This window comes from Dermacentor silvarum, chromosome 4 (assembly GCF_013339745.2).
Source record: "Dermacentor silvarum isolate Dsil-2018 chromosome 4, BIME_Dsil_1.4, whole genome shotgun sequence".
In the NCBI taxonomy this organism is placed as follows: Eukaryota; Metazoa; Arthropoda; class Arachnida; order Ixodida; family Ixodidae; genus Dermacentor; species Dermacentor silvarum.
Window position 1 is genome coordinate 37,427,696 of NC_051157.2, and position 122,219 is coordinate 37,549,914.

General features: G+C 46.9%; 1 protein-coding gene across 1 annotated transcript; it reads right to left on the bottom strand.

Moving 5' to 3' along the window:
- Nucleotides 1–14,460: 14,460 nt before the first annotated feature.
- Nucleotides 14,461–119,460, bottom strand: LOC119449793 (carbonic anhydrase-related protein 10-like). The gene is made up of 10 exons (XM_037713058.2): nucleotides 119,282–119,460; nucleotides 77,765–77,812; nucleotides 49,348–49,484; nucleotides 43,875–44,069; nucleotides 39,606–39,701; nucleotides 26,340–26,406; nucleotides 21,910–22,064; nucleotides 20,786–20,914; nucleotides 19,928–19,964; nucleotides 14,461–19,074 (listed from the first exon to the last, which is right to left on the bottom strand). Exons 1-10 carry the CDS (start codon nucleotides 119,355–119,357, stop codon nucleotides 19,049–19,051), a joined length of 966 nt encoding a protein of 321 aa, XP_037568986.1. The 5' UTR covers nucleotides 119,358–119,460; the 3' UTR covers nucleotides 14,461–19,048.
- Between the last annotated feature and the right edge of the window lie 2,759 nt (nucleotides 119,461–122,219).

Sequence of the window (122,219 nt, forward strand, 5' to 3'; positions counted from 1 at the left end):
AAATTTACCAATTAGAATTTTAACTAATTACCTGATGGTCCCTATTGCAATTTACAAATTGTAGCCGTGGAGTTCGCAAGGCGGATCCACTTGGAATTAGTTCTCAGGATGACACCAGTTTCGAGATATTAATTCCCGAACTTTGCGGAGAAATGCATTGGCGTTCCAGTTAATTTTGTGCTTCAGTGCAAAAAGCGACGTTTTAACCTAACCTAACCTAACCTAACCTAACCTAACCTAACCTAACCTAACCTAACTGGAACGCCAATGCATTTATCCGCAAAGTTCGGGAATTAATACCTCGAAACTGGTGTCATCCCCAGAATTCATTCCAAGTGGATCCGCCTTACGAAGTCCACGGCTACAATTTGTAAATTGCAATATGGGCCATCAGGTAATTAGTTAAAAACTTAATTAGTGAATTTTTGTTAATTATTCAATTATGCGTTTCAATTTCTTGTGCAAGTAATGTCCGCCTCTTCGAGTAGACCAGCTCATTAACTAGAATTGTGCTATCTGCCACAGGCAGCCTTTAGGAATTTTTGAAAGTGCTCGCTGAAACACCCTGTATACATAACTGGGGCTGATTGCGAAACCGTGAGAATCCTCAGGTGTTGACACTCGCCGCCCGCCGCGGCGGAGAGCGCGGACAGATCGTGTTCGCTGTAGCCACGCCCCATCGGCCCCTGAGCCGCAGCCCCCCGCCACCCCCCCCCCCCCCCCCCCCCCCCCCCCCCCCCTCGTTCACGCAGCTGCGGCTCAGGGGCCGATGGGGCGTGGCTACAGCGAACACGATCTGTCCGCGCCGTTGGGTGGAGTGTCAACACCTAAGTATATTTCTTACACCGTGGTTTAGCCATAGTAAGGTGCTGGCTTAGGCTATGCGCTTAGGTTTTACACTAAAAACATCGCACTGAAAACAAGGGAAAATGAAGGCTACACAAGCTCTGACTGGAAACTGAAGTTGCAGCCTGCAAGAGGCTGAACAATGGCATACTTTACAGAGGTCGAGTTACTGTATATGCTCCCTACGCGAGCAGAGTTACTGCGATTCCTGCAGTAGAGTGCACTGCAATCTGTCATGCCGATAACGCAAGTGACGGGCACAGAACAGGAAGACGTTACGCGATTCACCCAGAGAATTAGTACACTCGCGCGAAAGCTGCCGCGTCTGTCAGACAAAATCAAACGCGCCGCGCAGATGGCGATGGCGCTAGAATTCACGAGGCCAAAAGGAGGAACGGCGTCGCGGTAGGTCAGCTTCTCTGCAGCAGTTCGGAGTTCTACGTGACCGCGCTTGGCGAATGGCAATGGAGCGGCACGTGGAAAACGGAGGCCCAAATCTGGCTCCCTGCGGGAGCCATATATAGTAAGTCTAGGTGCCACAACCAAAGTACTCCCTGTCTCAAACAGCGCCGCTTTGGAATGCCTACGCTCCAAGCAGAAGATAACGGCCAAGCTCGCGTTGTGGGCCGCGCTACTTTGAGGCATTAGTTCGGCCACTTCCTTTCACGCGGTGCGATGAACACCCGATTTTCGTCAGTCCTGGCCAAGAGCGACCTCCAGGCATGGGACGCATGGTGTTGAGAAACTCGGTCCTCCCCACAACTATGACTAGAAACGCGAAATGACAGCACTCAGTTTCTTTTCAATTTCTTCCTTTGCACGTATATAGCCGCCACCGACAACGATGCCACGCGGCGTCTCTCTCATAACCTGTCAAAACTAACACGTCAAGGATGACAAGGCCGCTTTTGACAAAGATAGGTGCACCTATCAAAACGTCGACCAGTCTGTCTGAGGCACCTTACCCCTGTTCATCCAACTTTTATCCCACAGTGTGTTTCCGTTTATCGACTCCCAAATCGACTTTAGTTGGTTTAAAATAATCTTTTCCAGGCCTTTTGAGAAGAGCGGGAGCACGCATTTGGAACGATAGTTTTTTTATGTCTAGCTTGTCTCCTTCTTTCTCTATCGCAGTAACTCCTGCGACTCTCATTTCCGATAGAAAGACAGCTTTACAAGTAAATGAACTAGATATAAATATTAACTAAAACGGAAGCAAATGAATTGATTACATTCTTCACAGGTTGTAATTGTTGCTCATCCGAGTCACAACTACTAGAAGCTCTCAGGTTGAAAAATGCCGGTCTCACTTGAGGGACATCCGTTGGCCGGAACAAAAAGCTACATGTTTGTTATAGGACGAAATCACGGCGATCGAATCAGTCGTTTAATGTCACGGAGTTTTTCCTGTTGGTTCACATCCTTTATGTAAAATTTTGTCGATTGACCTGGAACAGAATCGATCTGGAAAGACAGACCCGTGACAAACCTGGAAAGAGCACATCGCTACTTTCCAGCGCTTATCTTCCGAATGAAACTGTACATCTCCCCCGACACGCTAGCATAAATTGTGCACCTCTGCCACCCTGCAGGATAACCGAGTGATGATGATAATGATGTAGGAGGAGGAGGAGGAGGAGGACGACGACGACGACGACGACGACGACGACGACGACGACGACGACGACGTTTGTGTTGTTGCTTTTCATTAAAAAATGGCGCGACCCTATCGTGGAGGATAGGCGAAGACTCAAGGGGTAGTGCAAAGGTCTAGGTAGGCATGGCAACGAGGTGGCTGAGTGAAATATTGCTTGAAAGAACAGCGAATGCGACTTCGGAGGTAAACATCTGCGACGCTTCGGTATTATAGGTTTTGCATGTGCCTGCATTTATCGACAAAGTGTTCGTGAGAGCAGCAAGTGTGAGATGCTGTGTCATTCACTCGTTAAGTGCCATAGCAACACCTTGGCTTTCCGTTTAGCAATGCCTCTCCTCCTTTTTGTTCTCCTCTATTTCCCTCTTCTTTTAGCAATAGCTTTGTCAAATACGTCAGGCGTCTGCGCGTGTAGTTGACAGTTTCTGTATGAAAGCTTGCACCAGGTAACTTACATAAAACCCAAGGTGTATCTGACTACCACAGAATTGCCGTGTCCTTTGTGACCGCGTACAATCACAAATAATAAGCCGATATTGCTGTTATTAAAACAAAATTATTTGTCCGAGACGGATTCCTGCATCCATCGTGCGCTATTGGGTGCCGACGTTGTCGCGTGGGCACAGTAAACACGCACATATGCTCCAATTAGTACGCGCTAACACAATGACTGCGCCACTTTCTGCTAATCGACATGACGAAATGGCCAGCAGAACTGCAGTGGACTGAAGGCGGCGTCGCTTGAGCATTAACATTCCGCGATTGAGAGGATATACTGTCGCGCGTCTCTTAATTTCGAAAATAGATCTCCAGTTGCTTTTAGATACGCCTAGCTTTGCTAAAGTGCACAAATGTAACTATATTCGTGATAGCGGGGATGCGCGAGTTTTCCCTCACCTTTAAAGGAAAATTGCTCCTCTCACAGACTAAATTTCAACGCACGCGCGTTGTGCACAGAGGCAGCGCCTGCCTTCGAATTCTCATTTCATGTGGTCAAGAACGGAAAGGCAAACACCGGTAGGTAATACGTGTGTTTTGTCCCCATTGTGGAGACATATAGAGAGGCTATATGCGTGGGAGGTAGCGCGCTATAGAATCGCCGTAAGTAGGGTGAAAGAAGAAAAGGTGGAACCCACTCGGACGGCTATAGGCGACTCGATAAGAAGCTTAGAAATATCACTTTCCGGACGAAATGCAGAGTGGCGCGCGCTTTCACAGCACTCCGCCGTTTACTCAGTATCTTATTCCTCTTCTTCACCGGCCCTCGCGAACAGCGTCGTCACTCGTCAACGTTTCTCGCGGCGGCGGCGGGGCACTTGAGCGAGCATTGCGCCTCTTTTGTTGTTGTTGCATTTTTTCACACTAGATCCGTCGGCGGCGCCCGGCTCGGCAGGCCGCCTCTTATATATACCTTGTGCCACCATGCACTTTCCAATCTCGCGGGATAACATTTGCATGAGAGCGCGCGCGCGCACTCTTTCTATCTTTGCGAGTGTCTCTCTCTCTCTCTCTCTCTGCGACTTCCTCTCTCACTCTCTGACCGGAGCCAGCGCGTGCTAAAACCAGCGGCGAGCTTGTCGCCGAGCTTTTCGATTGGTTTCGAGTGCCGTCGGCGCGCGACGCGTCTCGACGGAGACAGCGACGCACGGGCGGGCTCGAAGAGCGCGCGCCAACGCAACTCTCTTGAGGCGCCGGCGGCGGCTGCTACTGCTGCTGCTGCTGCGGTGGCATCATCGCAAAGGGGCCCGGCTCGCATGGCTGCGCACTCGCGGCTTTGCCTTCAGGCGGCAGGGGTTATTCGCAATCCGTCGATGCCCGGCTCATTCAACGGAGTCCGAGCCGTGTGTTGACACTGTCCGGGAGCAAATATTAATTCCCCGGCTCGAGTGTATAGAAAAGCGGCGGCGGCGGCGTCTCTCTCGCGTGTTCGCGGATGAACGAGAACAGCGCCGGGAGAGTTTGGGGAGTGTGGCGGTGCGACCGTGTTCGTCACGCGGGACCGTGTTCTTTGCTTCTTGTCGTCGTCGTCGTCGTCGTCGCTATAGCTTGTGTGGTCGGGACGCTGCTCGGGGAACGATAAGCGGATCGGGGCTCGGGGCGCCGTGTCCGAGACCGGTGTCGGGGCCCCGGCCCGACCCCCTTGTTCATATCGCGCCCGAGCGCGGCGCCATCAATAACTGCCGCCGATAAGCCGCTAATTAGCTCCGGATGGAAGCGCGCCGCGGCCGCTCCGTTCGTTTCTTTCTTCTTTCTTTGTTCTTCCCCCATTTTTTTAACGCGGGCTCTTTGCCCCGCCCACTAACTTTCCCTGTTGTTTTTTATTCTTTGCGTGTACCTGAACACGAACGTACGACGACGCAACGGGGCGCTGTGGAAGTATTGAGAATGAAGCCGAGAGAAGAGACGTTGAAAGCTAGAGCAGCGCTTGGCCACTGCACCGAAGTTCGGGCAGAACGTACACACTTGTTTCAAGAGCGACATTTATTTTCATGATAGTGGTGGTGGTATTGGTGGAGGTGCAGAAGCTCTTCGTAAACTTCTTACTGCAGTTTAGCTGAAGCTACAGTTCATCTTAAGCCCAACCTTTTCCATCGCTTGTTGGCTCTCGTTGACTGCGTGTCCGAAAGAAAATTGTTTAAATGCATGACTACCGCGAGACCAGACAGTACACGACCGGGATATCTGGGTCTGTGAACTTCGCGCTATTTGCAAAGCTGGTGCGAGTACGCACCGCAGCACCTGTGAATTGGGCTACAGGAAGGCTGATGCAGGCGTGCGCAAACTGAATGACATGGTTAGCACCCCTGCGGCAGCGTGTAAACGGTATTTTGCATAAAGTTGCGCGTATCATGGCTTTTATTCACAAAAGGACTTCGTACGTCGAAGCAAGAAGGAACCAGTCGATTCTGATAGCGAACATACCATTGGCGATGGTAGTCAGCCAATGACTAACGGTTCTTATTTACGAGAAACCATAAAGTAAGCTGAAAAAAAAAAGTTGTCGCAGTTTCACCTGAAAGGTGAAGCATCAATTGCGATAGCAAATTTGAAGACAGCTATACGGAGTAATGATAGCAGCTTTATCAGCTGTATAAACTTGGACATGCAGCAGCACCGGCAACACGCAGAACTGTTGTCGACGCCGTTGGCGTTTTGCCCGCGTTCGCTCAAAATGCTTGCGGCGTTGGTGACTGTTGCCGGAGCCTCTGATATAAATAGGCACTTGGTGCCGCAGCTAAACGTCGCCTCCCTTCCCTCCCCCTCCCCCCCACGGCCTTTCGTGCGTCGGAAGAAGGCACGTTTGCTCTACATATATGGTGATTGTAGAGGAGGAAAGAGACGCCTACTTCTGCAGCCCTTAAGGGAGCACGGCGCAGAACGCGCGTTTGTTCTCCGCCGTGCGTTCACTCCCCGTGAAAGCGCGCGTCCCTCGCGCTCTTTCACTCGCACATACAGCGTTCGGCGCGCGGCGACGATTTCATCTCCATTGACGTCATACGGAACCTCACGGCGACGGCGACGGCGACGCCGACTGGCAGAAATCTGCTTTTGAGTGTCCATATAATTGCTATCGCAATAAAAAACAATTCGTCGGCCCTTCCACTCCGTGAAGATGGTTAACCAGCGAAGCTGAAGCGTGCGGCCCCGGTGTGTATCACTGGGTTAATCCCGATGGTTCATTAAAGTATTTATCAATTATTGGTTACGTTTTTATGTTTCCTAATGAGGTTACACACACGTTCGGCAGCGACGGAGAGAACGAAGTCATTGGCGGTATGCTCGCAGTCCGCCGTTGTCGCTTGCGCTCGATGTATCGAGTTTGCTCGGCGGCGGGGTTAGCAGCATTCGCCCGCCATTGCCACTTGCGATTCTTCGAAATTAAGTTGCTTCAAAATGAAATCTGTCCGTCACGTAAGACAATGAATGGCTCATACCCCCTTAAGCAATGGCTCATGCACCCGTAACCACCCGTAACCCCATTACGACGACAGAAGAAAAGTGAAATTCTACGCTGGAATGATGAGAGGCGACGCAGCCAGCTGTGGAAGAACACGACGACGAACGCGGCAGCAGTGCCACGAGCGCGTGCCAAGCACGAGCACGAGCCAGCTTCTGGAAGAAGACGACGACACTCGAGTCAATGCTGATGATGATAATTTTTCTGTGGACAGGCGATTTCGCCTAGCCATATAAAGCTTCGCTTTAAAACAAAATAAACAAGGACATAAAGACAAATACACACCACAGGGCGGGAGCTGGAACAGCGCTCGTCTTGTTGCGCTTGTTTGAAGCTTCGTCGTTGTTTATTTACGCTGTTTCGGCTTACATTTTTTAAGGTGTACTGAGGCCTCAGTGACCGGTTTATACTATTTTAGCTGTGGTCGCTTTTATGTAGAGCCTATATACAGGCCTCTCCATTAATCAGAGGTTAATTGAGCATAAACGATTGTCGTGGTGGAACACCGTCTGACCTTTCGGTGCTATATCGCGAACGCAAGTGTACTGTAATATTTGCAGACAGTGCAGATATAGGATTAAAGAAGTCGGCCTTATTGTCCAGACTTGGTATATCATTATAGCGGTAGCAGGTGCATAAGTCGTCCTTCGATTGTGTTGCATAAAGCGGAATTGTCATGCCTAAACCTTATCTGTCACGAGTGTCCACGCGTGTTCATGAATGATGGGTCGGCGCTGCCTTAACCTTGACCTTTGAAGTAGATGGGTTTCGTGTTTTCCTTCTGTTGCACAACTGTACCCCCTTTCAGTTGATAGTGCAGCGTTTCTGTTTTCCTTGTCGTTCTAGTTGTGTCGGGACTTTTTCGCACGCCTGTCTTTCGTACCATGCACGAATCCCTACCAACTTGCTCAATATTTTGTCTTTCGAAACAAAACTCTTCACGTCCGCCATTACAAGTGATACCTGTTAGATATTTAAGCATAATTTGTAGGGTTTTACAGGTGTCCAGACTACGATACGATGAGGCACTGCCGTAGTGGGGGACTCCGGTTTAATTTTGACCCCCTGGGGTTAGTCAACATGCACCTAATTGTAAGTACACGAGCTTTTTTTTTTTTTTTGCATTTTGCCCCTATGGAACTGCAGCCGCCGCGGCCGAGGTCGACCCCGCGACCTCGAGCTCAGCAACACAATGACACAGCCTCTGGTCTACCGCGTCGGGTAAATGATACGTGTTGTTGGAAAGTCACCCTCCTCGGTCTGCTGCATTTTTTTTTTCACAAAGCTCTTTTATGTCGGCTGTACCAGGTGGTATAAATACCACTTAGTTCGTCAAAAACATTTGCATTACCTGAAACAGCCTCCAGGTGCCATTTTTCATGCCTTCAACGCGCGCTGGCATAGCGCGCGGAGTAGTGCAGTTTTTCAAAAGGGATTTCCTGTTCGTATATCGCAGTACTAATAAATATTGGTCCCTTTGTGGCAGTTAGAATCTCATTGCGCCGTATGCTTTGACTACTTGACTACCACTGCTGAAGAGTACTTATGCTTTTCGGGCACGTTGGCGCGACATATTGCAAGTTTAAGCAGCGCAAAAAGACACGGACAGAGATACAGGTGGACTATCAAGAGAAGCGCTGGTCCGGTGTGTGTCTTTGGCCTCATATTGTCGCGCTGTTCAAACTTGCGAAAACCACTGCAGAGTCTAATCTGTCGCAGCCATTAGACGTCAAGCAACCGACCGCATAGCCGGCAACGCTGACGTATATACTCTTCGACATCCTTGCCTTTTCTTTATTTCGCGGTGACGCTTCCCACAGCACCAAGCGCAAACACTGCCGTTGCATAAACTGCCATTTGCGTACCTACACGCATCCCCGAAGCGGTGGCCAAGAGGGCAGCTGGCAGGTCGCTCTCCCGGCATTACGACAGAATCACTGAACTCGGATAAATTGTATCGCGCCCCTGCAGTTACAACTGCAACGTATCGCGCGCTATGCGCGTCTTCTTCGTATAGAGGGTGAGCTGGGAAGTGAATACGACGCTCCTTTTGTATAAACGGACTCTCTCCGCGGTGCGGCCGTGCAGCCGTAAGCGGCGCTGTAAATCCCGCGTGCCCCTCGGTACACGGGTTCGCACGGCTGCCGCATAATGCGGCGATCGGGGGAAAGTGCTCCACACTCGAAACGCGGGGCCTCTGGATGCGGCCTTGTTGCGAGGCGGCCGTGCGGCCGCAAATGCGGGATGCATAAGTGATACTGCCGTCTTTGGCGAGTATGCTGCCGAGGACGACCGCGCGTGTGATCTGTGCCGTCGGTTTGTATGGAGCGCGCGCGCTTTGCTTTCGCGAGTGAATATATTCCTGAAAGGCCTCTGACTTCACCCTGAAAGGCCACAGCCTGCCTTTTGTTTTTCTTCGCGAAGGATTCTTCTGTTGCTGGAGAGCGGAGAAGGGTTTCTATCTGTTAATTTTTTTTTGTGCGGCCTTGAAACCGCGCACGATAGTAAACGGAACGTAGCTAAATTGCTTATAAGTAGTGTAATACCACTGACGCAATTTCGGCAAAGCTGCGGTGCTGGCAATTGTCAAATATTCTTATCAGCCGCCTTTAAATATATCGCGTAAGCGGCAGACGTGCGCATCTGGTGGTTTACGGATATGACGTAAATTCCAGCGTGTCGCCTCCGAGATTTTTTCATCGCATAGCGGCCAGTCATAGGCAGTGCCTAGAGTGTACTAGATTCCATAGTACACTCTAGCAGTGCCTAATCTCGGAGGCTATGCCGAGGATTCGAGCGTTCTGGGTCGTGCGTCACTTCCGGCGAGCAGTAATGGGCTATAAAAACTTTAAAAGACAACAAAAAATTTCGTTGTTGTTGGCTTTTAATGGGATTCTTCAGAACGCAGTGCGGGCCACCCGGTCGCCTCGGTGGTTCAGCTGCCGAGCACGTCATCGCGGTTTTGATTCCCGGCTGCATATCCGATGAAGGCAGAATGCAAAAATCCTTGACTGCCGAGTCCGACCACCGAACATCAGCCACCGATCACCACGATAACGGGCGAAGCAGGCAAAAAATTATATTCGCTTCAAGAAATTTGTCCTGGTGCTATGTTTGAACCTGGGACCATAAAGCCTTTCCGAGGCGGTCGCTCTACTATCTCGGCTAACCCTGCGGCTAGCAGGTCGCAGAGCGAAGCCAAATTTATCGTCTCAAAGCGCAGAAACACTGAATACGGCAAATCTTGGTCTGTTGAAATCCACAGTGTGGAGGAAGTTTCATTAAGGAGAAAAAATTGTCATCTACCGCAGATGTCATACTATAACCACACCGGGTCCCTCAAGCTACAACTGGAGCTACAATTCAATCAGGTGTGGTCGAGGGCAGTCGAAGAACTCCTTCGTCGCCGTGAGGTGCCACCTGAGCTATGCGCAGGATCGACCGCGCCGCGTTTATAAAGTAATGCCGAGTGCGTCTAGTAAAGCCGAGTCACGCTGCTGAATTTTCTCGTTATTCGCGCATGCACTATTTGGAACGCATTTGACACATTTGCAATATTTTATTGCGATAGCAATTGTATTCACACTCGAGGCGACCACCGAGTCGTCGTGCTGTTGCAAGTTATGTTTCTCTGACCTCATTCATCGTGCTTGATCGAGCGAAATGCAACAACGCAACCCTAACACATAACTGCTGTAATTGAGCCAATCGCGATTTCCTGCCATTTTTGTTCCCCCTCTCGTGCTTTTCCTCTCCCCCATTTCTTGGTGATTGCTGTTTGCTTGCGCGATTGCTTTCCGCCTTCCTCGCGAATGTGGTTATATTGAGATTTTGCCAATCAACGAAAGCAGTTGGCAATCAGTGCCCGTGTGGAGGCGTTTCCTTTTGTCTTCGATGCAGTCTCTAGCGCTGTTTTTCTTTCTCAATACGCTTAAGCAACTCGCTCAACTTCAAGTTTTGCTAAACGCGACCTCTACATCTACCATAATTTACGTCCTGTGGGCGTCCCTGACGTTATAGTAAGGAAGCAGGCAAACAGATGAACAAGCAACGCATTGAAGGAGACTTACTTGTGTCGCAACTCTCTTGCCTCCTCATTCAAACACGTGGAGAACGTCACAGTGCTCTCATTAGTGAAGAGCCGAGGCTTATCCTGTCAGCTGCTTCTAATTTATCTACCGAGTCGCTGTGTCTAATGAGTTCCGTCCACTCCGCCCCATCATTTACGAGCTGAGGCTTTTGCCATAAATAGCAGTTCCGAGGCACAGTCTTGATGCCGCGTCTTTGGCCGACCCCGTTTTTCGGTGCCAGTTTTGACAAAACCTGATGCATTTAAGGGGGAAAAAAAAACGGGAGACACGAGCTTTTTATTCAAACGAACAGAGGTTAATTGCCGTGGTACTCGTATTTGCTCACATTTTACTCTGCCAGAGACGGGAAAATGCGAGAGAAATGCCCTAAACGAAGCGGGGCATAACAAATTAAAAGAATAATATTAATTAACAAAAAACGGGCACAATTTGTAATCTGGATTCGACTGCCGCACTGGTGACATTTCAAGGGATACAAATTCCGAGTACGAATGACAGGGCTTTGAGAAGTTACGCTATAAGAATTATGGGATCTAACGCGCCGAGACAGCACAGTTAGGAGGTACGCCATAGTGGGGGGCACCCGGATTAATTTCGATCTCCTGGGGTTATTTAACGTTTTAACCCCAAATCACGGTGGACGAGCGTTTTTGCATGCTCTTCCCGTCAAATTGCGGAGCAACAGTCGGGATTCGAACCAGCGACCTCGTCCTTAACCCCCTAAACACAGAAGCCACCGAGTCGCAGCGGCGGGTAACATTGAAAGCAAGTCGAATGAATGTATGATGAACAAACCAGAAGACGAGGGCTTGACACTGCTTCGAAAACAGTGTCATGATGTATACCAAATATGCGCCATGGACTCAAAGTGCCTCGGTTGAGTGTTTTCACATCTTGTAGCGAGTCCTTTCTTCGCTGAATGGCATTGCAGTCAGTAGAATGGTTTATGTCGACTCTGTTGAGCCGTTCTCGGGATCTCTTCGGTGTCGGAACGCCCCCGCGACCGTCGCCAATTTTATTATTTCTTTGAGAGAGGGTTGAGGAACAGGTTCGTTTGCAAACGAGAACAAATGTTTGCAGAGTTCTGAATTGTATTGCCAAACCTTGTATTCTAGGTGAAAAATAGCATATTCAACAGCGACACAGGTGAGACTTGCGCGCTAAAAAGAGAGATATACGCCCATCATTGTCACTCTTCTTGCATTTGAATAAAAAATAGAGAGAACAAAGTAAATTTTTTTTTACTGACATCTTGGCGGGAAGCCAGGGGTTAAGCGTTAATCTTCGTAGCGTCGAACAGGGTGAAAAAGAAAGCTATTGATTTTCCGTGACTTGATGTGAGGGAAACAATGTGTATCGACAATACATCAACGTGTTTTCTCAATCCATATTTGCCTTTTGTTTCTTTAGCAAGTATTCACCGCGGCGAGCTCATGGCGCAAGCGGACACGGCCTGTTAGCTCCACCTTTGTCACCCATGAAAGGGAAACCGAGCCCGTGGGCGGGAACATAGAGACGCTCGTTTTGAGAGCTATCCCCATTATTTCTACGATTCCGCGTCTCGGCTCGACTGTATACGTTCCGACGTGTTGCATCACGGGGCTCGGTTGCATTGCATCCCTGTCGCAATGGCATTGTATCGACGCCCCTGTCGCAATCGTTGTTGGGTCTCGCCCAGGCATCGAATAGCCGCTCCGGATAACAACCGGCGATTGGTGACACGACAACGGCTTGAGGTCAATACAGCGTTTCCGCCACCGATCCCTTGTCTGAACTGGTCTGACGCCGGTGGCGCATTGCGTCCTTTATAGTAATTTAGATCGCTCGCTAATGGCGGCGCGATCTCCGTAACCATCTGAGCAGCGCGAAAGGAGCGAACAGCCATAGCTTTGTTGCGCGTGCCTGCACATACTGCGGCGTCGGTTGTGTTGCGTGCGTCGGGGCCTTTTGAACGTAAATAATGGCCAGGAGTTCCGCGCCGAACACTTCGTACAAACGATTAGAAGTTTTGAGCGGCGCCGAAGAAAATTTGCGGACACGCTAAGTGTGCCTGGAGGTTTGACTGCGCAAGAGCTTGAGTGTTGATTTCAATTTTAACGCAGCGTGAATTAGGACGCAGAAATTAAATATTTCATTAGTCTGCAACCTGTGTTTTTCTGTTTTTTTTATTTCCTTCCCCCTCTCTCTCTTTTTGCGGGAACTTCGCTGGTGTGGTCAGCTCCGCCTTCAGTTTTCTTTCAATTCCTTATAATGAACGCCTCCTTTTGTGAAGATCGTTCGTGCAATTACTTATCTTAGGGACGTTACTCTCTGCAAGCCTTCAAGCTCGAATACTGCGAACTTAGATCGAAAACGTCGAATAAGCTCACCTTGTTTCTGAAAGTTTTCTCGAATTCAGCACCCTCGAACGATTAGTAAAACTTCAGCGGCAGCGCGTGCGGAATCTACATTAGCACTAATGGACGCATAGCAAGCAGCAAGAGCAGTTCATGGTACGATTCTAAATAAAACAGATTAATTACAAGTAATCCAGACTGAGTCCAGTTTTCTTGTAGATATAGCTCCTGTCTCAAAGGCGCGCTATTCGCCTCCGCATATGTACAGTAGCTAAACTATTTCAGTGGTATCTCGACGACTTAAAAGCTTATATCTGCTGCTAACGCCCTCGCATATGAAACGAACGCAATGACTTGGATGCCGTCACTTCCCTCGATTTGAACTGATTTATCCTACGATATTGGAAATGTCGGTAATTTTCGTCGCCGGATTTTCCATAACATTTGATCGTTTAATGAATATATACAGAAATGGCATGGAGAAATCGGCAAATAGAATTTGGCAGCGACACTTACGCGTGGAAATGCGAAAACATAATAGTCCCTTTGGTGAAACCTTTACTCAACCAGATGGGATGCGACGTGACGTACGCAATCACGCACGCACTAGGCACCCCTTTAGTCAGCTAGAAGTGTGGAGCCGCCATGGCGTCGGGGAAGCGGGCTAGCCTCGCACCCCGTCGGCCCGGGTTCGATTCCCTCCTAGTCCGAAATGAACCAAATTATCTTTTCAATGTCATTATTGACTTTGTTTACAGGAACCTATATATATATACCTGAGAAGTTTGACGTCAATCCGAGCATGTTTGACCTGTTTTTTGCTCTTCGCGCCGTCGGCAATTTTTGGTACCATCGCTCGGTCACGAAAGCATTACATTACTTGCCCCATGGTGCATGTAACGGTGCATATAATGCGAAAGCATTACGTGCACCATGTCGAAATGCACCATGTTTTAATGCTTTCGCATTAAAAACATGCGCACTGACAGACACACAGTCACTTCAGTTTCGACAGGGTTCTGGTTTCAAATCCTCTGGCGCATTTCTGCTGTATTACGGTGCGTAGACGTCTGTTTCTATCGCTTAAAAATATGCTAGCTCTTGCATACAACAGTGTAATGCGTATTTATTGCCATGATGCTAGCCCGTGATTTTGATGACACAAAGAGGGGTTTCATGCCTAACTTATTAGTAGTTGCATCGGGCAGCTGCTGTGTAAAGAACGACCGCTGACCTACAGCTATGACACTCGTTTGTCACCCGTTTTGAGGTTTGTTGCAGTACCCTTAAGAAACCAAAGAAAGTTCTACTGACTGTTTTTTTTTCAGGGCAAATGTCTGATATTCCAGTTCCTGAAGTTCTCAATATTCACCCTCCTCCCCTCCCTTTCCAACTCCTTCCCGTAAAAGACATGCTTATTCCTGATTGGGCGTACTCCAATCAGGGTGTACGAGAAATATCGAAAGTTGAGTAAAATACGGTGACAACCAGCTTTTCTCTCATGAATGGGTTGCTATCCCTCCATTCAATTTCGGAGCGTAGCAGGAATAAACACACAAACACGGAAGAGCCTGAGCCGTTACGTGTAGTTTTAATTTTTCCTATAATTTCCACCAATACACGGTTGATCGCAATGCAGCCAACGACATGACAAATCATAAACGCATGTTTTTACACCTCGCGTTTGTACACGTGTCTTGCGGTGTTCGATATTTGATACAGGCGATTTAAATTGTGCAGTCCTTTAAGATATTACAATTCAAGAGCCAGTAAGAACAATCACGCGAGTAACAGTGCAAGCACGTGAAAACTGCAACAACTTCTGCGTGACCAGTTGGCTGCTTCTGTCTTCTTTATTTTTTTTATTTGCGTGCCACATGGACACACAATGACAGCAGGAAGCTTACCACACAACAATCAACAAAAGAAATATGCAGGTCATTATTTCAGAGAGGCTCAGTTGGTGTCGAAAAATATAGGGAGAACGCACAGTCAGCTTCACAGAGAATGTATGAAGCTGCTTCTTTCCACGATGCACACACTATTTTATTTGCCCTCACAATAGAGTTGAGGAGAGAAACAATAGTAAATGCATCAACGGTTTCAATATAGCTCATAGCGGTTAACACAGGTGAGACCATCTTAAATCAGAATAAGCACAATGGAGAGGGTATTTATCAGTGTGCTTGATCTGAGCTTCCCCATGCGATGCGCTGTGTACTTTGAAAGGGAAAACGAAATGCGCTTACATGTGAGATCCATCGACAAGATTGTATAATTTTCGTGCTCGCGTTTGAAATGTCTTGCGTATGTTTCGCTTCCCACGTTAGCATACGCACGAGGTGACATTATTCCTATTAGCATGGCATTGCTGATCGGCAATCATTGGTTTCCTTCTTGGATGAAGACACCGTCAGTGAGATGGCGTTCCTTCAGAAGAAACTCATTTGGAACACTGATATGCCTTGAGGGGACAGTGATCTCTCGAAAAAAGAAATGAAGAATTATGTCTAAGTGTTACGTTTCAGGTTTTGCAGAACATAAGAGGATAGAGAAGTTAAAAAAAAGTGTGTGTCGCACGTACCATTGTTCACTTGAGTCAACTTGTGAATGGAACTTGGCACTATACATCTACGCGCAAGGTAGTTCCCATTCGAGGGTCAGGTAGATTCACACTCGTCACAGCTGAGGTCGAGCTAATGCGAAAGGGCTAGCATTGGTTAAGCGATTTCTTTCGGTAAATCGTGAACCGCAGTAAGGAGAGTGCGTGGCCATTACACCTAATCGAAACGGTTAAGTTTCATAGAATAAATACTCATAGGAAATTTGCCGCAGGTATCTGCGACAGCCGCCAATACAGCGGTCGAATCCGCTCGAGAGTAGTGTATAACACTTGAGCTTTTCCTAACCTTACAATGACTTGACTTGGGAATTGCGCGCGGCTCCTTACACCAGCCATATTGAAGCTAACTTATCATCGCAGATTAGTTAGATGGCGATTACTAGATTCAGGCACGGTTACTCCCATTCAACTTTTCTTGGAGATCTTCACTTTCTTGTAGATCTGACTTAACGAATTTACCCTCTCGAGCGTTTGCGGCTGAATTTTGCCAAGAAGCAGCGTCAAGGGCTTACATAAAAATTCGTCTTGAATTCGTTGCGATTAGTTCTACACGACTCACTTAGTTCTGAGCATTAAATATTTAGCTGTTGTAGAGGCGGTAGGTTGCGAAGCAAACGAACCACTATAGTCATCCTCAAACAAAAATTGAAGGAGCCATAAAACGCTTCTGCGAGCAAGTCTATGATCAAATCGAGTGGTGTCTGCGTACTTCCCGTCATTTTCAGAGTGGTTTAAACACTTGCGTCACCCGCCTGCCTCTTAGTGATCATTGCACGGCGCCTCATGTACAAATCTGAGACTCTAGACATCCTGTTCAGCCGTAGACTCATCATGGCTGCCCTCGGTGGTGGCATTCCAATAGGGGTGGGAGAAAAAAAAACACTCGTATGCTTAGATTTAGTTACACGTCAAGGAATACCTAGCGGTAAAAGTCTATCTGGTGCCCTGCGAAATGGCCTCACTTAAGTCCAGTGTGGCTTTGGGACAATACAAACAAGTAAATAAATACCGTCTGCTCGGCCAGGCTGGCCGTTCGGCACGATTACTATACAAATGTTCGAGCCTTATTTTGGTATTTTCGAAATATGCGAACCCCCCGTATCAAATCCGCTCTCACCAAATACTACTCGAACTCCAATACTCCGATCTCACTCCGGGAGAAGCTGGGTCGCTTCACCTCATAGCACGAAGATAAATGCTTTACCCGCTTCTTGTCTGTAGCATGCCTACGGAGTGCCGGAAGATGAGTGATACTGGGCGTCGAGTGGGTTCACAAGAAGGCAAAATCAACAACATTCACCCTCGCAGTCACAGTAGACAGCTTGGAGTAGGAGTCTCAAACTCACATTGGGCGCCAGGCCGCATACATAACATCTTTGTAGGCCTCTCTGTGGTGCTTCGACGGGGAGCGCGGGCTTAGGGCTCCGGAAGCGCTACAGAACCGCTGAGAGACCTAGAACCTGTAGCGTTCGTCCGGGGTGATGGCCGTCACACTTTTCATACATACTGTGCGCAAATCAAAATCGGCAAGCGCTCCTTTCAAAATCAATGTGGTCCTGAAGGATAAAGCGTGAGAAGTGGGCCCTGTTTTTGTTTTCTTGAAGCCAGTCTCTAGATGACGAAACTCTGAGTGAATGTTCTGTCTATTTCGCGTTTTAAAACTTAGTATAACCACTGAGCGCTGACGCAGCTTGCTCCTCGAGTGTTTGATCGGCCTTGCATGTGACCGCTGTTCTCATGTGTCCCTGCTGTCCGAGTCACCCGCTGCCACGCAGCGCAGTTTGTACAGCTGCTGCGTTGAACTGACAGAACAGGGGTGCCCTACCCTATAGTTACGGAGAGCTAGCGACCTGTATGAGAAAATGTAAAGAAGCATCTAATGGCCGTTGACGAAACTTCGACATCAGGAACAAGAGAAAATGGATATTTTGACATTTGTTACTTCAATTTACACAAAGTGCTCAAAACCGAACACACGAAATGCTGTGCATGAATTTCATACGAATGAACTGACCGCCGCTAACGCAGCTCGCTTCGGCTGTGACAGAAAGACGAACCTTTTTGGTAATATAAGAAGACGACGAGAGAGAGAGAGAGAGAGAGAGAGACAGAGCACAGGCACATGATCACAGTCGGTCACGAGCACCGCACGTGATCACAGCACAGGATCACGAGGCACGCAATGAACAGTACTTAAGGCTAAAGCCGTTTATGCAGGTTTGTCGCACTTAAGGATTATAGCAGCGTTTTCGTCGCCCGCTCTCCTGTCCCTCATTGCAGAGTAGCAAACCGGATTTTCTATTCCGGTTAACCGCACTGATCTTCTCCTTTCTTTTGTCTATCTCTCTTTTCTCCTCATATGAATCAATTAATAATAATAATAATATTAACACTGGTAGCGTTAACGGCGTCTGCTCTTTGCGCGGTTCTGCCGGCATATTCATCAGAAAAATATAGAAGCTTTCAAACTGGGTGACAACTGATTAAGAAAGCGTCGCCTTTGTGTTTGACAGTCAATGATGTTGTTGACTCGAGAGTTGAAGAAGTCGAAACGTTCGCCACTTTTGTACTACATACTACACGAAAGAGATCGACATTGTCACTTTTTCGACGCTATCGTCGAGTCGTTCAAGGACACCACGTACAACTTGGGCGTGCACTTGAGCGATCGGCATAGCAGGGTGGGTTTGCAGAAAATGCACTGCCTCCACCAAGCGAAGTTTAGCCGCTGATGCGTATTTGTGGCATGATTCTTGACGCAGCAAAACGACACTATGATCAAGACCATTGATAATCATCTTGGTCTTCATCATCATTAAATCCAGCGTAATTAAATCGGATACAGGACGAACATCTCTGCCAGAGATCTCTGACTGTCTGTGTCTTGCCTCAACCGTGCGCACTCACGGTATTGAATTGTCATATCTCATCGATCCATCAGTTGTCCCATGTACACGCTGTCCGGGAGATAAGGCGACAACGTTGAGACGGTCTCTGTCATTGCGATGCCAAATAAGCGAGCTCAGCAACACATATACTGAAGGCTCCGTGCGAAGGACCCCCACCTATGGATGCGCGGTTAAAGATCAGAACCTGCTGATGGGATAGTCTTCGCTATAAACGGGTGTTATCTCGCCTCCAATCATAGCGACGCAACTAGCGTAACAATATCTCACGTTCATGTGAGTCAAGGAGAGCTTCCGCTTTGGTTGCTTTCAACGGAAGCAAACGAAACACATTCTAATTATCCGAAGCATACTAATTACCTTGACGACAAAGCACGAGAAATCATTCGAAGCAGCACTTGTATAGTTCCGTGTTTGGGGCAGTTTCGGTCAAACAAACTTGGTTTACACGAGGGCACGCTGTATCGTCAGCTTGGTGTTGCTTTCCTGGAGCACCCTCGGGTACAGGTCACGGCGGCGGGTCTGTCAGCGTTGCGCAGAGAGCGTAATCTCTGAAGGAATCTCGACGCCGGCGTTTCCTTCTATAGACTCCGACGTGGTGCTCCATCTGTCGATCACTGTCCGCCCACGGCTGCTATCGGCTGAGGAGATCCAGGTTCGCTGCAACGTCAGGAATAGACAAGACTTTGACGCCTCCGCTGCCCGCTTTGGGCCAGTGCACTTTCTCTTCAATGCAAATTTCTTAAACTGAGCGCGAAGCGTTGTTGATCAAGGAAGACGCGAAGAAAAAGATATAAATAATAACTCAAGGCGGCGTTATCTTGTTACTTAGTTTTAGTGTAGGCGTGGAAGACTGGCGCACGCTGGAGTAAATCTCGTTCTCAAGTGGAGAAGATTGCATAGCGGGCTCTCTGGCAAATACAGTTGCGAAAATTTACAAGAGACCCCATATTTTCGAAGCTCGAACGTTTACTTTACCAAAATTTGAAAACATCAGACGTTTGTTGGGTCGCCTACGCCAGATTTACTACTGGCATACGAGCAATGATCGAATGTCACGTGCTTCCGAGATTTTTTAGACATGATGTCGCGACAGCGTATCCTTCTTTATTGTGCTATAGTTCTACGCTTACAGGAAATATGTTCAGCGAGGAGAACTGAAAGTTCAAAACAGCCAGCCATTTGCACCTTAATGGAAGCGTACACTCATCCTGAAACTGCATTACTTTTCGTATTGATATAAAATATTGATTTCTTTTTGAATTTTAATACCTTACTTCTGCATCATAGTTTTTTAAATAAGACGAAGTAAAAAAGAAGAGCGGAGGCGCAACGAGTTGCTCAGGCAGTAAGTGGTGCCTCCGAATCTCTCATATTGAAACGCATCTTTTATGAATCGTCCTTCGTTTCGCAAGAGTAGACGTGACGCACTCTCAATTTCGGATTGTTCTTTCGACGTAAACCGCGAAACACACTCATCGCAACGGTGGGAAGGAAATAGACAGAAACGTACCTTGGTAAAACTTATTGACCTGCATTCCAGGGCAGTCCTGATGGGGGAGAAGGCAAAAAAAAAAAGCAAAGCATGAGGGTTTGGAAGCGGGAAATAGCCAGAGCCTATAAGTATTTACAAAAAAGAAAGGAACGGAGCATTCTAAATACAATGATTACAACGCGTTTATTTAGAAATGATGGACGTTTAGAAATGATTGACGTTTAGCTTTGTCCTGCTAATTGGAAGGGATTGGGTCTGTACAGAACATACGAAGAAGAAAAATGGCAAGTGGCCACTTTCGAATGCAGTTATCTGACTGCAAAGCACTAAGATACACGCAATTCGAGAACGCATGCATAAAAGAATATGAAAATGATGCAAGAAGAAGACAGTAGTAATTAAAATGGATGTCTGAAAATAGGAAGTAAAGGGCTTCAAGTGGAAGAAAACGAAGAAAGAAAAGTACACAATAATTTATAACGATTTAGGCAACAGAAGCTAAGTTGAGGTTCATGTCGCCGCGTGCGTTTTCAAGGTGGCGGCTGTGAATGAGCCGCCCTACGTGTTGATCACCACTAATGAAACATGGAGATATAAAGGAAGACGTATGTGAAGTGCAAATGCGCGTAATGGGTGTCTCACTCGAGAGAAAAGTAAATAAAAAATAAAACACTTTTTTACAGTTCTGAGGCCATGCTCAGATTTTGCTAATAAATATAGTTCGAAGTTCACTCGCGCTGTAGGTGTAGGTAGGCGGCAACACTCATGTCGATTGTGCGGTCGTAATGGCGGTCACATGGTGCACGTCCTGTAACACCGCGAAGTTTCTCGAGCAAGCATTGTGTGCCACGAAGATTAGTGGATAGCCGGACTCACATCGCTCCTTATATCAATGTTGGTGCGCACGACGCGGCCGTGGAGTGGCTGCGTGGGCCTGAAGTTGTTTCCGAGCGGCGCCTTCGGGTGGAACGCGTCGCCCTGCATCAGCTTCCGCGTGGCGAACAGCTGCGCTCCATTGAGAGAGAGAGAGAGAGAGAGAAGGTGGGGGGCGCACAGTGAAGAATCATGTTCAGCGCTCGGTCACATATCAATAAGACACACACCAATGAAGAAGATTTTAATCGGGTACTCCTATGTATAATTTGCGAGCCAACTTGTCCTCACTACAAAAATAAGAAGACCGAAACACAGCAACACAGCTACACAAGGACATATTGACAGGATGAACGCAGTCGTTTTGTCAATGTGTCCTTGCATGTCTTTTTTCGTGCAGACATTTACGCTAATATGCATCAACTGGCCCACCAAGATGTTCTTGTGGAATATTCCAATCTAAGTATACACTGGAAAGAATAAATTATTTTGCTCGGCCTCCAGGAAACAAACTTGATAATTTTTGCGGCGTAGAACAGGGAAGATGTAATGTACAGGACATTTTAGCAAATTTTGTATTTCTGTCTTCAGTTTACGAGAAATACCAATATTATGAGAGAAAAAAAAAACACAGCAGCAAGACGTTGCAATAAAAGTTGATAACACAGTAAAGAGAGAGAGAGAGAAAACAGAGTAGAAAAAGCATGGCAGTTAGCCAGAATAAATGTCTGGCTAAGTCAAGTACTCTGTTCAAGGCGGCGAAAAAAATAGATATACAAAAAAACAAAAACAAAAAAACCACTAATTTTTGAACAGGACTTTTGTCGAGCTCTCTAAAATATAGCGCAACAGTTTCACACGATCTGTATACAACTATTTCACGTGATCTGCAAACTAATACATTATTAGTTGGCCTGTTTAACGTTACCAGGTTACACAGTGAACTGTTGAAGTCACTGCTCACAAGTTTGCCGCGAAGGGCCTCTGTATACGACTGGCCACGCTCGAGCATTTCGGCTAAGGCGCCGCATGAGGCCCGATTGTCTTATTCGTGGCAAGAGAGTCATCGAGGGAAACATACTTGGGAAAGCGAAGCGCTAAAAGAGCACCGACAGGCGTATGTATACCTGTTGGCGCGTCATGTAGAGCGGCCGGTTCATCAGGATCCATGTGACCGTCTCCTCGCAGCCGGGCGTCGTGCTCGAACCCTCGTAAGTCATGTAACTGTCCGTGTCAGGAAGCAGGTCGCGGATAGACACCGACTTCACGGCCACCTGGGACCCTGCGAATGCCAATCGCACGATCACTTCTTTTTTTCCAGAAAGTTGGGATTTGAAGCCCAAATATAAGGTTCCCGCAAGTATGTATGCACGAGAACAACGCACGCTTGTAAAACAAATGTGCTCCTCAACGGAGGGCTCTCTCAATACTCTCAGTTATGCACTGGTTGTCATGCAGTGACAATGACGTGTTTGCGGTAACATTCTCAAACTTCGCCGCACCACCACTTAAGCCGCTGCCGTTCTCGGCTGCCTTTTAATTAGTGTCCCTGTGCATCATCCCACGTGTACTCAGTACTCACTCTCTCCCTCTTTCCCCGTTTCTATTCCCCATTTCTCTTACCCCTAGTGTAGCGTAGCAAACCAGACGCGCGTCTGGTTGACCTCCCTGCCTTTCCTCTCCTTGATCTCTCTCTCTCTCTCTCTCTCTTTTAATTCCTTTGACACATATGTTTCGTTCTATAACAGACCACTTGCTGTCTGCTCTATGAATTACACGAGCTGCTCACCTTCGTTTCTTCGTAATCCGTTTCGTAATCAGAACTGGTTCTGGCACGTCAAACCCCAGAAAGAAGAATATATCGGTAAGCTGTCGATCATGACTCTATAGGGTACCTGCTATAGACCAGAATTTGCAGCGCTCGCAGATGGCAAAAATATTTTGTCAGAGACTGTGGAAACTGTTGGAACTACAGTGCAGTCGGAACGAATGGTCGACATAGCACTCGGCCTGTTCATATCGCATACTTGCAGCCAGAGTTCACTCGACGTGGCCTCGATGTCAGCTGCTCCTTCATCAAATCCACGGCCCCAGCGCTGGCCACGAAGCTAGATGGCGCCTGGGGTCGATATTGAGTGTGCTTGCTCTAAACTCTGGCGCGAGAGTAAAATAATTTCGATCTGCACGCACTCAACCTGTTTTTTTATTAGTCGACAAGTCTTCTTCCCGCGGTCCGGGTCTCTTGCGACTGCTTTACCTGGATATACGTGCGTACTCCTGCAGAGTTTCAAGAGGTCGACTAGCAATCCCGAACTGTGTTGCTTAACGTTACATTACATTAGTACTTGATGGGTTTAGGTGAACGCTGAAGGATGCCCATAACGTTAAAGCTTATCTGGATTCCTCCATCACGGCATCTCTCATAGGCTACTGCGCAGTTTTGGGGCATATAGCTCACTTCATTCAAATGAACTTTTGGGCGTCTAATTAGCATTACTGAATGCTTGTTCTGTCGACGCAGAATGCACACGAAAGCTTATAATTTAGGGATTAGGTATCGGTTTAGAGATGTTTGCAGCAAAGTATGTAGAGAAGCAGGAGAAAAAAAACCGCCGATGGCTACAAAACATTAGCGTTTGCTCTTCCAGCTCCGTAGGTGTGTTCACGTTTTCGTCCCGCTCGTGTAGCCTACGCTCGTCACTCGCTGCCAAACTTTTCCTGGAAACACGAGCACGTACACGCTCGTACGAAGTAGGATAAACGCAACATCATTAAAGGCCGGGTACGTATTAGTCCAGATGGCAGTAGACTTCGTGTCTAAGCGCAGCTTTAGTAGCCGAGTCTGAGCAGGAACCTATTACCTCCGCAAGTGCATCAGAAGATCAAGACCATAAGCTCGGAAGCTGCCTTATCTCACTCGCCCATTTTCGTTCATGTGATTCGCCTTTTTTTCGCGCAACGGAACTCTGAAAGGTCAGCGCTATGTCCACTGGCAAACTTGCTCGCGACTTGCACCCCTTCCACATCTCCTCATAGACGAAAAGGAGTCCACTCTCAGAAGCACTCGACACTCACGTGCGTTCTCTTAATTGGGACAGCACCGCCGCTGCAGGAGAGACTTTGGTGCAGCGCGAGCCTCACGCGAAGCATCCATCTCTTTGCGTTCCTCCGAGACGAGCTATATCTGCTGGAGGTCGGAGAGCCTGAATCTTTATGGTAAAAGGCGAGAAACGAGGATCAAGAAATGCAAAAAAAAAAAAAAACGGAAAGCAAGAAAAACGTAGCAAGAAGGCATCTAACGAGCATCTGACGAGACGAAAAAAAAAAAATAGAAAGATCGTCGTGGCTTCCCATCGTCCCGATGAAGGGACCTACCCGCCTCTCTGCTCGTGGCGCTACTGCTGCTGCCGCCGCCGCCGCCACCACCACCGCTAGCATATCCGGCTGCCGTCCACTCTCATCGAGAGGCGCTCGGTTCCCGAAAGGCATCCCGCGCGACCGATTAGGAGGAGGCCTCATTAGCTGCCGATGGATCGGAGCCCAATTACGAGGATTGCCCATCGCCGCTGGAAGAAGCATCTCGCCCGCTCAACACGTGGTTCGCCGCGCCCCACCGACCGAACGCCGGGCAGCGTGGAGGGAAGAGGGGGTGGGAGAGAGAGAGAGAGTTGCATTCCCTACACTTCGGCATAGCGTTTGCTGAGCAGGCGCCGTCTCATTGGCGACGAACCTACGGCACCGCTAATACTCAATGCCGGTGGTGCCAGCAGATGCGGCAAGAGACGTGAGGTTCTGCGTCAAAAAAAAAAAAAAAAAGTGTGTATGTGCGTGTTGGGGAGAGGGGGGTGGGAAGCGCATTCCGTTTACGCAACGGGAACGTGATGCAGGAACGTCGGGCAACTGAGATTACGCCTTCTTCTGAGCTGCACGGAAAAACCGATGCGGAGCGCGCTCTCGATGTGACTCGCGAACCACAGTTTAATTAGGCGTTATTATGCCCCGAGAAAGTGTTTTCTTATTCTTCACTAGGACAAGACCCGGTTCTCCGGCCTGGTAGCCGTTTTCGCCCAGTTGGGTAAGAACCAACAGCAATTAATGTGTCGTAAGACAACGAGGAAGCCACGCGGCAGCGTCGCCTACCGATCACCGATGGTGTGCTCCGTAAATCACTCGATTTGGCGACAGACAACTACACAGTTCGTGCGTCTAAACTCGTAACGATTGGTTAGTATAGGAAGCAACCAGCGCCCTGTGTCCTCTCTGTTCCGCACTTCCGGTTGCACTGCTATTCAATTAAGGCTGTGTGGGTGGGTCAACCGGTTGACCCAATGGGTGGGTCAACCGAATTTATAATAAAAAAATAAAATTTCACAATTTCTGTACACTTGCCGTGAGTGGACTCAACCACCGTGCGTAGAAGCAGTCTTCTTACTTTTGATCAGTAAAACCGCGGTATTTTGCCGAGATGAAGCCACAGTGACCGTATGCTCTTCAATTATAGACCGGGGGGCCCGAATTCACAAAGCGTCTCATTCATAAGAACTTTTGCCCATCGACCAGCCGCCTTCGTTAACATTATGTTAAGTTTCAGGATTGACGGAAAATCTCTCTTACGAACAGAAATAGCGTAAGAGCTTTTTTTTTTTTTTTGAATACGGGTCAAGATTATTTCCCTCTCGCACACGTGCAAGAGCAAGCACACTGTATAATTTCGACCCTTTTCGCTATTTGTCGGCGCTGCAGCCCGCGCTAGGGCTGCGGCTTTGACGAAGGGACAGCTGACGACAAAACCGTGTCCAGCGAACACTGGCGGCAAGCATGCGATGAGAACATACTGACACGTTATTGCGGTCATTCTTTCTGCCAGTTCCCGCAGCCACCGGCAAGAGGTCGCTGCAACGCAAACCGTGCTCGTCGATTGAAACGCGATACTCGGACCGCATGGCGGCCGGCGTTTTCCGCGGCTCGAGTGATTGCCGAGGGGCCCCGACTGCAGTCACAATACACCACATTGGTTCTCGCTTTCATGTTATACAAATATATATCAGTTCGGTTTCCCTAGCGCCCACTGGTGGCGCAACGAAGTACCGGCAGCCACGCATTCTGTGTATCGCGTTTCAATCGCTGAGCGTTGTACAGTACATGTGCTGGAAATTCTGGTATGTATATACGGGGCTCTGTGCCAAAAATACGATACGTTTTCTTGCTCATGGGACTCTCACAAAATTAACTTCCAGTGAAACCGGTGACAGAAGTCTTGTCCTTGTTTCTAAACTAGATCTCTTACCAACTACGGGGGATTGGCCAAGAAGCGGACGGTTTTGCATGTGTTTTCGTTAAGATTGTAACCAAAATAAAACTTTTCATTTCAGAGCGTGGAAGAAAAATAATTGTAGAAATGAACGAAAAGCCACCAAGAATTTAGATATAAAATAATTTAACATAATGAAATAAAATAATAGAAACTATTGATCTTAAAAATTTAACGAGCTAATCGTGTTTTTCGTCCATAAGTCTGTGCCTCTGTTTACTATCATCGTTGTCGTGTACCCCTCACCTTTGAAGGCCAGGTGCAGCAGTTGGCTGGTGAGGAGCCGAAGTTCTACGTTGGCGGAGTCTCGTAGCTGCAAACGGAAGAACAAGAGGAAGAGAGATACAGGTGAGAGAGAGAGAAACAACTTTATTTAAATTAAGACCGTGCTTGGTCATATCAGCCGCTTTCCTGGAAAAGTGAATACTAAAAAAGAAAAGGAAAGCGAAACATAAGGCTGACGTGATGAGAGCCATAGAATTTCATACAAAAAATATTAGAGGGAAATCTGGCGCTGGTGCTTGCTTGCTTGCTTGCTTGACTGATTGATTGATTGTGTCTACGTGCGTATGGCCTGCGCTCATCTGGCATGGCAATGATTGGCAGCACATGGATTTGCCTAAATTACGTTCTTTCGAATGAGTTTGTTCATTCTTACATAAACGGTTTTGAAGCTCACATTCCATCGCCGAATCTTTGTACGGCAACAATTAGTTTCATTGAGCGCCTGACTTCTACCATTCAATTGTCAGAACATTAACACAAAAAGTTTCTTTTTCGACTATAAGAAATAACTACAAATGGTGATCTTTACGTAGTAAACATAACCTAGATTTAGCTAAGCGTACGCTAAAATGTATCGTAATTTATTTACACGCTGAAAATGAGTCAAATCAAAGTAAATAATTTGTGCGCGTAAAACATTTAAATGCCATAAGAAATGTGGTGAAGCTAGAAAGCAACATAATTGAACCACAGGAAACAACAAAAGAAGCTGCAATGTGATTTCGCAATGAATTCATGCTGCAATACCAGATTTTCTGTTAGGGTCAGTCATGTGAAAATATATATGAGCGAACTACGGGTAATCATTTAACACACACACACACACACACACACACACACACACACACACACACACACACACACACACACACACGCACACGCACGCGCACAGCCACGCGCACACACACACACACACACACACACACACACACACACACACACACACACACGCGCGCGCACACGCACACGCACACGCACACACACACACACACACACGCGCACACGCACGCACGCACGCACACACACACACACGCACGCCCGCACGCACACACACACAAATGCCTGTGCGCAAACACAAGTCAATTACGACTTTACACCACGGCCTTCGTAAGAACACAAATTAGAAATGCAACCAACGACATGCTGAAGCGCAATGGCTTTTCCCGAAACCCGACTATCAATGACAGTGAATTAAGCACGTACTTGTTGCTTGGCCCCAATATGACTGTGAACAGCAGGCATTGAGCCCTGCATTAGCACCAATCAACAACGGGCCGTTTTGCGAATAAGATGCTGTCACTGGTCATGAATTTCTTAGTGCTGTCCTAGTAGTGGACCCTCAAGACCCTGCGGCTTGTACACAGTACCCTGTGTGCAGGGTCTTTTATGTATTGTAAATAAAGATTTAAATAAATAAATAAATAAATAAATAAATAAATAAATAAATAAATAAATAAATAAATAAATAAATAAATAAATAAATAAATAAATAAATAAATAAATAAATAAATAAATAAATAAATAAATAAATATCAGTCCAGACAATGGCGAGCTGTGCTTGCCGTTTGCGCATACGTCGATCTGTCCATTAGAACTCCTTTCTCGAAGTCACATTCTGAACCTCATATATGCTATAGAAAGATGCTTCATTGCAGAGAAATCTTTCGATCTTTTGTTGTTATTATGCGTATAAAATACATAGCAGTGAGCGCCTGTCCTGTACTGTGTATTCCGACTCATTCTATTTTGCGCTCCTCCTTACTTAGCCAAATACGTATAAGCTCGCCCATCAATGCGCACCGCTGACAATCTTCCACTGCACCGAGTGAAGGAGACTTTGAGGCAATGTATAGACAAATATTTCGGTTGAATCAACGATGTATCAAAAGTGTGACGCTACTAGGTTCCACTTCTATCCTGTGAAGCGACGCTACCTGTACTGGTGGCACACACACCGAAATAATTTCCTCACTCAGCATTTACCGGCCGTCACGTACCAGTAAAAGTAAAGCAAAAATGCGTCTGTGCTCAAAAAATGGCTCATCGAATCAGTCACGCAGAGCAGTTTGTAAGTTGCTGCTTGCACCACACACGCCTTGTCGACAATTTATTGAGCCGAATGTCTGTCGTTTGAGTGACCGCTAGGCGTATACCATGTTTACCATTATCATCGCAACCTAATCATTAGCTAGAAAGCATGATGTGCTATGTATAAATTGAATCGTGTGTCACGGCTGTTGCCATTATCAGAGTGTGTAGTTTTACACTGCAAAACTTTCATGATCCTTTTTTCTTCCCTTTGAAACTGTGTGCTCGCTACGTCTCGGATAGAAAGTTCAGTCATTTGACGACGTTTTCCCACTTCTCCCTTTATCGTACAGGTCAAGCATAGTTTCTTCTTTCAAGACGATGAAAGAAACATCTGGATGTTTGTTACGATGAATCACGCGACAAACAGCCTTTAGAATTGCTGCCGGATTGGTCATTATCAATGTGTTTCCATTTCCCTGTTTGTCAAATTGTTTTGCTTATGTTTTTTTTTTATTCGTCGTTCTCTAGGCTCTACCACTGCTCCTTTCGTAGAAAAGTACAAGCATCGCGAGAAGATTGCAGCTTATTTACTTGACAAACAACCCCGGTAACTCAACGGAAACTTCTTGACCTGGTGAGTAATACGACATCTTGCTATTTTTTTTTTTTACTTTGTAAATAACGTTGCAGAGCAGATGATTCTACGAAGTAATAAGGCGACTCGGTTAAAAAAAAAACTGTTTTCATCCAGTATTGCACCAGATGAAACAACAGTACTCGCGGGTAACGTAGAGACAACCTCAGTAATTAAGCGTAACTATGAACAACTACAGACAGTTCCTTCTTTTCTCTCCTCTGTAAACAGAATGAAAGGACTGCCACGTTCTTTAGTGCCAGTTCGATCGGGCTCTGACCAAAAGTGGTGGCTGTGCGTATTTCTCGATTATTTCTGGCAATTGTGCGCAGTTCGATAAATACGTTACACCAATGAAGCAGTAATTATACTGAATACTATTTACGAGGTATATTTACAAGAGCCGTTACAGCGCTGACCAGAATAGCTGCGTGTTCGAGCACGGGCCAGTTGATCGTCTTCTTCGGAGCGACCGTGTTCGCCGTTCAAGAGACGCCCAACGCATGTAGCAATATGAAAATGGAGAAGTTTTGCCGCTTTGTGGTAGCGACGTGTGCTCCTTTTCACTTAATAATGAGGAAAAGTTAATTGAAACAGCACTCAATGGCTGGAACGAGGGAGGATGAGCGGTCAACCGCGTTCGATCAAACGCGTCTCTCACGCGAGCGCGATGACGACGCTGCGGGAACGTCATTTGTTCCCCGTTTTACCTTTTAGAGTTCTTCATTCGTTCCTCCAGTTATCGATCTGTTCAAATCACCTGTTTGTTGGCCTATCCCCCAGCAGTGGGTGCGTGCCACGTTTTGAAGTATCATCATCACCTTTACAACAACAACAACAACAACAACAACAACAACAACAACAACAACAACAACAACAACAACAACAACAACAACAACAACAACAACAACAACAACAACAACAACAACAACAACAACAATAATAATAATAATAATAATAATAATTAACAAGCTCTTCGTATGCATTGCAATCAATACATATATAATTATATGTATGTTCTATCACAAAACGAAAATTTTCCGTGCAAGATAGCGCCCCATAAATGATCTAATTAGAGAACCGTTGAACCAATTTGAATGATTTGAATTGAGCTTGAATTGACTCGATTTGAATTGAGCTTACTCTCGATGCATTTACGAGAGAAAGCCCAATCCTGCCGACTCTAGGCAGCAGAACTGTTATGTCGGGTCTAAATCTGTTTGACAAGAATAATGAAAATTTGGTAATTAAAAAAAATTGAAGAACAACGTTTACAAATCCGCAACTCTGCACCAACAACGGATATTGCAGTTCTGTAAACTCCATTTATTGGAGCATCTGACGCTGTAGAATTTCTTATGTGGGTACACGTGCTTACGTGAAAATGTTGCAACGTTTACAATGGTTTTGCAAAAATCATACTACCAAATTATATTAGTTGAGAGTGGTGTATATATACAGTTATATACTTGAGAGTGGTGTATAATCTTATAATACATTTATTTTGCTCGTTTTAGACGTCACAATAGGTTCAGCTCAGATAACTGTGATGTTCTTTATTTGTTGCCGGGTCAAAAAGTCTATAAAAAAAAGGGGGGGGGGGGCGGATGCGCGCACGTGGCAACATTAAAGTATCACTGATCGAAATTTTCAGAGGATGGGGTAATAGGGTAGAAAAGGTGAGAATGACGAAGGGTGCTGCGCGTGCTGACAGACACGACAGCAAGGTACCTAACCTAACCTAACCTAACCTAACCTAATCTAACCTGAGGAACAATAACAGCAATAACAATGAACGAAGCTCATTATCCTGTGTGGGTTGCGGAAAAGTGCAGAATGAAAGAGGTAAGAATGGTTCATATGCCGAGCGTCCAGCTTTCGGCGAGACATGGTCATTGTATGGCTTGCGACCACAAGCCTTGTCACCAGGCTGACAAGCGTGTGCGTCAGCTGTCAATGACGACTACCTCCGATTTTCATGACGTGTAGATACGAATCGTAAACAAACCCCACGCCAGGAAGCCACGCAATTTGGCGCGCACTTTGAAATGCTCACCTTAAGGGAGGATATAATTGCTGATCTTTTTTTCTCTCTTTTTGCGCTTTTAATTAAGAAATTCTGGCAAGGCACTGTAGTTAACTGTCAATAGCTATCTTTTTTTTTATAGCGATAGCATGCCTTTTTGCATTAAAATATTTACAAATATAGATACACGCGGGATTCCCGGAGGACGTCCAGCAGGGTCCGGTGGTGGCGCCCCTTGATCCAACTACCTACATCCGGTGGCCGATCTGGGGGTGGTCCACATCGAAGCAGGTACTTCTGCCGGAGGGCGTGTAGAGAGCGGCAAGTCCAGAGGAGGTGCCCAATGTCCCCCTCGCAGACATGAGCGGGACAGAAGGGGCAGGAGTCAGCGACACGGTACTGTGCCCGCCACGACCAGGTTACCGCAGGGTTATACGGGCTACACGGAGGCGTAACCTTCGTAACAAGACCTCTTCCCAGCGTGATAAGTCACCAGGGATGTCGGTGCCACACGATGGGAGAAGTGCTCGCGCGGCGCGCCGAAGGTTTTCTTTTTCTGCGAGGAGCCTCGTCTCCGGAGAGGTGGGGGCCGATTGAAGGGAACGAGGAGTTTCGTTGCGACTTGCTTCATCTACCAAGGCTTGTGTGGGACGTGCATTTCGACGTATCCAATGTACACGTATTGTAACGGAGAAGTGCTCAAGTATGTCCTGAATCTCCTGTGCCAACACGTCGAAATTCAGAACACGCAGTAGATTAAAGATGACAGCTGAGGAATCAGTGATGACGTCAATGTGCCTAATAGACCGCCAAAGGAGCGGACAAATGACGGATATTGCGTCTCGAATGGCCAAGAGCTCCGCCTGTGTCGACGGCCAGGCAGGGTAGCAAGCGTACGAGCAGGTTGTTATTTCTGTCAATATTTCCGGACAAGCGATAGCCGTGGTGACGTGATCCTCGCTCACACTAGCTATCTGATAAAGCGGGCAAAAAAAAAAAAAGAAAACAAGCGGGATACAAGATTTTTGTGTCCCTAGCCCTTTATTGTTGCGTAATTCAATAATGTTTGCCAAATAATTGTTCTCGATAAATTATTTGCATTCTGCAAGCAGTAGATAATTATTTGTTTTTATATTACAACCAACTTCGTCAACTTCGGTAGAATCAATGACGAGCAAAATCATTTATTCGTTCGCACGTATATATACATATTGGATCTCCTGTGGTAAAGTGTTCTCTTAAGGAAAAAAGTAACAGCGTAGCTTGCACTGGAGGCGCAATGCTGAAGAGACAGCGGGGATGATGGGCACCGAACTAGTCCTGACTTTTGGGCTAGGCTAAGCACTACCAAGCCAATCCCAGCATTTTCCGAAATTTATTGATTATTGATTGATTATTGATTAGCTATCGATTGGCTATCGCAAGGTATTGGCCACGTATTTGGGCTAGGCTAAGCCCTACGAAGTCATCCCCAGCATTTTCCGGAATTTTCCGGATTAGCTATAGCGAATAGCGATAGCCATCGATGGCTATCGATTGGTTATCGATGACTGACTAAGCTTAAGTAGTGCCAACCATGCTTAGCTAGAGAGATAGAGAGAGAGAGAGAATAAACTTAATGCAAAAGAGCACGCGAGCGTAGGTAGCTCCTCCGCTCTGCAGTGGGCAGTCCCCTCAGTCCAGGAGTCCAGTGGCCTTAGCTGCCCTTCTCGCTCGGTTGACCAGGTTGAGCTGGTCCGTCGAGTCGGAGCTGGACAGCGCTGCCTCCCATTGCCGTGTGGTGGGGTGTGTTATGGGTGTGAGCTGTGGTGTGTTTGCGCAAGCCCATACCATGTGGTAAAGCGTTGCGCATTGATCGCAGTGTGGGCATTTATAGGAATACAGCGAATGGTGTATGGCGTGGTAGAAACTCAAATGTGGATATGTGTTTGTTTGGAGTTTTCGCCATATTACGGCTTCCTCTCACGTCAGAGCAGAAGAATGCTTAGATAGACTTAGCCAGGCTCAGCTTCGCTAGTTCACAGGGGTGTGTGCCATTGCGCTTGGACCCTTTCTGCACTACCGTCAGGATCGACCCACATTTTACAGCGTAAGCTGTTACGGGCTCATTCCAATAGCCGTTTCGGTTCGCGATGATGCCGCCGCCGGCGTTTGGCGGCGAAACCGCTATCGCCGGAAATGCGAAAAAAAAAGTACCCGCTCTCCGCCGGGATCGAACCCAGGCCCACTGCGTGGGAGTCAGATACTTTCGATACTTTCGATACTTTCGATACTTTACCACTGAGCCACGCAATTGATTATTAATTAGCTATCGACACAGCGTATAGCAAGCGCTTGCTATCAGGCAGAAGAAAAATACCATTTATAGGCAGGCGCGCAGACGACCCGAGCCTTCGCCAGTATGGTGGCGCCATCTAGTTAACGTGCCTGGAACCACCGCGTGTGACGAGATGCGATTCAGACGCGATGCGATTCAGACGAGGCGCGCAATCAACGCTATCCCGATGTTAGATTTGCGCCACGTATTCTGGGTACCTCTTCGGCACACGTTATGGCGTCTCCTCGCAAGGTACGAACCGCTGCTGAAGAAGCGAATCGTAGAGATACGTGTGCGGCTACAACCGGCATCATTGGGCTCAGCAGACTGCTGTGCAGAGATCATTACAAACCGCAGCTAGCCGTCGACGCCGACGCCGGGCGGACAGTTCAGATCGTTCTCGTCAAAATCGAGGGGAAGACACTTTGCCGCGAAAACCTTGTTGTGCGTGGTGCCGAAATTGGAGCTACTCTTGCGCCGCTCAACCAGCTTACGCTGTGACTGTGCTGCGTGTGCCGCGCACGCCTGTGACTTTTTGGATTCAGCAGACACATTACGCCCGGCTTAAACAGCTCCGCTGTTAAAAATTGTACAGAAAACTACAATCGCAGCTTAAAAAAAGTGTCCCGCGAAAATTTTGAGAGTACACTAGAACGGGGGATACTGAATTTGACTGATAAGGCTTACAGTGCGAAAGCTAGGCATGAGACCACTCGAGACAGCGCAGTGGAGGTCTCTGGATTAACATTTACTTTCTCAGCGTATGGCATGGCTGCCTGGCTGCTGGGTCAGTCGCTATTTCGCCGGATATATTTGGTGATATATATACAAAGGTTAGGTACATGAAAGTACCCGTATGACTAAGCATGCGAATCTTTATTGTCCTTAACGAAAAAAAGTAAATTCCAATATAAACCTGTATATATAATATCGGCTCCCACGCTTTATCAAAAAAAAAAAAAAATTGCCCGCCAATCCACCCTGTGAAGGTGGTTGGAAAGCGAAGCTTTTTACGCCACCCTCACGGTGACTGCGGCGCACTTGATATTTCACACACTACAACGTAACTTTAACCACGGCCTTTATTATTATTTACTTCACAACAATGTTCACTACTGCTTTATGATCGGTGTGATATACACTACTAGACTACCCCATAGTGGGGAAAATGAACCGAAGCAGTTACTAGGCTGGAAGGGTTTCGAATGACGTCAACCCTCTTTCAAGCAGCTGCATAAGCTTTGCAACAGCTGCAATCTAATCTTACGGACCGCGCCGAGCCTGTTTCCGTTGTTTGCCCGCAGCCCTTATCATCCATCATGTTGGCTCATCACTTTGAAGCTTGTTTTTGTGGGTTTTTTTTTGCGAAAACGAGTGCTTAGTTGTACGCTGAATGCCTGAATTCAAGTAAGCTATACTGCTATACCTGCAATTGTTAGCGGTTCGTCGGGATCGTTTTTTGCTTACAACGACGGACACGACAGAACCCTTGGCTGGTAGAGGTACAAAGCTTCGCTTAAAAAAAAAAAAAAAACGCCGATCTGGGAATGGTATGGTGAATTATATTTAACGTATACTCTTTGATTTCTTTTGTTTGATTTAGCCACTCAGTATGTGCCACTGAATGTGTGCCCGTTTGTTTGGCCAATCCACCAGAATGGGCACATCTCACTACTATTACCATAAAAGTTATCAAACCAAACCAAACCAATCCTAACCAGTCTTTGTATATCATCAAATAGGCATCACCAATCACTGAGGCTTCGCTTACCCGCCGTATTGCCGTAGTGTCTACGGCGTTGCGCTACTAAGCCCGAGGTCGCGGGATCGAATCTCGGCCGCGGCGGCCGCATTTCGATGGGGGACGAAAAGCAAGAACGCCCGTGTTCCGTACATTATGTGCACGTTAAAGAACCCCGGGTGGTCAAAATTAATCTGGAGTCCCGTGCCTCATAGTCAAATCGTGGTTTTCGCACGTAAAGCCCCGGAATATATGTAAGGCTTCGCTTCACATACAAACTTCCAACATGTGCGTTGGATTTGCATAATTAAAAAATTATGTGCACCCAAACCTTCGTACACGATCGTTTTCGTTTTCCGAACCTATCGATATGCGCCCACCGCGGGAATCGAACGCCCGATTGCGTGCTCGTTGCACAACGACATTGCCACTGAGCCACGTGGCGGGTCTCTTATACTGACTGTTGCAGATTGCACTCAGACACTTACTCGATACAAAAACAGTAAACGATAGGCAAATAATAATAATTATATATAAAAAAAGAAACGGCACAGTCGTGTGATCTGTTCCCTGCTCCGCAGGGCCGTTCGTGCAGGCCACATTGTTTGCCGCTACAATGTTTGTACAATACAATGTTTGCTCCCAGCCTTACAATAGAGGAAGTTGCGATACCAGTCTTGGCACTTACCTTTCTCTTACGAATCTACATAATGCACTCGGGAGACAAAATTTCGCTAGTTGTGCTCTTTCGCCCTGATTTATGGCCATGGTGATTCATCGATTCGTGAAGAACACGGGGTATATCAGAAACGCCTGGCACATGGAGGGCTACGGAATAATTTCGAGCAGCTGGGGCTCTTTGATGCGCACCTTAACCTGAGTTAAGCGAAATTTTTTTCTTTTGGATTCTGTCCCCATAGGGATGCGGACGTCGCCGCCGGGAATTGAACCCACGTCCTTCGTCTCAAAAGCAGAACGCCATGGCCATTGAGTCATTACGGCGGGCATGGTATTAGTGGAACCAGACCCTGGTGGAACGTTTCTGATCTTTATTACTTCATTATTTACGTTGCGCGCTTGCTTCAGGTGGTTTTAAATGCGGAGCATTTCTTGGCGAACGTTTGCCACTTTGAGAGTATCTATCTATCTATCTATCTATCTATCTATCTATCTATCTATCTATCTATCTATCTATCTATCTATCTATCTATCTATCTATCTATCTATCTATCTATCTATCTATCTATCTATCTATCTATCTATCTATCTATCTATCTATCTATCTATCTATCTATCTATCTATCTATCTATCTATCTATATCTATCTATCTATCTATCTATCTATCTATCTATCTATCTATCTATCTATCTATCTATCTATCTATCTATCTATCTATCTATCTATCTATCTATCTATCTATCTATCTATCTATCTATCTATCTATCTATCTATCTATCTATCTATCTATCTATCTATCTATCTATCTATCTATCTATCTAGCCGCCTACGTCTTGGTGCTCTCATGGTCGTTTCGTTAACTTGGTAGGTACCAAAGTTGGCATAGTATGACAATAGTGTATGACGAACATAAATGATAGGTCATGACATGAATGTCATGACATGTGTGTCATGTAGGTTATGATACACCCGCCTACGTCTTGGTGCTCTCATTGTAGTTTCATTAACTTGATGATTGTATACTGCTTCGGATAACATCGATTCTCACAGGACGTGAGATCTGCCGGTTTTTTTTTTCTCACTCAATTTTTCATTCATCTTTGTGTTTTCATTGGACGGCCGTTTCCATGTAAGAAACACTCACAAAGTGATCAATGTTCTTTGTAACGAAGAAAGAACTATAGCTCTCGTTCGCAGCCAGATAGACCTCGTACACTGACGAATTCTCGCTCTTCTATAATACGCGAGATGTGACGTGACCCAAATAGGGCGCCAAACTCGCTGTGTCGCTTTTCATTTTTGCCTGTGCTTCGAAAGTCTGCCACCATTCATTACGATCGTGATGTATGGATCGCTTTCACAGATCTCCGCGAACGATTTATCCCTCCCAAGAAACCACGGCACGTGGAACTTACGTCGCGACACCGCGATGATTCATTGAAGAAACACTGTGTGGCCGAAATAATGGCAATGCTCGACACGCGTGAATTTCTTACGAGCCCCCAAGTATCAGTGCCCGAACATGCCTACAACATACACATACAGTGCAATGGTATTTTTTTTCGTAGCTACAATATTTGTCGCAACGTCAAAAACAGAGGTCGCACAGCCCTGATCACGAGGGATAGCAGCAGGTCGCTTGCTTGCTTGCTTGCTTGATCCTCATCGGTGGCGCTTACCCACTACGGGGGATTGGCCAAGAAGCCGGCGGTTAAAGGTTAAACGGAAGGGGGAGATGAAAAAAAAAAAAACTAGACGAAAAAGTAAATCAGGGTGAAGTATAGTGTTTATGATAATTTGGAAAGATATTTACAGGGCAGAAACAGAATTAAAATCATTGTAATTGTATAAAAACAGCACAAAAATTTTGGTCGTATTAGAATAATTTCGAAACACCAATTAGCGATTTAATGAGTTATGCAATTATTTATTTCGAGAATTAACTGGGTAGTCTTTTTGTGTCACAGATATAGTCACAGAGGGCGACGCAGATGTTGCTGTGGCTAAAGCCCATTGAAGAAGCCCCGAATGAGAGGATATTTTCAGTAATTAGTGAAATACCAAATTTACGGTATGAAAATTCGAATTTCTTCCTCTGATTCCTAAAGCGATGACAAAATAATAGAAAGTGGTCAATGTTTTCGGGTTCCTGGCAGGTAGGACACAGAGGGGACGGTGCCAGACCGGACCTGTGTAGGTAAAAATTTAATGGTGGGATTCGGCAGCGTAATTTTGTTATGGAGATCTCTAATTTACGTGTGGGGCACCATTTATTGTCCCACGAAAAGGATAAATGATTAAATTCCGACATTTGGATTTTCCGTTTTGTAGAATCTTCTAATAGGGAAAATTTTCTAAACCTAGCCGCAGTGACATAAGCCGAACTATGCATGACAGACATAACTGGTTCATCAAGAGATATCCCTTTTTAATACAGCGCGCTACTGCGACTTCTTCTTCTTCTTCGCCGCGCCTTGATTGAAACGCGCATGCCTGCTCGTATAGTCCTCCTCTTCATCGGAGTACAGGCGCGGCAATATATATTTAACGTTGGACACAATGCGGCGCTGCTCTGTCGAGAAGGCGTTTTCCGTGTATTGTCACATCCTCAGGCATTCATTGCATAAGTAATCGCGCGGAGTGTGAGTCGGCTTACGTTTGCGAGGAACGAGGTTTGCCGAGAGGTTCACCTCTGTCTTCCTAAGAATAGGGAAGGCGGTATAGTGTGTTTGCGTACTCGCTTCCTATATAGGTCCTGCCGAAAAAGAAACCTGTCACGCGACTGTATTAAAGAGCGACGCTATATAAAGGGAGATACTGAGTTAAGCTACGTCGGTAGGACAGACACACAAGTGGAACTGAGAATGGACAACTATTACTGAGAACGTTGGCTTGGTGTGCATGTGGTGTCACATTCAAACGAGGGTTCAAGGAGTTTTAAGATTGCGTACCGAAGCGCGGGCTTAGTGCACGCAAAACGAAAGCTATATTATAGGCTTCTAAAATTATTTTCTACTCTCCTTACGTCCTTTCGTACATCAGGCTAATTGCGTCTTCTATAACTTGAGGTCCCCTATTTCTAAAACTCCCTAATACGCAATGCAAATGCTTTCGTGTTCTGATATTTGTGTTGTGTTGTTGTATTGCTGCGGAGTGACTGAGGTAAAGCGTACCTCGGCTACTTAATCTGTATAAATAAATAAATAAATAAATAAATAAATAAATAAATAAATAAATAAATAAATAAATAAATAAATAAATAAATAAATAAATAAATAAATAAATAAATAAATAAATAAATAAATAAATAAATAAATAAATAAATAAATAAATAAATAAATAAATAAACGCAAACGTCGGCAATGAATATAATCATACCTAAGACAGCGATGCCGCAACGGAGTGTCCACTCAACATCTAACGTCTGCCCGCGCCGTTAGCCAGACGCCCTATACACTTTGTAGTGCTCAGTCGTTGGCGTAGGAGTCCTACACGCGTACTAACATAGATGGCAAGTCCAAACACATAGCTCCGTTAAGTCCAGTCAACAGTACACTATAGCATCATCGCGTCACCTTGTAGTAAGGTAGAAAGATGGGCGTGTTGGAAAGGATGCATACTTATTGGTCAGCGCGAAAAACAACTGAAGACACAGAGGTAGAAGCGCTCGTCCTGTGTCCTTCTACCTCTGTGTCTTCAGTTGTTTTCGCGCTGACCAATAAGCGTGCGCCACTCTGCACTGATATTTCGCGGGGCACTGTGAAGATCCCAATGTGTTATATGGCATGCGCGTACTCACCTTAATGATAACCGCCAATGCGACGAGGCCCTGCGCTCGTTGCCTGGCTTCGGACACGTTGGCGTACAGGTCGCAGTTGTAGCCCAGGATCTGGAGCTGCGAGAGATGGGTGCGCCTACCGCTTACAAAAAGTCGCCGTGGAAAACATGTTGTCTTTCTGTTGAGTTTTTGTTGGTTTTCAACAGACGTTTTGTTCAGATGCAACAGAACATCTCGCACGATATTCGCAAGGGTCATGGCACATAAGGTCCCCAAATACTGTGGGGCCGAGACGCCGAGGCCGCGAGGACAATTCCAACGCCCGTTGATATTGTTCGTCGTTTTTGCGTGAATCTGTTGCCAATGTTGTCGTATTGATCTGCGCTTAAGTGTTTATTCTAAATACTTCCCCTTTATACCGTTCCCATTTCCTCTCTCTAGGTTTAAATCACACAACTCGTTTGTCCGTATGTGCCGCACCACTTGGGGACAGAAAAGGACACGGCAAAACGAGAAGAGTAGCGGGCCAGGCGAATCATACCATACGGAAAAGTAATGAATGGAACTTCTTATGGGCGGTAAACGCGCGCTAGAAGCTGTACCTGTCCTCATACGTGATGGCAGTTTAACGTCGCTTTCACGCACATCTCTATAATGTCTAGGCTGAAACCGCAGCTGAGTGTGTGTAATAATAATAATAATAATAATAATAATAATAATAATAATAATAATAATAATAATAATAATAATAATAATAATAATAATAATAATAATAATAATAATAATAATAATAATAATACAAACGTAAAACGTATGCGAAGTAGTTTGATCTTACAGGTTATCCGTCTTAGATAGATAGATAGATAGATAGATAGATAGATAGATAGATAGATAGATAGATAGATAGATAGATAGATAGATAGATAGATAGATAGATAGATAGATAGATAGATAGATAGATAAAAGGGAACGCAAGGAGGTTGACTAGAAAAGCATATCAAGTTACTATTCCTAACTGGGGAAAGGGACGAGCACGATACAGGTGTAAATACAAATACAGGCTGAATTGCTGTCGTTCGCAGAGGCCAGCTGTTAATCGGAAGAGCGCAATTTTCTGCACTGGCAATCGGTGAGGCCGCTTTTGTGATACCTCTTATCCGTACACGAAATGATGGTTTCCGTGGATAGAGAGAAAATGATGCATAGAAAGGCAGGGAGGTTATGGTTTCTGTGGAGCATTCCACTAATCGATGTGTGCCAGCGCTACTTATCTACAAGTGGCACCTCATGAGCAGGAGTAGTATGTTTGAAAGCAAATACAGTACGCTGGCGACTTCTTGGAAGTCCGTACGTATTCGCAAGTACAGCATACGGTGGTACAGGCCTCTTTTCCGAACAGTCTCGCTTTCAGTCTTCTGACTCCTTCAATGTCAGCTGTGCGACGCACTGAATACGTATAATATGGTGGAAGTAGAGACTTGCCAACAAATGGAGGCTGGGTAAAGCAGGGCTCGAAGCGGGGTGACGTGTCCAAGAAGCTTGTCAACTCATTATTATGCAAGCTTGCGTGACCTCGGTGCGCGCGACTGGAAGAGAGTGGACAGCTTGAACTAACTCAGGACGGGCAAGAAAGCCAACATGAGAGCTGTGGGGGCACTTTCAAAGCGGAGCTTTGTTTGCGAATTCTCCGGGATATTGTTCATCGTGTCTGCTGTTGTCTTTCCAAGTAGCTCACGCACATGGCATCACTCATATAACGGATCGGCGTATATGTAGCCTCATATGTACCACCCACACAAATGGGCCAATTGCCGACTTGGTTCTCTGCGGATATTACCCAGCGAAACAACAAGCGGTACTTGAATATCCTCACTATAACAAATATAAGCCCCTCCGAGTGCATAATTCCTTTATTAAAACTAAGCTTTTTTTTTACGCCTTCCTTCAATGCGTTTGGTGCGTCTGCTTCCTGCCGGGTAAGGTGGGCCGGTTCTGGAGACAGTGTAATCCGCTGTCGCGTTGAACACGTAGCTTGCGTCGTGGGGTTGATCCGCGTCTCGACGATATGCCGGACAGTCACGTAACAACCGCGATGCTCCAAAACGCGTTGCAGAAGATGAACAGTTTGATAGCATTTAATCAGCCGCTACGCGAAAGCGTTGCTTCGGATATATTCCAAAATGTGCAATGGTTCTGCATATTCTTCTTCTTCTTCTTCTTCATCTGCTCCGCTGTGCTCCGGTCGGGTCTGGTCTGTCTCCACTGTCCGGTGCACCAATCACGTGAGAACCCACCACGGTGAGTCATTCGTGTAGGCATCGGAGGGTGGAATTCAACAAGCTGACTCGACTGGAATCGTTCGGGTTTAAAGTTTAAGCGGGAGAGGAACTCACGTATAGGCACGCCGCTAATCGCGATGTCCTTTCCCGCGCTGTGAGCAAGCACGTGAGAATCGCCTGATGGCTTTCCGATATCCGAGCAGCCGGAACGCCTCGTTACGAGAAATAGCGCCATCACACTGTCTCGGCGAGGAATTCGCTCGATCGTTCCGCGCTCGCTTACGGAACTCGCATTAAAAAACAAAATGATAAAGGCAAAGCGTTCGAAGACACACGAACAAACAAACGCCTGATTAAATGGCATTCCAACCTCTTCTTTCCCTTTTCTTTCTTTTTCTTTTTCCGCGTTATCTCCGTCGAGCCTCAAGTTGCACACTCAGACACACACAGATTAGAACAGTTTTCGGGCCGGCTGGCATCAAAAGATGCGGTCGATCCTCACGAAAACGGAAAGGTCGGAAGGCCTTGTCCTTCCTTGCGTTTCACTTCATAAAAAAACGCATATACGTTGTCAGGCCGCACCGTGGTGTTGGGCGTCTAAAACATGCATTAAGAGTTTTCGAGAAAACGAGCGCTAATTGGGGTACAAATTTTTAAGCAGCCGCAACGCGGAAAACTTGAGTGTTAAGAAGATGCTGCGCTGCAGTCTGTTGGCGGCGCGGTTCCGCTTGCAAGTGCGATTAGGATAAGATCAAATGTCGCCCGCCATATTGTTAAGAGTATATGTCGTCATTTTGCTTCACCCACGTGGTAACCTGGATTGTATTCATCAGAGCGTTAACTTACGAACAGGGGCGTGCGCGTACACTTGTAGTTTAGCATACGAATTCGAATTGTATTCGATTTGAGAGTTTGATGTTCGAAATATTAAAATATCAGTTCCTTGCCGAATATAAGGAATAATAATGTTTATTCTTAATTGTCATAATAATTATTTTAAGAGTACCTAATGGGGAGAAAAAAAATATGCAATACTGTTTAAAACCTCCGTTGTCATTCCTGCTCAAGCACACTCGCTACTCGGAAAGACTATAGCTTTGGTTGGCGTTGTTTATCCGGATATAGAGAGGATTCCAAGCTGACTTGTGGATTTTAAGTTATCTTAGACTACCGCCAAGAGGGACCAGCACATTACGGCATCACTGTCGCTGACTGAACAGAATGGCGATTTTGCTGCAACGCAGCGTACCCCTAGACGCAATGCAAGCTTTTCATGTTTTCTACCAGTATTCGCACTTGTTTTACTTTATCTACAAAACGGGGAGCTGCCGGCACCAACTTCAATCTGTCAACATCTCTATAAAATTTATGCAATGAAAAAAGCGTCGGCTCTGCTAGGTAAGGGCTAAAGGGTCCTAATACCAGTGCACGAAATGTAGTCGCGAATGTTTTACTGGAAATAGTCCTATGCAGGCCTGGCCTTCGGCGAAACAGGGAGGTAATACTTCTTGTTGAGCAACGTATGAGGTGAGGGTAACGGGGCTGGGAAAGACGATCAGCGGACTGGTGTGACGTATAGAGAGGCTGTACTCGCGTGGAGAACTTTGTACGTTTTCGTGCTTTCACTGGATTCAGTATTTTTCAACGTCTTTCGTGATTTCATTTTATTCGCCATGCGAAGAGGAGTGTCTCCTAAAGGCGCCAACTTCTACAACAATATTATGTTGTATATATACATATAAAAACTAGAGACACGTGATAGGAAGAGCTGGATTGAGCACCGGTGCACCGAACTGCACTGCGCAATGCTCTCCGCATTGGTAGGGAGGTTTTCTGTATGACACGATATTGATAGATAATGATCGATCGATAGAACGACGTAATCATATTATACATTTCAGTCTCCGAGGCGGGCAGTTTGAAATGCTTGCCTTTCCGCTAGCACCGCTTTTGACTTTTGAATAGACCTAACGACGAACTATATAACTAACAGGCGCCGTAAGTCACCCACCTCTGCCGGGAAGACGAATCCGGAGACGGAGTGCTCGGAGCCTCGGTCTTCGGTGCGGCCGAAATGTAGCCGCAGCTCGTAGACGCGGTACCGGTACGACAGTGGTCCGAGGCTGATGTTTACGCCACCCAGTTCGTCGTCTTCGGACAGGCGGAACACGATGCCTTGGCCCGTGTTCTGCAGCAGCCCGTCCACCTGCGCCAATAAACAGTCGTAATGAACAATTGGAGGTTTGCGCAAGGTAGCCAACCGCATTTCTGCAAGGTAACAATAAAGCTTTCGAGCCTGAACGCCGTGTGAGTTTGTGCAAGATTGAACGTAGGGAGATTGGCAACGATACATAGAGCTGTCACTATGGAATTGTACATGTGAATGATGAGCAGAATGGTGGAACATGCATATATTGGTAATTGGACGGAATATGATTACGAGAAGGCTGGATAGTTGCTCCTCTATTGATAACGTAGTGCTGTTGATATGGTACACCTTTACAATACCCGAGTGTGTATTCGATTTGTTCTCCCGGATTGTCCAGGTCTGCCCAAGGCGCTGCTTTCAGCCAGTCAGTGGTGGCATTGCAGCAGTGCGATCTGGCAGTGCCGGGCAGTCTGGAACCACAAATAAAAAAAAAGACCAACTCTCCCAGCTTGAAAAAAAAATTGAGCTCAACAGAAGTGGTTTTGCTACGCTAGTAGCCCGTCATCCTGCGCCTGCAAGAAGAGCTTGAGATCTCCGTGGTAGCGCCGCACTGTAAGTTCTAGCTTGGTTGGTTGTCATACTTTCAAAAACACACCGAGTTGCTTTGCTTTACGTCGTGAATAAGTTGAATGAGGTCGGTTGAAACGAGCCTTGCAGCATCTAGTAACGTTTGACAGGAGCTCTACAAAAAAAAAAAAAAAAAAAAAAGCGACAAGCATAATCTTAGAAGATGAAGCCAGAACTGTTCCTGACTGTTTGCTCTCAGAGAAGAGAGACTCGATCGCTGGAGAAAAACGAAAGCTGCTTTGGCCGCTACGCCGAGTATGGAGACGTATTAACCTTCCCCAATACGGCCGATGAAGAAACATTCTCTTTTGTGATCGTTTCGGAAAGCGGATCACTCGCCAACCCTCGTAGGGTATATAGAGCCAGGAGAGTTCTGGCCGAAGCGCTGGCTTTTGCCGCAGCAGCGCTAGCTGGCTCTCATCTTTCCCTGCGACGAGCAAGATGCCTGCAACGGTGATTCGAGTTATTACTGGCGCGTCTTCTCGATACAGCCTGCAAGTTTTAGAAGCGGGGCGGAGCAGGCGAGCAGAGACAGAAAGCAGAAGAGGGATGGGGTGGGGGGACTCATTGTTCGAGGGCCGGTTGGTGCGGCGGCTCGACGCGAGATCCTTCTCGTCCCGGCGCCATTTGTCTCGCTAGGGGCGTTCCCGTCGCGAAATGGGTTCTTCTCGTGCTTCGGGGGCCTTGTTGTCCACCGATAACGAGCCTCATTTCCGCTCTTTGTCGCCCCCAGATATCTGCCGAAGAGAGCGGCCATCACGTCCGGACCAGCTGGGGCCGCCCCCGCCGCCACGGCTGCTGCTGCTCCCGCCGCGACGGCATTGCTACGCGGACTGCGTTCTCGCGAGCACGGCTTCACGGCGGGGCCACTCACTGGCGGTGCTCTCCTCTCGGTCGCGCGGCCCTACCACGATTGCGCACTACTCTGGGTGTGACTCCTCTTTTCGAGGAGGCTTCGCGAAATTCGCGGAGGCGTCGGCTGCGCCTAACGCGTTTTTCGCCGGACTCCTGTCGTGTGGTTCGGGACGCTCGTGGACGGCGTGATAAGGCGATAGAGGACACGAAAAAAAAAGGAAATAACGAGACTCGTGACGTTGGTTGTACTAATTGAGGCTTTAACCTGACGCGGCTCTTTGGTCAACGCAGGAATAAGCTGGTTAACCTCTGTCGCGCGGCCGGCAACTCGGTTCGCTGTAAGGTATACCAATGAGCGAATCGTGAATCGGCCTTTTACAGTGATGACCGGCAAGCGTTCATCCAGTTTTGTGTTGCGTCTGTCTCACGTATAATCATCATCTTGTTTTGTTGACAGAACAAGTCGCCGGGGAGTAATGATGTGTCGTCGTGTATATCGTCGTGTGTACTTCCATTAGCGCGAGAAGTAGCCAGAAAAGAAGGATCTACTTGACCCCAGCGATGGATTTGATTCCGAATCTGCGGCATGTGATTCGTCGTGCCGACATCATTCCGATTGTCGTCACGCCATCGTCGTCGTCACCGTTGTTGTTGACGTCACCGTCGCGAAAGCTGTCTTCGTTCTGGGTGCCCTCTTAAGGCTTTTGTTTGAGAAGCCGTTGAAAGCGTCGCGGTGTGCAAAGAACGGCTGAACGAATTGTCTTGCTCGTGAGGCATGCTAGGGCTTTACGCGCGGAGAACAGAGGCACAGAAAGGCAACCCAAGTGCTTGAAATCGCCAAAAGCAAACGCACTTGGTAGAGGCGTCGTGGAACATCGTCAGGTTAATATTGCGGTGTTAGCGAACCGTTAAAATCTCTGGAACTGAAATCGGGTGTTTGTGGCATAATGTGCAAACGACGAGTGGTAGATCTGCGAAAAGCAGGCTCTTCGAAACCGTGGCGTTCGCTCTCGATTTTCCAGGGGAGGTGAGGCAGAAAGAGAGAGATGATGCGTATGCATAACCATGGAGCGATATAAGCGCAGAGTAATCAAAGATCAATCAAAGACTGCTAAGAAGCGCTATGGCGCTGCACTCGTTGAATCACGGTGAAAATCGTGGCTAGAACAAAGGCTTTTCTTTGGGCTGCCTATGCCTGCGAAGGTATACTTTGTGATTTAATTTTTCTTCTTCAAGGTCCAATTTATTTGTTTGATTGTCTTTAAATCATTCTCTGCGGCGGTTAAGCAGTTACATTTCATAATTATTGCAATTTGTTGCGATATTCTCGGTGAATCAGTAAGTGACGGCTCGTTATATTTGGACACAATGCGAAATTGTATCACTAGCCAGTGACGAATGAAATTTGGTATTTCTTAAAATTAATTCGGTAAGAAAGTTTAAAAACAGACAAGTAGTAGGACTCTAGGAGACTAAGATATAAGGGCACTTTTTGCAGGCTATCGCTGGCTTCTTTCAGGCTTGGAAAAAAAGCTTTAATGCTGCACGTATTGAGTAAGAGAAAGCTGGATCAGAAAGTTTTCAGGATGATTTACAATTTTCTCATTGTCTACTTTACTCAGAATATAATTTTTAATGAAGGTAATTATTTAATAATGACTAAGTATGTAATTAAGCGAAATACAAAAAAAATAGTCTGGCTTGCTCCCAAGAGACGGCAAACAACATTACATTGATTACGTTCAGCTACGTGCATGGCACTTGCATGTTTTTAACTTCTGGCACAAGTTACGTAGGACAGCCAGTATAATATCGACACGAATTTTGAGGCAGAGTATCGCACATATTAATTTATTCCTTCCTGGTAGCAAGCTGGAAGTTTTTCTTGCGGTTAACATCCCCCGCTTCAGCATCTCGTTAATCTCCTTCTCTCTCTTAACCTAGCCAGTGGCGGCTCAACCCCACGGTGTTAGTAATCTTTGCGTGAAAATAGGAATGCAAGAGAGAGAGAGAGAGAGAGAGAGAGAGAGATTATAGTTCATCAACTGCATGATTGATAACAATACTGCTCCGAAATGCAAGGGACACGTTGCTATTTGTTTTTTATTATCGCAGGCTTTTTATTCAACGTGTAAGAAAACTGCTGTAGGAAAGCTTGCGTGCGTCAGAAAGCTGCCATATTGATCAGAAAACAATTTTAAACTGTTTGGCCCCGGAAAAGTGGCAGTGAAAGAATAGTTAACGAATGATTCGCTGCTCTTTGAGTGATTAGGTGGATGGCAAAGAAAATAACTAGCCTTCTAAACGTGGTCTCTAACACAACATATTTCGTTTCGTACGCATGTAAGATCTCGCATTTTTATTGACGCTTGATCGTGCGGCCACCCAATCTGAGTAATATTCATTCGCGCTCCACGGCCACTGAAAGACGGACAATCTGAACCTATTCCATTTCAACCTATTTCATATTTCAAGCGCTAAAGAAAGTTGGCACCTCTTTTCCCGCCCCCAAGCAAACCTCTGTGCCTTACTTTAATTTAAGCAAAAAGCGATAAAACGAAGAGCAGAATAAAAGAAAGCCCGACAAAGACAAAAGAAATGTATTTAGCGAGGGGTCGTTCACCCGAAAAGCAGAATCTTTAGGCATATGACAGCTCATTGTGGCATGGCGCTTTCTTTCGCTTTAAGACTCAAAAGGTTGCAAACGTGCCCCGGGTGTTCGGAAGAAAGGGGAGCTTTTCCGAATGTTCACTAGAATGTCCATTATCCTTCATTCTGTCCTTGTCTCTTTCTTTCATTCTTTCTTTCTTTCTGTATTTCTTTTTTTCTCTCTTTTTCTCCCTTCACACACAAAGAGTAGCAGTGCGAGTAGATGGGTGGGCGGACGAGATAATAAGCTTTCTATTTCGATATGCCGCGAAATTTGTGACGTGTGGGTAACAACGAGGCTTTGCTTCCAGAGAAAAATTATGTGGACCACGTGTTCAGGCATGAGAGTGCTTACAGATGAAGCGAACAGGAAGGAAGCGACGACGTAATAATGAGGGCATTTCCTACCACACGATTGGGGCGCAATGAGGAAACATTCAGCAAAAGCGAGATAACGTAAGCGCGGCTGCTGCTAAGATAATGATGCGAGGTTGATATGACGAATGGGATAAGGGGCTTCGGAGGAAAAGCGTTGTGTTCCGTGCATAGATATTGTATTTGCACTTGGATTTCTTGCGTCAGATTTATCACGGCAAAACCAGACCTGAGCTGTAGGCCCAAGAGACGACGACGACGACGACGACGACGACGACGACAACAACAACAACAACAACAACAACAACAACAACAACAACAACAACAACAACAACAACAACAACAACAACAACAACAACAACAACAACAACAACAACAACAACAACAACAACAACAACAACAACAACAACAACAACGTCGAAGTGCCGTATTGACGCTTGTATATGTACATGTTTTCACGTTACGAATCATTTCGAAGCGATAACAATTGTTTGGATTTCCTACACATGTTTTGTTATTATCACTCTGTTCCCAGACAGGCGTGCGGGATGCAGCCCGTGTCTATTTTCCGTGAGGCGCATTGTCCATCTATTCTTTCTATCAGAGTCAGAAATGTCTCTCTGGACGAATGTTATTTTATTACAGACAATGTGCTCTTTGATGAGATTATTTGAGACGACTTTGGATGAGCACTCAATTGTGTGCAAGCATAAATGTCGCCTTTCGGGCGGGTGCTTGATGTTGTGGGGCTAGAAGTGTGAGGACACCTATACAGCATTGCTTCACGGCCGCTCATGTTCTGTGTAGTATATGAGGGAAAAATAAGTACCCTGTGGTTTGAAACTGCAATCGGCTTGAGGTTCGGGTCGAAGAGCAGCTGCCGCGGTTCTATGTTGACTGGAGACTGCCGCCGCCCCGTGCTGCACAGGCTCCAGGCAGGGTTTAGCCGACCCCAGAAGTCTGGACCTGCGGCAACGAGGAAAGACACGCTCGCAGGTGACCGTCATGGCTGCACCGCTGTCGAAGATGGAGTCACAGGTTCCTGAGATTACAAAGAAACTTTGACATGTCGATTCAATTGTGAACCTTGCGTGCTTCTCTGCTATGCAGCTCTGTAGGTGTTCGTCTTGTGTGCTTCTTCTCATGACGTACGTTATTGCAAAGAAGCCAGCTTTACGTTAACGCTTCCGCCTGACGATGTCTTTTCACGTGGCAATACGCGCTATGGACGTTTCGTAAAATATTGCGCAACGCGCAGTCATTCATCGAGGAGGCATTGCAAAGCCGAAGGCTTGAAAAAAAAGGCCCCTTTTACGGGTAGATACAAACAATTTTCTTGTGACGCATAATTATTAAGCAAGAATCAATGTCCTTCATTGAATGAATTGTAGTTGGCTTCTATTGTCTTAGTAACAATATTCCAAGCGACTGGCACTGAAAATAAATGAAAGATCATTTCATGTTTTCACGCTGCTTACGCTGCCTATTCTATGCCCTTTAAAGAACACCCACAAAAAGAAGAGAAAAAAAAAAGACAACGACGCTTTTGATCGGCGCACCATTTAAATTTTTCATAGGGCGCACCGAGAGCGGAACCGGGCGCAGCGCAACGTGACGACGGGCGAGTCATTGCCGTTAACGAAAAAAGCGCTTAGCCGCTGTTGATTACCGTCATCGTCTCGAGGCTAACTAGACGCTCGGCTGAACAAACACAAAGTACAAGATAGCCACCAGGCGAGGCCGCGCTGTTACGAGGGCGTTGATTATCAAAACACACTTATCGCGTGACGGGTCGCGGCTTCGTTCGACGCGGTACTTATATACGTATATCGCGACGGCTCCATCAAACCCAGGGTTGCGTGAGCGCTCGGGGAAACGCGTTGTTTGTTCGGGGCCCACGTTATCCTTTGACTCGGTCCTGTTTTTGTATCCCCCCCTTGTACGTGTGGGCCACATTCCGCGAAGACAAAGGAGAGAGAGAACACAGAAGAAGAGCCAGCGCAGAAGTTTCTTGCCGATAACCGCCGCGTTGGAAGTGCTCGACATGAAGGAGCATAGCGAAACCGTTGGAGAGCGAGGCATACACGATGCTGCGTGCCAGGGCGCCACGGCAGGAGAGGCGAGAGCGAGGCCCGGTGAAGGGGCGGAAGAGAGTTCATCGGGAGTCCCCTTCTTCCGACAACGGGACGGCCTAAACTGAGCGGTGCTGGCAGCCTGCAGGAAGCGCTCCTCCTCGGATGTGCGCACGTTTGTGCGTGCGTTCGCGCGCGCTTGAACATCGGCATCGGGGCAATCGATCGCGCGGTCTCGCGGCTGGCAAAACACGGGAACGATGTTCAGAAAGCAGCAACAGCAAATATGAGGAACCCGCTGCTGTTGCGTATATAACTCGACGTCGTCGCTGGCGCGGCCGCTGTTTACCTTGTCCCCGAGAACTGCGCAAGTGTCCGCCCGTCCATGTACCGCGGTGAACCATTGATCGCGGCCAGCGAGCTTCGCGGGAGAAGTAGCTGTGCCGGTGGAAGTAAGAACGGGGAACGAGTGAAACGAGTGAGGTGGACTTCTCCGACACGCAGAACGCGCTCGTCAAGGATCGAGCTGCGCGCGGACAAAAGCAGTAATTGGCCGCCTCGCTCACCACCGCTTCGAGAAGCCGCGTCGGTTTTTCTCGGTTCCAGCAGGCCGCTTCTAATCCTGACTTACTACGCTGCCGGGCTGCACGTTAATTGTTTTCGCCGTGCACCCTGCAACATGTGCGGCCCCCGCGGTGGCTGTATACCGAGCAGCCTTGGTGCCGCTTCCGCTAGAATATCTTGTAGCGGTCGCCCTATACGTTTGTCGATGTCCGGAAGCAAGGTCCATTGAGGTCGATCTCCGCCGGAAGGGCGGATGAGAGACAGAGACCGCAGAAGAGCGTACACGGTTGAAGATCACGATAGAATTTGTCCAACGCTCACTCGGCAGTCTTTCGCCGCTTTTGTTCGATAAAGGAAGTCGTACAGTGCCTTTATTCTGTCCACGTGTCATCGATTACTCGGCCGGCCAGCTCGCTTTCTTACCAGCGCCTGAGTCTGACTTCCGAGATCGACTTGGCCTGGCGGTGTGGGGACTGAGACGAAAAGGGGGGAGTTGTGACATTTGCCGTGCATGACACACTGGGCGAGAATCAATCAATAAATAAATAAAGAAAGAAGGTTGATAACATAAGGGTGTTCTGCGTCCCTAATCTACACCTGATTTAGGATAGACGTTGCTGTGGAAGGCTCCGAATTAATTCTGACCCCCTGGAGTTACTGAAAGCGCACTTAAATATAAGTACAGTATTTCCCACACGTAAAGAAACAAAAACTCATAATTGTCATTCAGTCAACATAAGTTGAAAATTTATTTTACTTCTGTACTGAACCAGTTCACCCAGTTCACCCAGAGTGCAGTAATATTACGCAGAACATAGTAAATTGATTATGACTCCTAGGTATAGGTAAGGTTAAATAGAGTTTAACTGGAGAAGTTGGAAGCAGTACGCCTCCGGCAGCTCCTGTTTCACTTATATGCAACACATAAATTCCGGTTAAAATAACAAATAATAATAATAATAAATAAAAAGAACACACTAGGACACACACACACCCACATTTGCCAGAGAGAAAGAAAGAAAAGAAAAAATTCGAGTCATAACAACGAAGGCGAGTCGTCCCTAGTATTCTCGCACATGCCCTTACTAATAAAAAAAGTATTTTACTGCACTAAAGGCTGTTCTTGCAAGGCCACTAAGTGGACATGGTCCAAACAGCGCGTAGGCTATGTCCTAGACCGCTACTCCACACAAACATGACGCGAAGCTTGAACAATTAATTTTATAAAGAAAGTGTTTAGTGCCTGTCATTTCAAGGCGAAAGCATTGAAACAACGTTTCCAAACTTCATCAATTTCGCAAGAGTTTTACTAAAAAGGAATGTATACCATTTGGCGTTATAGGATTGCGTTTATGAACGCTTCATTAGGGTATGGTCTAAAATTAAAGGTTGATGGTAACATATTATGACGACGTTTATGATGAAAGAGAGAACAAAGGAGGCGCTTTAAATCTGAGCTGCGATCTTTTTTGTCTTTAGGAGTGGGCCACACTGCGCATGGCTCCAAGAAACTGCTGGATTTATTTCCACCTTTTGAAAATCTTGCATGGAAGTAAATGTTCGGGCACTTTTTTAGGAGGTGTCGAAATGTCAAGAGTCAACGAGGTGTTCGCACAGGTTAGTCAGAAAGAAACGAAAAGCTCTTTGCAGACATGTTCAACGTTGCAGAATTATTCATGAAGACCAACGAAGCTATAATCTATTTCTGCCAAAGAGGGCCTTGGTACTGTTACGCGCCGCGCACTCTGTACACTTTTTGGTTCGCGGGACCATTGAACACACGCCTCTGTGAATAGCGCGCTCAATGTTGTGAATGTTTAATGGCGTCGGCTCATAGAGAGATTCAACTACATCTGTGCAATGTTTCGAATCAAAATCTATATTCCCCTGCTTATATCGATAGTCTTTAACTTAACGGCGCTTATAATATATTGCTGATTTCTGGAACTTCCGCCTAGTTGATCCATATACACGAACATTTCCTCGAAGATACTGCGCCGTGTCCATACTACTGCAAGGTTTCATTTTACTCAATTTTTCTTGCTGTCTTTCATTCGGCTATTATATTATTTCCACGTGATGTTTGTAAAGCGCTCCAAATAGTGCGGATTTGATAGTTTCTTGTGACTCCCTTAATTGCCTCACATATCTAATTTATCCAGTATGCTTTAAAAAGTATCCGCTCTATTTTCCTCAAATATTTATATCTATACTACTATTAACTCTCTCGCAGTGCGGGCGGCCGCTCGCTTCGCACACACTATTTCGAACGCTTTTCTCTGCTGGCTTACGACCTATTCTAGCACTCCTTGACATCCTCGCTGCAAAACCATTGCCTCGGTGGCAAATTGAACTTTCGCGTGTCACACACAGCGCGTTATAGACACAAACTTGACTCACGCACGCCTATAGTCAGGCTGTAGTCTGTCGTGCTCCTCACACTGTGCACTACGGGCCTCGCTTCAGCAACAGCGCGAGTCATATACTTCTCCACATCCCGTTAAACACATATCTCTCTTTCACTTCCAGCAACTGCGCACCACGCACTGCGAATGTCAAACTCCCGGCTATATAGCGTGTGCCTTAACAGAGCAGTAAGCGAAGTTCTGCGAGTTGCCGCGAGGTCCGTTTATCAAATGCGGGGTCTGCACTCTCGCCTCCGTTCGGATTTTCTCCGGGTTGACGGTCACACAAAGACCGACGCAAAAGGAGGGCGCCTATATATGCGACAGTTTTGGGGAGTTCGCGCGGCGACGCCGTGAATGCAAACTGCCGCAATCGGCCCGTACACACCGAAGCTGCACTTCGGCGCTCCCCTTCTCCACTCTCTCTCTCTCTTCATTCCGAGGCTCACAGCGGCGGAGCCGCTTCTTTTCAGTCACGACGCGAAAATGAACGCGCTCGGCACGTCACGCCGATTCTCTCTCGAGCGCGACTATTTCGACACAGGCTCTGCGGCGTAGATAAAAGATCCATGAATCAAGATCCGCGGAGACACGTCCGCCGCGGATCTCCTCCTCATCCCGCCACCACCCTCTCTTCCTAGCCTCCCCCATCAACCCCTCTTGCCCGAACCTCTTCCTTACCCCCCTTTCGCCATCAGATAGCGGCTCGCAGATCCGGTACTGGGAGAGAGGGCCGCGTCAGAGAGCGCGCCGCTGCCACGCTCACGGCGAGGCGCAGAGCGCGCTTGCGTAATTAGCCCATTAAGGCTAATTAGTTCCGCTATTATTAATTGAAGCGTCCGATTTATGACGGCTTATCGAGAGCGCGAAAAGATGGGCTGTGCTAGTGCGCGGTCTTGCTGCCAGCTCTCTCTCTCTCTTTCTTGATTGAGAGAGAGAGGGGGAAGGCGAGATACGTGAATGAAGAGCGCCTGCATCGAACGCGCATTGAAAGAAATTGGCGGCGAAACTCGCCCGCGACATCGTCGAAAAGTAAAACACAATTGCCTGCTATATCACTCTGGTGCTTCTTCTTCTTTGCATGATTGCTCAGTAATTTTAAAACCACTGCAGAAGGCTGCTGTAGGATTGATGAGGCTTGTTCACGGATTAAACATCGGTGTTCGCGAGCAGGCAGGTTGTATACTCGTTTATTCTTTAGCCGTTACCTCATCTGGCTCGCGCTACCGAAGATATTCACACCTAAATAGCTGTGCACACAATCAAGGTTCCAGCTTTCGTACAGCGTGCGAAGTGCACGACCCCTCGTGAAAAGTGAATTCTTTGGCGTGTGTCCTCAAAATATTTCACCTTTCCGAACTGCCGCGCGGTTCAGCCTCGTACGGTATTCTAAAGACGGAAGGTATTTTAGGTTAGCGCAGATATGTGAAAACTATACGTGGCCGGTATCGCCTGAGAATGCGTCGCCAAAGGCCTGCGCACAGGGAGTGTCAAAGGGGTGAGGCTCCCTTCCCCCCTCCCCCCTCCTACATTCTCCCATCCGAGCCTGCTTAGTGGAGGAGCGGGGGCGGAGACGCGAATTGAGGGCGCAGTCGTTACCTTCGTGTACCATAAACGCCTTCCATGGTCGCTTTTGCCTTTTGTTGAGCAGGGCACTGCGTTGTCTACCAGCTATGCTTCAATTATTCAGCAGTGGTCAAATGAATGTAGCTATTAAATAGATGAAGACAGGATGGCTAAGTGCAAGAACATTTACTCAAGTCATCCATGTTGGTATGCCGATCGACTTGTTAGTGTTAATGTCTGCTGTCTTGGAAATCACAATGCAAGATTTTTGTGGAGGTTGTTTTGCATTTCTAGGAAGACGTAACTTTTGAAGTGTCCATGCTAAGGAGTTCGGAAAACGGAAAAGGAACCCACACATTTATATGACTGCGCGACAATAAACAAATTGTGGATTTAGTGCCTGGTGCATGGCTGCAGGGCATTTAAAGAAAGCTGTGTAGAAAATACACGTTGCGCTAGAGCCTGGCGCATTAAAATGTTGAAGTGTGATAAGCGATTATTGAACAAATCATAAGTATTTTGTGATGGCTTTTCATTTCTCGTTGAATACACACGAAATGTCCGGGGTGGATAGTACGCAAAAAGAAAAAAAAGAGAAAAAATTACTCCATCTCCCGCTAAAGGGAACCATGTGTGGATGCGAAGCAGCGGGGAGATGGTTAGCTTGAGCGGGAGATGGTTTCGCGGCAGCGGCCCGAGCGCTCTTCGCGGCGCTGCACAGGAGAGAGAATGAGGCGCGCGCACTCCGTAATTTTAATACCGCGGAACTACCATGGCGCCCCCAGCGGAGTATGCAGCTGTCGCACCACCTGTCGTGCGCACCGCTCCGGATTTCTAGAGGAGAGAAAGGGGGGGAGGAGCAAGGAGAGGAGAGAATGAGGAGGGGACGCGCATACGCTGTGGGGGTGTGGCATGCGGGCGCCGCTCCGTACAGTAGAGGATTCCTAGAGGAGAGAAAGGGGGGGGAGCGTAGGAGAGGAGAGTGACGGGGAGGGGACGCGCATGCGCTGTGCGGGTGTGGGACGCCACGGGAGGGACGGACAAAGCCCCTGCCTTAAGCTGCTTCGCATCTCAAAAAAAAAAAAATAACCGCCCAAGCACTCCGTAATTGCTGGTTAACACCATACTCCGCTGGTTAACCAGCGAAGCTGAAACGTGCGGCCCCGGTGTTTATCACATGGGTTAATCCCGATGGATCATTAAAGTCCTTTGCTCAATTATTGGTTACGGTGTTTCTTAACGAGGTTATACACACATTCGGGAACGACGAAGAGAATGACGTCACTGACGCTATATGTCCACAGTCCTGCCACTGTCGCATTGCCGCTTGCGCTTCTTCAAAATTAAATTGCTTCAAAATTAAATCTGTCCGTCACAGTAAGACAATGAATGGCTCATTACCAATGGCTCATACCGCCGTAAACGCGGCCAACCCATTACGACGACAGAAGAGAAGTAAAATTCTACGCTGGAATGATGAGAGGCAACTGAGCCAGCTGTGGAAGAAGACGACGACGATCGAGCCCTTGCTGATGATGACAGTTGTCGGCGTACAGGCGACAGACAGGCGAATCGGCTAGTCACATACAGATTCGCTGTAATAGTGTATGAAAGGGTGAGGGGGACCGGGCGGTGCTAAGATGTGGCCCGTAAAGCGTCGTTGACAGAGCTATCAGCCTAAAGGTCGCCACCAGACCGCACTGCGGCTGAAACGAATGCCGCGGGCATGCCGCGTCCATACGACGACAAAATGGTTCCTTTTCTCGCGTTTCTTCGTGGCCAGTGCTTTCTTCAAAAAGACGTGGTCACGCGCGAAGTATATAAAGTAAGAAAGAAGCGGCACGCTCGCATAGAATATCAGGTCCACCAAGACGCGGCGTACATAACGAGGCCCTCCCTGCTTAGCATGCGCACTGGTGCACAAAGAACCGCGCGCGGGACCCCATCTTTGATCCGCCCACACCGTTGCCTTTGCAGGAGAGACTCGCGTTGTTTGCCCGCCGATTCCAACAAGCATTTGCTCTGCTCGGTAAACACGCTGACCGAACTGGACGCAGAAACAGCGCTGCGCGCGCGAGCGCGCGCTAAATCTCTTCGTATAAGGCAATGGCAAGATACGAGAAATCCCACCCACACAAGTGCGCGTTATGCTTTCCAAATGTCTGGCCGCTTTCTGTGGGTCAGGTGGCCGTTGTTTTCGCGATGCCCGAGAAGCAAAATAAGAGACTCAAAACGTTCGCTCACTAGGCATGCCGTACTGTGCTGTCTGAACAGCATTTCTTTTCACTTTCAACGCGCGTAAACTGGTACTTGTTCGTGATTTTCTAAAACAACAAGACAACCTTTAAGCTACTGCTTTCCGCACTGAGATCGTCTACTAGACAAATAAAGGAAAATCAACAAATAATGCATGGACATAACTGAGATTCAGTTATATCGGTTAACATAGCCTTAATAATAGTTCTTTATTATTGTGAGAAGAGCGTAAAAAGTCTGTTAATCAGACTGAATTTCGTTTAGCCTGCGAACAAACAATTCGCGGGAGTCTGGGACTGAAAATATTTGAACAAGGAAGATCGGGTTCTGTTCGGATTGCTAATTTTTTTTCTTTCTTTGTTCTGCTGTGAGAAATAAAAGAAGAATACGAAGTGCAAGCTTTTCAAGACCTTTTAGAGTGTTGCTGTTTTGGGGTTTTTTAATGTGGCTTTTTCCATCACATGCGTCGCGGCAACATATCTGAATGTCAAAGATATTTACAACTTAAGAAGTTTCCTGCGCCGTACAATACGTAGCACATTTATTCGTTCTGTGTCTGTATGAGAACATATATCTCTGTTCTTACACTTTCAACTCACGTTCCGCTTTATTTATTAAATTCTGAGAGAAATATCACAGCTATCTCGATGAAACGGAAAATGTGAGTCTACGTGGGCTTCTTTCGTTATAAGGGCTCCTTGGGAATTATCTCCTTTGGCGTCTCCACACAAGCTAAGTCCTTCGGTAACATTCTAGACAGGGATAGTCAGGGATTTGTTATTCTTCTAATGGTTGGTTTCGTGCCATAACATCCTCCGAAACTAAATCCCGGCTTGTTACACGCAGGTTTCAGTGCAAGGGATCAGCCCGACAGCGTGTAGTGAGTCTGTGGCTGACTCGAACCACCGGGGAGCGCATACAGTGTACGCAGGAACCATGAGACAAAAAAAAAAAAAAAAAAAAATATGTGGATCCCACGCGCTATGGGAATCGGCTTGAGCAAAGCTTTCATTGGTGTTTGCGACGAAAGCTGTTCTTGTTTGACGACCACTTGCAAGTACATAGCACACGGGTTTTAGACACATTTTCGCCGTGAAGCGCCCCGCTCAACATATACGCTTGCAGCGCTCGAAAGGATCCCATGCGGGACAACGAAGGAATGGCGGCTACGACGGTGTGACGATGTCGGCATGACGAAAGTGCGATAACAACACTGGAATAACGACAACGCGAGCACGATGGTATGAATGAATGTATGACGCCGATTCAATGACGATATTGGCATGACGACAAGAGAGTGACGATGAGGGCATGATAACAGTATGACGACTAGGGAACGCCGCCGACGATGACGACTGCAAGATTACGGCGGCGTAATGGCGACGGCGTAATGAATAGCTGCCGCGCCAGGCCGCCTCAGGTTTGCAATGTAGCCGGTGCTTGTTTTCTCTTTGTCAGGTACCGAGGGACAAGTCGGGAGTGCCAAAGACTGTTTTGCTACGCTACTACATTGAAGCTCTCAGCCAGTTGTCTAACGCCAATGCTTACTCGGGTCTTTTTTTTTTTGTGCGTGTGAAGCATTTAAGATGGACCATTAAACTCACATCTGAGGGAAGAGTATTCATGTTTCAGTAGATACCATCACACACTGGTATCGCAAGAAACGAGGCAGCTGATGCTCTGGCGGTGTCAGCGCACAACCTTAACTTCACTGATGATAGTTTACGCAAATTCGACGACGCTCGACCTCGTATACCGTTATATACGCCGTCACCTACATCGCTCACACCTGGATGAACATGCCGCCAAGAGATCGTACTCTACAGCAATCTGTGGCCGTGCTTTCACCCGCCGCGGTAGCTCTCCATTGCTGAAGTTACACATCAGGTGTGTTTCTGTCGCACATCGCCTTAACCGACAAGGACATGCGCCGATCCCTTCGTGCCCGGCTTGGGGATACTATAGCGAAACGCTTGAGCGCTTGCGTTTAGAATGCCGACTTTCCACAGTTGTCGCTGTGTGCTTCTGAGCAAGTGCCAGCACCTTAACCTTGCTCGAACTACGCTTAGTGATTTCTTGTTTCCGAAAGGTCGTGCTTCAACTCGATATGAGGATAACAATTCTTGTCAACCGCGGTACCATACTCTCGTCAGTAATTTGCTTACTCAGCGTGTGATGTGTCTTCTTCTTTTTCGTATTGTCCTCTGAACGTGTGGGCGCGGTATTTCCTTTAGGAGACAATTGCTAGCCCGCTTCTCTTTTTCTGTTTGTGGCCGATATATATATATATTTACGTGATTAACAATAATTGCAACAACTATAATAATAATAATAATAATAATAATAATAATAATAATAATAATAATAATAATAATAATAATAATAATAATAATAATAATAATAATAATAATAATAATAATAATAATAATACCTGACCAATTGTGCAAGACAGCAGCCAGTAGCGCAAAAGTGTCGGGAAGAGCCAAAGAAAGTCATACAGCGATCTTCCTCTGCAACGCTACCATTTGGTGATAAACGTGATGTCTCATGGAACACGTCATCTATTAACATGTGGTATGTTTTCTTGAATCTAGCTCATTTTTTTCTACTTGTCAGCAGTGGTTTTAGCAAATATCTTTCCTGTGAAACGCAACTTCTGTTATTTACAAACGACTTATTTCGCGCTGTTGATAATGGTTTCGTTGTCGACTGTATTTTTCTAGATTTCGCTAAGGCATTTGATTCAGTCTCACATCAGCTACTCTTTTTTAAACTTGACAGTTTGAACCTCGATGCCAATGTCCTAGGTTGGATTAAATGTTTTCTTTCTAACCGCTTTCCATATGTTTCGGCTAACGGTCATGATTCTTCTTTCGCTTCAGTAACATCGGGGGTACCTCAGGGGTCGGTTCTAGGACCACTACTCTTTCTCATATACATCAATGATCTTCCTACCCAAGTTTCTTCTACTATAAAACTGTTTGCTGATGATTGTGTAATATATCGCATAATTTCTAACTCCTCTGACCGTACTGCATTACAGACTGACCTTGATAGTATTTCCCGCTGGTGTTCTGATTGGCTAATGAAACTTAATATTAACAAGTGTAAAAGCATGCGCGTGTCTCGAGTGCCTTACTCAACTAATCCCGCTGATTACACTCTTAATAACACACCCCTAACCGCCGTGACTTCTTACAAATATCTCGGCGTCATTATAGCCCAGAATCTATCATGGACTTTGCATGTGAACTATATTATCAACAACGCTAACCGCATGCTAGGTTTTTTGCGTTGCAACTTCTCAAGCGCCAATACTACAGTAAAACTCACACTTTACAAGACCTTGGTCAGACCCAAACTTGAGTATGCCTGCTCAATTTGGGATCCTGGCCAGCTAACACTAACAAACTTTTTAGAGCTTATCCAGAATCGCAGCGCCCGGTTTATAATTTCTAACTATAGTCGTTATTCTAGCGTCTCCGCAATGAAAATAACTCTTGACCTACCAGACCTCGCTCTGCGCCGACAGTGTTCTCGACTGTGCCTCTTCCATAAAATATTTTACTTCGATCTCACACTTAAGGAAGAATTACTACATCGGCCATCGTACGTGTCATCTCGCATTGATCATTCCCAGAAAGTTGGTGTACCCCTTTGTCGCACAAAAATCTACTCTGACGCACTTATACCAAGAACCTCGGAAGACTGGAACCACCTCCCTGCCTCCATCACCGCCATCTCTGACTCCAAGAATTTCAAGTCCGCCATTAATACTTACATTTGTTCTTGCCCCTCCTCTCTGTAAAGCCTTCGGGCGATTGAGAGTACGAAAATAAATAAATAAATAAATAAATAAATAAATAAATAAATAAATAAATAAATAAATAAATAAATAAATAAATAAATAAATAAATAAATAAATAAATAAATAAATAAATAAATAAATAAATAAATAAATAAATAAGCCCGTGTGCCTATAGTCTAGTGAGCACAGTGTGGCCTAACCACTACCCGCTATGTTTACAGTCTAGAAGAAGCCATATATATCGGCTCAGCCTCGTGCTTTGGCTCATATACTATGCTTAGTAATCGTCCAGTTACCCCTTGCATACGTAGTCACGGACATGGGTAGCTATGACTTTTGGCATCAAGAAATGACATACGACATCGATAGAGCAGTGGCGTGGTGAAATACAAATGTTCTTTGTTGCGAGCAACCCGAGAAGCTTTATTGTAATCTCGCGTGGCAGAGAAAAAGCGTGGAACGCGATAGCATTCAAAGATCCCTGGTTGCTTATCAGGCATTTTTCTCGTATATTCAAATTAGAATCGGACGCTATCATGGCTGTATATGTTGTGGTGCAGTCGAACTTTACGATTTTTCTGACGAATTTTACTTTGATAAATTCAATTTTGTTCACTAATGTCTTGCGCCATGCGAAGGGCCTGCCCGGTTGAGGTGGTTGGGGATGATATGGTTCGGGATTATTATTTCCGCCAACGACGCCGGTGAACTCACGCCGACAACGATGCCGGATTTTCTGCGACACGAAGCCCTTAACGCTCTCGAGTGAAAATTTTATTAAGAAATGCTCATTTATGCATGAATTATACTGCACATGTGGCAGGCACCGCCAATTAGGCTTGCTAGATAACGCAACCAAAGTAATGAACGGATATTAGAAATCTCGAGCAACGAAAATAAAACCGTGAAATCATCGCGATAATGGAAGTGTGGCATCTCTCTCTCTCTCTCTCTCTCTCTCTCTCTATATATATATATATATATATATATATATATATATATATATATATATATATATATACCAGAGAGAGATATTATTCGTTGATTTTCCGCTTTACAATTTCTGCTTTCCCTTTCTTCCTCTTATCCAGTGTAAGAGGTGTTCGATATCGATAGGTGAGACCGCCCTCTTTAATGAATTGTCATCTCTTTGTCACGTATTTCTCTTATTATATCCATAACGCATCAGCTTTAATACCATCTTCCATGGCGTCTTGGAATGGCCACAGTTCTTTATGCCTTCAGCTTCAATATCCGCTGCGTTCTTGCCCGTGCTGTCATCATTTCTTCTCCTTGCGCGGCTAAATCTTCTCTTATTCTATTTTGTACCACGGAGATAATGTTCGCAAATTTCACCATTCATCAAATGCGATAGTCCTCCTTCTGCGCTAATATTGTATCCCTCTCGACTTCGAATGTTCGAGTTCGAAACGGTTGCTGTGTGTTTCGTGTACAAGCTAGCACATAGTAACAAGTTCACCTACTACGTATTTTTCAATTATTGAAGAATTTTTATCCCTTTTTGCTGGGGCTAGACCTGCCAATTGCTAAACTGATGGGCTTTTCTTTTTATAACGTTACAAATCCGTGAGTGCCAGGTTACCGGAAGCTACTGTTTTCTTAAGCTACCGTTGTACTTGTTGCCGCAAACGTCAGTGACCAGCGACGCCGATTATCACGGAACACGTCTCCAAAGAAGAAGAATCGCCTCGGAAGCAAATACAAGATTCACAGAACACGCAATCATCGTATCGAAATGACATATGCTATTCGTCGGTTGAAATGACTTTAGTTCCTTAGACGCCGCTTTAGCGTGTCTCCCACGCATTCACGTAAGTATTTAGGAGCAGCCTTCAACACGAATGTCGCCGCCTCGTTTCACCGAAGGCAATACACGGGGCGATTCCCCCCGAGTCTCGCACAGCATGGGCGCAGCGACAACAACAATGTGCGCTGTCCTGTCTTACACGCGGGTGATTATACGCCGACGCCCAGGCGGTTCGAGACGTCTTGTTTGTATAACGCTTCGGGCATCGCGATGACAGAAGCTTCGTTGATTCCACGCGACCGGAGATTAAGGTGGAGAAAAGGCGCGGAAGGAGAAATTAACTGAGGGGCGAGCGGCGCGCTTGCGGCAATCAGTGCCCGCGACCATGCCAGCAGCTCGGCGGGGGGGCACGCTCATTAACGCCTCTCCCCGGCGGGAAATCACCAGGCGGGCCGCGGTTCGTTCCCACGAGGGGTGAGGGGAGGGTTGGTGCGACAAGAAAGGAGGGTTTAGCGCTGTCCTGGACTCGGGCGTGCGCAACCGGTGCAGAACGCGCGCCGCAGCTTTGGCGCTACGCGAGCTCGCGCGGCGATATTGCGAGTGCGCGCACTGCAGCAGCAGCAGCAGCAGCGGCGGCGGCAGCAGCGCCTATATTGAGGCGGCAGCGGCTGGCGTCGTCCCTTCCAATTTCGAAGGACTCGGGCGCGCAGCCGGTCGAGCGAGAGCGCCGCCGAAGAGCGTCAGCTGGGACCCCGGTGCAAGAGCGAGCGAGCGCCGGCACCACGCGGCGTGTCCCCGCTTCGCGAGCCATGCGTCGACGCCGCTGTCGCTCAGCGCGCGCGAACCGTCTTGTCGCGTAGTGCGTGCGTTCGCACGACTTAGCCCCTCCCTACCCCAACTCTTTTACCTCCCCTTCTCTTTCCCATATCCTCTATATCTCTGCCAGACTGCCGGTATCGAATCGGGCCGTGTACATGTCGCTCACGCTGCTTGCTGGCAGTGCAGTTTTATGGGCGACAGGCCCGCGCGTATGAGCACGGCCGCCGCCGCCGCCGCCTCGCCGTATTCGCTGCCGACTCAAGATATTCCGCCGCCGAGCCGCGCTGGCGGCAAGTTTTCGCCCTGGCCGGAACTTTGTTGTACGCAGGTTGTGCCGTTGTTTGCTTTTGATTCGCTTGCTGTTGCCCGGTAAACAGCCTGCACGTGTGTCTCGTTCTTTTGCTTGTGACGTCGTATAGGAGCTGCCGCCTGCAGGTTGCCGCGCTTTTTTAGCCTGCTGAGCAAAAACATTCTGCTTTTCTCGGGGCAAAAACGCGAACGGCCCGACTAGCATGAGCGCCGCCGTTCCCTTGTTGTAGGAGAACGCCATTTTCGAGCTTTTATTTTGGGGAAAGGAGAGGGCGGGGAGAAGGCATGCTGGAAAGGTGCTCCTAATTTCCCCGTGAGAGCTATCATTTTTCCCCTATACTTCTTCCATGAAAGGCAAGCCCGAGAATAATAAGTTGCATTATGTTGCAGTTTACACAGTGTGTAGGAGAATCACCGTTGTCCGAGGATTGATCGCTGGCAGTACTACACTTGGAGCACCTTAGTTTACATCACGATTGTAATGCGGGCCCAAACTTAAAACGCGAGAAACAAAGCTACCCTGCATAGTTGTCCACGCATGTCAGCCTGATCGTTGTCGTCGTTGCTGCTGTCATTCGTTGACTGCGAATCGTGAGAAGTTTGACAGCTAAAGTCCATCTTAGCTAAGAGGCGGGAGAATATGAAAATATCAACCCGCGAAAAAGAGGACGTGACAGAACACAAGGAAAACGCGTAATGTTGAGGAGGAAAGCCGAGAGCAATGAGGAAAAAAATTACATGCATAGACACATAAATATATGCAAGCCCACCGCCCGCGCCCAATATGCGTACTCATGCTCAAAGCAATAAAGAAGCACCAAACGAGACCTCTTCTTTGACACGGCCACCTCTGTGGCCAGCAAGAAACGCAGGGTATCTATCGCTCGCTTACCGCCATGGCCCAGCCTCAGTGCTAGTGCAGCGGAATCGTTCAAAGCAGGAATACAGATACCGACCACCACAGACCGTGTCGGGGCATAAGTGTTATTATTCCACCGGGTACTCTGTATTTTACGGTAGTGTCTCAAGGGAAGCCGGCCGGAAATCGTTCAAAGCTAGCTCAAGAGCAGGTTCTTAATTTTTGTGCGAGGCAGGGCCTCCTTGAATTTTTTTCTCTTCAGCGTCATTGGGAGCGTTCCCGCTTCTCTCTCTCTCTCTCTTTTCTTTTCTACAGCGATATAGCTGTTATGGTCTTAATCCCCTAGTCGTTTTGATATCCGCCGATGCCGCCTGTGCATGTCGCTGGCATCCCAATGTGATTTCCCAGAAGACGAAAAAAGAAAGAGAGAAAGAGAAAAAAAAATATTTACAGTGGCTCACGGAGGACTAGAGCTTCACACCCATACATTGCCAATCCTCTGACACACTCCGCCGATGTTGCAAGAAAATATACGGCGTCTGAACAATATTGTGCGTGGCCTTTTGAGCGCTCATTAAAATGAGTGGTTGACGCCACGCTCCGCAGCTTATCAGCGCCGAGATAAAAGAGTATAAGCAAAGCTACAATGGCAAGAAACGAACGGAAGGATATAAAAGAGGAGGAAGTAAGACCCAGTCTCTTTTCTTCTGGACCACCGGGGAGCGCAACCTACACAATCGAAGAAGCTTCTCGGATTAGAGGCACCACTAACTATAAAGTCTTCTTCTCGAAAGGAGAGTGCTCGCGCACACCTGCGAATGTCTACTCAAACCGATACCGCACGACACAGTTCAATACGTAGTGAATGTTAATCTTCAATGCAGGAGCAGCGCCTCAAGGATGAAACTGATTTGTGATAATTTCATTGAAGGGAATCATGTTTTGCCAATCGTCGCCGATGTTGAGCTACGTATTATAGGACCGCCGGGACCAATCGGGATGGGGGTGGGGAGGGGGTGTTGGCTTAAGGTGCTGTCACCTTAAGTGTGACAGCACAGATGATGCCACGTGCCTTGAATCACGAGGGAACACCACCCTCTCAATGCTGTCTGAAGGCACATTCCACTTTTTCAGTTTAAGCAGAGAAGTTCGAGGATCATCTTCGAAAGGTGAATAAACAAGAGAAAAGTGCGCCGCAACTCCGACTGTGGTGATGATTCCAGTTATGATGACACTGGCGATGATGTGCATTGGGTCTTGTGCGGCCAAACGCTGCCTTGCTTAAGGCATGACGGCTTCACTGGCCATTGTTGAGACGAACTTTGCATGTGAGATAAAGAATGTGTGCCGATGTTCATTCGCTAATGGATGTCGCCAAAGGGTGTTGTCAAAGCGTGTCATTTCGCCAAAGAGTGTGAAAGTGTCATTAGCTGGTGGCTGCCACTGATCTTATCGATCGGTTTAATATATGTGTATGCCACGAAGGCGACGATCATTAATACCTTTGTTTCACTGCCGGCCTTAACCGTAGTTAAGCTTAACAACGGTCACTCACTTAATCCCCGTTAACCTTAACCGCTGAACGAAAATCGAAATTGTAATCATATGGAAGGCGTCACTTATGTGCAAGTGTAGCTATAGTCCAAGCAAAGTACGAATACTGCTCTGTAAGTGCGTGCAATGCAAAATGTCCAGAGGACTTTACTCTCCTCTCCGAATGGCGCACGTTTTTGGTCTCTCCTTATAGGCACTTCTAGAGCTAAGCTATGTTTAGGCCCAAGAACGCCTGCGGCTCCAGTTATTGATTAATTAATTCAGATCCATGCCTACGGGCGACTGCGTATTAATACAGACCACCTGGAGCTCGTTTTCTTGGGACAGAAATCTCAGTACAGGTGCGCTTGCATTTTGACTCCACAGGAATAAATTGCTACAATACTGTGACCGACAACTCAAGTCCTATAGCTGGGCTCCGCCGCTAGACGACGTATCAGTGGAACCACGGAAAGTGTGCATGGACTCGGTGCGTCTCGTCGTTTTCGGACATCGCAACATGTGCAAGAAAAGGAAGTGCGTCGGTTCGAACCCTGAACACGAAAGATGTGTCCAGTAGGAAAGCCATACGGTTGATTGTTTGCGTTCTCATACACCACTAACGATTCCAAAAAAAAAAAAAAGAATTTTGAGATCTAGAGACTCCAGAAAGTGTCTGTTTATGGGCTGCCCATGGCTCCTTGCTCTTCGATGCTGACGAAGAAGTATACACAAAAGCGGCGGTCTGCAAATTCGCTCGACTGGCCCCGCTGCGTTTAGGATCACCCGCGGGTTGAAGTCGGACGTCGCAAAGTAACGACGGACACCTCTATTATCGCCATTTTCGATGTCGTTTGCAGCAGCAGCAGCGGGTCAAAGGCCGCCTGCCGAGTTTCCAAAAACCCCGTGACGCAAGGCGAAGTCTATACTCACTCTGCCCGCTATCACGTGGCGTCCGCGCGATCGGCGTCGGGATCCCCCCATCGGCCCCTACGATGGAGACGTCGTCGCGAGGACCGGAGGCAAAGGGGGCGGAAGGGGCGCAAGATTCTCGCGCACGCCGAAGTCGTTCGCTCCCTAGCTCGCTCGCGGGGGGGGAGGTAAGGAAGAAGCAGTGGGCTTCTCTTCTCGTGGCGTGCGGCGCGGCCGGCGGCGCTTAATCAACGTGGCGGCGGCCTGCAATTTGGGTCCGCCCATTTTTTTCATTTCGGAGCAGCAGCGGGCCGCCCCCATTATCGGATTATGGGCGCTGTGCTCTGGTACTCGGACGGGAGAGAGGGAAGGAGGGTCCTCTCTTTCCCCACCTCGGAGCGCGTGCATTTTTCATGCGCTCCACGACGTCCCTGCCGGTCGCGGCCGACGGAGCGGAGCGTTTCGACTCTCGTCGATGAAGTGACCACTTGGAGCGGCCGGCTGCCTCTTGCCACACGAACGGGGGGCGCACACATTGCGATCACTGTACTGTGTACTACGTTTCAGAATGTGGAGGGTTGAATTTTTGTGTTATACGCAGAGGTTGATAGCGTGCATTAACTCTGAATCCGCTGTTTCCAGAGCTCTTTAAAAATTCGGTGCAGGCCATCGATGCTACGAAGCGCGCTTTAAGGCACGTGACTACATGCTGGAGACTGTTTCCCAGACTGAGCTCAGACAAAGTACGTTCGCACGATCGCGTTATTTCTTTATTATTGGCTGACTGCATCTATGACTGCGCAACTGGTCTAAAACGTGATTCTAAATCAGTGCGAGCATATTTTCTCGAGAAGTGGTGCTCCTTGAATACCAAAGGATTCGGGAGAGAGCTCAAATGTGGTTCACGGGCCCCTCTATATGGTGAGGCGCAGGAGACGAGAACCGCTGTCAAAACAACGAACATGACCTCTGTCGTGGTGTCCGTAGTCACCTATCAGTGTAAAGTCACGTTATATGCTCGCCAATTCAGATGAAACGATCACCAGATTTGGGGAGATCGATTGCTCGTCGCAGGACCTAATATCAACGGCAGAATATCCGACGGGCAACGTCGCCTTTCTTTTATGATGGTCAGTTGTGAGCAATATAGGAAGCAATTTAAATGTAACCCTTGCAGAATAAAAAAAAAAGAAGTACATGTATATACTATTGCGAACAGCGCCAGAACGGGACAAAAAATAAGGGTGCAAGCGAAACGGGCGACCGAATAAGGGACCACACGACAGCGATTGTGTCGCGTGGTCCCTTATTCTTTGTCCCGTTCGCGCGCTGTTTGCAATAGTGCGCTACCATACCAATAAGCCCGGCTAACCACCATTTTGAAAAGCGCATATGTATAGTTTGTTTTTCTTTCCTTCTTTTTTTTTATCGACATGATAGAAGGAAATATTGGCTCACAAATACGGCGACGGCTACTCCTTGGATCTTGAACACGTGGTACATTTACATATATAGTAACTGTACCATCTGTCGTTATTCCCTAACAAGGCATAACGGAATTTTCTACGCATTGCTTGTCTCCATCCCTCCCCCCCTCCAAAAATAAAGATAAGATAAAATTATAATAAAATGTAAACGCGTTCAACAATGTCCTTGAATTACGTGTGAACGCTTAAAGCCCATCCTATTGCCTAAACCTATCTTTGCCTTTGTCAAAGATAGGTCCACCGATCAAAACGTAGGCCAGCCTTTCTGAGGCAATTTATCCCTGTTTATGTAACTTCTACATACCAGAGTGTGCTACTCCGTCTGTCGGCCCCCTTCTTGATTTTGAAGGAACTGCGCGTTGGCTGAGCGAGAATTATTGTTCTGGGGGTTCGTGTAGGTGCTAATAGGTGCGCGCATCGCAAAGACGTTTGGCCCCATTCACAAAGCTTTTCTTTCGTAATTTTGCTTTGCCATTGGCTGTCCGCCTTCGCTAATGCTATGTCTGGCATCCGGATCGGCTAAAATTCTTTCTTACGAAAAATTCTAGCAGATAAGAAGTTTTTGCGAATTCCGGCCGTTGTTCTATAAGAAGACGGCGGCGTCCGTTGTGAGAGCTTTCTGCCGTCACGTTCAATGATTTATGAGCCGAAGGAATCGCTGAAGTATGCTGATTCTTCTTTGCAAGTGTTTTACCAGTTGTCTCACTTTTCACTGAGAGAAAACAACGTGCTCGAACCCGTGTTCCAACGCATTCCAACGCCCATGGCGTCGCTCAGAGATTATGAGACGGTTAGCGTGTCATTTTATTGAAGCAAATATTTAGAAGTGCGAACACGGTAATCTTCTTACCATATTCACGGTATGCCACATGACGTGCCGCCATCTTCTTACTGCACTTGAGACGCTTAATCCGTCGTATTTCTACGCACTGAGCCCTATAGCAGTGCACGTCAGTCGCAGTGAAGCAAATAAAGCGAGGACTAGCTCACCAAAACACAAACAAAAATCCGGTAGACAGCAAGTGTTTTCCGAGTATATCTTGTAAATATTTGTGAACGACAGCTCACCTAAAGCTTTTGTAATGAGAAACCATTTTTTCAATATTTTTCTTCCTTTTCCTCATTTTGGCAATTTGTGCTTGTTACGTTATTTCAACAGTAACTTCCTCACTGGTGAGTTTCCGCTGAACTTTGGTAGTTTGCTGAGATCGTACAAATGTGGTTTGTAATATGCGTAAGAAGTCGCTAGAAACGAAAGGCGATCTTAGCGGGATAAGCACGCCGGTGTCATTCATTCATCAGCGTTCACGAATCTTCGCACACGCCCGTGAGCATGCGTGTGTGTGTGTGTGTGTACATGCGTGTGCGTGCGTGTGTGCATGTGTGCGTGTGTGTGTATGCGTGTGTGCATGGGTGAGTGTGCGTGTTTTTTTTATTTATATGCAACTGTTGTGCACAGATATAGTGGGTTTATATAATTTGTGTATACGAGTATAATGCGCTTCTTCTCGTGCATCTGTCGGGGTCCATGCGCATATACGACACCGGAGAGTAGTTGCTAAGCTCACTGTATTGTGCCACCGTTATTAATCATCCTCCTCCATTCCCAGTAGTGTGGAGCAGCAGGCCAGAGGCATGCTTACCCGATTAATATCTCCACCGTTCGTCCCACTATAATCACTTTTGTCACAGTACCGGCGTGTTTTATATACGGAGAAGGACGGCGTAAAGGAGGGAAGGAAGTTTTGAGGACAGCCACTATAATTCCAATCAGAGCATGTTACGTTGTGTTAACTTGTTTGCCAGGTTCTCTCTCTGAACATGAAAGAGTGAATTGGATTTCTCACATTATTCCCGGTACGGAATCCAAGAACACCTTCTTTCAAAAACATTCGACAGCAAAGAAATTGACTGACTGACGGATGGACTTTTAGTTCATTCTTTTGTAACATACAGTTTGCACACACTGAGTGGACCCTTAACCCTAGGCTAGTTAGTGTCCAATTTTTTTAAATGGCAATTCGACAGGTAAACAGCATTGAACAAAATCAAATATACAATCATCAGATATGAAATAAAATCGTTCGTCCACAATCAAGCATACAATTTTGATCAAATATCAAATCGGACATAATATCAGTCAAGTTTAATCAAATATAATACAAAATCTAATCTACAATATGCAAAAGTATTTTCAGAAGAAAAAAAAGAAGAAACTTAATATACATGCAAAAATGCAAATGAGACACATTTCAGAAATATCTGATTACGTCAGGGAGTTTTTAATTGTTCGATGTAGTGTTGTTGTAGTGTGTTAACAAAACGAGGTGAAATGTTTATTAAAAGATGGAAAATTGTTCCAGATTTTAATACCACAGAATTGTAGTAGGCGTTCGCCGTGTACGTTATTGCGACAGGGATTTTTATTTATTTGTTTATTTATTGAATTATTCATTGAGTACTGCTAGCCTGAATTACAGGACTTAAGCAGGAGTGGGTTACACTTTTCGGTACAAATGTACCTGAACAGCAAAAAGAGCACACATACAAGCAAACGGAACTGGAGAAATGCGATTGGTGTGTCAAGTACGGCACTGAGTACAATAATAAAATTTCAGATGGCATAGTTCATATGTGAACACGTGTGGGGACGCATTAGACAGAGCGTTGCTCAACACTTGACAATGTGAAAAAAAAAGAAAAAAAAAGAAATATTTGGTTAGATGCGTTAGACCTGTCAATAGTGGAGCATAGTATTAAGAAAATATAACTGAAAAAACATCAAATAAAGAAAAGCAAGAGATAAGTGCGACGCTTTCATGGAACGTTGCTAGACCATTGACGATAAGACACTATCATTTCACATTTTGAAGTGTGGCAGTGAAAACGGCAACAGAAGAGCTCTCGATTACTTCTCTGGGCAAACGATCCCAATCACGGATGGTACGGGGGAAGAAAGAATTCATGTAAGTGTTAGTTCTGCAAGAAATTTCGCTAACTTTTTTTTGAGTGGAAAGAACGAGTGGAATGCTGTGTAAGAGGTTTCAAGTACGTGCTTTCTGTCGATTCCAAGATTATCATGGTATATCATGTATAATGTCTTTAGCCTTTCGCGATAGCGTCTTGTGTGTAGGGAATTCCAGATTTGCGGAAATTAATAGAGCGGTTGGCGATATTTTGCTGCTGTATGAATTAAAAATAAACCTAGCTGCCTATCGCTGAACATTTTCTAGTTTCCTTATTACCAAAAGGAAACTATTTCTTATTTCAATTACCAAAAGATAATTGTCTAGTACAACGAGATGGCGCGTGAAACAAGGACATATGAAACGACGACTGTAACTGACAATGGTGTACACATATGTTACTAGTTTTATTTCCATAAGAGGTCGAAGGGCAGAATCCGTAGCTTCATCTTTAAAGCAGGCGCGCCTGCTCTTAACAACGACCATTGTTAACGAGGCTCTTCAGCTGCATTTACGGCGCCATCGTCGCTTTGTTGGTGTTCAGCAAGCTTCACACCACCGCTAGGAAGCGAGTTTCCAGTGCAATATTTGTTATGTCTGCTCATTCTGCGTCTACGCGCAACCCTTTGGCCCTCTGTCTCATTCCATAGCGTTACCGCACCGAGGTACGAGCGAGTCTCCCCGCTCGACTCTCTGCCGCTTGTCAGGTTCAGGTTCGTTCTTCTTTCGCCAGGCGCTTTGTGAGTACACACGCTTGTTGGTATGCATGTTTGTGCACACCTGCATTCCCATTGCGTCATCGCACACCGGCGTGACTTCGTTTGTCTGACTTCGCTGCGCGGAAAGAGAGGCGGGGCCACGTATGTATCCAAATCACGATCGTGTGACGCCATCGTTCTGCATTCACAACGATATTTGTTTTCTATGCCTTACTCGCACTGCATGGTCTGTGTTTTATATGCCTTACTCGCACTGCATTTCGTTCTTTCTTCCTTTCGTTCTTTCTTCCTTTCGTTCTTTCTATTCCTTTCGTTCTTTCTTCCTTCCTTCCTTTCCTTCTTTGTCGTTCCTTAGCGAGCTGTTCTGTTAGTATGCTTGAAGTGCCTCGACAAGATTCTTACTTGAAGCCTCAGCTTGCTTGGTGCAATTCGCGCTCGACTGAATTCACATTGCATCGTCGCAAGTCTACTTGTCGCTTCGTCTGTCTGGCACGTGTAAAACCACTGCACATGTCTTTTTATAATAGCGGCTGGCGAAAAGCAAAACGTCAGAGCGAAGCGAAAGCAGAGAAGGGGGGGGGGGGGGGGGGGAGGGGCGACTGGGAACTGAGTGACACGCTTGAACTTTGGGATGACAGGCACGTCACTTCGCCGTGACGTCAAGGGCGTGCAGAAAAGGCTGCAGTGAGCGATTCTGTACGCGACATTGTTTCGGAGTGCTCAGCGCATTCAGCGCTAAGGCACGTGGAACGAGAAGAGTGTAGATACAGCAAGCGCTGATTGTAGGCACGAACACCGCCCCGAGGTCGTTTGTGTTGTGTCTCTTCGTCTTAACCCCTGTGCTGAATTCAATCCACTGTGCAAGTGCCGTATACAGTACCAGCGACTTCCGCTCCCGTGGGATGCAGCGCACCGCTGAGCTGCAGGCGCATCGCCGTCCCGCTTGGCCGGATAAAAGAGCCGCGAACCCTTTAATTTGCAGCCGAAAAGCTTCCGGCAACCAACGCCGCATCTCCTCGTCGTCGAGAGAGCGAGGGACGCGCGGTCATCCCCTCCCCGACTCGCTCGACTCGGTGCCTTCCTCGCTCGTTGGCTCCGCGGTTCTGTCGAGTTTTAACAAGCGTGACCCAAAGCGAGTCGCCATGCTGGCGGAATGAGTAGGTCAAGTTTTCGAAACATCGTCCTGCATACGTAGAACCGTTAATACTTCACGCGCGTAAACGAGCCTACACACGTATATAAAAGCGTACAACTTTCCTAAGAACAGCACTTTCTCGTAGAAAATATATAGGCATGTGTGTGTGTGTGTGTGTGTGTGTGTGTGTGTGTGTGTGTGTGTGTGTGTGTGTGTGTGTGTGTGTGTGTGTGTGTGTGTGTGTGTGTGTGTGTGTGTGTGTGTGCGCGTGTGTGCGTGTGTGTGTGTGTGTGGGGGGGGGGGGGGGATTGGTGATTTAGCCGGCAATAGCCGGAAAGAAAATAATAAGGAAAGGAAGCGGGTGGTGGGAAAGAGCAGCTGAAGAAAACTGGGCGGCTGCGTGGCGCCGGGACTTCGGTTTACCACGTCATGTGCATTACGAGACATGCAAGTCGCTTATGCTGTCTGTCTTCGCGTTTTTGAATTCGGCCCAAGATCTCCTGAAATTCGGCAGCAGCGTAGAAATTTCACCTGGGAGGAGGAGGAGGAAGCTTTAATGATTTGAATTGAATTGAAGTTTATTTTACCACATAAGTACACTGATGCACATAGCGGCTGCGGTAGGGATGACGGGATAAAAGCTGCATACCGGCAGCTTGACTGGTCCCACCTCCCCGTGAATAATAGGCAGCAACATGCGACATATTCATTGTACATACTTGTGGCGAGATAAAAAATGCATACATACATACATACATACATACATACATACATACATACATACATACATACATACATACATACATACATACATACATACATACATACATACATACATACATACATACATACATACATACATACATACATACATACATACATACATACATACATACATACATACATACATACATACATACATACATACATACATACATACATACATACATACATACTGCAAGATCATAAATGTCGCAACTTTAAGACGGTAAAGAATACTTTTCAAGTGACACAAAAAATTAACATTCACAACAGCATTTGCAACAAGGTGCTTTTGGATACATGACGTATGTTTTCATCACTTATAGTTTGTATTTGCTAAGCATTGAGGGAATACAGTAGGAGAGTGTTTGAAGGCCGTAATTTGTGCGTGGGGCGCGGAAGTACGTCTAAAATAGGTTAGTAGGAGGAGAAAAGGAAGGCAGAAGGGCTGGGATGTTGACGAAAAATGCGTCTGTTGACTAGCCTATACGCTAGGGGAACAAAACACGGGGAAAGAAAAATGAGAGAGAGAGAGAGAGAGAGAGAGATGGGGGAGGGAGAAAGGGAGGGAGGAAAGACACGGTGAATTCGCGCACGCTCGTGGATGGCACCACACAATAAATAAAAAACAAACAAAGAGACGTCGACCGGAAGAGCGTGTCTGTAGCCTGCTACTCTTCACCAGGGTAAGGGGCAGATCGAGATAGGCAGAGAGAGAGAGAGGTAGACGGCAATTGGCGATGCAATGGAACAATGAGCTATATACACGTTGCACAACACGCGCTGTAAAATTAATTTTATTTCGCTGTAAAATATCTGGATGGCTGCCTAGGCCAAAAGCTGTGATTAAAGAGCTTGACGGAGGCCCAGACAGCCGGCTACATGACGTGGGCAGCATTGCGTTTACGGTACAATATCTCCAATAATGTATTCAGCACATTTCAGAAGAGTGTATGAATAAGTAAAGTTACAACAGAGGCCAATAAACAGGAATGATGATACATGTTTACAGAATAGAGTTACACAGATAAATACCTCTGCCGCTAGAATAAGGAGACGAAGAACACGAATATATATATATATATATATATATATATATATATATATATATATAACGCAAAAGACAAATACATGCAGCAAAATATATTACCGAAAACATAGATTTCGAATTTCAACATAACATCATAATCGCAAGAACTTAGTTAACTATGATTTGAACTGAATGCTGGGGTTTTACGTGCCAAAACCACGATTTGACTGTGAGGCACGCCGTAGTCGGGGGACTCCGGGTTAATTTTGACCACCAGGGGATCTTTAACGTGCTCCCAATGCACGGGACACGGGCGTTTTTGCATTTCGCCCCCATACAAATGTGGCGGTCGCGGCCGGGATTTGATCCCGCGACCTCGGGCTCAGTAGCGCAACACCATAGCCGCTAAGCTACCGTGGCGTGTAATGTTTTGAAATAAGAGGGGGGGGGGGGGGGGGGGCAGCAATGTGAAATAGCAATGGAAGAAAATAAAAAAAAAGAAAGAAAGACACCAATACGATCTACATACGAACAAGCATTTGTCGCAATAGTGTTTCATTTGGATTTTCCCTGTGCTTGCGTTGTAGTGCACGTTAAAGAACCCCAGGTGGTCAAAATTAATCCGGAGCCCTCCACTACGGCGAGCCTCATAACCAGAACTGGTTTCGGCACGTAAAACCCCAGCAAGAAGAAAAGTGATATTTGTTAAAAGATGGAAGGTTACGTTGCAATTACACCAGATTATCATCGGTACGAAACCGTTTTTGTTTACTACGCCCGCACCACGTGCAGGAATAATCATCGCGATAGTCAGGAGCTGACGTCAACGGAGCCGAAATTCGGAAAACCCAAAGGAAAAGGGCAGTGATCGACGGGTGGCGAACGTTTAAAACCTTTTCTTCCAACCGACGGCATTCAGTGGGAACAGCAGCGCACAACCAAATGTGTTTGCTCGGAAGCGCTTCGCTTGATCTGTGGGCTAATTATTACTGCTACGTATCACATTTTTTTTCTTCAAATGACATGCGTCTGAGTGCGCTGCCTCTTCATTTGCGGAAGTGCCAAATAGCACACGTTGCCAGCTATCATGAAGTAGCTGGCCTTGGACAACACAAACACAAATTGAAGCAGTACTGGTTCAGTAAGGAGAAACTAGACGGATTCATCAAGATTTGCACTGGGAATCTGGGTCTTGAATGCGCTGGTTGTACTCTTGACAGCGAAGTGCAACATCGATAGCAATGAATAGATGAAAAGAGAGCGGAAGCTGGAGACATAATAACATCAAAAGATATTGTGTTCTAAAGAGATATAATTGGTTCTAATGAAACACCAACCATCCTGGCGTTACTGTTACCAATTACTGCAACGGCTCAGATGGTGATGGCGCTCTGCTACTGAGCACGAGGTCACTGGTTCGATTCGTGGCCGCGCCGCGCCCGCTTTTCAACAGGTGCGGTATGTAAAAATGTAAGTGCGCTTATATTTAGGTGCACCACTCAAGGAGAATCCCAGGTGGTCTAAATAATTGGAACGCCCTACAATAAGGCGTTCCAGATGTCAGGCGTTGATTTGGAACCTTCAACTATACCCCGTTGGCCAAATCAATCGTGTTACTGCTATGAAGAAAGGATCCGCATGTTTCGTAAGACGAAGGAGAGAAACAGGCCACTCACTACTAAAATTTCTACACGCCTGCGAAAAATTTCTCATTATCAAGAACTGCACCAAGCTTAATGATACAGAAACAGGCATCTGGAACAAGTTTTCGCAAGAAATGCGGGAAAATAGAAAGCTGTTGTGATGATGGGCGCGAACAGATAAGTTGTTATATAGGGTTATATTCAGGGCCCGAATTCCCAAAAGGTTCTTTGTTCGCAAAACCAGATGCCACGAAATTGCGTAGCTGTAACAGCACTTACGAAAAAAAGCTTTGTGAATTCGATTCAGACTTGCAGACAATAAGCGGCTGATCAGTGGTATCACATGTGAAATCGTAAGGTTGAAGAGTTGAGGGATGGAATATGAGTGGCTGCGTAAACATGCAGAAGGTAGATTCCAGTAGCTGTCAGGCGCCTGAATTGGCTTCCACATGAACGCGGTGAAGCTCGTCATCTTTCAGCCTGTTTCCCTCATAAAGAAGCATTGTAATGGCAGCTTAAGGGTTGAATAAGTTGAGCGATCTTGCTCCACTTTTTATATAATTAATGAAAGCCATATTTGTCATGCGGTGCATTTCTTTCAGGCAATATTTTCATCTCCAGCAGGAAACTCACCTGAGATGCCTTCGTATGTCCACCAATCGTCCCAGTTTGCAGCAACACCTGGAATAACAAAAACGTGGTGCGTCAACAAACAATTGTCTATGCAGACAAAGAGAGAAAGACAAAAGGAAAAGCTTTTTCAACCAAGGAAACAAACTATTTCAGTGTCAACGCACAGTCATATTGTCAGAAAATTACTTCTATCATTGGAGCATCATGTTTTTATGTACACTGTGCTACCTTTGAGGGAGGCAGAACAAGCACTTTGAGAAGCAGCTAAACTCCATACTTGTTGGGCGAATCGGTGGCTCAGCTGATCACGAATGATTAGCTAATTTCAGATGTATCGGCTTGTGAATGTTTTGCGCGCGAGTTTGCGTGTGTGTGGCGGTACATATATCATTCACGTCATCTGTACTAGCATGTGAAGTGTCCTCTTCAGGATTCCATAACTATATCATCTTTACCTCTATTACTCAAAAAGAAGTGGGCTTTCTCTCAACACCACAGACAGATTTCTTCCTTACTGCTGTGATTCCGCACCAAAAAAAAAAAAAAGGCGATATCTTTGGTGCTTGCCCTTGCCTCATTTACACAACCAAACCATACTTCCCCTTTTATTGCGTTCCTGCCAAAGTCATGGCAGAACTACGTCTTCCAACATGCTTTTCCAGCCAAAGTTTTCTGTATGCTAAAGGTATTAATTGTGTTAGATCTTAAAAACAAGGTTTTCACCAAATTTTTCCGATCTTCACACGGTTCCAGGTTTAGCGCACCTCAGGCTAAAAATCTGAGGCGCGCTAAGGTTTGCAGGCCATTTAGAACAAGCAGTATAGGTGTTGTGTGCCTGAAGTTGAGGGAAATAGAACCTGACGGCCTTCTTTCTTTAATGACGGTTTCTTGTAATGACAGTTTAATGACAGCTTCCACTCTACAGAGAGGTAGTATACACGCAGGCCAAATTTGACAATGCTTTATGGAACATTGTGGTTTCGTCCAAACTATCTACTGAAGCGAGAGACGTTTCTGAAAACCGTTGCCGCATAGAAGGAAAATGTGGGGCAATGTTACCACCGGCCCGCCTACCGAAACAAAACACATGTTTGCTGGTGTCTCGACCAATTCTGTAGATGTCTTTGTATTGCGTTTCACGGATCTTTCCACCGCTGCAGAACCATGGTCCGGAAACGTGCATGTTATTTTGCAGTGTTCAGTCATTTTCCAACGAACGCCCTCACTGTACTGTAACTCTACATGAATTCGGCTGTCATCTTTTGCGTGGTTTTATCCAGTAATACCCATAATCACAGTATTTTCGTGACAGCGACCGCAGAGGGTCCACGTTAGTTTGAGTTGTGGTAAAGAAACGAGCGCACTGTGATGACTTCGTCTGGTTTTATTTCCCGCAGCGTGATGGCTGAACAGCTGGGCATACCTACACCCTATGAAACACTGCACCGGAAGCATCTGACGCAACCATAGCTATTTTGGAGACAACCGACACCGTCAAAGCTCTCTTCAGCCGGCGCAGCCACGAAAACAACGTATACGCAACGATGAACGCGTTGAATGCGCGTGGCAAGTCTTGTGTAGGAACTACTCTCGAAATCAATGTTAAGTGTTGTAGTTTGCTTGTTGACTATACATAATTTATCCCTTAGATTAGGGTAGAAAATTACTTGATGTCTTCCAACAAGAACAACATGTGAACAAGAGAAAATGCAACATGTACGTTGTATTTTATCGTTTCATTAGTAAAGGAACGGGAGCTTCTTTCACGCATTCCGGGAAGTGCCGTGTGCGCTGCATACTCTCAAAGAAGACGCGCCTGACAGGCGGCGGGACAGAAGAGTTTGCGCTCCAAATAGCCGCCCGTAAACAAACACGAAAAGGAGGTCGCCGATATCCACCGGGGCTTGCTTGCTTGCTTGCGCGCGAACACGAACAAAGTGAAACAATTTGGGCAATACCGAGAAATTTATTCGGTGCCGGAAAAAGCGCGGATACGCGAGAAGAAGAAAAAAATGGAACAATGAAATGACGGACAGCAGGCGCTTATTGGGACAAACTGGGAAACGAAAACGGGAAGCGCGGAGGAAGTGGTGTTTTATAGCGACGCACCGCTAGAGGGATATGGGGAAGTGGGGAGAGGAGGGGAAGGGGCGGCAGGGGGAGAAGGGGCTAGCAGCGGCGGCGTGGATGCAGTGTGTACTGGAGAGGCCTCTGGAGGGGCGAGGCAGAAGCTGACGCGGCGGAACGTGTCACGCTTCCGTGTGCCGCTCCGGTGCCGTCGGTTGCCGCACTTTATGTGGACAGGGTGTGCGGCACCCCGGCGGCAGTCTCTCACCGAAGGTGCCAGTCGTGGTTCGGCAGACGCGCTCGCGTATAGAGCGCGCAGAGAGAAAAGGGAAAAGAAAATGAAATAGTTGGGCGAGCAACTCCGCGTTGTACGAGGGCGCAAGAGAGAGAGAGAGAAAGGTGGCGCCCGGCATTTTTATCTCCCGCTGCTCTTCGGATACTGTGCACGCTCGAGCATCTTCTCTACAAACGATAAAGCTGCAGCCGAGAACCCTTTTGAAAGGAATGAGTGGCCAAAGAGAACGAATGCAATGGTTTTCGCACTGACACTGGGAAAACGGTGCTTTGCTTTGCGTTAGTAATAGTAATGGCTGATAGGGGTTTCACGTGTAATAGTTTTCGTATGCTTGTCGCACTCTGAATGGCCATGAGCTGGTGTAAAGGTAGCTTGACTGAGTGACTGCATTTAATTCCCTGCAGTACGTTACACAGTGCTTACGAGAGACACCGTAGCGGAAGGCGCCAGATTAATTTTTGATTACAGAAACAGGTGGTGTTCCAGCGAGTTCAGTGTCACTTAGGAATCAAAGGGAATGAAATTCCCGATGCGTTGGTTAGAGCGACTCGTGGCAATTCGGAATCCCGCCTTACTTTCCTATCCCAGTCGGACACACGACGCGCTTTACGAAGCTTCAAAAGATCATTGCGTTTGTGGAGTTGGTTTAGAAAGAGTACAACGGTAATCAGTCTTATACGCAGTTGATCCCATTCCGCAGTTGATCCGGGGCACTACAGTCTGAGCATCGCTGTGCGAGGTTGCGATTTTGTTGTGGGCGAAACACGGGCTTTCTTTTTGTTTGCTTGCGTACTTGTTTGCTTCCCCGTATATAGTTTAGCGGACCAATTTCTGTGGCAACAGATGGAAAGCTACCGTGCCAAAACAGCGCACGTGTGACGTACAGCCGCGCCTGAAAGCTATAGTCCCAAAATCTCACTCGCGTTCATTTTGGGCCGGGGAACAGAAAGAATGGACATCTTATTTGCTACAGCGCCTGCAATACAATAAGTCCCAAAATACACCACTCATTGTAAAATTTGAATTTTATGTTTCCGCTTCGCTCTTCGAAATTAGGCAAATGCGGAACCGCTGAGAGGGCGCTGTCAAGCTAGGCCGGACTACTTTGCGCAGTAACACACGTGTACCTCCTCCACCCCTGTATCTATTTCTTCATAGTCACAGAAACTTGTCCGCGACTAGCTGCCTTCTGCGGTACACATTTGCAGCTGGGAAATCCACAAAGACGCGCTCATTTTCTACGTTTATTTAACGCGCCATTCCGACTGGCCTTATGACAATGGCTTAAGGTATAATTCTCGTTCACTATAGCTTAAGGCAATCTTCTACCTTTCTGCGTGTGGGAAACGTGCGAGAGAGAAAAATGACAGGGGGAGGGAGAGGGAACACAGAACAACAGACGCTGCAGCGTTTGCTGCAGTATCCGTATTGCCGTAGTCCGTGCCCCTGGATCCGCCGCAGGGCGTCGGCCGCAGCCATAAATCTGCCCTGGCCGCTTCAAGCGCCCAAGCGCCGCGCCTCGGGTCCGAAGGTTTAATCCCCCGGGCTCTGACGTTTCGGTGCAATTTACGTGCGTTCCGACGAGGCAACGCTGCGCCGTGCGGGTAAAGGGAGCCTCGACGGTGGGTCGCACCGAGCTCGGGATTCTAGTATATACTGGCGATGCCCCCCCCCCCCCCCCTCCTCTCCCCCTTTCCCCGTACGGTAGGCCTCCCCTCACGAGAAACAGTGGTTGCTTGGTGCAAGCACGTGACTGTCTCTCTTTATCTCTGTTTCTATTTATCGCTCGCTCTCAATACCGGCCGCATTTGGTCAGAATTAAATCCGTGATAACTTGAGTGATCAGCTTTGACGAACTACTCAACGAGGGGTTGCGGTTCTGCAATAGTGTTACGCGTGATCTGTTACTCAAATGAACAACAAACAAAAATGTTTCACGATTCATGTGGCAGGTAGTGGATAACGCGTGAGTTGCTCATTAGTCAATGTAACACTTTTTTTGTGTAGTCATATGGCGAATGTTATGGTTGTGAGTGTGATGTCGTATCACAGCAAAAGGAATGCTTCCTGGGCTTATTTTCAAGCTACGTGAGCCAATTAATAACATGGGAACCCTTAGCAGAATTCTATTTTTTTTGTAAACCTAATTGGCTGATTTCTGTTCTGACGTACGAGTGACTTTTATTGCTCCTTAACTTTGTAGTTACACCTGGAGTAACATATAGACCTTACTTGCTGCCGGCGTGTTTTGTGTCGTGAATACAGGCGCTGCTCCAAGCCTGAAAAAAGTAATGGCTTGGACGATGATTCGAACCGAGGATCTTGATCACAGAAAGCCGATGCTCTACTACACCCCAGAACACTGCGCATCCGCTAGCTGTCCGCTCGGAGTTGACTGACGACCCGAAATTGAACGTAGACGTCGTTGAGTTGGACAACTTTTTGTGGAAGTTCATACCCGAACAGGTGCTTTTATGCATGCCAGCGCGGATAGTCATCGTGCGTTAACTGCGCTTGGAGCTAGGAATTATCCGTTATGCAACAATAAGACTTCGTTAAAAGGCCCACTATCCACCCTAAAGCACCTTACCGCCGCTCAAAAGGAGTAAAATCCTCTAGATCTTGTGGAAGCTCTGCATAAACGGCAACGTAATTTGTAGCATCTTGGGACCTGTAAGAAACTTGTTGGAAGCCATATTGGTACGAATATAAAGGTCGTGCGGGTTTTCACGCACACGCGTATCGAGCCTTAATCCGACATCCCCGGCATCTCTCGGAGTTAGGTTGGTGCGTTGGGACACTAAACCCCATTAATTATACAATTGTACGCGCGTTCAGTGGAAGTAACACTTTGTCGCGCGCGCACTGCCCTCGGTGCATCACGTCACCTCAGAGATGGTCGCTGCGCACCTTTGTGAAACTTGACAAAGCGCGTCGGAGCGTTACGTCACGGCAGCTACCCGTCTAATTTTTCGGTTTGTTCCTCGGCAGGTACTCTCTGGGAGTCGGACAGGACGTCAGCGCATGTTCTCTCTCCTCGTGCGACCAATCGCAGAAGAACGCACCCATTTGAGACGTCACGGCGTCGCATTAGTGACATCATCCCGTGGCGACCCGCGCTTACCGAGTGCCGAAAGCTTAAAGTGACGTAATCTAGAAGCGTTCGCGCGCGCCCAATGGTGTGAGTTCAGTGTCTTATTTTGCGGCGACCGCGTCTGTCGAGCGTTAAAAGCTTAATGACGTCATTTGCAATCGTTCGCGCACTTCGAGAGGTGAGAGCTTATATAGTGTCGCCATCTGGCGGTGACCGGCTATTTCGATCTTTGAGAGTGCGACGAAATCGGCTAATTCGGGCTGAGGAGCATGAGGTCTGCACGTGCGAACTTTCTTGACTCCGTAATTGAAGCGTTGCTCAAGCTTGCAGCCTTCGCCGACCTTCGTTTTCAGTGAAAGCACCGACACACGCAGCATTAAAGGCAGCAGCACTCGGAACAAGAACTAAACGTCGTGAGACTACCAGCGATAAAAGAAAAAATAATATACAATTCAAGCTAAGTCGTGCAGTTTCTTCGTTCGTTTCTTTTTGCATTCGTGAATTGTCTATGAAGGGCGAGAGGGCGACCGATAAAAGTTACATGTTTGCATACTTAAAGGAAAATTATGTTTGTTTATTATTTACATAGCTATTCACAAACATGAACTGACACCCTGACTTATATAGCGTTGTTTAGCACACCGCGATGCGCGGCCCTCACTAATCACTTGCATATGCTCCCGCGCTGTTGCTCGCGTTCAGACGGAACTTTACAGGAACAGAAAGCGGGCGTGATCGCACTCGCACAAAATACTCAAAACCATCTTAACAAGCCCTAATAGGGAGCCGTTAAACTTGATGGGGGTGCAACTCCTCCATAACAACATTTCGTTTCTAAAATAACACCATAACGGCACTATACCAAATTGAATTAAAATGCACCCTTGACGACATATGAATATGAAACAGTCTTAGTACATCATGCGTCGGTGATTACAGCTTCTGAAGCAGAAGAAAGGGAAAACAGTTCCTATATGGACCCGCCGCGGTATAGTTCACAGTCTATGACGTTCTACTGTTGAACACAAGGTCGAGCGTTGATTCGCAGTCACGGCGACTGTGCTCCGATGGAAGCCGATTGAAAAAGAACGCTCGTGAATTGAGCTAAGATCGAGCCAGCCCTAAGGCGGTCGAAATTAAATCGGAGTCCTCCCCTGTGGCATCTCTTATCTTGCTTTGCGACTCAAAACTCAGTAAGTCAAGTGGCCTAATTTGTGTTCTATAGTTCGCAACCGTTTCGGAACTCATTTTATAGAAGTGAAGTTTGATTTGTAACGTCTTTATTTAAAAAAAGAAGAAACGAAAAAAGAAATCGGCGTAGCTTGCACTAGTGGCGCAAGGCTAAAGACACTGCGGAGCTTATCGGTTCCTAGCTGGTCGTGGCTATACGAAATGATGTCAAGTTATACGAAGTAATGCCAAGTGATGCTAAGTTATACGAAGTGTATAAGCATTTCCTCGTGGTCCGTGGCATCGGGGAACGCCTAGCGAAGCACTTGCAGTCCGAGCACACGTAGGGGAAGTGGGGCGAAAGCTATATGCACAGTGTACGGGCGGCGCGCAGCAGGACGACACGCCGGGATGACGTCATGGCGCATGCGCAGTAGCCCACAGCTGGCGGGAGCTCGGCGGAGCCGTGTTAGCCACTGTAGCCGTGTCTGTGTCGGGCGAAGCAAGCGCGCACCTGCGCCGGCGGTTACTAGGCAACGCGAGGTGACGTCATCGCTACTGCCACGGCGCATGCGCGTCTAGGCGAAGTTGGGCCAGGTGGTGCGCAGCTGTGGCTTGGTTGTTGCTAGGCAACGGCGCGTAGTTTTCTGCGGACTTCGGACGTTTCTCCTCCAGCTTTAACAGGTTCACTGTTAAAAGACCCCGTTTGTCCTAAGCATTAGAGGCGCGCGCTGATGGGGGCCTTGGTTGTTCATGTCTTCGTGGGTGGTTCCCATGGAGGCGATATCCTGGTCCGTCTTCATCGTAGACGAATTCGGCTAGGTTCGTCCACAAAAGGGAAATGTCTTCCCCATTGCTATGGCGAGGTAGAATTCAACCAACCAATGTTATGAACAAATCCTGCGAATCCTTCTCAAGTGCTACTTTTGTTTGACGCTCTCGGCTTGGGTCTTCTTGAGTGTTTCTTTACTTTTCATTGCAAGTCGCCGCGCAGGAGTAGCCGGCGATCCCGTAATAAGGACATCAAACAATTATTCGATCAATCGTACGTAGTGTGCCCTTCTCTCATCCACCATCGCATTCCTCCCGTTTGCGGACATATGAGATGTACTTTCAGACCAGCTATATTTGCGATTTCACGAGCCGTCTCGGCGGTCGCGCAGCACGCCCTGCGAATGTCACGTGTTGCGATTTGTTAGCGCGCTGTTGGAGCGCCAAATCAATACGGCGCTTTGCAAATGCCGTCTCCTCTTTGCCTAAGAAAAGCCCGCTATTATAGACCGGCTCGGAAAAGAAGTGGATCGTTTTGACCTTAAGCGCGTGCAAATCACGGTTCCTTGTACCACCTGCCGGCGTTCGAAAACTATGCGCGGGCGCCGACTCCGCAACGTTAAGATAAGAGGCACTTTCTCGAGGAGCAAAGATAATCGAGCGAAAAAATTGTGCTGTAGCGCTTCCTAACCTCAGAATGATATTACACTTGGCTAGTTGGTTCCTGGCTAAGGCGAATTTGGACTGCTGAAATGGAACACGGGACAAAGGAAGAAAAGACAGGGACGTCGCTGAGTTCTATTTTCGCGCATGCTGCTACATATGTACCAGTTCACTCGAAAACATACACACACGCACACACACACACACACACACACACACACACACACACACACACACACACACACACACACACACACACAGCACACACACACACACCGTCTGCGCCTCGTATCGCCCACGCAAAGGCGCCGATACACGATCGGAAGTCACCTGTCTTGTCTCCCTTGTACCGCTGTTTAAGTTCAGCTGTTGCACTCGCCTTGCTTCATAGCCCGCCGCCACGGTTTCGTCCCACTGGTGTTTGCCCCGGGAAGGAGATGGCGGGCTTGACTTCATGCCGCTATGGCCGCATTTCGATCAAGGCGTAACGCAGAAAACGATCGTGGTCAAAATTCCGAGTCTCGAGCATACAGTGCCCCTCATAGCTTGCTGTGCAGTGCTGGAGGGTAATAAATGCAGCAGTTATTAGCTAGATTTGTCAGGTTTTAGTCTTTGTAGGCGAGCGCACGAAATTCTCGATATCGCTAACAATGCGAATCAGGGCCTGAATTCACAAAAATTCTTACGCTAGAATTTTTCGTAAGAAAGAATTTTAGCCAATCCGGATGCCAGACATATCATTAGCCAAGGTGGCCAGCCATTGGCAAATCGATCTTACGAAAGAGAAGCTTTGTGAATCTGGCCCCAGAGCGATAATTTGGGCAAATTTGTAGACCTTGGTCTGTATTCCCAAGGAAAGTAGTTCTTACGCTAGAACTGTTCGCAACAGTATATGTATACCATGAGCGTAAGTATGTGAGAGTATTCGTAATGTTGGACATATACTAATTAGCGAAAGCGGTCGACCAATAGCAAACAGCTCGTACGAACGAAAAAAAAAATTGTGAATGTGGGGCGCCTCATGTTTTTATCTCGGCGGTCGCATTTTACGCCTCAGGAGTTCCTGGTCATCTCTTTCGTTTTTAGAAGAGTTGCACTTCCGTCAAATGTAAAGTACCCTTGTGCTGCTTGCAATAGCAAACCAAGATTAGAGCCAGTTTAACATTCTGTTGTATGTCGCCCCATTGTTATTGTGGTGTGTGCCAAGTGAAGTACTACGACACAGTTTGTGAACAAACGCATGATGACGTGGCAAAAAGAGCAGTGGCAGCGCATCGCTGCCCTTTCACTTATTGCGAGAAAAAAAAAATCCATGGACTTTTAGGTATCCCTATGTGCGATGACTGCGAAAACATTGCGACGGCCTCGTCCGCGTACTCGCGTGGACCTCCGAAGGAGTCGGGCGCATCTACTGACTGAGAAGTCGAAGGTTCGTCCATCGGAGCGCACGACAGAACTCGCCGAAATCACCGCACCGATTGGCAGCGCCGCGACGCGAGGCGCTATATATAGTCCGGCCACCGACGCGGTCTGTCTGTGTGACCACGTGACTTGTTCGTCCATCGTAGCCACTCCTCTCTCATTGGCGGAAGCGCACGTGGTGTCGCGTGCCCTTCCACCAATGGAAGCACCACCTGGCGCGCGGTCTGTGTCTGTGACCACGTGACTTGTTGCACCATCTACGGCCACGCCACCGGATTTTCTGGCTCATGAGCCATATAATGCTTTCGCATTAAAATGAAGAAGCAGGCGTGAGGGCACGTGAAGGAGTTGGGAGGGATATGGCCAGCGCGGTAGACGTGGAGGCAGACGGAGATGATGGCGCCCATGCAGGGTGCATGAGTAGCGGCCAGTCGAGTTCCGGAACCAAGGCTGTACTCCAGGCTCCCACCTGGGATCGGCACCACGTCCAACTTCTTCCCGTAGTCTGCGGTTGGCGAACGTCGGAAGGGCGTCCGATCCAGGCGTCCCAGCGTCTCCAGCACCGTGCCCTATAGTGGCCCTAGCTCCGGCTGGCGAAAACTGCAATGGCGTCTGGCCATTGCCCATCTCCACTATGCCCACCTTCACAGCAGCGTCGATTATCGCCGCCTGATGAGTACTGCACCAGCGTCGACTGGCTAAACCTGTTCCGTATGACTCGGTGAACTCGCTGCTTCCGTAAATTTGATGATTGCTTCTTAGGTGAGCTTTCGAAACTTTCTACATGACTTTCCTGCATATTGTGTACTTGCTTCCCTTTTTTTACCTTGCATCCGCTGAACATAGCGCTTGTCCATTTACTTACGAATAGTCTTGTTTCTCCCGATGACAAGTACGTCCTCGTTGTTTTATATTCTTTATCAGGAGCCAAGTAGCGTCGTGACAATTATACGACACCGTATAATAAAGACAACTCGGCCTTTTTGGCCTATGTATGACTAGCCACAGGAGAGGGTAACGTGAATCCAGGCACAAATCACTTTTGATATTTTTACCCTATCTGAAAAAAAACCCGCATTCCCCGTAACTCCTACATCCAATAACAATTAACATGTGACATATGGGAAAACGGATTTTTGTATGGGATCCTTCATGTTTCATATCGAATTATTAGATATGGAAGTTATGGGGATGGGGCATATGCATTTTTCATTAGGGTAGCGATGCACCCAGCAGTTGGTGCACCTCTCTTTTCTAACTCTCAAGTCTTGTCGTCTGCGCTCTTTGCCATGTTAAGCGAAAACCAATCTAGCCCGGCTTAGAACTTCCGGCAAGAATGTTGCGCCGCAATCCGTAGAGGTTTGCACGGATATTCACAGAGCCCATACTATAAATTAAAATTTAATTCTGGAGGTTTACGTGCCAAAACCATGATATAATCATGAGGCACGCCGTAGTGGGGAATTCCGGATTAATTTTGACCACCTAGGGATCTTTAACGTGCCCCCAAGGTAAAGGACGCGGGCGTTTTTGTATTTCGCCCCCACCGAAATGCGGCCGCCCTAGCAGGGATTTGATGCCGCGAACTCGTGCTTAGCCAGCACGGCGGGTTACAGCGCCTACTAGAGGGTCACCGCTGTTAGTGAGCATTGCACCCTCGTGTGTGTTTATTATTTAATAAATCTAGAATCAGTGCCGTGCATGTGAGTTGCACAGGTCTTTTGCCAATGCATAAGCTTTGCGAGGCCCACACGAAGTGCCTGCTTATAATTAATAAGAACAGGAAGCTAATCCACGGGATACATCACTACGTATCGCTCGACCTGTTTGTCCCGTGTGTCCAGATAGGGTGCTGATATTTCCAACAAAGAGTTACTGTATATACGGTGACTGTAGCACAAAGTATGCTGCACGTCTCCTAGAGGGCGCTCAACGTCAGCCCGCGAGGTGCCCTCATCTTTCACTGTCCCTGTAGTCTGACATCAGCACAAGACACCGTTCTCTCTCTCTGTCTCTTTCTCTCTTTTTTTTTTCACTTCTTATACCCTCGTGGCCTTCATTTTGCTCAGTAAATAAGCCCTGTTCGTGCATTTCTGCTTATCTATTTCCTTTCTATCTTTCTACCCCCCCCCCCCCTTTCTTCCCCGTCCCGCACATAGGGTAGCAAACCTCATTATGCCTATACTCTTGTGTGAACGAAGTCCTCAGTGCCACTTACGGGCGCCAACACCTCTTAAACTAATTTAGTAAAAAAATAATATCTCACCATGTGCTTTCCCCAAAAGTTAGATCCGACGCGAATGATCGCCGCCTAAGCCCGTCACGAAGGGCGTTCTTCAGTTGCAATCACAAGGCTCGTGTCTCTCGTTCGCGTCTATTCGCGCTCCTGTCCAGCTATGCAGAGACACGGGCCAGCCGGAGCGACAGATGGGTGCTCGTCGACATTCACGGTTCTAATGAATGAAGATGCTAAGTAGTTATACCTCAGCTAGCGTTACGGCTTGACGCATCGATCGGCGGCGAGGCACTCCGCGAGCTCGCGAAGGGGAACTAAAATCTCGTGCAACCGATCTGTGACCTGTATAGGTAAATACGGCACGCAGCGCTCGCCCGAGCGTTCTGCTTGACAAAAGCCCGCGCTACCACGGACGGCAAGGTCGTCTTTGCGAAATAAATTGGCTCAGCCTGACAGCGGCAGCGAATCTTCCGATGCCGCGCGCGCCGTCGACGCAGCCTGTCCGTCTCGCGTCTTCTCCTGCTGCGGACGTCACTCCCCTGCCGTCGTTTCGCGAAACCCGGTCTGGACGTTCCTGCTTTTTAATCCGCCCTTCACCGTACGTCAACTTGCTTGATCTCTCTCTCTCTTTCTGCTTCGCTCGTGGCCTCGACTGTCCGGTGGTCGCGCAAGAGCGCAGGCAATTCGCCTGGAGTGGCTGCGCAGAGACGGAGATCGAGGGAGGGGGGAGTCCTTGACTTGACAGTGAAGTCAGAAAAAGTAAGGATGCAACGGAATAAAAAGCTTTTCCCCCTATTGTGCAAAAATGAGATGCCTGTCTCTTTCGAGAAGCATCGGAAGCAAAGCTTCAGTCTCCAGACTGTCTACGTGTACTGCGGCGCGCACTGCGTATATGATCCGGCTGATCCCGGACGGATTAAGGGGAATGAAAGAATTTTACGGACTGTCGTGCGCTTTTTGTTTTGCATGTGCCATACTCTTCGGAGTCAGGCCTCGATAAAACTTCCCGAGCAGCCGGCCCGACATTGCGTCTCGAGTGCATTGTATTTGTTCTGACATTTTTGACACCATGCCTGAAGTCATGTAGAAAGAAGCATGTTGCTCGATGGATTCTTACTCCTCTGACTAGGAGGGCTGACACCTAGCGGCGACGTCGCCGCATCTATTAGAAACGGGAGGACTGTTGATTAACTTGACATTTTCGTTTACGTTGAGGATATTTCGTTCTTGTCTTTTTTTTAGCTCTTGCTGTTGTCTTAATCTTCTCGTTAGAGCTGCCTAACCAGTTAACTCCGTGCTCATGCTTTCCCTGATCTGTTCTTTACCTCTAGCGGCAGTCACAGGCAGAATGTCTGGGCTCAAAGAGCAAACAGCGATGTTCCAAAGCTGCTACTTTTTTAAAGTATTTCATCTAATCTGAGTCATTTAAGCTGGTATTGAAAGAAGTAATCTCCAAGGTTGCTTCAAGGAAGCGTCTCTGGAAGCAATAAATGCACTTCGACAAATGAACATAAAGCGCGCATGGAGCTAATACTAATGCCAGACACCGTAAGATGTCTTGGAAAAACAGACAGGACAAAATTGGCAGCTGTGTCAATTTGCATTCAACTTCCTTGACTGGTTGTAAGAAAGGTGCGTTGGTTGAACTTGCATAATTTCTTTTGCTCCCTTTCGCTTCCTTCTGTGGCCTTTTCGCTGACCTCTGCTAGTTCCTATTGAAATAGCACAGAAATAAAGAAAGGTCGTCGTTGATGGCATGAAGTTAAGGGTGTGGTTTCCTTGTCTTTATTCCTCCCCCCTCTTCTTTTTCTTTTCTTTTATCTCTCTCTCTCTCTTTTATCTCACGAGTCGCGACTTATTACAGGGGTGTAGAAAAAAGCAGGACGCCACATTTTCATAAACTACTTGCGAGCGTCTTCTTTTGCTTTGTTCTCTCACCGGCTGCTTCAGTCATCATTTTGCTCATCTTTCTCACTCAGCTGTATCGTACAATTACGAATTCGTGCTAGCGCTTACAGCCTCACACTCTTCTTTCTTTTTTCCCTAAAGTTTTCTTACCTCTAGCTCGCTTCCCATTCGTTCTCCCCGTAACCAATCTTACAGGAGTATGTGGTGAATTCGTTCCCTCACACTCCACCCTCTTGCTCTTGGATACTCCAGGTTCACGCCAGTGTTCCTGGACGATCGATGACCTCTTAGCGTTTCACGTATCGGCTGCTACGCGCCATCTTCTAAGCCTAATAATAAGCCTAACTCTGGTTTAGTGAGAGAGGGAAACAGTGATATTAACTACATTTTATCCAGTTGGCTACCCTTCACGTGGATCAGGAGATATATAGATATATTGACTGATTGATTGATTGATTGATTGATTGATTGATTGATTGATTGATTGATTGATTGATTGATTGATTGATTGATTGATAAAGGAGTGCATGACGGTGACGGCAGAGTTCCTGCCAATCTGGGGGGTGCACAGAGGAGTAAGTTGGCGAGTCTCTTCTGCTCGACTGAGGATCTCGGCAATGCAGTCGTCGTTATGAGTGAATTGTGGGAATGCGGTATCCAGCGTGTAACCACGTGGCATAAACATGAAAGAATGGACAGCAGTCAGTGATTTCGTGACTTGTCGTGTTTAAGGCATAGCTGACGAAAAGAAAGACTCTGTCTTATTTCTTATGAGTAGAATCGACAAACATTGGAGTCACGTTTGTAAGCGTCCTGTTGGTACGCTCGACTAGAGCATTAATTTGTGGATGGTACGGAGCTGACATTGTCCTATTCTACAACAATGAGGACGAATTACAGCAAATGATTCAGGACCTTAACCGAGAAAGTGTAAGAGTGGGGTTGAAGATTAATATGCAGAAGACAAACATAATGTTCAATAGCCTGGCAAGAGAACAACAATTTGTTCCCTTGCCAGAATTTGAGGATCGCCAGTCAGCCTCTAGAGTCTGTAAAGAAGTACGTTTATCTAGGTCAATTACTCACAGGGGACCCTGATCACGAGAAAGAAAATCAAGGAAGAATAAAATTGGACTGGAGTGCATACGGTAGGCATTACCAAATCCTGACTGGGGGATTACCACTGTCGTTTAAAAGAAAAGTGTACAATCATTGCATTCTACCGGTGTTAACATATGGGGCAGGAACTTGGAGGTCAACAAAGAAGCTCCAGAACAAGTTAAGGACCGCGCAAAGAGCGATGGAACGAAAAATGTTAGGTCTAACGTTAAGAGACAGAAAGAGAGCGGTGTGAATCAGAGAACAAACGGGGATAGCCGATATTCTAGTTAACACTAAGTGGAAAACGTGGAGCTGGGCAGGCCATGTAATGCGTAGGATGGATAACAGGTGTACCATTAGAGTTACAGAATGGATACCAAGAGAAGGGAAGCGCAGTCGAGGATGGCAGAAAACTAGGTGGAGTGATGAAGTTAGGAAATTCACAGGCGCAAGTTGGAATCAGCTAGCGCAACACAGGGGTAATTGGAGATCGCAAGGAGAGGCCTTCGTCCTACAGTGGACATAAACATGGGCTGATGATGATGGTGATGGTACGGAGTTGGATGCCGGGAGCTCCACGAACAAACACGAAGGGTTTCTTCGACAGCATCTGTACTGAACTCGCGTCCATGGCCACAAGGATGTTCGTGTCGTAGGATAACGAAATATGGCAAGAAAAGCGATCGCTTATAACACATGATAATCCAACAACTGCTGTTGGAGAATTATGAGAAAGGAGCCAAGGGCTCTCTGCCTACTTGGTAAAACGGAATGCTGGGAGGTGGCCCGGGCTGAAGTTGATCAGGTGACGCATTCGTAGGTCACTTGATGATAGATTATGATTTATAGAGTTTAATGCCACAAAGGGTACTACGTCCATAGAACGCCAAATCAAGGTAGGCCACTTGTAGCGCTGGCATTTTACCGCAGCTGCCAGGTAACGCAGGATTGCCTCACGCATTCGGGGCGATTAGAAACGTTCTTGAGCATGGTATATCGTACTTGAGGGGCCTAGATGGCCGAATGTTGGGTCATTGTTCATAACGCGCAATGTGAAGTACGCAGTCTCTTTTACATCACTGAAAGGAAGCGCTACACAGTGGCTATAGCATATAGTTTTTTGGAGGTTGCCGTCACGTGTGCGGAAGCGTCGTTCGCCGCTCCTGTATGAAACAGTGAAATCGTATTTCTTCTCAGCGTGCAAGTCCATCAGATGGATCGCAAACATTCAATAGGTATTTGAATTGATTTTAGTCTGCAACAACAAAATGGTTGCGAGGATGACCAGGCAAAAAGCTGCAAGTAGCAGCTTGAGGGGAACTTGGCCACCTCATATACAGGGCAGCTTCACAGTGGTTAAACAAAAGCAGATGTTATATATAATGCATAACCTTCATACTGAAGGAAAGAACAACTACGGTCAGAATTAATAAACAAAAGTATCGTGGAAACATTTCGCACAGCTTTAAGAGAGAGAGAGAAAAAAAAGGCATAATGATGAAACAAAGAAAAAGAAGAAAAATATCATGAACTCACTACGCCATCACACAAATACATCGCGTAGCTTTTTTTAAAGGTAGAATAGGCACACCGAGACCATTTTCTTTTTGTACTCGATTTAACAGTGTCGGCAAACAAAACTTAAGCACTTGGAGGCCGTAGTTAGTTCTGCTCGTGTTAACATTCCAAGGTTTTAGTTGACGTAATTTATAAAAAGAATTATGCGGCTGCAAGGATACCAGTTTTGTTAATGTGTCATCATTCTTAATTTTTCCAATTCTATATAAGCGACAAAACCTATATCTGTACAAGGATTGAATTTTTACAGCTCTAAGCTTTGAAAACAAAGGAGCGGTGTGGCAGAGATATGGCGCATGGAAGACAAGACGTATTGCTCTTTTTTGCAATACTGTCAGTTTATGCATGTTCTCCACTGAAGTTGTTCCCCAGACAAGAATTCCGTACTGAACTAAAGAAAAAACATTGAATTATATAAAAGCTTATTAATAGATGTAGGAAGGTGAATGGCGACGTATAGTACCGATTGCTCTAGACAGTTTACTAAGTGATTTAATTGGCAATCCCATGACATTTTTCCGGAAAAATATACGCCACAACGACTTGACCTGAGGGAGCCTTTGGCTCCCCCGGGCCACAGTTTCTCAGGACCAAATAAAGTTCTTGTCACCGTCAAGTGATTTGAAAGACGGTACTATTTCTATTTCAGCATTGTTTAAAATAATAGGGGATCAGCTGAAGATGTTCATTACGTGGGTGAAACAGCACTGCCTTTGTTTTTTTTTCTATATTAACCTTGAGATGATTTTTAAAGATAATTACAGGTGAATAATGATTTGTGACGACCATGAAGGGGGAATCCGTTACAAGCACGAGCAAAAGCGCTCTCCGTCGCGAAGATCATCAGGCCCTTCTGCTCCTCCGTATTTGTGTGTAGTTGTGATCGGATTTGCTCAAGGAGCGACTCGCGAATGAGGTGTCATGTTGTCTGTCACCGATGAGTTGAACAAGTACACAGCTCCAATGCGGACACCACTGGCATCGGTGTGAACCTTTGTTGGAGCCGAGCTCTGGGTTCCATGGCGTGAGAAAATAGGCTGCAAAGTCGAGGGGAACCGCAGTTGGCGAAAAGAGAAGTCGCACCCTGGAATCCGCTTAAAAGGAATTCCTCTCTGGAGAAAGCGCAGAAGAGGATGTGCGGTACTGGCCGATCTGACAATAAAATGACGGGAAGTACGAGTGCCCAAGAAATTTGGTAGCTGCTTCACAGAGCTCGCGGCTCCCTTAATACATCCACGGCCGCATTATTTAGTGGGTGCAGTCGTGTGTCCGCCTAATCGATGAAACGCGCAAGTACTTAAGTTGGTCTTTCATTTAAATTGCACTTGTCAGAGCTGAGTATACCAGGCCGGATTACTCCAAGCAGTTCAGCACCAAGTCGAGACTCCCGTTATGCTCAATAAGTGTCCGCCCGAAAATTACACCGTTGTCTTTGTTACATAGGAGAACTTTCCTATTTCAAGTCATGCAGTACGGTGTGGCGTCGGTGTCCATAAAACCCTACGCTGCGGGTGCGTTGCAGAGCCAGAAAGACAGCCCAAAAGCCCAAATAGTCCATCTGGCATTACCAACGCGGTTTTTGGGGCGAATAGATTTCTTTGGGAGCCGGACGGCGCCTTTCCGTATCTGGCCGAATGCGCAGGAGTTCGGAAATCTCCGTTTCTGGCCGAATGCGCGAGGGAATTCTCGTTTATTCACCAATGTGCTCGTGCTCCAGAATTCTCGTTCGTGTGTGGCAGATTGTCCGCGTATGGTTTGTCGACAGTAGCGTTCCTTTTTGCGTCCGCTCCGCAAAGTTTTCAGGGCTTACCTCGCATCAATTGTATATAAAGAGAGGCGCTGCGTCGTTTTTACAGTGGACAAAATAACGAGCAAAGAAATGCAATCGAAGTTAGTTTGTGCGTTTTCATAACGTCTAAAGCACAACCAAAGAAAGGTTCCTAGATAAAAGAAATTCAGAGCCCTTCCACTACCGTGAAGATGGAAGCCAGCGAAGCTGTGACTATGGTGGATCTGCTATAGTGAATATTGCTATAATGAATTTATATATTATAATTATTGACTATCGTCTTCGACACGTTCGTCAAAGAGCAAGGACACCAGCGCCTTGTCTTCACCCAGCGCGATGGCCAAGTATAGTGCGTTTGCTGCGCTAAGTCCGCCCCATCGTCATAGACTAGCGTATGATCCACAGCGTTCATATCCGCGGTACACTGCACGGCATCATCAGGATCATAACATCAGGATTCTGGAAGATGTGGTTAAACGAGCGTCCATCCCATAGCGAGTTCAAAGGGCAACAGCTGATAACAGCGCGATCTCTACGTCACGAAACAAAGAGGCACAACGATTGGTGAGACGTGCCGCCGCCGAGTATCACGACATTTTTGAAAAAGGCATCGACGGTGGCGAGAGGTATAACAATGGGCCATATATCATCCGTTTTGACACTTGTGCTAAGGCACAACTGGCGGGTAACCGCCACGCACATGGAGCCGAAATTGTTGCACACGCTGGTCGGTCTACTACACGGACGCGATCTCCTGGAACCTAGCCCTTAACAGCTTCGCTGTAAAAATGAAATCCTTGATGGACTTGCTGGAAATCTTTACATCTACTCGTCCAGAAGTATTTCACACCATTACACCATGCTTTAGTCATCAAAACACCATTAAAATCTTAAGCATGCCATCTTCATAGTCCTTGCTGGTTCGCTAGGTGAATTTCAGTGACCCATAAAGTTGCACGGATAATTCATCAGGATCAGAAAGCTTTTCATTTGCTTAGGTTAACTGTTTTGATGGTTTATTCATACTTATTTCTATTTTTTCTTTGGCATATGCAAAGGAACTTGAAATTACCCTGACCGTCAGAGTAGTAGTAAAATGCCGCAAAAGGTTTCCTACGAAAGCTAGTGACAATAATTATTGAACATTCTTGGTGCAGTCGCGGGTGCCTTGACTCTTTCTTCCTTAATATTTCTCCGTCCCATCTCCCGATTCCCTCCCTAAGTGCAGGGTAGTCAACCGGCTGTAGGCCTGATTAAGTTCATTGCATACTATCGCATCATCACCTGCACGGTCAAACGTTTACAGATAGTTTTCATCTATAAATTATATTTATAAAAAGTATATATAAGCGTTGGTGTGGTCTACCTCTCCCTTTCCCTGAGTCTCGCCCTTGTTTCTTTTTTTTTCCCCTTATACCGGCGAGGAGTAGCAGGTTACAGACACGTTCATCCAGCTGACTTCTCCTTTCAGCTCATTAAAATTTCTGTCTCTCTCTCTCTCTTTGTCCGTTGCTTTTTTTCTGTTCCTTGTAACAAGTGAAAAACGATCTTGTGTGAACCCGAGTTAAAACTCGCGTTTTCCCGCGGTTTCCGCCGCTCACCAAGTCACCTCCGCTCTCGGCATCGCACTCCATGGAGCGCTGCGTGCTCCCCAACGCTGAGCCGCCGACAGCGTGGCTCGCCTTCGACGGTCGAGCATCCCGGCTCACGTTCGTCCGTCCGTACGTCCGTCCAACCGTCGAGTATATAACGGGACACGTCTTATATCTGTGGCCCGGTACGTCAGCGTTGTGCCTCCCTCGCCTTTGTAGCTGCGAGCCACAGCCGGGAGCACGCCAGCAGGCTCGCACGCAAGGAAGGAGCAAGCGGCAGCAGCAACAAAGCAGGCGTCGATGCAAGCTCGTCGGCATCACAGGGGCGCTCCGTGGAGTAATCCCCTCACCCGCCCCCCGTCGCTACACCCCCCTGACAGAGAGAGCGCGCGGCGCATGAGCGACGTGGCTTGCGGAGAGACGCGAGGCTTCCCGTGACAGGCGCTATCGGGTCGCCGCGATCTCTCCGTGACATATGGACCGGTCGTAAGTCGCTCAAGATGGCCGCCTCGAAGCCGTTATTCTCTTCTTCTTTTCTTTCGATCGCCGAACAACGGCAGCCGCCAGCGCGAGCGCGCAGTCTCTTCCTCCTCCGCGGTGAAGCCGCCGCAGCGACGTATACACGCGGCTAAACATAAATCATGCCGCACGACCCCCCACTCTGGCAGAAACGTCATTTGCTGCCTGTCTTTCTGAGAAATGTTTGCGGGATTTTTGTTCGTTTCTTTTTTTTTTTGATGTAATGTCCTTCTTCTCGGTAGATTCAAAAAAGTCGTAACGTTCCTCCTTCTCGTTGATCCGGCCCTTCTTCTTCTTCTTCTTCCTCTCCTGCGCGGCGCCTGAGTTATGCGGTGTTTCCAGTGCGTTTTAAATATCCGGCTGCAGGTTGGCTTCCGAACGCCCAATTTTGGACAGTGGCTTAGCGGCGAGATGACTTTCATCCCTGCACCTTCGCTGTCCGACCGTTATTCCGTAAGGCAAAAAAAAAAAAAAAATACAGCGGCGCGTTCTTTTTGTTCATTGTATTTTCCTACTCCGCCCGTTTTGTTCCACGGGAGTTTTGTAAACGAAAGCACTCGCATGCTCCAAGGGTGACGTTTCCTGTGGCACTTGGGACAGTTCTGGCTCGCGCATAGTCGAAATCCGCCTTTGAGCGCGTGTGGACCATCCGCGTGCTTACTGTCAAACTGTCACATGACAAGGTTCACGTCGCGAGTGAGTGTCGTTCTCCTATTTAAGCGACTGTTTGGCTTAGTTCTGCTTGAGCACGCCAGTGAGGAATGCACAACACCGAACTACAATACGTCGAACTTCTCGCACACAAAGTTCAGGGATTTTCTTTTTTTTTTCCCGGTGAGTAGCTCTATATCTCCGTTCCATTTTCTATCCAGCTATATTTTTTCCACGAAGCAATATAGTAACAGTATGACAGTTCGGAAAGTTTGATTTATTGATGATCGATATATTTTGTTTGTGTGTATGTTTACCGTTCCGAAGCTGCACAGAAGCCCCTTTCTTGCTTTAATTAGAGTGTTTTCTTTTTCGCGATCTCCGTATGAACACAAGCGACTCCAACTGAGTGTTCTCCCTGTCAAGGGGAGAAAGCTTTAAGAAAGTCATTGTAGAAGTTTGGCCTCAGAAGTGCGTGTCCGCTGTCCACCGTAGGCCACTGGGGCTAGACAACTTTCTTTGAGTATACGTTGACATATGGACTGGCCTCCAGTGTTTGTGTTTTTTGTCCTGAGAAATATTATCTTTAGCGGTTCACTCTTATCAATGGCACCACGTGATGCCAGATGAGTAGAATACAAAGGCGATCTTTGATAATGAGTCGTCACCATTAAGAAAAAAAAAGAAAAAAAAAACACCGCGAAAAACGGGGCAGGAAAGCTGCCATCCGTTACTTCTCTCTAGTCCCGGTTATCGCATTGTTTTCTTTTTTTTTCATTTTCTTTTTTTAAATGTTACTTCAGATGAGCTTCAGCAGTCGCTAAGCTACATCGAGAAGGCGTGTTTTATGGCCTCCTTTGTCTTTTGGCTTACTGCGGCGGCCTTTTTGACAGCACAGAGTACAATACAAGTAGCGGTGACTTTCCAGTAACGCAAAGATTGCGCAGGAGCAGATCGCCTTGACTCATCGACCACCACTAGATGACGCAAACGCAATCTGTAAGCACAGCCACCATTTTTTTGCGCTCTAGACAAATATACGCTAGGAGTTGTACAACCAGCCGGGCTCCTGTATCGATGAGCTGCGCCTTTTGTGTAATGCGGTCAGAGGCGTTCTGATTCGTTTAATATAAATTTTTCTTGCGTATAGCGTTGCGTTCGACGCAGCACTATTGAGTAAGCCGCAGCGCACACCACGAATAGCTCTTAAACGATTGGAATTCGAGCGCGGAATGTAAACGCACACTGCCGCGACAGCACGCCATCTGATTCCGAGAATGAAAAGTAGAAACAAACTAAGTCAGAGTTCGTCGTGAAACCTTTAACTTTAACGTGTCTCGAAAACAAAACCGAGTTGTCACCAGGGTATTATTGTCGAAGCATAGTGATATCATCCTAAGGCAAATGCCGCCGTCCACTTGAAACAAAAATTTGTCGCAGTTTCACCCGAAAGGCGAAGCACCAATTGCGATAGCAAATTAGTACGTAGAGAGCTATACGGAGTAAGGATAGTAGTTTTATCAGCTGTATAAACTTGGACATGCAGCAGCATCAGCAACGCGCAGAACTGTTGTCGACGCCGTCGGCGTTTTGCCCGCGTTGGCACCGAACGCGCGCGGCGTTTTTATATAAATACATATTTGGTGCCGCAGCTAAACGTTGCCTCCCCTACCTCCCTCCCGTCCCCCCACATCCTTTCGCGCGACGGAAAAAGTTGCGTTTGCTCTCTATGTATGGAAAGGAGGAAAGAGACGCTTAATTCTGCAGTCCTTTATGGAGCACGGCGCAGAACGCGCGTTTGCTCTCCGACGTGCGTTCGCTCCCCGTGAAAGCGCGCGTCCCTCGCGCCCTTTCACTCGCACATACAGCGTCCGGAGCGCGGTGACGATTTCATCGCCGTTGCGTCATACGAAACCTCACGGCGACGGTGACGACGACGGTGACGCCGACGGCAGAAATCTGCTTCGGAGTGTCCATATAATTGCTATCGCAATAAAAAAAAGCTGAAAATGTACGCAAGACAGATGAATCCACTGTTCTGCATAGCTGGATGCAATCGCTTCGGAGGCGGTGGTAAAAAGCATTTATTGAGTGTAAAGAGAGGTGTGGACCCCCTGTGGGGCCCTGCATACTGGGTGGGATCCCTAGTCCGGGACCCCATTAGTCGAAGCCGCCAGCCTGGCTCTCTGGACCAAGGCCTTTTGGGCCTGGAGGTCTGAGCAACCAAGCAGGGCTGCCTCCCAGTCCTCTCTGGTAGGGTTGGGGTTGGGGTAAGGGCTGGATTATTTGACAAGCCCGGACCATGTGGAAGGTGTCTGCCACCTCCCCACAGTAGCGGCATGTGCCGGTGACCATTAATTTGGTCAAAATGTTTAAGGATTGCTGAGCAGAGCATCGTGTTTGTGAAAAGCCGATAAAGAATGCGTTCGTTAGCCTTCCCCAGGCCCTTGGCGGGCGCTGGGTACATGCGATGTTTATTCTTATAATATTCTGAAATCTCCTTAAATCGAAGCAATAGTTCTTCCTCTAGGTCATTGGGAGAGCGTCAGTGTGTTCTCCTGCGCGAAGCTTCTCTTGCGTACTTGGTGAACGCCAAATCTAGAAAATATTTTATGCACGCGAAAGCCAAAGTACACCGTTAGTACTGCGGATGGTGTGTAGAGCCCGCAAACACAACGCTAACGCAAACTCTTTGCGTCGTTGTGCGTGCACCATGCTAAAACCCTCTTGACACGTTACCGCTCTGACGAGCACATCCTCGCCAAGCGGGTGATTCAGGAATATGAAGATGCAGCTGTACGCATGCGTGGCGGCCTAAGCCTGCATGCACTACAATAAGCTCTGGCATGTAAATCGCTATTTAGTGCGCAGACGTACGGAAAGCCTGACTCAGTGGCGAACAGCGCTGCCGACGGAGCAAGAGAGACAAATTGGATCGATGCGATATCTATCAAAGTTTCCATCGGCCCGTCCTATTTGCCTCTCATGTTCCGTCGTCTTCCCCGTTCGTCGTGCTGAACGGAAATCTATACCAACTATGTCAGCCCGAGGAAAAGTTCTGTACTTTTATTTCTAATATGGAGATTATATATTACAGCGTAGCCAAAAATTTCAACTGCTTGTCACAATATAAACTGCTTGACTTTCCCGGCAATCAACGGCCATGAGTCATATATTTAATAATATCCCTATTGCAAAAAAAAAAAAAAAAACCAGCGTCTTCCAGTGCCTTGCAGTACGAAACCAGCGCGTTTTTTGACACTGGGTCGCACTGGGGACGCTGGTGCTCTCTGGGAGTCACTGGGACACTGGTGAGATCGCTGGATAAGAGCTGGGTCACATTGGACGAGACGCTGGTTTCACTGATATGACGCTGGGGCTCACTGGTGTGCGCTGTACACGCGCTGGTTAATTGTCGCTGGAGTTCTCTGGCTCGTATACTGGAAACTGCGACGGTTTCGTTTGTGCCGCACTGCTTGAGATATAGGCGCTGTTGAATACTAAATGCTTGCTACAATTTTATGGCCAAGTACTAGTCTCCTGTCATAAATAGCGCTATAATTTGGGGTCATAAATGTCTCTTTCGTCGGCGGTGTGTTAGGTGCGTTAGCTGCCCGTGCATGTGCGACACCACTTTCGCTGTATTCGGGAACGAAATTACGCACACGCAGATAACGCCTCGTTTTCTAGTAGTCTGTACGCATCCGATGACTGCGAGTTGTCGCAGTGTTGTGCAGTCGACACGAAACCCAGCAGCCGTTCAGACGTGTTGGAACGGACCTCAGGACGCCTGCCGCTGATCGATATTATCACACCGATAACAAAGCTGAGGCGATTCGTGCGCTTACTCTTTACCTAGTGTACTAAAAATAATAGAAGGTTCTGAGGCTGCAATACAAACATTTTAGCATTCATCAGGTACCCGCGCCGAGATCGTTCGCTTCCACCGAAGGTTAGGCCTATACCGTACCCACCGAGTCCGGTGGGTACGTGTCGAGTGAAATGCATTGTCGAACTAAGGAAATGTTGCATTTTCCTTGCGCGAAGAACAAGAAACGGCTGTCAAAATCGGCAGTAACAGCCCGTACAGCGTCCTGGGTCGGCGGTTCACTTAAGACTTTTTTTCGAAGGTCAAAAAACAACCGCAAAAGCAAATGACTTGTGCAGCACTCCCAGGCATACTACTGAAAAAAAAAAAAAGAAAGGCACCGCGTAATTCTCGCTCTAGAGCTGCATTTCACACCAGTACCCCGCGCCCAGCGCCTCCCTGTATGCCGCGCCTTGCCAGCGTCCCAGCATCTAGCGCGCGAGACTGCATCGGCCTATAATCAGGCATCACACTTGGCACTAGGTACTGGATTTTGCAATAGGGATCGATGTTGCGTTTTTCAGCGCTAAGTCAGGGCTGTGGCTGCAAGGAACAGAACAATTGGCGAATGGTTAGATGTGCACATGTATGTACACCTGTTTCCGCTATATACATCACAAGGACGTGATGTTGCGGACCATGAATCCAGGAGTTATAGTACAGTGACCTTGCGGGGTGGAGGTCCGGTGCTTTCGAGTTGCAGGAGAAAAAGTTGCGGGGTGGAGGTCCGTGGTGGAGGTCCGTGTGAAGCTGGAGAAAAACAACTAATGTTCAAAAGGTGGAGCTGACCTATATCAGCATGTTAGCCTAAATCTTCACTAAGGTGTAGCTTTGGGCAAGTTGTTTCTGCACTATTATGACAAGCGCGCGACGGTTAGGCAAGTACGCTCAAAGACAGAGAAAGTGCTCGTCTTCGTCTCTTTGTGCGTTTTCGTCTTCTGTCGCGCGCTGGTCTTAATAAGGCTTAAATCTTAGCACACACCATCTTCTCTACACTTCGCCCCGTGACCTGCTCTCGACATTCCTTGATGACATCTTGCCAGGTTCACCTAGTCGAAGCTTGCATTACAGGAGCAGCTATTACAGGGCTGTCGTGTTTTGAAAAGATCCGGAGTCGTGTCATCATTGTCGTCGCCAGTTGGCATCTATTGCCAACGTTCTCTTGAAATGACACAAGCGCAACGGTTCCCCAAGGGTATCAAACCACTACACATGTAGTGTTCTCACTGGTCTGGGCCACCTTCAAGTGTTTACTGAAGTACCACAGCAGAGGAATGTACCTTTACATGCGCCTCAAAAGTCACTAACACTTATTTCACCCAGAGTTATTGAAGCGTGCACTTAATGGCTGCGTGTGGCGCGTCTCCTTTTCTCAACGCAATTTCCGATACATTTGTAGAATAACAGCAAAAAAGCTGATAAAAGCGTCTCGCTCGCGTAAACCATCACTCCACGTCGCTCAATAACTTCGTTCATATGAACTCGACATGAGCGGGTCAAGTCTGAAGTCAAGTTGACCCAACCCGACACGACCGCGTTTGCATTCATCTTGCCAAGCGGGTTGACCGAAGTGGCCTCGACGTTCGTTCGAACCGATCCGCTAGCATTTAGGCCTGATTCATACGCGCAGATGTCAAACGCCCCGTCCGGTCACCAGCGTCCGTTTGAGACGCCGGCGAAGCTAAGAGCATCGGCTGACGTCACCGGCGTGCCATGTTTCAGGAGAAACCGGCGAGGAAACGCTGTCTCATGATTGACGCCGGTGCCGTGAGAGTGACCAACGCCTAGGAGGCGTTGGTGGGACGTAAAGTCCCTAGATTTTTTTTTTTTTTTTTTGCTTTAAGAGAGCAGAAAATCTAGGGACTTTAGTGTGACGGTGCCGGAGCGGGGCGGCTGTGCGAATCAGGCCTTACACGAACCTGACGACCAGTTTTCAGCCCGACAAGCGGACTCGACCAGCGCCTCAGGTGGCTTTGACTCTATACACGCCTTTGTCGAGTTGTTGTGAACGTAGCTAGTTTGTATGCTACTCGTGACCCTGAGAATTCCGTACAATGCCTGTTTCGAGTGTTTTAGAGGGCGTTTACGACACTGCATAACCGAGGGACGCTCAACTATCGCTGTCCGTGTTTACAGAGGTAAGTTACAGAACTTGTTTTCTGAGTGATGGCTCTGATGTCCGCGGTCAAGATCACTCCTTTCTTGGTACGCTCTTGTCACTTCGACCTTCATATAGATCATTTTTGTCTGAAGCGCGAACGTTTAAGGGAGACACAGAAACAGGAAGGCCGAGTGCTTTAATTGTATAGACTTGCATGTTTTCATATTATAGAGTGATAACTTCTAAGTAGAAGTTACAAAGAATTAGTTTAAATGTCTCGGTTGCTTTTGGCCGAGTTTAAGGGTTACGTCGACGTAAGTAAGTGCGGTGCAACTTATATTATTGTGGGTACACAAGAAAGTTTGAAAATGCGCACCTTTGAAGTAAAAGTAAACTATGCCACGGCCACTTGGCGCTGTTTTTCAACAACGCGAAAATTTCAAATCTTTGAGAGCAAGAGAGAGACAGAAGGGAGAAAAGGCCGGGAGGTTAACCAGACGCACCTCCGATTTTCTACCCTGCACCGGGGGAGAGAGGATGTAGGGAAGAAGAGAGAAAGAGAAGAGCGTTGCTGCGTATCTTCACACGTCAAGACAAGCGGCAAGTTTACATACGGTCGCATGTTATCGTAGTTTTTCGCGCCAGAGACGCGCATGACCATTGTTTAATGACCTTCGTTTACGGAAAGCTTTGTTGTCCACTAAACGCGTGCAAGCTTTGGAACTCAGAAATTTTTACAAACGTTATATGAGTTAGTAGTACATTTTTTGTCGGCACCCACGGTGCACGATGCTGACTAGTCGGTCCTTAGTTAGCACGTTAGTCTTTTATCCTGAGTCCTTAAACATTTAGTCCTTAAGCCTTAATCTATAGTTTGCAACCCCGAACTCTGCATGGGGGAATGTAATCCCGATGAGAACGACTTGATTCGATCCAATTATTTTAATTCACAGGGTACACTGCAAACTGAGGAATGTTGAGCTAAATGCTTTACACTTGACAAAAGTCAAGCGTTCCCTTTTAAGGAGAAACTGAAAGAAAAAAAATAATTAGGTGAATACATTTTTAATGTAACCTACAAGCTAAGGCATGTTTGGACACGGCCTTGTCGTTAAAAATCCTGTTCAGCCGGTATCTTTCCGTGTCACGACCCGTTGCACTAAGTGTCCTGTCTGAACTGCCTTTTAAATGTTGTCTCGACTGAGAAGGCGGAACCTCTCCACAAGAGGGATGGCCCCTAGTCACGAACGAGGCGCGTGTACGGGGTGGCGCGGTGGTACGCAGCGCTAACAGCGCCCGCTGGCTGATCGACGATGTCAGCAGCGGGAAGGCCGCGTTCCGGTGCAACACGCTCTGCACTCGAGCATAGATAAAGAAATGAAAAATAGTGATAGCTTCTGCCTCACAGTAACTTGGCAAGTGGCGAATGCTCTTCTTAACCACCTTATTCATCGAGATATCGTGGGCTCCGAACACAACACACCACGATGAATCTGTACCTATACTAGCCGGCGGGCGACGTCCCTAACGAAAATGCCAATTAATTTTCTGTATCATTTCTACCAACTTCCTGCGGACATCTCTGACATTCTATTCGCACTTACAGTCTAGTAACACTTTTTCATCCAAAGTCAAAAATTATGCGTGGCTCTGCTATCGCAAACACCAGAGACCAGCGGAGATGAAGAAAGCCTAGTAAAGTAGTGGCAAACCACACACTCAGTCTAACTTTTGCTGGGCTTCCCCCATCTCCGCTGGTCTCTGGTGTTTGCGATAGTAGAGCCACGCATAATTTTTTTGACATGCTAGTGCAGATTGAGAATGCTAAGATTAGCAATCCCTCGCTTCAGTATTTCGGAAGCGACGAGTGTCCAATTCTCTGGTCGAAACCTCCCGAGCCACCACCAGAGGCATCGGCTGCAGTCACGGACACCGGGCGCGTTCGGCGCGAACGCGGGGAAACGCGGTCGGCGTCGGCAGCAGTTGTACTCGCCCCACTACCACCTGCCTCACTCCTCCTCTCCACCTCGCATCCGCTATGCTGCGCGACGCTATTTTTATACTCTGCTTTCACTCTCTCTCAGCTCTCTCTCTCCCCCAGCTGCTGAGACGGAATGATGATTATAGCGAGGTTCTAACAGCTCCGCTGTAAAAGACAGTCTACTTACATTTTCTAAAGGGAGCTATCATTGATTTTTTTTTTCACATGTCTGCGGACAACTTTCTGCGGCAATGAAGGGAAAGCTACGCAGGCAAAGCGCGCACAAGTGAGAGCGCTTCTGAAAAGAGTCCCGCGTTTTAATTCCCATTGGTTTAGGCTGGGGAAGAGAAAACATAAACAGCTTATTAGCAACAGTCAAATAAGACAGAACACGCCACTGAGTGTAAATGTTTACTTATTTTGCTGCTTTTTCCTTCCTCGTCTGGGCAAACGCGAAACCGTCGCACGCGGAAGCTTCGTCGATTCAGCGTCTGTTCAGAGCAACCAAAAACACTGCCAAACGCTGCCGGACTACTTGGCGCGGTAACACATGTGGAGCAGCCACGCGCCCCCGTAGCTTTCCCTTCATTGTCACAGAAAGTTGTCCGTGAGTATAGTGAGTGCGCGATTGCACACGTCGTGTCGCAGCTATGCGGGTAACTAAAGGTGTGGCATGTGCGTGCGTCTTTGGGCTCGTGACGGCGCAGACAACGGGGTGGCGCCACGTCATGAGTGTATAAAATGAGCGCGTTTATGACGTTCTGAGGTCTACAAAAGTATACAATGATTTCGCATTCACACCGGTAAGCAGGTATCTCAGCCGAATTTCTAAATTTAGGTTCCTAAGTTTAGGAACTTTTATGGAAAGTTGTTTGCTGTTCTTTTAGGCTGTTATTTATAGTGTAGATGACCTGTAAGAGCAGAATAATTGGTCTATTACTACCCGTAAGGGGTTGCACGCAGAGCACTGTGGTGACCTTATCTGTTTCATTTTAATTATATAGGACGCATTTAGTATATTCGACATTCACGCCCGATCACGCCTGTTAAGGTTCCTTTCGTATGATCAATCACATCGAATAGCTTAACTTATTTTAGCTTACCGGCATGATAAAGTAACTTTGGAAACGGACGTTGCGTAAGCCAGCACTGTGCACCACGGTTATCTTTGAGGCCATGAAGCACAGACGTGCGACAGATGGTTCAAGGAGTTTGAACCTTCCGTCATGTAAACTAGTTTTCACTTCTTGTTCGAGTTCCTTACATCTTGTACGTTGTACATGAATGAAGAAAGAAATCATATTTCATTTGTCATTTGCTTTCCCGGCCGATCTGCTGAGGAAAACAAGCTGCATTTACATGTTACGCTTGGTCGCGCGCGGGAAATAGATTTGTCCGATATAGGCCTGCACGAGGCGCTGCGTTTCATAGCAGACTTTCGCCTTGTCAGTGCAGGAGGTTTGACGTATGTGGCGGAAGCAAACGCGACGGTATCAAGCTTTCCCCGCAGCTTATAAGGTTATAAGGTTATTTGTGTCATTATATAGCAACATGATGATTTTGTGCTCTGCAACTTTTTCGCAATCTAAGTGCGCATCACGAGAAAGTTGAAAATTATTCGGGGATTATATGAGTTGTAAAGCGAGGCCAATGGGAGTTGAATATCAATTGTACGAATTTAACGTGATCAAACATGTTCTTAACAAAACTCGTGTTATTAACGCGAGGACGTTGTGAAAGCTGAGAGTTAAGAGGAAATGATCCGCAACATGACTTTTAACAATGAATGTGGTGTGCATCTGTAAATTCACAATTATTATGCCTAAAGGCAGGCTTCTGAAAGAAAAACAAAAACATGAATGAATCAATGAATGCGGAGGGTACGTAAAGGAGGTTGGACAAAGCATGATCCATAAGTGTTCCCAAACCAACTATACATCGAAAGAGATTTAAGACCGCAACATTGGAAACAGCTAACATACTGAAGAAGACACAAAGAAGATGCATAAAGTGAATTAATGTTGATGTCACCCAAGAGGACAACAGACTTCTTTCTTTTGAAAGATGATCAAGAACAATATCAAGTGCAACACAAAAAGTTGGAATTTGAGAATGCGGTGGTCGATAAATACAACCAAAGACAACACTATTGCTATTTATACCTAAGACAGAGTGCTCAACTTCGACCCACACTGACTTAAAGTCGCAGATGGATAGGTTAAGATCTAGCCTTGGCTTGTATGTAATGCCAGGCAGAATAAACATGGCTGAAACACCATGTTGTGATATAGTGGGGTTACAATATTCAGCATTATATGATGGAAAACAGCAGAGATTCCTATCAGAATCACTAAGCCAGATAATGATGAGAAAGAATGGAGACAAGAAGACAACAGAGCTGGATAGTCATGAAAATGCTTGCAGAGCTAGACTACGTGCAATAATGTGAATCTCTGAATGACGTACAGCTATTTAAAAAACGAATTTAATATCATTAATGGAAATGTAGACTTAATGATCGGGAAGAAATAAGAAAATCGAAAAACGAAAGAAGCCTCGCCTATTAAGCAAGCACTATCAGGCCAGATTCGCTCTTGATAGGAAAATCCCTGTTTTCTGTAGACTGCCTCGCCTTTATGACGCGATCGCCTAGACAAAAAAAATAATAATATTGATTTCTTGAATTGTGAAACCTTGCTGAACAGTTGCTTGTCCTGAGGAGAGAGCCGCTCATTGGCGAAAATAGGTTTACCACACGCATTACTGAAACCGATGTCATTTGCATGTACACGGGATTTGCGGGCTTTGGCGATAATTTCTTTATTGATTGAGAGTGAAATCGAACCAACAAATGTTCTTGAATCTAAACCAGACGAAACAGAGTGACCTATATCCACATCAATAGCAGAAAGAAGGCATTCTATTTTAGAGGCAATAGTTTGAAGAATAGCCGTGCAGTCTTCGCCCTGAGTGGAGGGAGCGCCCTTGATTTCTACGTTGTTTCTTCGCAAGTATTTTTTTTTTCATGCCACCGTTTCGTTTTGCTAAGGATTCATTGCGTTAAATCAGGGATCTGTTGGTCACATTTAATCGTTCATTTAATGTTCGTTCGCTGTTAGTTGTTCGTTAGCTACTCCACGCGCTTTGACCGTTCGCCAGCCCACCCTGGTAGCCCAGTGGCGTTGCGCTGCTGACCTCGAGATCGCGCGGTTTCGTTCCCGGCCGCCGCGGACACATTTCGATGAGAGCTAAAATAATTTTTAAAAAAGAAAAACGCTCGGGTACTTATATTTAGGTGCACATTAAAGAACCCCATGTGGTCAAAATTATTTCGAAGTCTCCCATTACGGCGTGCATCATAATCAATCCGATCGCGGTTTTGGCACGTAAAGCCTAAGTTTTTAATTTTTAGCGACAGTTCGGCAACAGTTGGGCATTATACAAAGATATGATAAAACTGAATGCAACTGCAGTAACGGCCGATAAAAAAAGGTAACAATCTAGAACAGAGTATGCAGCCAGAGCAAGTGAGCAAAAACTCGTGAAGCTAGGACGGCATAGTTATATAGATATTCAAACTCTGCTGCCATGGCTGCTGCTGCTGCTTAATAAATTCGAGTTGCCTCTGGGACGTTTCTATAGCCAGCTTGATGGCGTTCAGGCGCCAGCGCAGATCCAAGTGTAGGAATGGGCCGTCAGGAATCGCGCCAGAAGCCCATATAGGCGCAAGCTGTCAGCTATAAGACAGGCTGCTCGTGAGCGCAGACACATCAGCTAGTATATGTACAGCTCTCAAACACCCTCGCCATCCGGAGTCCGAGCAGTGATGGTGCCGTCATCGAGTGACTGACTTCATCCGTATTTTTTTTTCTTCTTCTGCCTTCTTCTTTTTCTCTCTCTCTCTGTGTGTGTGTGTGTGAGAAGTACAGCTCAAACTCTAGAGACACCGCCAAATTTTTGTCGTATAGGTTTACAGCGCGAATCGGGGAAGAGGACGATGAAAGACAAACGCGAGCGCTAACTTCCAACAAAGGTTTATTGTGATATGCGCGGTGGGATTGGGCATAACGCGAAATTAACCAGCCAGAAGTCACTGCGAATACAAGGAAATTGGGGCTGTCTGCACGTCTCACCAGCTCTGTGCGATGTAGCGAAGGCTAGGGCTTTTGTCAGCCAATGAGTGACGAGATCCGGCTCCGTTCACCAGAGATAGAAGTAGGGATCTGAATCACATATAGCTGAGCAGGTTGGTAGCAAGGTGAGGAAGTTGGTGGTGTTTTTCTTCTCGTTCTTCTTGTGCGCGTGTTTTGCGCGCCTGCTTTTCCATACTAAAGCTTGGTAACTTAATGTTGATCGGCATGTACTTAAGTGGATTAAAAGTTTTCTTCCTAACAGAACGCAATACGCAACAGCTAATAGGTTTTCTTCAAGTTATTCTTCTGTAACATCTGGCGTACCACAACGGTCGCTTCTTCGACCGCTTCTTTTTTAAATCTATATTAATGGCCTTGCTAATTGCCTCACCTCCTCATCAATTAAACTATTTGCGGATGGTTGCAGCCACTATAAAAAATAACTGATATATCTCATTGCAATCAGCTCCAGCAGGATTTTGTATGGCCATGTATCGGAATGGTGTTTAAAATGACATATGAAACTTAATACAGAGTAATGTAAAGTCATGCAGACGCATCGTCGTTTTCTCATCAACACTGCGTGCAACTATAATCTTAATGATTTTCCTCTGTCACTAGTAGAGGTATTTTTGCTAACACTATTAGCATTACTTCAGATTACGGGTGAGGCCACCGATCTGCCTGATGCCTAGCGATATTGATTTTTATTATTTGTAGCTGTTGTGCGATTTTGCAGCGCGATAACGAGACAACAAGAGAGACAAGACAGCACAGAGCACTGTCTTGTCTTGTCTTGTATCTCCAGTTGTCTCGTCTTAACGCGGGGAAATAGAACTATGTGTGAAAGCGACTAGCGCGCCAGTACAATCTTGTAGCTGCTGCCTGTTGCTGTTGGCATCCAGTAACAAATTACCATGACTTACATCGTGTCTGTTTGCAATATCGCAACATATTTACGGCTTCACCACGATAACAGCTCGAAGATCTACAATCAGCTGACGTTTTCAATATAAAGAAGTCACTCATGTTAATTTCTTCAATGATTCAGCCACCACTGATTGTAGTCCTGCTGTGCATACTACTGTATGCGCGCAGTGCTCACTCTAACCCTCTTTCCATTTCCCCTTACCCCCAGTAGGGTAGCGAACCGGACGCTTGTTTGGTTGACCTCCCTGCCTTTCCTCTCATCTATCTATCTATCTATCTATCTATCTATCTATCTATCTATCTATCTATCTATCTATCTATCTATCTATCTATCTATCTATCTATCTATCTATCTATCTATCTATCTATCTATCTATCTATCTATCTATCTATCTATCTATCTATCTATCTATCTATCTATCTATCTATCTATCTATCTATCTATCTATCTATCTAACAACTGTTAGTTAGATAGATAGATAGGTATGTCAGGCAAGGAGAATGTCAAGGAGTATGTCAGGCAAGGAGAATCTATCTCTCCAATGCTATTCACTGCATGCTTAGAAGTATTCAAGCTCCTAGACTGGGAAGGCTTAGGAGTGAGAATCAACGGCGAATATCTCAGCAACCTTCGGTTTGCAGATGACATCGTCCTATTCAGCAACAATGGGGACGAATTACAGCAAATGATGGAGGACCTTAACCGAGAAAGTGTAAGAGTGGGGTGGAAGATTAATATGCAGAAGACAAATATAATGTTCAATAACCTGGCAAGCGAACAAGAATTCAGCATCGCCAGTCAGCCTCTAGAGTCTGTAAAGGAGTACGTTTATCTAGGTCAACTACTCACAGGGGACCCTGATCATGAGAAAGAAATTTATAGAAGAATTAAACTGGGCTGGAGTGCATACGGCAGGCATTACCAAATCCTGACTGGGAGATTACTGCCGTCGTTGAAAATAAAAGTGTACAATCATTGCATTCTACCGGTGCTAACATATGGGGCAGAAACTTGGAGGTTAACAAAGAAGCTCGAGAACAAGTTAAGGACCGCACAAAGAGCTATGGAACGAGAAATGTTAGGCATAACTTTAAGAGACAGGAAGAGAGTGGTGTGGATCAGAGAACAAACGGGGATAGCCGATGTTCTAGTTGACATTAAGAGGAAAAAATGGAGCTGGGTAGGCCATGTAATGCATACGATGGATGACCGGTGGACCATTAGATTTACAGAATGGATACCAAGAGAAGGGAAGCGCAGTCGAGGACGGCAGAAAACTAGGTGGGGTGATGAAGTTAGTCAATTTGTAGGCGCAAGTTGGATTCAGCTAGCGCAAGGCCGGGTAATTGGAGTTTGCAGGGAGAGGCCTTCGTCCTGCAGTGGACATAAACATAGGCTGATGATGATGATGAGATATGATAGACAATCATTCTCATTTAAGCTGCGACAATTATATGACCCCGGCCGAACACAGAGACAGCGGTTGAGTGATTGATTTATAAATTATAAATAGGAATTGTTGGCAAAAATACAGTATGTCGCCGGCTTCTTCACAACGTTCAATTGTGAAATGAATGATGGATGACAAAAGGGAAAGTAGTTCAATTGTGAGCTCGTTGCTCGTGTGAGATCTCAAAAGCGTTGATGCGTTTAGGTGAGCACGTGTGACTCCCCAAGGCGGTTTAATCGCTTTGCCGGACAAGGATCTACATAGCCCCCCCCCCCCCCCTCCTTTAGCCCTATTGCACCCCCCTCCCCACTAAGAGCGAGGCTACTCCCCCCCACACACACCCGCTGTCTGAAAAGTGTATGGTAGCAGACAGAACGAATTACTGTGGCCGGACACGTCCAGTGGCGTCGCCAGAACGTTTTTATCGGGGGGAGAGGGTAGGAGGGCTGGGGGGGGGGGGGGGGGCGAATACTAACACAAAAAATTCAGGAGGTGGAGGGGGGGTGGGGTACGTGGTTTGATGTGCCACCCCCTGGCTACGCCGCTGTGAACATCCATTAATCTTCCAGCTGGACGTCATTCGGGCTGTGTCAAATCGTCTGGACCGACGATCATTTTTGGATAGCAAGATTATTGAACCGTAGCCTCTTGCATTGCAGGTCTATAGAAAGCAACGGGGGCATTGCTGTAATTTCTGCAGCAGGCTAGCCTTAGTGACCACTTGCATAGGCGTTCCGTGCAGCATCGCGTATGCGCCAATCGACACGTTCACTCTCTTGTTCTGTTTTTAATTTTATTTCTGATCAGATTTTCACTAGTGTATAGGGCGGCAAACACTACATGCCTTTCATAAGCCTCCATGCCCTTCCTTTACTATTCCTCAGCCACTCTCTTTTTAAATAAGTGTGCTTGCATTTGGGAACTACTGCTTCATTGATTCGTGATTACTGCACTACAACGTACTCTTGTCATGCCATACATGGTCCTGACCATCGTCGAGCTTATTCCTCAACTTTTCAGTTTATATAAAGAAATAAAGAGAATCGCATCCACTCGCAACCCAAGAGGTGGCCCTTGTTGGGCAAGCGCAATCGGTTCTCGGTGCTTGAGAGTATTCAGGACTAGGCTTTGTTCGTTACGCGTCAAGTTGGGCAAAGGATTCATCCACGGTAAAGTGTGGCGAAATTGCGTCCGCAGCGAGCCGGCCAAGCTTCATCCGCCGTGAAGTGAATCTGGAAAGCGACGTCCTAGTTTCGATCAGTCGCATCATAGTAGAGGGGCCGCAATCGACAGGTTGGTGGAACGAGCGGCTCGCGTGAGCGTCCGGGGCTCGGGGCTTTACCAGAGCTCTTCATCTTTCGAGTTGAGGATTAGAGCGTTTTCTTTGTTTCTGTTTCCTTTTTTTTCCCATTCCACTCCCATGCCGGCCATGGGTTGACGTGCATATTTGCCGCGGACACGCGTGACACGAACATGGAGCAATGTAAGGGTAATGACACTGACTGTGTCGCTTAGGGAAAGGCAGTGCAAGCAATGAGCCGCGGGTGAATTTCACTTTTTCAAGCTATGCCCGCATTCAAGTTGATGATTGATGCGGTTTAACGTACCTAAGTTGGCCAATGTGCAATGGAGCTCTTCGAAAAGTGCTGACCATTCATGTTACTCTAACGTGTACCTAAGCCTAAACGCACGAGGGTTTTTCGCATTGAGCCCGACATGCAGCCGCCGTGGGCAATCGAATGCACGACACGACTTGGTGCTCAGCAAGAGAAAGCCATAGTCACTGAACCACCACGGCGGGTGCACATACTAATTTTGTCATCCCAGTATACTTATTTATTTTTATTCCATTCTGGAGATTTTACGCGCCAAGACTACGATAGGCATTTGAGGCGCCCCACAGTGAAGACCTTCGGATTAATATTGACCAGCTGCGTTTTTTTTAAAATTTAATCTGCACCTACACGGGCGTTTTTTTTTTTTTTTTTTTTTTTGCATTTCATCTCCATCGAAATGCGAGCGCCGCGGCCGGAATTCAAACCCGTGACCTCGTGCTTAGCAGCGAAACACGCCATAGCCACTAAGTACCGCGACGGCTTCACGTCCAAGTGCAAAATCGTACACATAGTGTCGCGAGACAGAAGGAGAAGACTGCGTTATTATGCCGGCACCGATGAAGACGGGATAGAGGTTGCTCCTGACCATCTTGTCTACTTTTACGCCTGTGCTACTCACCTTATCTTGTAATTATCTGAATATACACGGTTTTTGTGCTACTATATATCATCTAACATAAGGATATAGGGGGTCCTTGCGTTGACACTTTCTATGTCCAAAATATTCGCTCGTTTCAGCTCTTCTGTACGTACACTTTCAAAGATGGTACGATGGTATGTGTTCTTGTTCAATCTATGTCATTTTCCTGTCTCCTTATCCTTGGACCCTATTACTCTCTTCTCCCAGCGTAGGGTAGCAAACCTGCTGCAATCCAAGATAAAGTTACTGTCTTCTGTTTTGTCCTTCTCTCTGTCTGCACCTTCCTGCCGTTCTAGTCTGGGTAAGCGCGGAGCTTGATGGATCCTACGGAAGGTAACATTCTCATCTGCGATATGGGGCGATGGTGCGCTCAAGCGTTATTGATTTATTGAAGCCGTGCTTCACGCATAGTTTCACCGACATATAAAAACGCTAAGTCTCTCTTTAGCATGTCACGTGCACGTGTCAGGGACGTCGCCGCTAATATGTACTCACTCTAAACCGTATACGAGTATATATAAGAAAACACACTCGTCCATAGGCGATAAAACACAAGCCTTCCCGGCTTATACAGTGTAGAGCTAATGCCATTACATATGAGTGTAAAACGCTTAAAGGGGCCATGGCACCACATTTTTGAGCTTAAATTATGCATGCATTTAAACCGTACGCGTCCCACAGCAAGCTGGTAAAATTTGAATGCAATCGGTGCATTTTGGTGCATGTTTTTTTTTATATCAATATTGGGCCCGCTACTCTCAGTTACAAATATAAACTTAGAACTGTTGGGCGAACGTGTCATCACGCCTGTAAGCCGCATTGGAGGACAAGGTGTGAGTGAGTACGAGTGTCACGGAATCGGTGCTTCTTCTGCGCCTGAGCTTCGTTTATTTTACCATACTCTCGTCACACGCGTGTACAAATGATTTTTTTTGTTTTTTGCAGACATGGTGAAATTCTACGGCGATAGCTGTTATAACAAATTTCCTGCTGAATTTGCGGCGCCACCGTATACATCCTCACCGTACGACGTTGTCGTATAGTAGCTTACCATCATCACGTTATCGTGCCAATTGCGAAATAGGGAGTTTGCAAGCGGATGATACCAAGGTGAAACCTCAGCCGGCATCACACCTGGCACCTTAGCTCCCGAAATGTTAAGCTCCATCCAGATGCGCCTCCAAGAGATCGGCTATTTGCGAACGGTGCCTCGCAAGCCAGCGGTTGCTTGTCGTGTTGCGGTGCCCGAGACGATATTAAAGCAACGTCGAGGTGAAAGCGATTAAGAGAAACCAGCAGCAATTAGAAGTGAAAGACGTGGTAAGGAATATAGAAGGACGCATAGCCGTGGTTCTTCAAAGCAGACTGCTCGCGCGTCGGTGCTAATGTTTTCTGCAGCTTGTTAATGCTCTAAAATATCCGCCTCTTACTAAGCGTAATGATGCGCGCGATGTAGTAGTTATCACCGTTTCTCACGTTGACCAGTAGCACCCCCTCCCAATGTCTTTACGTTGTCTTTCTACATCATTCATATCTTTGTATATAAGCTGTGCTTTGTTGCATTGTCACGACGCACGCACTATAAAACAATGGACTCCCGTGTTCACCGAGGACGCCATGTCTTTAACTAACTCCCGCTTGCAGTCATCATTTCAAACCCTGCGTTCGACTCAAGAACTGAGCCTTCTTTTTACAGATAAGCTGCGTTTTTCCGCAATGTCGCGGCGTATACTGGCTAAAACAAGTGACTCTCGTGCAAGCTCAGTGACCTGGGTCTTTAACGAACTCCCGTTTTCCAGTCATTGTTTCCAGCCACAGACAGTCGAGCGCCGACATCACGTTCTATAGTCGAGCGCTGACTCTAGCAGTGCAGACTTCTCTCTTTCCCCTCGGCTCCACCGTTCTTGACACGGCGTACTGTGTTTTTCGATAACGCTGCTTCATTCGCGAGCGAACAAAGAGCTGTGTTCGGCGCGTCCCGCAACGGGCGTAGAAACAATACGGGACGCCCGGGCTGCGCCGAAAGCAAAGCAAAGCTTAGGGGACGTCGTTGTGCAAGAGCTCTGGCTACAGCGTCGTGGCTTCCGGTGCACGCGTCAGCGCTTCCGGTGCGCTCAGCCCTGTCAACCTGTCGCGCGCGCGCCGACGGGATGGCCCGTTCGCTCGACAGAGCGCTCATCCATCCTTCTCGGAGGCAATCTGTTGCGCTTCGCGTACCACCGTCGGTCACTCTCGCGCGGCAGCCTCGCGGAAAAAGAGGGGGGGAAGCGCTAGCGAAGTGCTCTTCTCTGCGTCATCTCCACGATTAGTCACTCGCTTATTTGCTTCAGTCCGTGCAGAACGAGCGCGGCGTGTACTTTGGACGCACAAACTTTATCCCCATTTATGAAATGGGGCGCGCGTTAAAGAACCCCAGGTGGTCAAAATTAAACTGCAGTTCCCCGACTAGGGCGTGCCTCTTAATCATGCCGTGGTTCTGGCACGCAAAATACCAGAATTTAGTTTCATTTATATTCATGAAATAAGGTAAAACTCGATTACTTGTCTACTGTAGAACTAAAGCTGACCGGGCGTAGCGTTAACAGACCCGGCGACAGCGGTGCGGATAAGAGAGAAAATGTGGGTGGCCAAGAGAGATAGAAAGCAAGGAGAGGAAAGGCAGGGTGGTCTGCTGGGCGAGCGTCAGGTTTGCTACCCTACACTGGAGGTGAGCGAAATTGGAATAGGTATTCTACTTAAGATCAAGAGAAGGAAGAAGTGTACTTGCACAAGCCGCATAACGCGTAGAGCGGATAACTATTGGTCTAGTGGAGTAACATAACGGGTGCCAGTAAATTGTAAACGCAGTCGAGGACGGCGGAGAATTAAGCGGTTTGGTGAAATTCGAGAACTCGCTGGCATGCAATGGCGTCAGTTAATACAGGAAAAGGATAATTAGAGATCGCTGGAAGAACCTTCGTCCTACCGCGGACATTATTAAGGCTGGCGATGATCAATCGGAGTACCGAATACCGAAGAGCCCGCGATGGTTTTACTTGCGATGCATGCGTTCTGCTGTCACAGGCCGGAAGTGATCCTCCTGAAATAGTTTAAATAAATGCAACTGACTTCTTTCTTAGACGACTAAATTCCGTAATAACAAAAGAAGGATCGTAACTGCATGTTTAAAATTAATTCTAATGAACGATACAGTGGAACAAACTGAAGAGTTCATCTGTGTAGCGCATTCAAACTAAGCTTATCACGAAAAAATTGTTAACGAATATTTGAAGTTCTTTCAGTTAGATGGTTGGATGGAAAAGCTTTGTTATCGAAGATGACACGCTGGTTTATGTTACAAATGCACGCGAGATTGTGCAACAAACTCTCAAGCTCCGCTTTTTAGTGGAGACAAAGCAAGCTTATCAGACAACGATGGTGCACAAATGTTCCAAATCACTTGCATTAGAAATAAGCGTAAGATTAAGAAAACTAATCGAGCGGAAATCCGAAAAGTCGAAGAAGCTTCATGTAAAGGGAAGTTTTCAGTCACTGACTGAATGCTAGAAAGAAACCGATACAGTTTGGTGGGGCGACAGCACCGGAAAATTGGTAGTGCACCAGGTTCGACCCCCGGAGCAGGACGAAATCTTCTTCAACTGATAAGCTTCCTTTCGAACAAACCCAGCGAATTTCTCTTGCATCTTATCCCTACCTTTAGGTGGATACCAGTTTTCTTTTTTTTTTTTCGTGGACACAAGATCGTGGAACAGACTTCCAAGCTCCACTATGTAGCGCAGCCAAATTTACATGCACGTTGTTCATCTTAAAATTATTTTAAACGGATGACTGTATCCTCTGTGCACGTGTCTGTTACGTGCTCAGCATTCCGTGCCGCCGCGTTTACGTAAGGGGGCCCATCGAGAGCGACGCGAGACAGATAAAAGCGAGGCGCCCCTCACCGGGCAGCAGCGAAGCGAGGCATCCGAAGAGCAGCAACATCAGCAGCACGGGGGGCTCCGTCGTCGTCGTCTCCATCGGCGGAGGCCCTCATGGCAGGCCGGCCGGAACGCGTGTGCCCACATCGCGGCCGTCGAGACCCCTCCTCACCGGCCGCGGCGGTTGTACCACGTGACCGGCTGCGCCGCCTCTCGCGGCAGCGCCCCTGGCGGGACGCGCCGACCACGTGCTCCCATCCACGGCACGTGCTAACACTTCCACGGCCGCGTCCACGGCCGCGTGCGGCCGTGCAGTGGGCGTAGGCGCTGGGTTGGAGCGGTTGAATTCGCGTTTGTAGAGGCTCCGATTGTTTTTCTCAGTTTGTCTCCTTTTCAGCCGCTGCTTTTAACGTTGGCGAGTTAATAGGACTGCGCAGGGGAGGGTGGTAATTTTCTCCTGATGCTCGTCACCCGCCGCGGAGACTCGTTTCTGCTATGGCGTTCTGTTGCCGAGCACAAACTCACGTGTTAACACTACTTAATTTTGTGCGCACATTAAGGAGCTTAAGATCGTCCAAGTTAACTCGGAGCCTCCTTCCTCCGGCGTCTCCCACACCCCACGTAACACTTCAACTAATCAATCAATCAATCAATCAATCAATCAATCAATAATCAATCAATCAATCAATCAATCAATCAATCAATCCGTCGCTCGTTGTACCAACGCACACCGTTCAACTGTTGGGTCCCTGTAGAGGATGCACTCCCGCATTGGTGGTACTGATGAGGTGAAAACAACCTTAAGGACGCGCGATTTTTTCGATGTCTGAACTTGGCTTCGCTAAAAGCGAGAAAAGGCCAAAAACAGAAAGTGCTCAACAGCCGCTAACGCTAAATCAAAAGTGATTTTAATCATCTGACCCTATATCTGATTTTCAATGGCTGCCGGTTTCGTGAGAGCGCTGTAACACACCGTTGAAACCGAAACACTGTGATACCCATGTGATATCCTGGCAGATGGTAACTCGAAGGCGACCCAACTTGTGCTACTTCAGGTTGTAAACTGCATGAACAATGTTCCATACCTTAAGCATTTGTTTAGCTTCTGCTGCTTTAGCCCGAATCGCCTTTACAAACGTCATCTTAACGCGGGAGCATATTATGCCTAGGTCTTCGATGGCATCGTGACCAAACCGACCAACATTTCTAACAAAGTAAAGAAACAGCCCGAATGAACTTCAGTCATCATTCTGCCTGCGTGTACTAGGCTTAATTCGATCCGTTCTAGGGCTTTTTTTCAGCCGCAGCTCTTGTGTTCGCATGCCTTGTTTGACGAACCAAAATGTGTTTTTATATCTCTTTATAAGAGTGTCAGCGCTCAGCGCACGTATTCCTTACTGCACGTATCCCTTCGTTAAACAAGAGAGGCGAAAAGGACACGGAAGATCGCGAGACCGCTTCCGCACCCTTATCGGATAAGTTTAGTGGCGGTACAGTACATTTCACATCGTGGTGACGAGCGCAGAGAGGGTTCGCGCAGCCATGCGTTGCGTTCGGTTCTTCTTGTTGTGCCCCACTACCGTGTCTTGAAGAAAGAAACTTCAGGGCCGGTACCAAAGAGTTGTACAGGGGGTGTCCCAACTATCACACACAAAGATTTTAAAATATGCGAATACCACGTAGCTGTACAGAACCAAAGTAATGTTGGTCGCCCTCACTTGGAAATACTCGGATTATTTTTTGCATTCCGCCTAATTGCACAATCGGTCTTAATTAATTATTCAACTTCTCAAATATTATAGTTAGATCAAAAGTGTGAATGAGAAAATTGTAGAGCAAAGTGAAAAACTCCCGATACAGCTTTCTGCTGCTCAGTACGTGCTACATAAAAGTGTTTTTCCAAGCGTGAAAGAAGCCCGCGAATACACGAAAGTGCCTCGAGCGGCCAGTCGCTCCTCGAAGAGGCAGGATGTGTGTCGAGTGCGCTCCCGAACACCTTGCAATGTGGTGAATGCGGTTTAAATCATAATTTGAGACTCAAAGAGGTGTGACGTGATGCTACCGCATTTCTCTCGCATTTACCGCTAAATCGCTACTGATTTTTTGTCATGGCGTTGAATTATAGGCAATCAGATTGATTGATGGCTTGCTTTATTTATTTATTTATTTATTTATTTATTTATTTATTTATTTATTTATTTATTTATTTATTTAATGTTCGTTCGACGGTCCAGTAAGTTTATTTCCATATTTTAATTGTCCCTTTGCTTGCTCTGCTTCTTTGTTTCAGTTGTTTGTTTGTTTGTTTGTTTGTTGTTTGTTTTAACGTCTAAAAGGGATGCCTTGGCTATAAAGGAGAAAAATATCGTAGAGCAAAGCTGTAAGGATGAATGTTGGGGTTCTTTGTATTGTACACTGAACTTATAGAAAAGCGTCTCTTCATTCGTCGCCCATCAGAATTCTATCCCTGCTCGCAGGAATCGAACCATCCACCTCGCAACGAGCCGCAGAATACCACATTATCTGAGAGGCGCGTTCTGCGCACTATGCACGGACGCGATAGCCAGCGTGCATCGGTGTCGCCGCCGAGAAACGTGGGGGTAATTGGCCCGTTTATGCGGTCAATTTTGGCCACGTTCAAAATAGCAGCACACTCGTACACTTGCCCGTCATGCCACTGCTGTCGACAGGGCTGACGACTGTTGTCAGCCCTGTCGAAGTGGGAACGTGTGGGAACGTGTTTTTGGGTTCGCGTAGTCTGTTGGAATCAGACGACGCGCATGTGCAGTTGCTAAAGAACGGAGTGATATGGGCGAGAAGGTACGGACTCAAGCGTTAACTGAACGTTTACTAGAAAGCGCTAGCCTTACGAGAAACGCGAGGTTTTCTAGAACACACACACACACACGCAAACACATACGCACACACACACACACACACACACACACACACACACACACAC

Bases quoted from the DNA above. Each gene is read 5' to 3' on its own strand.
- LOC119449793 (XM_037713058.2), bottom strand. From the start codon at position 119,357: ATGGAGACGACGACGACGGAGCCCCCCGTGCTGCTGATGTTGCTGCTC. The intron at 39,702-43,874 runs GTGGGTGACTTA...CATCTCTCGCAG, and splicing joins GATTCGTCTTCCCGGCAGAG to CTCCAGATCCTGGGCTACAA. The intron at 19,965-20,785 runs GTGAGTCCGGCT...CTCCCCCATCAG, and splicing joins ACATTGATATAAGGAGCGAT to GACTGCCCTGGAATGCAGGT.